The sequence below is a fragment of the Apodemus sylvaticus genome, chromosome 22 (genome assembly GCF_947179515.1).
Source record: "Apodemus sylvaticus chromosome 22, mApoSyl1.1, whole genome shotgun sequence".
Classification (NCBI taxonomy): Eukaryota; Metazoa; Chordata; class Mammalia; order Rodentia; family Muridae; genus Apodemus; species Apodemus sylvaticus.
In genome coordinates this window covers 4,145,816-4,289,994 of record NC_067493.1, presented here as the reverse complement: position 1 = coordinate 4,289,994, position 144,179 = coordinate 4,145,816, and the positions used below count along the sequence as shown (strand labels likewise).

The 144,179-nt window shown below is 38.8% G+C and overlaps 1 protein-coding gene across 1 annotated transcript; it reads right to left on the bottom strand.

Annotated features, from left to right (window-relative positions):
• Positions 1-95,791: 95,791 nt before the first annotated feature.
• LOC127672663 (zinc finger protein 431-like) lies at positions 95,792-137,885 on the bottom strand (the record flags this gene model as incomplete). The annotated part of the gene is made up of 5 exons (XM_052167964.1): positions 95,792-96,466; positions 135,353-135,787; positions 135,857-136,431; positions 137,495-137,555; positions 137,765-137,885. Coding segments are annotated over 5 exons (1,845 nt in total), but the record flags the coding sequence as incomplete, so codon positions are not given.
• Positions 137,886-144,179: the final 6,294 nt, after the last annotated feature.

Genomic DNA, 144,179 nt, shown 5'->3' with positions numbered 1-144,179 from the left:
AACTGGAGCTACAAACTGAAGGTAAAAACATGGACAAGCTTTGTCTCCTGGCTTGCTCTCCGGCTTGCGCGTTGTCCCATGCTCAGGTAGCTCTCTTATCCAGCTTAGGCCCATTTGATTATGAATATCGTCACACTTAGAATCATGAACACTACCTCACACAGACACAACAACTGCCATTCTGATGACAGCACACCCTCAACTGAGGCTCCTTCAGATGAACGTAGCTCTGACATGGAGAAATGCCGGCAGATTCACCTCTCTCCTGACTATGTCCCCTTGTGGATTGAAAAGATGATCTCTTGCTGCCCACCTGCTCTCCTAGCAGTCAACACTAACCAGCAATCTCTCCTGAACATATCAAAGAGGTCAGAGAAAGAGGCCACACCCAGCCAACACTCTATAAATCTAGACAGAAAACTGTAACACAGGAATAACAGCCTGGTCTACAAAGTGAGTTTGAGGACAGCCAGGGCTATACAGAATATATGTCGCAAAACAAACAAACAAACAAACAAACAAACAAACAAACCAAGAGGATTGTTTATGGCTAAATGCTTGGATCAGAGAAAACGCTTGAAGCTCCCTTAAACAGATGATAGGTGATACACAACCTCAGATGAAAAGCCAGATATGTAAGGCAATCGTTGTTGAACACTATTATTATCCAGACAATTTTCATCAGTGGCAAATTAGAGAAAAAACACATGGTTAGATTAGTATAGATTTTCTAGATAAGCGTATCTCAAATCATAGTGAAAATGAATCTTTCTCTGTATATAGAAAGGGTAATCAATAGAATGTCTTGATGAAGGCTGTCAGCCAAGGGAAGTTAAAAATATCAACAACTGGTTAATTTCACGTTGCAGGATCTTACAGAGAATACTTAGGAAATAATTACTTCTGATGCGAGTTTTGAAAAAGCAAAGTTAAACAAATCTCTTTTGTTTTATAAAATAAAGTAGTACAAATACAAAAAACAAAACCGACCTTTCCATATATAGGTTGAAAAAGCATCTCTAATCTAGATCAAAGGTGGGTCAGAACATCTCTAAAGATCAAGAGTAAGAAACGGTTTCTCAATTTAAAATGTATAATTTAGAAACACCCCTAGGGGATTAGATGGTTATGGTTATGATCAGAACAAGGGTTGTTATGGTTAAGATGCTTAGGAAATTAAGGAGATAAGATAAGATTAGAGATTTAGAATAAGTCACAGGGATAGGCTCAGGGTTAGGTTCAAGATGGCCACCATTATTCTTCATGGTTTCACTGAATCAAAATTTTCCCTATTTTACAAAGAAGAAATGGCCGAGTTAGGGTCAGTCTCAGGATCTTGTCAAAGGAATTGTTTGTTGTGCTATGCGAAACCAGGTTCTATCTTTTCACTCATCTGCCTTCTTAGTCCTCTTTTTCATAATATCAAAATCTTCTTTCCAGCCCCCAATGAGAGTAGAAAGTGAGTTATCCGCATAGGCAGAATTCCCTGATGGGAAATATCATGACATCATCATGGGGCCCAGTTCACATACAACAGAAGATTACGTATGACTCCCAATATCAGTTTTCCCAAGCTCACAGACACACTGCACCTAAACAAATTATGTTTTTTTGGTTGTTTTGTTTTTTGTTTTTTGTTTTGTTTTTTTTTTTTGATTTTTTGTTTTTTGTTTTTTTGTTTTTTTTTTGTTTATTTGTTTTTTGGTTCTCTGTGTAGTCCTGGCTGTCCTGGAACTCACTCTGTAGACCAGGCTGGCCTCAAACTCAGAAATCCGCCTGCCTCTGCCTCCCAAGAACTGGGATAATAGGCGTGCGCCACCATGCCTGGCTAATTATTATGTTTTTTAAAGAATGGCAGTAAATGTCCTTGATATTAGTTAGTCATTGCTGATCAATTCATTACCTACTCTGAGGGCAGGACACACCTCATCCCTCCCCAGGCTCTGAAGAGCGTCTTTAAAAGCATCAGCCTAGCCAGGTGAGGCAAGCACACACTGCCACCACCACACACACATCACTGGACACTTGTCAACCAGGAGACTGCAGTGAGCTCCACCAAACCTAGAAGACGTAGTGGGTTCTAGGGCAGCCCTAGACTACACAGCAGGATCCTGTCTCAAAACACTCAAGTTAATAATCATCCGCACTACATGTATGCTACTCAAATGACTCCAGTTTCAGAACAAAGATTGCAGGCAACATTTAGAAATTACAGCACGTTACTTCAACACAGCAACCTCTGGATCCGGGGCTTGGACTCCTTTATCAGAGGGAATATTAAATAAGCCAATACATTTAAGATCTGGTGGGAAACCTGGAGCATGCAAAAACTCCAATAAATAGATCTTAGAAATATAAAAATCTATTTCTTTCTGAGAAAATGATTTCATATACTCTTGCAAGGCAAGACAGAGGACCCCAGTGTCTAGATAAATAGACCGAGCGTCACAGCCACCATGATGGTCAACCTCAATTGTCTACTTGATAAGATCTAGAGTGGCCTGGGGTGTTGAGATCCTAAAAAGAGAAAGAGGCGAGAGACTATGTTCTAATGGCAGAGTGGGGGAAGGGCATGCCTCAGTGGGCCCTTGCCAAGGCATCCCTTCCTCCTGAGGTTACCAGACACAAGACGGTATAGTACAGAATAGAGATTATTCAGGACATGGAGAGGGGAGTCAAGAGGGTAGTAGAGGCAGAGAAAGGCAGAGAGAGGGAGAGAGTAGAGAAGCAGAGGCGGCCATGAACATGTGGAGAGATGGGGGAGGGGAGAGGAAGGGAGGGGAACCCAGGAAGTGGCAAGAGAGAAGCTGAGAGTGAGAGGATAAGAGAGTGGGGAGGGGCAAGCAGCCCCTTTATAGTGCACCAGACCTACCTGGCTGTTGCTAGGTAACAGTGGGGAGGGGCATAGCTGGCTGTTGCCAGGTAACTGTGGGGTGGAGGTTCGGGGCGTGGCTGTAAGGGACGGCCTTGATTATCTTAACTGGTGTGGGAAGCCCCACCCACTGTGGGCGGCACCATTCCCTGGCTAGGGTCCCAGGCAGTGCGTGGAAAGGGGCTGAGCAGCCGCAGGTGTTCATTGCTCTTGGCGTCCTGATTATTTACACACCTGATGTGAGTGAGCAGCTGCTTCACACTTCAGAGTGGCATTGCCCACCATGAGGGACTTTACTGTGAACCGTGAGCTGGATTAAACCTGTTCTCCTGACAGAGTGTTTTATCAAAGCAACAGCAGTGATTAAGATTATTGTGAATTGACCTTTATCCACTCAAGGTGGTGACAATGAGAGGTAATGTTGTGTTTTGTTTAAAGAATTTTTTATTAGATATTTTCTTATTTACATTTATTTTTTTGTTTTTGTTTTTTTGGGACAGGGTTTCTCTGTGTAGTCCTGGCTGTCCTGGAACTCACTCTGTAGATCAGGCTGGCCTCAAACACAGACATCCACCTGCCTCTGCCTCCCAAGTGCTTTTTTTTTTTATTTTTATATTTATTTATATTTTATATATTTTATATTATATATACATATGTTTATATTTATATTATATTTACATTTCAAATGTTATCCCCTTTCCCCATTTCCCCTCTGAAAACCCTCTATTCCCATCTCCCCTCCCCCTGCTCACTAACCCACCCACTCCTGCTTCCCTGACCTGGTATTCCCCTACCCTGGGGCAATGAGCCTTCACGGGTCCAAGGGCCTCTCCTCTCATGGATGTACAACCAGGCCATCCTCTGATACCCATGTGGCTGGAGCCATGGGTCCCTCCCTGTGTACTCTTCAGTTGGTGGTTTAGTCCCTGGGAGCTCTGGGGGTACTGGTTGGTTCATATTGTTGTTCCTCCTATGGGGCTGCAAACCCCTTAACTTCCTTGGCTCCTTTCTCTAGCTCCTCCATTGTTGACCCTGTGCTCAGTTCAATGCCTGGCTGAGAGCGTCCACCTCCGTGTTTGTCAGGCACTGGTAGAGACTCTCAGGTTACAGCTATATCAGGCTCCTGTCAGCAAGCACTTGTTGGCATCCACAATGGTGTCTGGGTTTGTTATATGAGCTGGTTACTGGCCCCAATATGCTTGCATTACCCTAACTCACCGAAACTGCTATTGCAACAACACTGAAGGTAAGAGAAGGCCCTTTGTCCACAGTCCGGCTATGCTGGCAGGTCTTGAGGTGGCCACAAGATGGCTAACAAATTTGGCCAGAGTGTATGAAAAAATAAAAGAGAGAAACTAAAAGCCCTACAGCTTTTTTAGATTGTGTCATGGAGACATTTTTGACAATACACGCCGATGGACCCTGAATCACCAGAATCAAAGGCAGCAGTGGCTTGAGATTTTGTCAGTCAGGGAACACCAGCTATGAAGACAAAGCCCCAGAGGGTGGAGTAGTTAGGACAGAGTTGTCTAAGAGATTTAAGGATAGTGTCAAAGAGAGTATTTAATGGAGGACAGACTGCAGAGGAGACGCAGATGGGAGGACAGAAGCAAAAGACTGGAGACCTGGGAAGGATCCTGTTGTCAGCCAAGGCCAAATGAGAAGACCATAAGTGATGCCTAAAAAGTAGATAAGGGGGCCCTGAGAATCAAAAGTGCCCGCACCACAAGACCAGGGTTACCCTAAAAGTAAAATGGAAACCCATCATCTTTTGTTGATACAGTTCAACATTACATTGTACTAAAACCTACAGATAGAGTCTCTTCATCAGTTTATAAATGAATTATCAGTGGCAACAGAAGAAAACAAAAATGGAGGCCCTCTTAGATGCCTTAAAATTGAGGGTATTTAAGCCTCTGCAAAGAAAAAAAGTCTTACACTGCCAACTTGAGGTGACCTTTGTAGACCTGTGGACTGCATACTCAGACCAGGCGTCCTGGCATTAGCCAATGGCCAATGTGTAACCAATGGGCACAAGCTAACAACCACTCTATTTACACCTCAGTCACAATGGCTTCTGGGTAAAAATCATACCAGAAGGACTCATTGCCAGCCTCTCTTCTATAACTACTCAGCTGTCCTGCTGTTGGACCCTGACCTTGCTGGATGGGCCTCTGTATGACTGTTCAAATAGAAGTAGGGGTAACTACCTCTTTCAGGATGGACAGAAATATGCTGGGGCAGCGGTGGTGTCAAATACCGAGAACACATGTGGAGGACCACACCTGGCACGAATGTCAGCCCAGGAAGTTGAACTGGCAGCTCTGAAATGTCATTAGAGCTGAGAAAAGGCAAGACACACATGGCTGGTGTGCTATTGTTACCTCTCATACCCATGGGGCCATTTGTAAGGAGAGGACCGATCTGATGGGGAAGGACTAAACTCCATCCCAGAGAGCAACAAGACAGCCCAGTGGGTGGTGCCTAGAAATTGGGTTCCTCATATCTTTGACTGAACCAGACCTAGGAGTCCCCACACTCTCTGATGAGACAAAATATATGATCTGGGCCAAAAACCTGTTGATGTCTCAGTGTTGTGATGAGGGAAGACAGTTGACTACAAACTAATTGTGTGAGAGAAAATGGGTTTTCACAGAAATAAAAGAAGAAATCAGAGACTTTCTAGGGTTCATTGGAAATGAATATGCAACATGCACAATCTCATGGAACACAAAGAAAATGAAAGTGGAGCTAAAAGAAAGTTCACAGCACAAAATGCCTACATGAAAAAATTGGAGAACTCCCACGCTGGCAATTTAACAGCATGTTTTAAAGGCTACAACAGAAAGAAGTGAGGGAGCAAAGAAAATGAGGAGGAGACATCAAGACATTTTCAAGTTGGGGGATGAAATTGATAAAATAGAAAGAGAACAATTCAACTAATTTTGAGACATGGAGTTAATCTTTTGGTCCTTTTATTAGACAAGATAAACAAAACCCTATTAAAAGATAAAGAATATACAAATTAATGAAATCTAAAATGAAATGGGAGATTAAATAACAGGTAATGAAGAAATACAGAGAGTCATAAAGACATAGTTTAAAAAGGGTGCATTCCACCAACTTGGAAATTCTAAAAGAAATAGCTAACTTCCTCAATAGATTCCACATCCCAAAATTAAACTAGAGAAAAACAACTTAAACTGACATAAACAGGAAGGAAAACAGAATTCATTAAAAATATGTCCCCAATATGAGCCCACGTCTATGAGTTTTAGGGTAGTGTCCTACCTGACTTTCAAAGAGGATTTAACAAGAATTCAGTGTATTCAATAACATAGAAACAAAATAAATATTAGCCAATTTATTTTCTGAACCCCTGATTACTCATATATCCAGTCAGGAAAGACTGAGCAATTAAAGAGAATTACAGACCAATTATCCCTAAAACTACAGATTCAAAAATACTTAAAAGATAAAACAAATAAAATAAAATATGAAACACATCAAAAGATCGTCCACCATTAACAGTGAGGAAGGCTTCATTCTAGAAACAGTGACGGTTCAACAAAATGGGATTAAAGTGTAAGAAAAACCAAGAATTGATTATCTCATGAGGCAATGTAAAATTCTCTGACAATATTCAACACTACTTCATGATAAAATTCTCTCGGAGTTCTGCTGCTTACTGGGGCTGGAGCATGGCTCCTTCTGTTCCATTATCAGCAGCTTTCAATATTTCAAATACATCACTGCCTAATCTTGGCTTTCCTGGAACTTGCTTAGAGATCTACCTTGATCTCAAAGATCTGCATGACTCTGTCCCGTGAATGGTGGGTTAAAAAGCATGTAACATCATGCCTGGAACTAAGCCTTTCTGCTTATATTTTAAATTCAGAACCCAGAATCCAAATCTATCTCTTGGCAATTTGACACATAATTGTACCGTCATGTGTCTACATCAAAACAGTAATCCGGTAATAATAATTCCTAACATGATACAGTTCACTTTCATACAACTGCAAATCCATATGTTTAGCTGAATTCAATCTTGTCCTAATTTAACCATTCCTTTAATTCCATTGAATATCCTTGATCACAAGATTAAACGTCATTCAACTTCATGATGAAGCCTTGTATTTAGAACCGTTCTTTTTTTTTTTTTTTTTTTTTTTTTTTTTTTTTTTTTTTTTTTTTTTTTTTTCATTTCTTAGTTTAGCTTGTTAAAAACTTTCAGGCCAAATTCTATGCAGTGATTTTCATGACTTACTTTGTCAATACAATTAATGTAAACATCTTTACCTTAACCTCAAGGAAACTCTTCAGACGAGGATAGCAAACTTCTTTGCGAGAGCATAAAAAAAAACCCTCCAGAGTAGAAATAATACCAAGCACCCAAGTCTATCATATCCTACCATCATACTCTCCTAACTCCCACTTAATTCATAATATTCATTATGAATCTGTATAGCACACAGAATTTGGAGATTTATCCCTGGTGAAAACACTTTACCACATTGATTACATTAAGAAGTTTTCTGTCCGGTGTGTGTTCTTTTATGATACTGGAGATGACTGTGCTGTGCAAAGGCTTTACCACATTGATTACATTTATAAGGTTTCTCTCCAGTATGTGTTCTTTTATGTCTTTGGAGATAACTGTGATATGCAAAGGCTTTACCACATTGATTACATGCATAAGGTTTCTCTCCGATATGTGTTCTTTTATGATACTGGAGATTACTGTGCTGTGCAAAGGCTTTGCCACATTGATTACACTCATAAGGTTTCTCTCCAGTATGTGTTCTTTTATGAATTTGGAGATAACTGTGCCGTGCAAAGGCTTTACCACATTGATTGCACTCATAAGGTTTCTTTCCCGTGTGTGTTCTTTTATGTCTTTGGAGATTGCTGAGATATGCAAAGGCTTTACCACATTGATTACATACATAAGGTTTCTCTCCAGTATGTGTTACTTTATGATATTGGAAAGTACTGCGGAATGCAAAGGCTTTCCCACATTGATTGCATACATAAGGTTTCTCTCCAGTATGTGTTCTTTTATGATATTGAAAATTACTGCGCTGTGCAAAGGCTTTACCACATTGATCGCATTCATAAGGTTTCTCTCCTGTATGTGTCATTTTATGTCTTTGGAGATGACTGGGTCTTGCAAAGGCTTTACCACATTGATTACATTCATAAGGTTTCTTTCCAGTATGCGTACTTTTATGATATTGGAAAGTACTCTGATTTGCAAAAGCTTTACCACATTGATTACAATTATAAGGTTTCTCTCCTGTATGGATCTTTTATTTCTTTGTAGATAACTGTGAGCTGCAAAGGGTTTACCACATTGATTACATTCATAAGGTTTCTCTCCAGTATGTGTTGTTTTATGATATTGGAGATTACTGCATCTTGTAAAGGCTTTACCACATATATTACACTCATAGCGTTTCACTCCAGTATATCTTCTTACATGCCTGCAATGATATTTAGCACATGTGAAAACTTTATGACATTCATTACTCAGATCAATCATGTAATCAATATGAATTATGTTTACAATTTGTCTAATGGTAAAAAAAAGCATCAGATCTTAAGGATTTAGCACTTTATATGTTCATGGTGTTCTCACTCATTACGAGTTGTTCAAGACACCTGTGATGGATATTACATAGCTCATGTATATAACACCCTCTTTTATATGATGTATTTTAGCTATCTGAAAAAAGTTATAAAAACTCTGATCTTTATAACACTGATTGCATTCATATTTTTCCTCTACTGTGAATTACAACACTTTTGACTGGGAACCAGGACACAAAGAAGAATGTCCAAATTCCTAGTGCCCATAATGATTTTCTACACTTTGAGTTTAGGGATATTCCCTGTAAAACTAAAAAACCAACTAATTGCAAATGTCTTTCATATTCCTAATTACTTTCAATGGCAGAATACTACATATCTTCTTGTTTCAGAACAAAAATTTTATGTTTCTTTTTTCAATATCCCAATGCTCACATAATTATTATCCATTATGACACATGATATACCTAATAAAAAGAGTCATAAGTGAAAGGTTTACACATTACATTCAAACTGTTTGAATTTTTATTTCTTATAACATGTGCAATATGGACTAATGTTACTCCACAACAGCATTCTTGATTCTCATAAAATGCCCTCTCACCAAACTTAACCAGATTACTACAAGAATATGAGTATCACCAAATTTTCTGTGGACAATTTTCTTATTAAAATGTTTTGGATATAAATTTATCACTATTCAAGGTGCAGTTTCTAAATACTATGCGACGCTACAGATTGGCAGGCCCACAGCATATCTCTAAAGAAGCTACTTATCAAATGGTTACACAAATCAGGTATCGGACCTTGAGCTACATGGTTTTGTAAGAATATTATAATCATAGCTACAGTTAAAGGACTGTTATTTTACACTCTTGCTTTTTGTTGGAGATTCGATAAGATATTAAAATTTCCTCAGAGACAAATTTGTATCAGTTTGCACATGAAAATTACCTTTCATGTCTTCTAATACTTTGAAAATGTTCTTCAAGATGATGGTCTTCCCAATTATAGCCTAAAATACAGTACCAGAAATGAATGATATAGTATTGGAAATTAGGAAATAATCAAGGTACTGTGAATTTTCACTGCACCATGAAAATTACAGTAAAAATTTAGTGAAACTGAATTATTCAGCTCAATCGTCACTATTCACAATTAAAATGATAGATCATCAATAACCAATAAATATTTGTTTCCTTTAGAAAAAATAACAGTCTTACCTATAGCGTTGAGGTTCAGGTAGGTTTCCAACATCACATCTTTGTAGAGACTCTTCTGGGAAGGATCCAGTAAATTCCACTCTTCCTCAGTGAAGTTCACATGCACATCATCAAAAGTCACTGCATCCTAAATATCCCATACATGTGTACAACAGAAAGCATGATACTAACATCAATGTAAAGAAAACACATGTTTCCTCGAAAACATATTCATATAATTTTGGCACTTGCTTTACTTATATTCTGACTCAGAATTTTCAATCACTGTGTCATTTTAGATGGAGCTTGAATTATAAAATTCATGTGTTACTTTTGAACAATTTGAATAGCATACAGCCTTGCACAAGAAATGCCAATTGAGAGAAATGCACAGGAAACATACACAATACTGTTGTTCACACAACTGAAAAATTGTATGAACAATTACTAACTACAAGTCTGATGGGCAAACTGGGCGTATTTGCTCATGTCCTTTATCATAGAGGTACAGGCAGGTGTATGTCATACAGCTGGATGCCGGCATGGCCTACGTAATGTGTTCTAAGTGAACAAAAGTTTTATTTTAAGACCCACAATTGCTACATAAATCAACCAAGGAAACAAAAAATGATAGAGAACTTACAGTTCTTTACTAAAACTTCCCACAAAGAATTATACATTCACTTCAGTTCCATATTCATCTTGTAGAAACTTCAAGTTCAACAGTTTAAACTTTAACATTAATAAAATTTTACTGAAAGGGAATGCATGCTTAAACAATTACAAATCAAAAGATAAAAATATAGTAATATAAATGTTGATCATAAATAAGCAATGTAGGGCAGGAGTGAGAACTCAGCAGTGGAAAGCTCTAGCTGGTCTTGCACATTGTGTTTGTCAATTTCTCACATACACATGGGGATGAACAACAACTTCTCATTACTTCAAGATCAAGAGTTTTGAGGCCATCTTATGATAACAGTAAAGAAGCGACATGATATTCATATTCATGTACATAGGCAAAATACTATTTACTCAAACATTTCAGAACATTCACAAGTGTGAGGAAGTACATCATACACCTGGAATCCAAGGACTCTGAAGTTTCAGGTAGTAATGAACACATATCAACTTGAGAAATAGAATTTAACCTATCTATTTGGACAAATTTAAAAGTGAACCATGAGGATTAAAAGTTGCTCAAACGCATATCCCTATTGTACAAAACTGTGTCAGGTGACATATGTGGTTCCTATGCCGACTATCAGGACAGGAAGATATTCACAGAGAGATTTTGTCTTAAAAAACAAAAACAAAGCAATACAATTTAAAAAATATTAAACCACCGGGCTTGCAAAATAGCTTAGCATTAAATGTAAATGGGGCTAAAGCATCTTATGTGATTTAGGGAGAGAGTCAAAATATTGACTGTATGGGAGCATGAGAAGAAACTTGAAGAATTTAGTTTCAACTACAGCACAGTAGACACACAGAACAAAATCTGTCCCATCTAAAAGAAAAACAGGGGCACACCTGTAGCACAGATTGAGGGAATGCCCAATGAACACTCGCCCAACCGGAGACCCACCTTATGGGCAATCTCCAATCCTTAACTTTATTATGGATATAATGTTATGCTCACAGACAGGAGACTTTCATAAGTGATCAATGAGAGGCTTCAGCCAGCAGCTGACTGAAATAGATGCAGAGAACTACAGTGAAACATGGGATAGACCTTGGAGATGCTTAAGTGAGATTTGGGGAAATATTGAATGCCCTGAAGATGGTAGGAAATCCACAGGTAGTCTAGCAGACTCAATGAATCTTTAACCTTGGGGACACTGAGCGACTGAGCCACCAACCAAATAGACACAGGCTGGACTAAGGCCCCTGGCACATAAGTAGCAGAAGTTCAGGTTAGTCTTCATGAGGGTCCTCCAACAACTGGAACATGCAGTGTCCCTAAAGCTGGTGCCTGTCTTTGGTATCTGTTCTTTTAACTGTACTTCAATGTCTGGCCTCATTGGGAGAAGATGCATTTAACCCAGCAGACAATTGAAGCCCCATATTTTGGGGATACCCAGGGGACCCAATGAACTGCATTCTGACCCTGGATGCTATAGGCTTATGTTTATCCTGTGATGAAAATGCATTCAGTCTGCAGTGATGCTAATAGTCTGCAGGAGCTCCTACACGGTTCAAATGTCTAAAGTGTCTTCTGACACTCAAGGCAGTATCTAGAAAGTCGAATCTTTTAATATCAGAAAGCAAGTCCTATCTTTCCAATAGAAAAATGGTACAGAATAAACCCTTCCTCTTCCAGTAGACAGGAGTGTACACTCCTTTTTCAACCACATGCCATGCCAGCCAGGAGAAAAGTTAGGCTTTCCATAAGATTTACCACACTATTTATTATCCCACATGCAATTTACACAGCTCTACCTAACACTGTACAAAAACCAGAGGCAACATAACCTCTCTCCTGACTAAGTCTCCTGGGGGATTGTTAAGATCATAATTTCTTGCCTGAGACTTCTGCCAGCTTTCAACATGAGCAAGCATTGTGTCTTGAACATCCCCACCAAACAGGTCAGTAAAATGGGAAAAACGCAGTCAACATTCTCTGAAAATACAGACAGCAAACAATACGTTGGGAATAAAATTACCACCTAAACAAGACAAACCCAGAGACAAGTATCTAGACATATTATCACCACAAACCCAGATACTTAGATATCAGCATAGGAATATAATTAGCATAAACCAGGAAAATATGTCAAAAATAAATACAAGGTGTCCTGTCACAGCAGGTCCTCAAAAATTAAAACGTGCAAGAGCTATGATACAAAAGAAGTTGTTTTGTGGAAAGGAGAGGAGTGAGAACTTGGGGAAGGGATAGGGGTGCACAAGAGGACCTGTGGACTGGAACACATATAGGGAGCAGAGAGCCTGGGATGAGAGTAGAGAAAGACTATAGCGGGGCTTGTGTAGAGAACAGAAACAGGGAACAAATATAGAGAGCAGCTGAATCTAGTGCTCCATGTATATAAAGCACACCTGACAACAGCAGCAGCTGATGGAGGCAGGTAATGGCTTAAGCAGGTGCTGGCTGTTAGTACAGATGGATGAGGTTCTTGGAGGACAGGCACAAATGCTATGGGAGTGCACACCTGACCCGAGATATGTGAAAGGTCTGGCCCAGGACTGGAAGCACACTCTGACCTCGACGAGGGGTTTTGTTAATGTTGATGCATTTTAAATCGATTCTGCATCCCATTTTGTGAGGAGGATTGACAGATGTGAAGGATTTAGAACATCTACATGCACCTAATTGTCTTTTTGGAAATGTCATTTTCTAGGAAGCAGCATAATCAAAGCATCTGGATCCCATTATATCTTCCAGAATTTTTGAGTCAAGGACCTCATTCAGAACTCCATGCCAAGGGCAGACTCTGAGAAAAATTAACTACATGCCTGTGTCAGTAGTTTTACCAATCCCTTCCATACATTCATTATAATAGAATGTTCACATATCTACATCTTTATTTTATTCTGTTCTTTTAATTATTTAATCTTTATTATTTAAAATTATGTAATTATTGCCTTCTTTATTTGCCCCCTGACTCTTCCTCTTCCCATACCTCCTCCCCCATCTCCAAGAGGATATCCACACCTCACAACTCTCAGACCTTCACAATTCCTGGGTCCTACCAATTCTCAGCAGGCCAATGTGTCTTCTCCCATTGAGGTCAAACTAGGCCGTCATATACCATATATGTGAGGGCCTCATGTCAGCTGGTTTATGCTGCCTGGTTAGTGGCACAGTGTGATCTTGGTTGTCTGGGGTAGTTGAGGTTGTTGGTCTTCCTATGGGTCACCCTATTCGTCAGCCTATTCCAGCTATTCCATAATTCAACCACTGGGGTCCACAACTTCTGCACATTGTTGGATATAGTATCTTTGTACTTTAGAGAAGAAAAAGAAATTTTCTGCCTCAGACTATGGCCAATATATTGAAGAATAGGTGAAAAAACAGGCAGTGCACTGTCATATAGGTGCTCCAACTGGAAATAAATTGTGTTCTGATTTCATCTATGTAGATTATTTAGTTATTTTATATGTTTGATTTGATACATGGTTTCTATTTGTAGCTATGTCTGTTTTATTACTCACTTTCTATACAAGGTCATAGATACAACTCTTTTTTTTCAAATTTTCTTGGAAGATACCAGGGGAGAAATATCCACAAAAGCAATATGATGAATAAATTTGTAATAAAGATTTGAGAATTTTATTTCTTCCAGAGTAAACAAAGCAAGTGAATGGGTAAAGATTTTATGAAGAATGTACAGAAGATTGTCAGATATGATATTTCTAGTCATCAATAGAGGAGCCAATGAAAGTGATTTCAAAACTAGATACATGCACTGGAATCCAATAATTGATAGATATGTGTCAAAGTTTGACAGAATTCCTGAATTATTTATTCAGAAATATGATTTCTCACTGACCTTTTGGATAGAATTTCTGTCTGGTCTTATTAAAATGAAATTGGAGGCCAAGATACTTCCTTTTGCAGACAGATGCCTCATTCATAGGCTATAAGGAAAAACCTCAAGATGTGGACTTACCTTATCCCCTCAACCCCTTCTCGGTGGTAAACTGAGTCATCGCTAGAGAATTATAAGGGCAGCAGCAGCAGCAGCAGGAGCAGCAGCGAATCCAAACCCTAAAACTGATCTGCAAAGCCCCATTTCTCCAAGTTGTGGGATAAACAGGAGGGGGAGGAGCTACAGGAGATGAACAGGGAGGCAGCAGAGAGAGAAACTGGGGGCCTGGAGAAGCTGCAAGTTGTATGGGATAACATAGATGGAAATAGAGTAGTTGGAGATCTGCCCAATCTAGGCATGTAGCATATTTTGTTAACTGATTGAGCTAAGCTTTCTTATACTAGGGATTTGGGTTGGAAACAAAGTAGCAACAAACCACAGGAATTAGAATGAAATTATTACACGTTTTAGGACATACCTGTTGTGTAGACTATTTGTCACAACTTGTACTTTTGATTAAACTGTGACTTTTTTTTTTTGAAACAACAAGAGCCAGGACTATTGAGTATCCTCTGCCATCTTAATTTTCAATCCATTTCAATCATCAGACAAAAATAATAATTAAAGACACCTTGTGGTAAATGTTATTTGTTATTTATTTTTTACTACATTTGAATCATAAAGGTAAAAATAAAAGACTTGGTATTTATAACAAGACTTAACGCTCTAGAGTTGGACAGCCTATGTTGTATAGTTTTTGTTAATAACAGTGAGATATGACTTGCCATGTTCTACCTAGGCTGCTCATACACGCAGGCCAGTCCTCCTGGCCAATCCACCTACCCCATGGACCATTCTCCTTCCTCTTCTCTCTCCTTCATGGTCTCAACCACAGAATCCAAGCCTGGGAACTGAAGCACCACCTATCTTTCTTCTCCCCAGCATTAGGCTTTATGCATTTTTATTAAGTAATCTTGGAATGCAGGAAAGAAATGATGTAATTATAATCCCAAAATTATTGTAAAATGTGCCAGGCTTCATGGCCATGTGTCCAGAGTCTACGATCTCGTATTAGAACACATAAATTTTGCTTATAACCTTTTCTCTCAAGCTGAATAGTTTAAATCTTGAAAATAATTTTCCTTATAGATAGGGACTCATCATGGTACCCAGATTTCCAATTTTGGTGGAACTAGTGTAACTACAGTAATTTGGTTTAACATAAGTTCAGTATTTTATCCAGATTCTTGATTGCCTAGTGTGCAGATCCAAGAAATGGCCAGTCGGGACATTTATTGATCATCGAAAATTGATTACCTATCAGCTACTTGCTAATACCAATCACAGTCAAAGCAGGGAAGCTTTTACCTTCTTTTTCCAACCCTTTTTGTACTGTGACTAACCATGCTTCAAAGATGGTCTTAGAAATTGATTCTAGCACAGGCACCTCTTCATTTTAATCCCCGAGAAAAGCCAGAGAGGTTGTAGGAAGCCCACTTACTGTTTTATTATTGCTTTTCACTCAACAGTTAATGAATAGTCTGGAAGAGTTGCGAGACACATGTTCCAGCACTGAGCAGCAGAAAAATATGATGGAGTGCTCAAAGCAATTTTCAATTACATAAAAGAGGAAGCCTCAGCTACAGGCAGCATTTCTTACTACATGTGAAACCTTTACGGTATTAATTACTCTTATGATTCATGTAATCAGTATTAATTATGTTTACAATTTGGTATATGGTAGAAAAGCATCAGATCTTAAGGTTTTAGCCCTTTGCATGTTTATGGTGTTCTCCCTCATCATGAGTTGTTCAAGTCACTTGTGATCGTTATTACATGGCTCATATTTATAATACCCTCTTTATATAAGGGATTTTTATATAATATATTTCAGTTATCTGAAGAAATTTTGAACAACTCTCATCTTTGCAACACTAATTACATTCATAATTTTGCCTATAGAGTGAATTATAACACATTTTACTGTGAACAAGGATACACAGAAAAATGTCCAAATTCCTAGTACCCATAAAGATTTTCTACACTATGAGTTTGGGGATATTCCCCGTAAAACTATAAAACCACTTAGTTGCAAATGTACATCATATTCCTAATGTCTACCAAAGGCAGAATAGTACATATCTTCTCATTGTTCTAGAACAAAAATAAATTTGTTGCTTCCTTCAATATCCCTATAATCTTACCATGGACTATATGCTTATTAGGATGTTTTGGATATAAATTTTTCTCTATTCAATATACAATTTCTAAGTAATATGAGACTATACAGATTGACAGGTGCATAGCATAGTTCTAAAGGAGCTACATATCAAATGGATACACTAACCAGATATCAGATCTCAAGGTATATGGTTTTGTCAGAATATTATAATTAGAGCTGCACTTAAAGGACTGTTATTTTACACTCTTGCTTTTCATTGGAGATTCCAGAACATATGGAAATTTCCTCAGAGGCAAATTTGTATCCGCTTGCACATAAAAATTACCTTTCATGTCTTCTACTAATTTGACAATTTTCTTCAAGATGATGGTCTCCCCGATAATAGCCTAAAACACAGTACCAGAAAATCAATGATAAACTATTGGAAATTAGGCAAAATTCAAGGTACTGTGAATTATCACTGCATTATGAATGTTACAATTAAAATTCAGTAAAACTGAATTATTCAGCTCAATCTTCATTATTCACAATTAAAATAATAGAAGATCATCAATAACCAAGAAACATTTCTTTCCTTTAGAAAAAAAATAACAGTCTTACCTATAGCTTCGAGGTTCAAGTAGGTTTCCAACATCACATCTTTGTAGAGATTTTTCTGGGAAGGATCCAGCAAATCCACTCTTCCCCAGTGAAGTTCACATGTACATCATCAAAATTCACGGCATCCTAAATATCCCATACATGTGTATAACACAAATAATCATATTAATATCACTGTAAAGGAAATATATGCTTCCTTAAAAACATATACATATAATTTTGGCACATGATGCACTTATATTCTGACTCAGAATTTATAATCACTGTGTCATTTTAGAGGGATCTTGATTTATAAGATTTAGGTGTGTCAATTTTGAACATGTTGAATAGGATACAGCCTTGCCAGAGAAATGCCAATTGAGAGGTTGATGCAGGGGAAACAGATCCACAAAACTGAGCACACATCTGAAAAATTGTATGAACAATTACTAACTACAAAACTCATGGGCAAGCTGGGTGTACTTGCTCATGCCTTTAATCACAGAGTTACAGGCAGGTATATGTCATTTAGCTTGACGGCAGCATGGCCTATATAATGTGTTCTAGGAGACCAAAAGTTATATATTAAGAACATCAACACTCTACCATCATAATTCGCTACTAAAAGTTCCTACAAAGAATCAAGCATTCATTTCAGATCTGTGTTAATGTTGCAGAAACGTGAAGTGCAACAGTTTAAACTATAACATTGATACAATTTTACTAAAAGACAATGCATGATTAAATAGTTACAAATGAACAGATGAAAATAATAGTAATATAAATGTTGATTATAAATAAGCAATGTAGGTTTGGAGAGAGAATTCATCAGTGGCGAGCTCTTGCTTGTCTTCCACATAATGGTGGTCAATTTCTCACAAACACACAGGACCAACAACTACTCATTACTTCAAAATCAAGAGTTCTGAGGCCATCTTCTGACAATAGTAAAGGTGAGAAACATGACATTCTTATTCATGCACACAGGCAAAAGAGTCGTATTAATACAAACATTTCAGAACAAACACAAGACTGAGGCAGAATGGCATACACCAGGCACGCAATGACCCTGAAAGTTCAGATAATATTGACATCGTGAACATATGCCATCCTGAGAAATAGAAAAGAGCCTATATAAGTGGCGTTATTTCAAAACTAAAGATATGGATATAAAACAGCTTAAAGACATGTTTATTTTACAAAAATTTTTGCAGGCAAATGTACAATTAGATAATATCATCCTGAATGAGAAATCCCGGACCCAAAAGGACATGCACATATGTACTTACTAACAAATGAATAATAACCATATAGCACAGGATATCCACAGTACATTTCTTGGCCCTGAAGAAGATAAACAAGCAGTAAGGCTCAGCTAGTAAGAGCACTTACTGCTCTTGTGAAAGTCCAGCGTTCAAATCCCTCACCCACATGGTGGCTCACAACCACCCATAATGACATCTGATACCCTTTTCTGGTGTGTCTGAAGACAGATACCCTGCTTATAATAATAAATAAATAAATGAATGAATGAATTAAAAAAATTAAATAAATCTTTAAAAAAGAAAAGGATGGCTAAAATGAGCATGGTTGAATCTCACTCAGAAGTGGAAATAAAGCAGACATAGGAGGCAGATGAAAGAGAGAGAGAACTGGAATGACCAGTAGTAAAGAAAGGGGAAGGGGAGGCAAGGAACAGGTGTGGTGAGAGAAAAGGAAGGGCCATAGGGTCAGGAAAATGAACTGAAATCTGTAGCTGTCAGGGTTCAAAGGGTGCAGGCTTAGGGATGCGCGACTGACAATGAAAGGGATGGCAAGAGGGAGTCTATGGGGGTGATCTTAGCTGAAATGCATAGTAGTGAGAATTAGACACTGAAGAGGGCCACATCCTAAAGTCAAGCAGGACACCCCCCCCCCAGTTGAGATTTAATTACACCAACCAAACCAGTTTACATACAACAAATGAAGCATCCCACACAGAAATCAGGGTTTCAGTTAGGGGATTAGAGGGTAATGGTTAGGATCAGGATAGGGGTTGTTAGGGTTAGGAAATTAAGGGGTTAAAATAGGATTAGAAATTTAGGATAAGTCCCAGGATTAAACTCAGGTTTAAGGTTAAGCTGACCACCATTATTTTTGATGGTCTCACTGAATCAATAGTATTCCTATTACACAAAGAAAAAATGCCAGGGTTAAGGTTAGTCTTTTTATAAGGAATTAATTCATTACTAATACAATGTTCTCCCAGCATGTATTCCTGCAGTCCAGAATAGGGTACCAGATCCCTGATCCAATTACATATAATTATGAGCCACCCCATGGTTGCCTAGAATTGAACTCATGGACTGAGTAAGAATAGCCAGAGCGCTTATCCTCTGAGACATCTCCCCAGGCCTGACCCTGCCTTCTTAATGTATATTATAAAAGGAAAATATAGTTTGGACACAGGTGCATAGACACCACCCATGACTCTACAAGAAAGCAACTAGTCCAGATGTTTCGAACAGAATGACAATCAGCCATGATACTGAAGTTATTCATAGGTCATGGCCTCAACTTCCAAGTAAGAATCACCAGTGGACATCTCACAGGAAGTCACATCTGGTTGATGCTTCCAATCCAACCCCACAGTGGACCTACCACCCCAGAACCCACTGCTCAGCTGCATGTTCCTCCCCATTGGTCAGTGTCCCATGCTCAGGTAGCTTTCTCATCCAGTCCAGGCCCACTGGCTTATGAATATTGTCACCCTCAGTGGAAGACCCTTCCCACTTCAATCATCCACACTATCTCACACAGACATAGCAACCAGCCATTCTGATGAGGGCACACCCTCAACCGAGGCTCCTTAAGATGACTGTAGCTCTGAAATAATGAAATGCTGGCAGACTTACCTCTCTCTTGACTATGTCTCTTTGTGGATTGAGAAGAGCATCTCTTACTGCCCACCTCCTCTCCTAGCTTTCAACATTAACCAGCAATCTCTCTTGAACATAACAAAAATGTCAGTAAAAGAAGCCACACTCAGCCAACACTATGAAAATCTAGACAGAAAACTGTAACACAGGAATAAACACCCTCACAAACATGACAAACTGAGAAACCTTACCTAGACCAATAATCACTACAAATGATGCTGCCCAGACATCATATGGAAAGATAAGCAATACCAGGCAGGAATATAAGTCACTATCCTCAGGGTCTCACTTCTCTCCTTTCCCTCAAACAACCTCTTTCACATCTGACTCTTACATGTTTCAGTTTAGTTTAGTTTCTCAGGACATGATAGAGAGTGAGAAGGAAGAAGGAGGAGGAGGAGGAGGAGGATGAGGAGGAGGAGGAAGGAGAAGAAGGAGAAGAAGAAGAAGAAGAAGAAGAAGAAGAAGAAGAAGAAGAAGAAGAAGAAGAAGAAGAAGAAGAAGAAGAAGGTGACGACGAGGAGGAGAAGGAAGAGGAAGATGTAAAAGATCAATCAGGATAAAGATCTCGAAAATATTTCAAATGAAATAATCAATGAAAAATTTTTCTAAAGCAAAAATGGTGCCCGTTAATGTACAAGAAACATCAAAAATACCAAACATTGGGAAAAAGCCCCTTTGCTACATAATAATCATAACACTAAACATATTAAAGAAATTAAAAAAAAAAACTACAGCCAAAAAAAGTAAACAATACAATGAGAAATGTATGAAATCAGAACTATTAGATTCATATCTGTCTTCTATTTTTTAAGGCATTCATTACTTATACAATGTTCTCCCTGCATGTATTCCTGCAGGCCAGAAGAGGGCACCAGACCCCATTCCTTATAGTTATGATCCACCATGTGGTTACTAAGAATTAAACTAATGGCCTGTGTAAGAACAACCAGAGCTGTTAACCTCTGAGCCATCTCTCCAGTCCTAACCTTGCCTTCTTAATGTATATTATAAAAGACAAAAAGCTTTGGACACAGTTGCTGCATAGTCACAGAACCCACCCAAGCTTCTACAAGAAAGAAACTAGTCCAGATGTTTTGGACAGAATTACAATCAGCCGTGATACTGAAGTTATTCAGAGGTCATTGCCTGAACTAGCAGGTTAGAAGCACCACTACAAACCTCACAGGTGGTCACATCTGGCTGATGTTTCTGATCCAACCCCATAGAGAACTCACCACCCCAGTGCATACAACTCAGCCCCATGTTCCTCCCCATTGTGGGCAGATATCTTGTGCTCACCATGTCTTGATTTCAGCGTTTCCCTGAGGTCCCCTCACAACACACAACAGCAGAGCTCAGAGCAGGACACAGAGAAGCATTCAAGCTGCACAGCTACAGGGAAAACGCTCAATCAGCATAAATGTCTAGAAAACATTTCCAAATAAAACCATAAATGAAAACTTTCTTAAACTAATGGAGGTGCCTGTTAATGTAAAAGAAGCATCCAAAATATCAAACAAATTGTAGAAAAGTGTCTTTCCTGCACAGTAATCAAAACAGCAAGCATCAAAGGAAAACAATATAAATAACTACTACATAAATAACTAACAAAACTAAAGAAAAAAATAAAAATAGCCTGGGACCTAGCCCCGTCCATCCCACAGCCTTTGACCCCAGCCAACTCCAACCTGATCATTAATGTTCCTTGGGAAAGCACCAGCCCAGACCTCTGTAAACTCTACCAGGTCTTTGTCATGTCACAGCCCAACCTGTGTCATTAAGGAACAGGATGCAGTTTTTTGGCCTGTGAATTCCCTACCTGTCTCACCAGGTCACAGCCAGAAGCCAGGGCCGGGCGCACAGCCCAGCGATCCAGGGAAGCCAGGCTTGGCTTCTGTTCCCACAGGAGGGTTGTGCCAGGAGGCCACTGTGCCCACCTGGAGGAGCACAGAGTGGGTTTGCACTCCGCTCCGCTGCAAACTTTGCAGAGCAGAGCGGGAAGCCTGCGCCTTGCCAGGCCATTGTCGCTTCCTGGAGGAGCACAGAGAGTGTTTGGACTCTGCCCCACTGCAAACTTTACACAGCGGGAAGCCCGCGTCTTGCCAGGCCTCTCCAAACTTACAGACTGCTTCTGTGGAGACGACAGGAGGATAGCGCGGTGTGACTTGAGAGCTCACAGACACCCGCAGCATGGAACACTATCTTCATCCGGATGCGCATGCGAATGCGGTCCCATTCCACAATTCCAGGCCGGGCTGCTGAGAGCCCGGGAAGCTCAGCAATCGCAGCAGTCGCTAAATGCGCGCACTCACCTCCTTCCCGCCTCTGCCAGACCTTCGACCAACGCGCACATTCAAACTCCCAGCCCACTTTCATTCATAAAAATGAAAGAAAGGAAATGACAACATTCCAGGAGGCTGGATGCAGGGCGGGCTCTGTGGTGACATCAGGGGTGGGGCCAGCAGTTGCTGGGTGACAGACAGGGATGCCAACATGGCGCCCGCCAGGGGCTGAGGTGCAAGGTCACGGGGCGGGGTTGGGGCTCAGGGAACATCAGAGGGCGTGGCAAGCGGTTGCTGGGTGTCAGTCAGGGAATCCAACATGGCTCCTGCCCGGGTCTGAGATAGATGAGCAAGGGGCAGGTTGGGCATGATGTCCGGCGCAGGGCCAGCAGTCTCTGAGTGACTGACAGTGATGCCAATGTGACATTTTCACTGAATTTGAAGAAATATATAAATATGTGTATTAAATTTGAAGAATTTGATGTACAATAATACACATGAAAGTGTACACATAGATAATACATCAAAACTGATTGACAAACCATGTAAAAAAAATTCTAATCAAATTGATGGCTTTCATGGAAAATACTTCTTATAAAATTGAAGAAATATACAGAAAATTTATTTAAAATTAAGATTTGGCATTGAAAATAAATACACATAAAAAGTTGACAAAGAAAACTAAATGTGTAGGCAAACTCAATTTTAGGAAAAAATGAAAAATAAAGTGTTAAAATTGAAGAATATGTTGGAAAATAATAATGGTAAAAGATAAGTCATCTTTACTAAATCAAGCACTTACAAACATTTTCTTATGAAATTAATGATATTCATGGAAAATATTTCTGATAAAATTGAAGCCGTGTATAGAAAATTAGTGTTAAAGATTTTTCATGGGAAAATATTCAGATAATTTTGTGTACATAAAAACATCTCTAAATAATTAAAAAATTAAATAGAAATATTTTCTGTTAAAATTAAAGTTTCTCTTAACTAATATTCAAGTAATATTGAAGAAATATATATAGATGTGTTAAAATTGAAGAATTAATTGGAAAATAATAGTAAAATAGTAAACATAGAAAATATACCTAGAACATTGTCCAAGAACCTAAAAACAATTTTAATAAAATTGAAGATTTTGATGGAAAATATTTCTAATACAATTGAAGTAATATACAGGAAATACAGTATAATTTAACATATCAGAAAAGATAATACAGATAAAATATTAGACATATAAAATATATCTAAACTAATTGAAAAAGGTAGTAGAAACATTTACTGAAAATATTTGTGAAAAAATTAAGTAGAACTTGAAACAGTGAAGGTTTTAATTGAAAAATAATACAGATAAGTGGTAGACATTGAAGGGAACTAGGATTTCTCAGAATCCATAGTTGAGGCAGCAGGCAGACTTAGATCCCGGCCTGCCAGACAAGCTTGATGCAAGGTTGTGATTGAGTCATTCCACAAACAGACCAGCCATAAAAGATAAGGGGCGTGCCTGGGAAAACTCCTATGGGTCATACACCATCTGGACTGGAGTCTCCTGTCTCTTGGATGCAGTTTACTAACGTCGAAGTGACCTCCTGCTAACAAAATAAATTGCCCTCTTACATTGCTGATGGTCCAAGCTGTATGTACGCCAAAAAGCCCCCTCTGCGCGCCAGAATCCCTCGTCAATGTTTAGATCAGCAAATCATGTGTGACCACGCCATAACCCCTTGACTTTTCCTATATAAACCCCTAACTTTTGAGCTTCAGGGTCGACTCCTCTGTCTCCTGTGTGAGATACATGTCGGCCTGGAGCTCTGATAATAAACTGCCTCATGTGTTTCCATCAAGTTGGTCTCTCATGTTTCCTTGGGTGTATGCTATCCCGAGAACGGAGTGGGGGACTCCCCAAAAAGGAGGTCCTACATTTGGTGGCCTGTACTGGGATATAGGTGGCACCCAGGAACCTCGAAGACCCCCTTGTAGGTATGCTTGTGTGTGTGTGTGTGCTGGCAATGTTTTTGTTCTAAATGTCCTGAGTGTCTGAGTGCGGCACCTCTGTGTGTGTGTGTGTTTTGGTTTCAGTTTGTTAACAGATAGGAGTGGAAGCAGAATTCCACTCCACAGTTTGTTTGCAGCTGCTGCTGCGGGCCGTAAGGACCCAGCTGCTGCGGAGGGCGAATCCTAGAGTCCCGGAGGCTGCAACCTTGGAGGACTCTCCAAGGGTGAGGGACAGTCAGGGGGACCTGACTGTGGTTTTCAGGGAGGGGACAGAGTGCTTCTTCTACCGAGAAGGGAGTAGAAGCAGAATCCTGCCTCGTCAGAAGTTGTGTTTGGCTGTTTGAGTCTACACACAGACGAGTGTGCTTGGACGTGCTAGTGTTTATTGTTTGTGTTTTGTTCTTGTACTTTTTGTTTTTTGGTTTTGTCATAGGGCAGACAGTGACAACCCCTTTGTCTTTGACTAAGGACCATTGGGTGGAAATTAGGGCAAGAGGACAGAATTTATCAGTAGAAATTAAGAAAAAAAACAGTGGCAGACCTTTTGTGCCTCGGAATGGCCTGATTTGGGGGTAGGATGGCCGCCCATAGGAACTTTTCGTTTGCCTACCATTAGGACCGTGAAGGCCGTTGTTTTTCACAAGATCCCAGGGTCAGATGGTTTCGGTGCAGAATTCTACAAAATTTTTAAGAAGAATTAATTGCAATATGCCTCAAACTATTCCACAAAATAAAAACAGAAGGAACACTGCCAAACTCATTACATGAGGCCAAAGTGACCCTAATGCCTAAACCACACAAAGACTCGTCAAAGAAAGAGAATGTCAGACTGATTTCTCTTATGAATATTGATTCATAAATACACAATAGAATTCTCACAAACTGAATCCAGGAACACATCTAAGAAATAATCCAAAAAGATCAAGTATGCTTCACAGCAGAGATTCAGTTATGATTCAATATAAGAAAATCTATCAAATGTAATCCACCTAGTATAAACCTAGTATAATTGTAAAAATTATGTGATTTACTCAATAGGTGGTGAATAAGGCCTTGATAAAATCAACACTACTTCATGCTAAAGATATTAGACCAATCACGGATATAAGACTCATACCTATACACAATCAAAGCAAAATAAAAATCACAGCAAGCCAGTAGACAACATCAAACTAACTGGAAAGAAACTTAAAGCATTTCCTCAAAAACCAGGAACAAAACAACGTTTAGTCTCTATTCAATATAGACTTGAAGTTCTAGGTAGAGCAATAATACAACAATAAAAGATCAAGAAGATTATAACTGGAAAGGAAGAAGTAAAAGTATTGCTTTTTGTGCATTATATGCATTATAAACATAAGTGACCTCCAAAATTTGACTAGAGAATTTCTACTGCTGATTATATCTTCAGTAAAGTGTCTGAATACAAAATTATCTCAAAGAATTCAGTAACCCTCCAGATAAATTTCTAAGAAGAAAATTAGAGAAACAACACACACACAATAGCTGTGAATAATATAAAATATCTTGTTGTAACTGTAACCAAGTAAGTAAAATAACTGTATGACAAAATCTTCAAGTCCCTGAAGAAAGAACATGAAGAAGATAACAGAATATGGAAAGACTCCTATGCTCAAGGCATTGGCATAGTGAAAATGAACATCGTGCCAGGCAGTGGTGGCACACTTCTGTAGTCCCAGCACTCTGGAAGGCAAGGCAAAAGGACTGCTGAGTTCATGGCCAGCCAGGTCTACAGAGTGAGATCCAGGACAGCCAGGGCTTCACAGAGAAACCCTGCCTCAAATAAACAAATCCAAAAAAAAAAAAAACAAAAAACAAAAACAAAAACAAAAAGAACATCATACGAAAAGCAATCTGCAGATTCAATACCATCCCTCATCAGTATTTCAACACAAATTTATAGATTGTGAAAGAGCAATTCTCATCTTCATATATATATATATATATTTATATATATATATGCATATATGTATACATATTTCCATATACACACACTCATATCTATACACATATCTATACATATATAGGTATACATCTATACATCTATACATATACACATATACACATATACACATATATACATATATACAAATAAAAAACCAAGCATAGTCAAAACAATCCTGAACAAAAGAAATTTGTGAGGAATCACCATCTCTGTCCTCAATCTATACTACAGAGTAATAATAATAAAAAAAACCCACACATGATATTTGTACAGAAACAGACATATTGATCAATTTATACTCCCCCCCCCAAAAAAAACTCAAAGAACAAAACAAAACAAAATGAAAAACAACCCAAGTAAATAAAAAATGGGCTTCAGAACTAAACAGAGAATTCTCACCTGAGGAAACTTGAAAATGGCCAGAATCAATTAAAGAAATCTTTACATTCCTTAGTCATCAGGGAAATGCAAATCAAAACACTCTGAGGATCCATTTTATACCCATCAGAATGGCTAAAATCAAAAACTCAAGTGACAGCAAATGCTGGTGAGGATATGGAGCAAGGGGAACATTGCTCCATTACTGGTTAGAATGCAAACTTCTACATCCAAATTGGAAATCACTTAGCATTTTCTCAGAAAACTGGGAATAGTTCCACCTCAAGACCCAGCTATATTACTCCTGGATAAATACCCAAAAGATGTTCCAGCATCTCACAAAGACCCTTGCTCAATTGTGTTCATAGCAGCTTTATTCATGATAGCTAGAAACTGGAACCAAATTACATGTCCCTCAGATGAAAAATAGATAAGGAAAATGTGGTATAATTACACATTGGAATACTATTCAGCGATTAAAAAGCAAAATATCATGAATTTGGAAGACAATGAATGGAAGTTAAGAATATCATCCTGAGTGTGGTAACCCAGTCTCAAAAAGACGTGCATAGTATGTACCCACTTGTAAGTGGATATTAGCAGAAAATGCAGCTACCACATTACACTCCACAGACCCAAAGAAGCTAAACAAAAATAGAGGCCCAAGTAAGGAAGCTTCAATCTCCCTTAGAAGAAAGAATAAAATAGACATAGGAGGCAGAAGGAGAGATGTAATTTTGAAGATGAGAGAGATCAGTTGTGGGGAAGGACAGGAGAAATGCCAAGATGGCCATGCAAATGAATGAAAATCTGCAGCTAATGGGGTGAGGTGATGGTGGCAATCTCCAGGATGATACCTGGCCAGGGACAAGGGAGGTGCTCAAGAATCAATGGGGGTGACCTTAGCTGTGAGTCACTACACTGGGGATATGGAAAGTGAAATGACCACATCCTGAATCCAGACAGGAACCCCAGTAGAACAATACAGACACCAATGGTGGTAACTTTATCTGTGACTCACTGCATTGGAAATATGGAGCCTGAAGCGACCACTTCCTGTATCCAGACAGGAATCCCAGTTCACCCATGTTTACTCAGTGCTTTCTTAGAGCTTTTGGTGCCCAGTTCTTTCCCTTCCCCATATGTTTTGTGGGCTAGGTAAGCAAGCAGTTGCCCATGGCCACCAGGGTTCAGACCTCTCTCCCCTAGATAGAGTACTAAAGAAAAGCAGAGCTGTCTGTCTGTCTGGCCAGGCTGTGCCTCATGACACCCAAGCTGCTGAGCAGGCTCTGCTTTCCTCAACTGTGTAACTGGGGAAATCTGAAACAGAGAAATCACTCCGGGGGATGACAAACAAGGCTCTTCCTGGTGTCTGTACAGTTTATACCCAAGAATCTAATTTGTAGTCTGTGAGAGTGAAAGAGGCTGTGAATGCCTTGGCCTTCCCCTACTAGAGACCCTCCAGATCCATGTGTGATCTCTGCAGTACTCACAGGCTTGTCAGAACTCCTGGGAGACACTCTCTCACACTGCAGTATTTGAATATGGAGAACTGTGGCACAGGATCAGCTCTCACATTTAGTGTTGTGAATTTTGTGTGACAAGAAAATTTTATTTTTTAGTCTAAATTGTTTGGGGATCTTTAGCCTTCGTGTATACTTATGGCCATCACATCTTTTAAGTCGGAGAAGGATTTTTTAATGATTTTATAGAAGATCTTTTTCTAGTACTTTGAAATGTGTGTTGGAGGGTTGAGACATGCTATTGCAGACAGTGGGGAAGAGGAATGTGATGGGGAATTCTGGGATAGTGTGTAGGGAGAGAAGTAACAACTGGACTGAAAAAAATGAAAGTAATAAAAACTAAAATATATAAATAAATAAAACTGAAAGATCTCCCATGTTCAAGAATATGTAAACTTAAAATAATATGAGGTCAGCAAACTAAAAGCAATCAGCAGATTTAATACAAGCACTCCTCAGAATTTCAACTCAAATTTTTGTAGACTTTTCAAGGACCGTACTCAATTTCATAGGTAAAAACAAACAAACAACAAATACCTCGAGGATAAGGTTAACATTCCTGGACTCTATATAAATGAATTCTGGGAAATAAGACTATCTTTTATTTTTAAGCTTTCTCATGTCCCTGAATGGATCTTTAAAAAATGATGCAGTTCAGATTGAATGTCTACATGTCGGAATGATGCAAACATGTGTATGATACTAAATTAATCTGAAGTCTATGTGGTTCAGAGATCTTAACAGCAATGTGGTAGAATTAAAAGTGGAGAACAAACTTCCACTCACTGCCACAGGAAACCAGTTTCTGAACAGGACACTAAGACGGCAGGCACTAAGAACACACACATAAGCAAGTCCTCTTAATCTGCTCTGAAGGCAGAAACCATGCTCCACATGCAAATCCTTCTCCCATGACCAGTTTATATGATTCAATAGGTAAATGATCGCTGACACAACCAATTAATGTAAGAATTTATTTAGTTTAATTAATATAAATGCACGGTCATTGACCTAGGGGACAAAATTGTGGCATCAAAGCCTCCTGAGCCAGCCAAACATAGGACAACTTGTCTCAGATTCATTTTTCTAAACTGCTGCAGGTACAGCTGTTCTAGAATAATATCCCTACTCAAGTAGAAATCCCTGCATGGTGGCTTGTGCTTTTAATCTCAGAAGGAGGGAGTCAAAGAAACGGAGACCTTTGAAGTAGTAGTAACCTTGGTCTACAAAGTGATTTTCAGAACAGCCAGGGTTACACAGAGTAACACTATGTGGTCGCTATTCTTTGTTGTCAACTTGATTAAATCTCAATTTAAGCAAAATCCACAACTTAAGGACACACATTCAGGGGATTTTGTTTAATTTGTAGAAAGTTATCAGTGGGGCTAGAGAGTTGGCTCAATGGTTAAGAACACTGACTGCTTTAATAAAGGTCCTGAGTTGAAATCCCAGCAACCAGATGGTGACTCACAACCATCTGTAATGAGATCTGACACCCTCTGCTGGAGTGTCTGAAGACAGCTACAGTGTACTTACGTATAATAATAAATAAATCTTTAAAAAAATCAAGAACGTTATTAGTGTCTTTGAAGTAGGAAGACTTGACTTAATGCAGATATTTTTGAGCTTGAAAGAAACAGATCTTAATCTGGATATAGAGCAAGAAAGCCACAGATTTTTGTTATTATGTTTATTGTTGTTGTTGTTGTGGTGGTGGTTGTTGTTATTGCTATGAGCCAGTATTTGTCTGTAAATACCAATGGTTCTCCCAGAACTCACTTTGTAGACCAGGCTATTCACAGAGATCCACCTGCATTATTCACTCCCATAATGATTGGATTAAAGGTCTGAGTCACCACACCCAGCAAAAGAAACTCATCTTTAATCCAGAGATTGAATCTGAACACACACCTTTAGGTTGGGATACGCCTTCTTCTTGAGAACTATATAAGAACACAGAGGAAGAAAGTTTTCACATTGCCTGCTTCATCTCTTCTAGGTAGCAAGTCTTATTACTTTGTTGGCATTCATTAGAGTTATTTGTATGTGATTCCATCTTCTACTGAAGACCAGTTGAGATGTCCAGGCTCTGGGACTGATAACTTCAGGATTCTTGGACTTTTGCTTCCAGTCCAACTGTTGTGGAATAAGGCAGACTGCATCCTGTAAGTCATTCTAATATAACCCCTTATCACAAAAAAGACACTGAGTGGAGATACCATTCTACATGATCTTTTAATCTCTAAAACAAGCACTCCAAGTAGATTTGCTGGTCCATGAGCACTTTACTCTTTGTTTGTCTCATCAGTCCACTATAATGTTTAATTCTAGACAATTGCATCCAGAGTAATAGCATCTTATGTTTAGGTGATTCACTCTTTTATTGTTTGCTTGTTTTGTTCTTTGAGCCTAGGTTTTCCTGTGTAGCACTGGCTGTCCTGAAGCTAAGTCTGACAACCTGGCTTACCTTGAGCTAGAGAACCACTGACCTCTGCTTCTGTGCTTTTCTGCTTCTTTCCCTAGCATTCTGAGATGAAAGTTTTTTGCCCTTAGACTGTGCAGAATCTTGCCTCCATAGGTAATGCAAATAGATGCTAGGATTGTAAGCTGTGTTTAAAACCCAGTTTCCCACCGTGTATTGGTTGGAAAAGGCCATGGAGTATAGAGTATAATCCACTAACTAGAGTCTTCTCTGAATCACAAGATCATGGACTTGCCCACCGAGTTCCATGGATAAAGACAAGGAGATGATGCAGTCCTCCCCCAGTTTTGTCAAAGATACATCAGATTCTGAAGAACATGCATTGCCAAGTGCACATGTATTTCCAGTCCTAAAAGTACAAATGCCTAAATGAAAAGACTGGAGAGCTCCCATGCTGGGAATTTAACAGCATGTTTTAAAGACTACCACAAAAAGAAGTGAGGGAGCAAAGAAAACAAGGAAGAGACATCAAGCAATTTTAAAGTTGGGTGCTGAAATCAATAAAATAGAAAGAGAACAATAAAAAGAATTGATGAAACATGGAGTTGGTCTTTTGAGCCTTTTATTAGACAAGACAAACAAACCCTTATTAAAAGATGACGAATACAAAAATTAATGAAATATAAAATGAAATGGGGGATTAAATAACAGGCAACGAAGAAATACAGAGTGGTAAAGACATAGTTTTAAAAAGGGTGCACTCGACCAACTTGGAATTTCTAAAAGAAATGGATAAGTCCCTCAAAAATTCCACATACCAAAATTAAGCTAGAGAAAACAAACTTAAACATACTTAAACAAAAAGGAAAACAGAATTCATTAAAAATATACCAATATGAGCCCATGTCCATAAGTTTTAGGGTTGAATCCTACCGGATTTTCAAAGAGGATTTAACAAGAATTCATTGTATTCAACAATATAGAAACAAAAGAAATCTTAGCCAATTTATTTTTAGAAGCCCTGATTACACATATATCCAGTCAGAAAACACTGAGTGATAAAAGAGAATTAAAGAACAGCTATACTTAAAACCACAGATGTAAAAATACTTAAAAAACAAAATAAATAAAATATAAAACACATCAAAAGATCATCCACCATGATCAATGAGGAATGCTTCATTCTAGAAACACAGTGATGGTTCACCATAATGGGATTAAAGTGTAAGAAAAAACAAGAATTGATCATCTCATGAGATAATGTAAACTTCTCTGAAAATGTTTAACACCACTTTATGATAAAATACTTGGAGTGATTAAGGATACAAGGGACATGCATAAACATAAAAATGTCACTTTCCAGCAAGACTATAGAGAAATTCAAATTAATTCCACTAATTCCCAAACTAGACAAGGTGTTCCATTTTCTCTATAACTATCTATTCATTACATTATGTAAAAGTTTAGCTAGATCAATAAAACTGAAGCAGAGGAAGGTAATATACATTAGAAATGAGGAAATAAATTATCTGTCTTTGAAAATGATTTGATAGTTTGCATAAATGAAACAAAATTTCACAAAGGCAATTCCTAGAGATGATGAACACTGTCAGCAAAGTTGTTGAATACATAATTAACTAGAAAAATAAAAATAAGTGGCCTTTGTAGGTAAAAATGGGTTTGCAAGTGCAAATAAAATGTAGATATATTATAAACAATGAATTGAATTTTGACACTTGTTATATTTTTTGCTCCATAATAAATAACATTGAGGAACTCAATAAACATATGTTGGCTAATAACGTACCAAAATCTTTTTAGTCACGGATTACTTTTGGTGTTCTTGAAGGTTCTCAAAGACTACAGTGATATGCAAATGCTTTAATAGATTAATTACTTACTAAAGGGTTTACTCTTGTATAAATAAACTAGAAAGTACAAAATTTTGACACTTGACTGTGTTTATGAGGTTTATCTGTTTTATGACTTTTTCTTATGTTTTCTGCTACATGGAAAGGTACATTTCTTTACCAAATGGCATATTCATAGCATTTATTCCAATATGTATTTTTATGCATTCATAGATAACTATTGGGAAATATTTTTCACATTGACTCTATTTATAAGATTTCTCTTCAATATATGTTCTGTTATATATTCAATGATGATTATGAAATACAAATGTTGGGAACAAGCAAAACAAACTTGCTCTAAGGACTGCCTTTTGGTTACCAACCTCTATTTAACCACGAGTTGTAACTAAGTTCAAGTCCCAGGTCATAAGGGACGTGCATACTTAAAAATACTTGGCAAGTTTTCATCACTTGTTTTACTCCCTGAAACATAGAGACTGTTCTTAGCCATAATTTCTGTTATCCGTGATTTATTCCTCAAAATAAAATACGTGTTTCTAACTACAAAAAACAAACAAACAAAAAAAAAACAAAAACAAAACAAAACAAAACAGTGGGTGTGATAGGCTAAACCATAAAACCTACATTCTGTATCATTTCACATAGAGTAACAACAAATGAAAATCCTCATTGTTCGGAAATGCAGCTGTAACTTAGTATGGATGTTTGTGGTTTTCAGGTTTGAAATATATATCAGATTCTGATTCAGTGTGGGGATGGGATGGGGTGATTCAGATAAGCTTCTTAATATATTCTTCAAGGATGCATTAATCAGAAATGATTTGAATAGCAAAGCTTCTTATCATTTCCATTGTCCTGGGGTTTGAATTGTGTTGGATCTCAGTGAATCTCATAACATAGAGGCATAACCACATTGCTAACATTCATAGAATTTCTCTCCACTATAAATAGTTTCATAATGACGAAGACTATAGAGGTGTACAAAGGATTCATTATACTAAACACATTCATGAATTTTTCTGTAACACATACTCTTTCATGAAAATGAAGACTACAGAATTGTGAAAAGTCTTGATCACATTAGAAGAACTCACGGTGTTTCTGTCTTATCATGTCCATTGCTATGAAAAGTCATCATGAAAAAGGCAACTCCTATAAAAGCAAAAATTTAATTGGGGCAGGCTTATAGTTTCAGAGGCTTATTCCATTTTCATCATAGCAGGAATGCAGACAGTCTTAATGCTGTAGAAGAAGCTGAGAGTTCTGCATCTTTATCCAGTGACAGCTAGGAGGAGACTGTCTTCCAGGGACCTAATACGGGGGGTCTATTCAGCACTGGAAGGAATTTCAAAGCCCACCCCACAGTGATGCACTTTATCCAACAAGGCTACACCATCTCATAATGCCACTGTATTAGCTTAACATATTTAAAATACCACATTCCACTGCCTGGCCCCAATATGATTGTTCAAACACATGAGTGTATAGGGGTCACACTTAACTATGCAGAATACATGAGCTCCTACTTCAAAAGTCCCCATCCTCTAGAGCAGTCTCAAAAACATTAAGAGTCCAAAGTTCAAAGACTCTTCTGAGCTTAATCCATTCGTATAATAGTAACCACATATATTTTCAAAAACAGAAAGCACATCATCTATCTTCATATGAACAGGATACACTTCACCATTCCTAAAGGTCATTGTGAGGAAATCCTGTACCTGAAAAAGACCAAAAGCCAGCTGGGCAATCTCTAATCTCTGCAAGTCCAGGCATGATGTCAAAGCATTCTTCTGATCTATAACTCCTTTCTGCATTGCTTACTGAAGCACAATTGTTTCACTTTCAGTGGTTTTATTCCAATAAAGCAGTTCTCCTAAGCAGGTAACACACAGTTCTAACAGGTCAAAATCTTGGTGTCTGTCTCCAAGGTAATTTCAATATCACAGCTTTGTCTTTCAATGTCTGGAGTCCACACATGATCATCTCTGGTCCTCTAAAGAGACTAGGTCACTTTTCCTGCTCTGCCCTCTCTATCACTCTAAGCTCTGGTTGACTCCACTCTCCTGCTTCTGCTGTTCTTGCTGCTCATCCCATGGTACTTGCATCTTCAGGATGCTGGGTTCTCCTGCTGCAAATATGCTTAACCTATAGCCTCCCTATGATCGCTCAATGATGCCAAGATTAAGTTGCTCTGCATGACAACTTCATGCATTCAAAACCAGTACCTCTTGGGTGATTCTTATACATGAACAAGTCCAGCTGCACCACTAGGTCCAACCTTGACTATCTCTGGAACATAACCTTTTTTTTTTCACCCAGAAAAAACTACCCACTTTCTATTTTTCAAAAACTTCATTGCCTCAGCTTGGCGGTACTGGAACTTGCTCAGTAGAATAACCTTGAACTCAGAGATCTCCAGGGCTTTGTCTCCTGAACTCTGGGATAAAAAAATCATGTAACACCATGCCTGGACCTAAACTTTTCTTTTCAGATATTAAAATGAAAACCCAGAATAGCAATCAAGTCCCCTTTTCAGTTTGACACATAATTGTATCATCATATCTCCACATGAAAACAATTACCAGGTTATAATAATTCCTAACATGATATAGTTCACATTCATACAACTACAAATCCTTATGTTTAGCTGGATGGTATCTTGCCCTAATGGAACCATTCCTTTAACACCATTGAATATCCTTGATCATAGGATTTGTCTTCCTTCAATGTCCTGATGAAACTTATGTTTCGAAACTTATGTATTTTATTTTTCATTTCTTAGTTTTCGATACTTGTTAAAAACTGTAAGGCTAAATTCTCTGTGGTGATTTTCATGACTTACTTTGTCAAAGCAACCTCTTTTACATAACCTCAAGGAAACTCTTCAGATATAGATAAAAGGCAGCAATCTTCTTTGCCAAGTCATCCAAAAGGACCATCTCCAGAGTGGAAATAATCCCAAGCACCAATGTCTATCACATTCCTAATATGATAGCCCCTTAACTCCCACTTAATTCATGATTATATGCAGTAGATTTATTTCCAGCACAGAGAATTTGCAGATTTCTGTATTATGAATATACTTTACCACATTGATTACATCAATAATGTTACTGTCTGGTATGTGTTCTTTGATCATAGTGGAGATGAATGGGTTATACCACATTGATTATATTAGTAAGATTTCTCTTGAGTATGTGTTCTCTTATGTCTTTGGCAATTACTGTGACGTGAAAAGGCTTTATCACATTGGTTACATTCATAAGGTTTCTCTCCAGTATGTGTTCTTTTATGAATTTGGAGATGACTGGGCTGTGCAAAGCCTTTACCACATTGATTACACTCATATGGTTTCTCTCCAGTATGTGTTGATTTATGACATTGGAGATGATCGAGCCTTGCAAAGGCTTTACCACATTGATTACATTCATAAGGTTTCTCTCCAGTATGTGTTCTTTTATGATACTGCAAAGTACTAAGCTGTGCAAAGGCTTTACCACATTGATTACATTCGTAAGGTTTCTCTCCAGTATGTGTTCTTTTATGAATTTGGAGATTACTGGGTATTGCAAAGCCTTTACCACATTGGTTACATTCATAAGGTTTCTCTCCAGTATGTGTCAGTTTATGTCTTTGGAGAGTACTGCACTGTGCAAATGCTTTACCACATTGATTACATTTATAAGGTTTCTCTCCAGTATGTGTTCTTTTATGAATTTGGAGATGACTGGGTGCTACAAAGGCTTTACCACATTGATTACATTCGTAAGGTTTCTCTCCAGTATGTATCCTTTTAGGATATTGGAGTTTACGGGGTCTTGCAAAGGCTTTACCACATTGATTACACTCATAGGGTTTCTCTCCACTCTGACTTCTTACATGTCTGCAACGATAATTAGCGAATGTATAATCTTTACCACACTCATTACACTTATCAATCATGTAATCAATATGAATTATGTTTACAATTTGGACTAATGTTAAAGAAGCATCAGATCTTAAGGTTTTATCTGTTTCCATGTTTATGGTGTTCGCCCTCTTCAGGAGTTGTTCAAGACACCTGTGATGGTTATTAAATGGCTCATATTTATAACAAACTTTTTATATGGGATTTTTATATGATGTACTGCAGCTTTCTGCAGAAAGTTTGAACAACTCGGATCTTTATAACACGGATTGCATTTATAATTTTAACTGTAGTGGGAATTACATCACATTTACTGTGAACCAGGACACACAGAATTATTCCCAAATTCCTCATATCCATAATGCTTTTCTACCCTTTGAGTTTGGGGATGTTCCCCATAAAATCACAAAACCAATTAATAGCAAATGTCTATCATATTCCTAATGTTTATCAAAGACAAAATACTATCTATCTTCTCATTGTTTAAGAACAAAAATTTTATGTTGCTTGTTTCAATAACCCTATGTTCACAGGGTTTTTATCCATTGGACACATGATATACCTAATTTAAAAAAAAATAGAAAAACAAATGAAACGTTTCCACGTTGCATTTAGACTGAATTTTTGTTCCTCATAACATGTGCAATATAGATTAATGTTTCTCAACAACAACATTTTTGATTCTCCTAAAATGCCCTCTCACAAAGCTTAACCATATTACAACAAGAATATGAGTATCACCAATTTTACTATGGACTATTTGCTTACTACAAAGTTTAGGATATCAATTTATCATTATTCAATGTGCAATATCTAAGTACTATGAGACTATACAGATTGTCAGGTCCACAGCACAGCCCTAACGTAGCTACTTATCGAATGGATACACAAATGAGATATCAGATCTTGAGGTACATGGTTTTGTAAGAATATTATAATCATAGCTACGCTTAAAGGACTGTTATTTCACACTCTTGCTTTTCGTTGGAGATTCGAACAGATATGAAAAATTCCACAAAGGCAAATTTGCATCAGCTTCCACATGAAAATTACCTTTCTTGTCTTCTACTACTTGGAAAATGTTCTTCAAGATGATAGTCTTCCCAATTATAGCCTAAAACACAGGACGAGAAATGAATGATATAATATTAGAAATTAGGAAAAATTTAAGGTACTATGAATTTTCACTGCTCCATGAAAGTTAGACTAAAAATTTAGTAAAATTGAATTATTCAGCTCAGTCTTCATTAGTCCCAATTAAAATAATAGAAAATCATCAATAAACAATAAACATTTGTTTCCTTTAGAAAAACTAAATCTTACCTATAGCTTTGAGGTTCAGGTAGGTTTCTAACATCACATCTTTGTAGAGATTCTTCTGGGAAGAATCCAGCAAATTCCATTCTTCCTCAGTGAAGTTCACATGCACATCATCAAAAGTCACTGCATCCTAAATATCCCATACATGTACAACACAAAGCATGATACTAACATCAATGTAAAGGAAATACATGCTTTTTCAAAAACATATTCATATCATTTTGGCACTTGCTCCACTTAATAAATAAGCAATGTAGGGCAGGAGAGAGAGCTCAGCAGTGGAAAGCTCTAGCTGGCATTCCACATTGTGTTCATCAATTTCTTACAGACAAATGGTGACCAACATCTAATCATTACTTCAAGATCAAGAGTTCTGAGGCCATCTTATGACAACAATAAAGAAGAGACATATGATATTCATATTCATACACATAGGCAAAATACTATTTGTTCAAATATTTCAGAACAATCACAAGTATGAGGAAATACATTATACACCTTGAATCCAAGGACTCTGAAGCTTCATGTAGTATTGATGTAATGAATATATATCAACTTGAGAAACAGAATATAACGTATATATTTGGCCAAATTTCAAAGTGAAACACGAGGATTAACAGTTGCACAAAAGCATATCCCTATTGTACAAAAATATGTCAAGTGGCTTATGTGGTTCCTTTATTGACTGTCAGCACAGGAAGGGTTTCACAGAGAGATTTTGTCTTGAAAAACAAAAACAAAGGAATAAAATTAAAAACAAAAACAAACAAACAAACAAACAAAAAAACACCGGGCCTGCAAAATAGCTTAGCATTAAAAGAAAACGGGGCTAAAGCATCTTATGTGATTTTGAGACAGAGTCCAAATATTAACTATATGTGAGCATGAGAAGAAACCTGGAGGAAGAAACCAGTTTCAACTACAGCACAGTAGACACACAAAATAAAATTTGTCCCATCTAAAAGAAAAACAGGGGCACACCTGTAGCACAGAATGAGGGAATGCCCAATGAAAACTCGCCCAAATGGAGACACACCTTATGGGCAATCTCCAATCCTTAACATTATTTTGGATATAATGTTATGCTCCCAGACAGGAGACTTTCATATGTGTCCAATGAGAGGCTTCACCCAGCAGCTGACTGAAATAGATGCAGAGAACCACAGTGAAACATGGGAAGGATCTTGCAGATGATTAAGGAAGAGTTGGGGAAGAATTGAAGGCCCTGAAGATGGTAGGAACTCCACAGGTAGTCTAGCAGACTCAACTAACCTATAACCTTGGGGACCCTGAGAGACTGAGCCACCCACCAAATAGCAGACACAGGCTGGACTAAGGCCCCTGGCACATAAGTAGCAGAAGTTCAGGTTAGTCTTCATGAGGGTCCTACAACTACTGGAACAGGCGGTGTCCCTAAAGCTGCTGCCTATCTTTGGTATCTGTTCTTTTAACTGTACTCCAATGTCTGGCCTCATTGGGAGAAGATGCACTTAACCCAGAAGACAATTGAAGCCCCACGTTTTGGGGATGCCCAGGGGACCCAATGAACTGAATTCTGACCCTGGATGCTATAGGATCATGTTTATCCTGTGATTAAAATTCGTTCAGTCTACAGTAATCCTAATAGTCTGCAGGAGATCCTACATGGTTCAAATGTCTAATGTGTCTTCTGACATTCAAGGCAATATCTAGAAAGTCGAATCTTTTAAAATCAGAAAGCAAGTCCTATCTTTCCAATACTAAAATGGTACAGAATAAACCCTTCCTCTTCCAGTAGACAGGAGTGTACACTCCTTTTTCAACCACATGCCATGCCTGCCAGGAGAAAAGTTAGGCTTTCCATAAGATTTACCACACTATTTATTATCCCACATGCAATTTACACAGCTCTAACTAACACTGTACAAAAACCAGAGACAACATAACCTCTCTCCTGACTAAGTCTCCTGGTGGATTGTTAAGATCATAATTTCCTGCCTGAGACTTCTGTCAGTTTTCAACATGAGCAAGCATTCCCTCTTGAACATCCCCACCAAACAGGTCAGTAAAATGGGAAAAACGCAGTCAACATTCTCTGATAATACAGACAGCAAACAATACCTTGGGAATAAAATTACCACCTAAACAAGACAAACCCAGAGACAAGTATCTAGACATATCACCACAAACCCAGATACTTAGATATCAGCATAGGAATATAATTCGCATAAGCCAGGAAAATATGTCAACCAGAAATCCAAGGTGTCCTATCACAGCAGGTCCTCAAAAATTAAAACGTGCAAGAGTTCTGATACAAAAGAAGTTGTTTTGTGGAAAGGAGAGGAGTGAGAACCTGGGGAAGGGATAGGGGTGCACAAGAGGACCTAAGGACTGGAACACATATATGGAGCAGAGAGCCTGGGATGAGAGTAGAGAACGACTATAGAGGGGGCTTGTGTAGAGAACAGAAACACGGAACCAATATAGAGAGCAGCTGAAGCTAGTGCTCCATGTATATAAAGCAAACCCGACAACAGCAGCAGCTGATGGAGGCAGGTAATGACTTAAGCAGGTGCTCAGTCCCTGAGAGCAGGCCATTGAAATTGCCTGCACGTTGAAAACTACAGAGGCAAGGTTCACACACATTGAACAAGAAAGTAAGATAAATAGAATAAATGGACTTATTGGTCAAAAAATCATTTGTGTATAAAATTTTACTGGCACTAAATAACGAGGAACACCACAATGTATCAAAAGCAAAGACTTCAATTGACTGTAATAAAAGAATATCAGCTCAAAGGTCAAGAAAATAGTTTTAATGTAATCTTACATGAATAATTTCTAAACTAAAGATAAAGGTTCCTATTAAGGTACATGAAGCATTCAAAATACCAAATAGATTGAAACAAAAAAAAAGTTCCCTTGCCACAAAATATCCAAAACACTATACATGTAAAGAAATATGAAAACTGCAATAAAAAATGAAACAAAAACAAATCAAAGGTTAAAATAGACCTATTAGTTTCATACCTGCCCTCTCAATGTGTTGTGTAAAACACAAAATGTTTTGGACATATCCTTCAGAATCAAGAAAAGCATCCATGATGCTTCTACAATCAAACCAATGGTACAAATGATGTGGGAAGATCCAGCCTTGATAGTAATGATATTCAGAGGTCACCATCTTATTTAGCAAGTAAGAAGCATCAGTAGAAACCGCACAGGTAGTCACATCTAGCTGATGTTTCCCATCCAACCACTGATAGGAGCCTGCACCTCAGCACCCTCTGATCAGCCACCTGTTCCTCCCCATTGTGGGACGATATACTGTGCTTACCATGTTCAGATTTCAGGGCTTCCCCGAGGTCCCCTCACAGCACAGCACAGAACAGCAGAGCTCAGATCAGGAAACAGTGAACTATCCTGGTCTGCAAAGCCACAGGGAACTTGAAGAAAGGTACCTGGAAGATCCCGCCTCTTTCTTTGAATGGCAGGTCTGGCTTGAGTTCTGGATTGGCCAGTAAGCCTTACCACTCCTTACAGTTAAATTGTGCCTCTAGTACAGGGTGAAATTTTTTACAGATCTTAGGAGTGGATTGCACTCACTTAGCATTTGTGCCCTGCCTTGCAAGAGGACTTTCACACCAAGCAGCCCTATGGAAGGACCCCACTATTCCACCTCAGGTTATTCAGCTGTGTGCTACTCTTCTTGTTAGCAATGACCCTGCACTTGACAGGACCTAAATTCAGACCTTGCTTGAGCTTTCCTCAGAGCACTTGCCTTCCCCTTCTTGTAATCAAGGTTAATAAGTTACATAGCCCATTCCTCAGGTGCAGTGGAGGTATCAATCTGACTCTCAAGGGCAAGGGTGCCCAGGCTATTAACTTAAGTAGTGACTTTAGGAAACAAGAGTTTTCTTTTCTGGCTTCATGCTGGGCTCAGGGAAATTGCAGCTCCCTTTCCCTGGAAGAAAAGTCCTTGATTTTGAAGTTTCCCTTGGCCTTGGCAGACAGCCATTATTAGAAGAAGAGGACAACTGTCTCTGAGACATTATAATAAATCTTCTTTCTACATACACAGAAAAATTCACCCTCTCTATGAGATATTTTGTTCTAGAGAATCTGTGCTAACACAACTGTGGGTTTTTTCCCCACCTTGCCATTGAGAAAGATGTGCTGACTATAAGTAGTGTTCCACACTGTCTGTCATCTGTTTCCTGGTCTTCTCCCAGGTTTTATTCATATGTATCATCTAGTAGAAGGGAATTGTATGAAGCCACGTGGCAAGCACATGTTTCCTAAAATCCCTCTTTAATGTTAAGAGCCTTGGCTCTTAACTGGGCTTCTTCTTCTGATGGGCCAGCTTTATACCTCCAGTGGAAGTCAAGTAACAGGTTATCCCCATAGATATCAGAAAGAAGAAGGGAAAATGCTGTGCGGAATTCTCAAACAAGCTATGTAGTCAGGTCATGATGAGTGCATGATCACTGCCCACAAAGGGGAAGAGAAAGCAGCTGAACAATGCCTCACAGCCTCAGTTGCAATGGTGTGTCCTCCTCCAATGATGGGTGGGAGTGCAGATGGATGAGGTTCTTGGAGGACAGGCACAAATGCTATGGGAGTGCACACCTGACCCGAGATATGTGAAAGGTCTGGCCCAGGACTGGAAGCACACTCTGACCTTGAGGAGGGGTTTTGTTAATGTTGATGGATTTTAAATCCATTCTGCATCCCATTTTGTGAGGAGGATTGACAGATGTGAAGTATTTAGTACATCTACATGCACCCAATTGTCTTTTTGGAAATGTCATTTTCTAGGAAGCAGCATAATCAACGCATCTGAATCCCATTATATCTTCCAGAATTTTTGAGCCAAGGACCTAATTCAGAACTCCACGTCAAGGGCAGACTCTGTGAAAAATTAACTACATGCCTGTGTCAGTAGTTTTACCAATCCCTTCCATTCATTCATTATAATAGCATGTTCACATATCTACATTTTTATGTTATTCTGTTCTTTTAATTATTTAATCTTTATTATTTAAAATTATGTAGTTATTGCCTTCCTCATTTGCCCCCTGACTCTTCCTCTTCCCATACCCCCTCCCCCATCTCCAAGAGGATATCCACACCTCACAACTCTCAGACCTTCACAATTCCTGGGTCCTACCAATTCTCAGGGGGTCAATGTGTCTTCTCCCACTGAGGTCAAACCAGGCCGTCCTATGCCATATTTGTGAGGGCCTCATGTCAGCTGGTTTATGCTGCCTGCTTAGTGGCACAGTGTGATCTTGGTTGTCGGGGGTAGTTGAAATTGTTGGTCTTCCTATGGGTCACCCTATTCGTCAGCCTATTCCAGCTATTCCATAATTCAACCACTGAGGTCCACAGCTTCTGCACATTGTTGGATATAGTATTTTTGCACTTTAGAGCAGAAAAAGAAATTTTCTGCCTCAGACTATGGCCAATATATTGAACAATAGGTGAAAAAACAGGCAGTGCACTGTCATATATGTGCTCCAACTGGAAATAAATTGTGTTCTGATTTCATCGATGTAGATTATTTAGTTAATTTATATGTTTGATTTGATACGTGGTTTCTATTTGTAGATGTCTGTTCTGTTACTCACTTTCTATACAAGGTCATAGATACAACTCTCTTATCAAATTTTCTTGGAAGATACCAGGGGAGAAATATCCACAAAAGCAATATGATGAATAAATTTGTAATAAGGATTTGAGAATTTTATTTCTCCCAGAGTAAACAAAGCAAGTGAATAGATAAAGATTTTTATGAAGAATGCACAGAAGATTGGCAGATATGATACTTCTAGTCATCAGTAGAGGAGCCAGTGAGAATGATTTCAAAACTAGATAAATGCACTGGAATCCAGTAATTGATAGATATGTGCCAATGTTTGACAGAATTCCTGAATTATTTATTCAAAAATATGATTTCTCCCTGATCTTTTGGATAGAATTTCTGTCTGGTCTTATTAAAATGATGTAGATCTTGGGTAGAAAGATGCATCCAAGCATCCCTGCACGGGATGCCAAGATGGAGAAGATCTCCACAGCAGCAACCATGACCTTGCCCTTGGTGCTATGGTAGACAGGGAGGAAGGTGACCCAGACACTGCAGAACACCAGCAGGCTGAAAGTTAAGAACTTGGCTTCATTGAATGTGTCAGGCAGATTCCTTGCAAAGAAAGCAACAGTGAAGCTTCCAAGGGCCAGGCAGGCTAAGTATCCTAGGACACAGTAGAATGCAGTAACTGAGCCCTTGTTGTACACAATGATGATGTGGCCATACTCAGAATGTTCATCAATATCAACAAAGAGAGGAGAAACTGCTAGCCATATTGCACACAGAATACATTGGAATAGGGAACAAATGGGAATAATGTAGTTTGGTGTCCCAGATACTAGGAAGTTTCTCAACCATCTTCCTGGGTCTGTGATTTGAAAGCCAGAATCACAGTGATTATTTTGGCCAGAACTTTGGAAACAACCACTGTGAATACAATTCCAAATGTGATTTGCTGCAAGATACAGGTCGCTCTGTTAGGATGGCCAATGAAGAAAAAGGAGCACAGAAAAGAGAACATAAGTGACAGGAGTAATAGGTAGCTGGGGATTCTGTTATTGGCCTTCACAATAGGAGTGTCATGGTGCTTCACAAAGACACAGAGTACCACAGCTGTAAATGCAGAGAAACAGAAGACTATTAAGGCAAGAGCCATACCGAAGTCATCTTCATAGCTTGGAAACATCACACCTTTGTGAATGCATTTGTTGTGTTCTGTGTTGGCATACTGGTATTTTGTCCTATCACAATGTCCCACTGTCCCATCACAGTGCCCCATTGTCCCATCACAATGCCCCATTGTCCCATCAAATGTCCCACTCTCTGATCATAGTGCCCCACTATCCCATCACAATTCGCCACTGTCCCATCACAGTGCCCCACTGTCCCATCACAGTGCCACACTATCCCATTACAATGCCCCACTGTCCCATCACAATGCCCCACTGTCCCATAACAGTTCCCCATTGTCCCATCACAGTGCCCCATTGATCCATCACAGTGACCCACTGTTCCATCACAATGCCCCATTATCCCATCACAGTGCCCCATTGTCCCATCACAATGAAACATTGTCACATCAAAATGCTCCACTGTCCCATCACAATGACCCACTGTCCCATCACAGTGCCCCACTGTCCCATCACAATTCCCCACTGTCCCATCACAATTCCCCACTGTCCCATCACAATGACACTGTCACATCACAATGCCCCATTGTCCCATCACAATGCTCCATTGTCTCATCACAGTGCCCCACGCTCCCATCACAATGCCCCATTGTCCCATCACAATGCCCCATTGTCTCATCACAATGTCCCACTCTCTGATCATAGTGTCCCACTATCCCATCATAGTGCTCCACTGTCCCTTCACAATGCCCCACTGTCCCATCACAATGACACCTTGTCACATCACAATGCCCCATTGTCACATCACAATGCCCCATTGTCCCATCACAATGCCCTACTCTCCCATCACAATACCCCACTGACACATCACAGTGCCCCACTGTCCAAACACATTGCCCCACTGTCTCATCACAATGCTTTCATAAGTCAGGGTTCTTCTGAGTCACAGAACACATGGGGAGTCTCTATATATTTAGGGAGTTTCTTGAGGACTCACAGTCTGCTGTCCAACTCCCCAACCATGGTCAGCAGTAGCTCTAGATGCACGTCCAAGGATCGAGCAGTCACTCAGTCCCATGAGGCAAGCAGGCAGAGAAGAGTGTCTGCCTCCTTCCAATGTCTTTATGTAGGTCTCCAGGAGAGGGTGTGGCCCAGATTTAAGGCTGTCAGTCTCCAGAAGGGGGTGTGGCCCAGATTAAAGGCTGTCCATATCCAGCAGAGGGTGTGGTCCAGCCGAAAGCCATGTGCTACTTTGACTTTAATCCCAAATGATCATGAACTCGGAGATCTCCATGTCTTAATCTTCTGGAATTCAAAGAAACTATGCTTTAATATTTCCTCGCCAAGATCCAGGCCAGAAACTAGTATCTCTGAGCCTCCAGATTCAGATCACAGGAGAGCTAATTCTGGATTAATTTTGAAATTGTATTTCGGATTCTTAACATTCAGGCAAAAAATTATCTTTTCAATGAAAATATGAAATTTATAACTATTTGGCCACATAGGACTTCCCAGCTATAAACTTCCCATGCAAGGAAGGACTCTAGAGACCTGGATAGACATCACTGTCCACGTTCAGGCTTGGTGGTCATTATCTCTCTCCACAAAACACTCATTTCCTGGATAATAAGAGCTGTGATCTGCATAGAGTAATGGGGTATTGTTAGATTTGAGACATTTAGACCACACTTGGAAGTAGTCGTTTGTGATATACTGTCGTTAATTCAGTTATAGAATATTTTGGAAATTTCTGAGGGACAGATGAGAGCTGTTTAGGAAATGGAGAATTTGGACATCTGTTGACAAATTTGGATACACAACTGTTGGGGAGTCTCTGGTTTGATGGGTCTCTCACAGCCTGACTGACAGAGCATGGAATACAGAGAATACACTGTAACCTTTGTTTTCATCTCTCAGTCAGAGTGTCAGATTTCTTGGCAACTTGGAATAGTGGCTGGGTAACAAATCCAAGTGAGGATTGTAGTGTCTCCATAGTCCTAATAGGTACACTAACTTTTGTGCTTCTTTCTTTGTAGTAGGAGTGGCCAAGTATAATGACTTATCTTCCACCTTGTAATTAATGTTTCTGTGTACCCTAGACCACTAGATTCCTAAGCATTTTACTGAACTAGAAGACTACTCAATTTTAGGAGGTTTTATTTTCAGTCCTCTGATGCCCTTATGGGTTAACAATGAGTTCAAATTAATTGACACCTTGTGCTCTCTCGGTAATTTCTACATAATGTGCACTTTATATCATTAATATGTTATTTATCGGAAGACACAGATGATCAAGATCCCTTCTACCTTATTTATGACACAGGACTGCAAACATAAAATATTCTCAAGGCAAAAATATAAAGGTATACCACTGTCAATGCCAAATAAAGCAAATTGCTTCTAAAATAAAATAAATTGCATCAATTAAATTGATGTTAATGGAGATAAATTGGCTAAAAGGCATTTACTAGATCAGTAACTGCACACCATGTACCAAGACATGTGCTCATCTTCTGAAGTAAGGATGGCACTAAGTCATCTTTATACCTAGCTGCCTCCCCTCTTCACTGTTCATCACACTACTGACATCTAGGCTATGAACTGCTCTACAGGCTTCTGATTTCTCTCTCATATTCAGATGCTTTTGCTCCAGCTCTCAATCTCTGCTTCCACCTTAATAAGCTTTTTTGCGATAAGCAATGTTCTTGTTCGAAAGCAGGCTTTGCTGCTGTTTAATAAGAAAACAAAACCTCATGCTGGCCATTATTTGATGTATATTTTAAACGGCAGATTTTCATGGCCTACCCCTACTAGACACCCTCCAGATCCATGTGTGACCTCTGTATCTGGACCACAAATATGTATTTAATAACTATATTTTTAAAAAAAAACATGTAGCTACTTTGACCAAGTTGGGGGAGCCATCATGAGCGATTTTACCATAGTGAAAGAAGGTTGGGTTCAGAAGGGCGGGTCTGGCATCATTGTTGCTAACCTGACTCTACTGAACTGGACTGCTGATGTATCCATGAGGTGTTTGTAAGTGGCTCCAGCTGCCACTCCCTGCTGACCTGTGAACCAAACTGCCAATTTCTAGACAATATGGACAGGAGTTCCTCCAAAGAACCTTTTAAATCAGAGTCCTCTTTAGTGCAGCCTACAGGCGGAAAGGAAGCACAGGATTCATAAGATGGCAGCTGGGAGAATATGAAAAGAATTTGGAAGCCAAGATAATTCCTTTTGAAGACAGGTGGCTCATTCATAGGCCATAAGGAGAAACCTCAAGATGTGGACTTACCTTATCCCATCAACAACTTCTCAGTGGTAAGCTGAGTCATCACTAGAGAATTGTAAAGGCAGCAGCAGCAGCAGCAGCAGCAGCAGCAGCAGCAGCAGCAGCAGCAGCAGCGAATCCAACCCCTAAAACTGATCTGCAAAGCCCCATTTCTCCAAGTTGTGGGATAAACAGGAGCTGGAGGAGCTACAGGAGATGAACAGGGAGGCAGCAGAGAGAGAAGCTGGGGACCTGGAGAAGCTGCAAGTTGTATGGGATAACATAGATGGAAATAGAGTAGTTGGAGATCTGCCCAATCTATGCTTGTAGCATATTTGGTTAACTGATTGAGCTAAGCTTTCTTATACTGTAGATTTGGGTTGGAAACAAAGTAGCAACAAACCATAGGAATTAGAATGAAATTATTACACATTTTAGGACATACCTGTTGTGTAGACTATTTGTCACAGGTTGTACTTTTGATTAAACTGTGACATTTTTTTTTGAAACAACAAGAGCCAGGACTATTGCGTATCCTCTGCCATCTTAATTTTCAATCCATTTCAATTATCAGACAGAAATAATAATTAAAGACACCTTGTGGTAAATATTATTTTTATTTATTTTTTTACTACACTTGAATCATAAAGGTAAAAATAAAAGACTTGGTATTTATAACAAGACTTAAAGCTCTACAGTTGGACAGACTATGTTGTATAGTTCCTGTTAATAACAGTGAGCTATGACTTGTCATGTTCTACCTAGGCTGCTCATACACCCAGGCCAGTCCTCCTAGCCAATCCACTTAACCCATGGCCCAATCTTCTTCCTCTTCTCTCTCCTTTATGGTCTTAACCTCAGACACCAACCTTGGGAACTGAAGAACCATGGACCTTTCTTCTCTCAAGCATTAGGCTTTATGCATTTTTATTAAGTAATCTTGGAATGCAGGAAAGAAATGATGTCATTATAATCCCAGAATTATTGTAAAATGTGCCAGGCTTCATGGCCATGTGTCCAGAGTCTGTGATCCCATATCAAAGCACATAAATTTTGCTTATAATTTTTTTTCTCTCAAGCTGAATAGTTTAAATCTTGAAAATAATTTTCCTTGTAGATAGGGACTCATCATGATACCCAGATTTCCAATTTTGGTGGAACTAGTGTAACTACAGTAACTTGGTTTAACATAAGTTCAGTATTTTATACAGATTCTTGATTGCCTAGAGTGCAGAAATGGCCAGTCAGGACATTTATTGATTATCTAAAATTGATTAACTATCAGCTACTTGCTAATACCAATCAGAGTCAAAGCAGGGAAGCTTTTACCTTCTTTTTCCAACCCTTTTTGTCCTGTGACTAACCATGCTTCAAAGATGGTCTTAGAAAATGATTCTAGCACAGGCACCTCTTCATTTTAAGCCCCGAGAAAAGCCAGAGAGGTTGGAGGAAGCCCACTTACTGTTTTATTATTGGTTTTCACTGAACAGTTAATGAATAGTCTGGAAGATTTGCGAGACACATGTTCCAGCACTGAGCAGCAGAGAAATGATGGACTGCTCAAAGCATTTTCAATTACATGAAAAGAGAAAGCCTCAGCTACAGGCATAAATAAATAATCAAAATGATTTGAAAATAAAAAGCATGAAGGGAGTGTTAATTATCTGGCCACATAGGGCTTCACAGCTATATCCTTCCCATGCAAGGAAGGACTGTAGAGACCAGGCTAGAGATCACTGTCCATGCTCAGGCTTGGTGGTCATTATCTCTCTCCAGAAAACACTTATCCCCTGGATAGTATGAGCTGTGATCTGCAAAGATTAATGGGTGTTGTTAGATTTGAGACACATAGACCACACTTGGAGGCAGTTGTTTGTGATATACTGTCATTAATTCAGTTATAGAATATTTTGGAAATGTCTGAGGGACAGATGAGAGCTGTTTAGGAAATGGAGAATTTGGACGTCTGTTACCAAATTTGGAAACACAACTGTTGGGGAGTGTCTGGTGTGATGGGTCTCTCACAGCCTGACTGACAGAGCATGGAATACAGAGAATGCACTATAACCTTTGTTTTCATCTCTCAGTCAGATTGTCAGCTTTCTTGGCAACTTGGAATCCTGGCTGGGGTAACAAATCCAAGTGAGGATTGTGGTGTCTCAAGAGTCCTAATAGGCACACTAACTTTTGTGCTTCTTTCTTTGTAGTGGGATTGGTCAAGTACAATGACTTATCTTCCACCTTGTAATTAATGTTTCTGTGTACCCTACACCACTAGATTCCTAAGCATTTTACTGAATTAGAAGACTACTAAATTTTAGGAGGATTTATTTTCAGTCCTCTGATGCCCTTATGGGTTAACAATGAGTTCAAATTAATTGACACCTTGTGCTCTCTCGGTAATTTCTACATAATGTGCACTTTATATCATTAATATGTTATTTATCGGAAGACACAGATGATCAAGATCCCTTCTACCTTATTTATGACACAGGACTGCAAACATAATATATTCTCAAGACAAAAATATAAAGGTATACCACTGTCAATGCCAAATAAAGCAAATTGCTCTAAAATAAAATAAATTGCATCAATTAAATTGATGTTAATGGAGATAAATTGGCTAAAAGGCATTTACTAGATCAGTAACTACACACCATGTACCAAGACATGTGCTCATTTTCTGAAGTAAGGATGGCACTAAGTCAATTTTTAGCCTAGCTGCCTCCTCTCTTCACAGTTCATCATACTACTGACATCTAGGCTATGAACTGCTCTACAGGCTTCTGATTTCTTTCTCATATTCAGATGCTTTTGCTCCAGCTCTCAATCTCTGCTTCCACCTTAATAAGCTTTTTTGCGAAAAGCAATGTTCTTGTTCAAAAGCAGGCTTTGCTGCTGCTTAATAAGAAAACAAAACCTCATGCTGGCCATTATGTGATGTATCTTTTAGACGGCAGGTTTTCATGGCCTACCCCTACTAGACACCCTCCAGATCCATGTGTGACTTCTGTATCTGGACCACAAATATGTATTTAATAAATATATTTTAAAAAACCATGGAGCTATTTTGACCAAGTTGGGAGAGCCATCATGAGCGATGATACCATAGTGAAAGAAGGTTGGGTTCAGAAACGGGGTCTGGCACCATTGTTGCTAACCTGACTCTACTGAACTGTACTGCTGATGTATCCATGACGTGTTTGTGAGTGTTTCAATCTGCCACTGCCTGCTGACCTGTGAACCGAACTGCCAATTTCCAGACAACATAAACAGGAGTTGCTCCAAAGAACCTTTTAAAACAGAGTCCTCTTTAGTGGAACATACAAGCGGAAAGGAAGCACAGGATTCATAAGATGGCAGGTGGGAGAATATGAAAAGAAATTGGAAGCCAAGATACTTCCTTTTGCAGACAGATGGCTCATTCATAGGGCATAAGGAGAAACCTCAAGATGGTGACTTACCTTAGCCCATCAACAACTTCTCAGTGGTAAACTGAGTCATCACTAGAGAGTTGGAAGGGCAGCAGCAGCAGCAGCACTGGGAGGAGCAGGGAATCCAACCCCTAAAACTGATATTCAAAGCCCCATTTCTCCAAGTTGTAGGGTAAACAGGAGGGGGAGGACCTACAGGAGATGAACAGGGAGGCAGCAGAGAGAGAAGATGGGGGCCTGGAGAAACTGCAAGTTATATGGGATAACATAGATGGAAATAGAGTAGTTGGAGATCTGCCCAATCTAGGCTTGTAGCTTATTTGGTTAACTGATTGAGCTAAGCTTTCTTATATTGGGGATTTGGGTTGGAAACAAAGTAGCAACAAACCATAGGAATTAGAATGAAATTCTTACACATTTTAAGACATACCTGTTGTGTAGACTATTTTTCACAGCTTGTACTTTTGATTAAAATGTGATATTTTTTTTTGAAACAACAAGAGCCAGGACTATTGAGTATCCTCTGCCATCTTAATTTTCAATCCATTTCAATCATCAGACAGAAATAATAATTAAAGACACCTTATGGAAAATAGTATTTTTATTTATTATTTATTACACTTGAATCATAAAGGTAAAAATAAAAGACTTGGTATTTATAACAAGACTTAACGCTCTAGAGTTGGACAGCCTATGTTGTATAGTTCCTGTTAATAACAGTGAGATATGACTTGTCATGTTCTACCTAGGCTGTTCATACACCCAGGCCAGTCCTCCTGGCCAATCCACCTACGCCATGGTCCATCTTTCTTCCTCTTCTCTTTCCTTCATTGTCTCAACCACAGAATCCAAGCCTGGGAACTGAAGTACCACCTACCTTTCTTCTCCCCATCCTTAGGATTTATGCATTTTCATTAAGTAATCTTGGAATGCAGGAAAGAAATGATGTAATTATAATCCCCAAATTATTGTAAAATGTGCCAGGCTTCATGGCCATGTGTCCAGAGTCTACGATCCCATATTAGAGCACATAAATTTTGCTTATAATTTTTTCTCTCAAGCTGAATAGTTTAAATCTTGAAAATAATTTTCCTTGTAGATAGGGACTCATCATGATACCCAGATTTCCAATTTTGGTGGAACTAGTGCAGCTACAGTAATTTGGTTGAACATAAGTTCAGTATTTTATCCAGATTCTTGATTGCCTAGTGTGCAAATCCAAGAAATGGCCAGTCAGGACATTTATTGATCATCTAAAATTTATTACCTATCAGCTACTTGATAATACCAATCACAGTCAACGCAGGGAAGCTTTTACCTTCTTTTTCCAACCCTTTTTGTACTGTGACTAACCATGCTTCAAAGATGGTCTTAGAAATTGATTCTAGCACAGGCACCTTTTCATTTCAAGCCCCGAGAAAAGCCAGAGAAGTTGGAGGAAGCCCACTTACTGTTTTATTATTGCTTTTCACTGGACAGTTAATGAATAGTCTGGAAGAGTTGCGAGACACATGTTCCAGCACTGAGCAGCAGAGAAATGATGGACTGCTCAAAGCAATTTTCAATTACATGAAAAGAGGAAGCCTCAGCTACAGGCAGCATTACTGACTACAGAAATAAATAATCAAAATGATTTGAAAATAAAAAGCATGAAGGGATTGTTAATTATCTGGAATTATAGGTGAATAAAATCAAACAAGAGATTATAGCAATGATGCATTTGAAATTAATTATTGACTTTTTAAACAAATAAAGATAGAATCAATTTGGTAGTATTCAGTCTGTTTCTATCATGGTTTCTTAGGTGGTCCCCATAATAAAGTTCATTACATGGATCCAAACTATTGTATATCAAGTTCATCCACATGAAAAGGAACTTTTCACTTTGAGAAGTGATAACACCATTCCATTCCATGATGTTGGCAAAAGATGATGTAATAAGGACCAATATTTATCCCTCTCTGGTTAATGACAGTGAGTCTATTTATATTACCAAAGAAGGTCTTAAATATCCCAACGTAGCTTGATTATAAGGCAAAGGCATGAAGCCAACTATATGAAATTGATGGAGGTCTTAAAGAGGAAACTGCGAAATCACTTAAAGAAATCCAGGAGAACACAAAAAATTGGAGGAAATCAATAAATTCTTCAAAGACAGCCAGAAACACACAAACAAAAAAGTGGAGGAAACCAATAAATTCTATAAATACAATCAACAAAAAACAAATCAAGAGTTGAAGGAAACAAATTATTAGAGACCAAGAAATAGAAGCAATGAAGAAAACACAGACTGAGGGACAACTAGAAATAAAAATTTAGGAGTGCACTTTGAAACTAGAGAGTCAAGGTTCACTGAGAGAATACAGAGATGGAAGACAAATCTCAAACATTGAAGATAATATAGAAGGGATGTACACATAATCCAACTAATGTTAAATCTAATACTTTCTGACGGAAAATAGCCAGAAAATTCAGGACATTGTGAAAGGACAAAACAGTTAGAATACGAGGAATAGAGGAAGGAGAATATTAGATCAATGTCTCAGAAAGTATTAATAACAAAATCATACAAGAAAAATTTCCTAACCTAAAGTTGGAGGTACCTGTCAAAGTACAAGAATCATCAAATCACTAAACAGAATGGTCAATAAAATGAAGTCTTTTCCCTGAATAATAATGAAAACATTCAATATAAAGAAAAAATACTAAAGGCTGCAAAGGTATAAAAAGCCAAAAAACATATAAAGGAAGATGTATTGAAATCACAGATGACTTTTGATTGGAGTCTGTTAATGCAAGTAAGGTTTGAACACATGTGCTGCAGAAACTACTGATGTGGACATTATTATATGTAGAAAAAGTTTAATCAACACAAACAGAACAATAAGACAGTCCACGATAAAGTCACATTTGAGTAATATGTGTCTACAAATACAGACATACACAAAGTGATAGAAGAAGAATCCAACCCAAAGAAGTTAATAATACACAAGTAGTAAAAAATCTTTTGTTATCTGAAAAGAAGGAAAATTGGACACATACACACACACACACACAAACTCTCACACACACTCTAATAACAACACAACCATCAGTATCCACAACAACAACAACAACAACAACAACAACAACAAAATTCCAGAATTTAACAATCGCTATTCATTAACTCTTTCAATATCCATTATCTCAATTCACCAATAAAAAGGCAGAGGCTAACAGAATGGATGCTACCACAAACCTATCCTTCTGTTGCATACACGAATTACAACTCAACATCAAGAACAGGCATTGCTTCAAGATAAAGGGGTGGAAACATATATTCAAATGAAATCAAGTGGACCAAAGAAGCAAGCTCGTATAGCCATTTTAAATTTTAGCAAAATAGATTTTAACCCCCCAAAAAATAATCAAAGGAATCGAAGTGTACTATATATTCCTCAAAGGAATAATATCACAAAAGATGACATTGTAATTTTGATTATATTTGCCTAAAATACAAGGTATTCAACCTATGTAAAAAAAAACAATTTTAGAGCTAAAATGATATAATAACTCTCATGCACATATTCTAAGTGATTTCAATACCATCTCAGCAATGGACAAATTCTCCAGACCAAAACTAAACAGAGAAATATTCCAGCTAACTGATAGCATGGACATGAATACAGCTGATATTTCGAGAACATTCAACTGAAATAAAAGATAATATACCTTCTGCTCACCACCTCATGAAACATATTCATAAACTGACTACATATTCAGACACATTGCAAGTTTTTATATATACAAGGAAATTGAAACAACATCATGTGTCTTATCAGACCACCATGAATTACAGCTGGATTTCAGCAAAACCAGGAAGAATACAAGGCTTAAAAACTCACAGAACCTGCAAACCACACTACTGAATGAAAAATAGGTTAAAGCCAAATAGAGGAAGAAATTAGAGATTTTCTAGAATCTAATGAAAATGAATATGCACAATTCTATTTAACACAAGGAAAATAAAGTGGTGCTTAGAAGAATGTTCATAGCAAAAATGCCTACATTAAAAAATTGGAAAGTTCATATATTGGTAACTTGAGAATATAATTTATAGTCTAGAACTGAACGAAGTGAATGAACAATTATGAAATGGTGTAGACATCAAAAAATTATCCAACTGGGGACAAAAATCAATAAAATAGAAAGAGAAGAAAATAAGGAATCAATGAGTCATCGAGTTGATCCTTTGAGTATTTTATTAGACAAGACAGGCAATCCCTTACTGAAAGATAGAAAATATCAAAATTACTGAAATATAAAATGAAAATGGGGAAAAATAACAGACAATGAAAAAATTCACAGTACAATTAAAACTTAGTTTTTAAAAACCTGTCCTCCACTGAATTGGATATGCTGAAAAAATAGGTAATTCCTTGGATAGAATCAACTTACCATAATTAAATCAAACTAAGAAAAAAACATTAAAAAAGATTTATTTATTTATTTTATGTATATAGACATAAACAACATTAGGTGATTTCATTAGATGATGAAAATTCTCTGACAATATCCAACACCACTTTATGCACAAATACTTGGAGTAAATAAGGACACAATGAATATGCATAAACATACTAAAGTCATGTTACAGAAAGCCTATAGCCAACATTAAATTAAAGGCAGAAATATTCAAATTAATTGCACTAATTCACATACAAGACAAGGTGGTTCATTCTCTGTCCAAAGTACGATCTAATAGTTTAACTAGAGAAATATAACTGAAGGGGATGAACGCAATATGAATTAGAAAGGAGTAAGTAAAATTACATTTATTTGAAGATAACATAGTCATATGCATAATGAAACAAAATTACACAAAAGCAATTCCTGACCTGATAAACATGTTCAGGAAAGTTGTTGGATACATAACTAACTAAAACAAACAAAAAAAATTCAATGGCTAGGTGTCTGTGTATATTTTTGTGGTTTTGATTAATAAGTAGCAAGTTGACTACAAAAAGTTCTTGTCATTTGAATTGTACTAGTGTTTGAATTGTGTTGGAACTCAGTGGATCTCATAATATAAATGCTTTACAACATTGATAATGTTCATAAAATTTCTCTCCAGTATGAATGGTTTCATAATGATGAAGAATATAGAAGTGTACAAAGGTTTCATTATACTAAACACATTCATGAGGTTTCTCTCCAACACATATTTCTTCCTGAAAATGAAGACTACAGAATTGTTTAGTCTTAAAAACATTAAATGAACTCACAATGTTTTTTTTCTTCTTTTCCATTGCTAAAAAACATATTGAAAAAAGGAATCTTGTATAAAAGAACCATTTAATTGAGAGTTCTGCATCTTAATCCAAAGGGAGCTAGGAATAGATTGTCTTCCAGGGATATAAGGTGAGGATCTCTTCCGCACTTGTAGTAATATCAAAGCCCACGAACACAGTGATGCACTTCCTCCAACAAGGCCACACCACCATAATATGACTCACTTACTGTGGCATATTTAAATTACTACATTCCACATCCTGGCCATCTTATGATTGTCCAAACACATGAGAATATAGGAATCATACTTAAACATGTAGAATACATGAGCTGCTACTTCAAAAACCATATATAGCAGTCTCAAAAATGTCCAAAGGTCAAAGACTCTTCTGAAATTAATCCTATCATGTAATCATGTTTTTTTAAAAAAGCACACCATGTACCTCCAAATTCACAGTTTATACTTCACCATTCCTAAAGGCAGCATAAGGAAATACTGGACCTAAATAAGTCCCAAGCCAGCTGAGAAATCCCCAAACTCTGCATCTCCATATCTGCTCTCAAAGTGTTCTTCAGATCTCCAACTCCTTTCTGCTTTGTTCAATGTAGCAGAATTGTTTTTCTTTGAGGAGTTTTATTCCCTGAAAGCAGTTTTCCTGAGCAGGTATGCACAGATCTAATATCTCAAGATCTTGTGGGTCTCCAAAATAACTTCAGTATCACAGCTTCTTCTTTCAATATTCAGGATCCACACAGAATCTTTTCTGCTTCTCCAAAAAGATTGGGTCATGTTTCCAGCTCTGCCCTTTGTATCACTGTAAGCTCTGTCTGGCTCCACTCTCCTGCTCCTTATATTTTTACTGCTCATCCCATGGTACTTGCATCTTCAGGATGCTGGGATCTTCTGCTGCAACTAGGATTGAGAGATAATCTCCAGTTTGCTTACTCAATTGTGCCAAGCCTCACCTGCTCGGCATGACCAATTCATGCATTCGAAACCAGTACCATCTGGATACTTAAACATAGCCAAGTACAGCTGCACCACTATGTCCAACCTTGACTATCTCTGGAACACACCTTCTTTGTCATTCATAAAATGCTACCCGAATACTTTAACTTGGTGATGCTGATTTCTTCTTTCTTCTTGATCACCGCTAATTCTTGAACTACATCTATCCCGCATTAATTGTATCAGTAGTGTCTTCTATTCTTGCCTCTAAATCGAGAGCCTCATAGACAAATCTGCTGAGTTCTGACACTTGATGTCTCTGAAACATGGCCCCTTCAATTATATTATCACCCTTTTTCTATTTTTCAAAAACTTCACTACATGAGCTTGGCTGTTCTGGAACTTCCTCAGTAGATTAACCTTGAACACAGAGATCTGCTGCAGAACTCTGCCTACTGAACACTGGAATAAAATTCATGTAACACCATGCCTAGATATAAGCTTTTCTTCTTAGATCTTGAAATTGAAAACCACGAATAGCAATGAAGATACATCCCTTCTCATCTTGACACATATTTGTATCTTCTGATCTCCCAGTATAAAGAATAACCAGGTAATAATAATTTTAAACATGATACACTTTACATTCATAAAATTGCAAATCCATAATTTCAGCTGGATGGAATCTTGCCAAAATGTAACCTTTCTCTAACACCATTGAATATTATTGATCATAGGATTTAACTTTATTCAACTTCTTGATGATGCCTTGAAATTTGAACCTTACAATTTGTATTTTTTCTTTCTTAGTTTCTATGCTTGATAGAAACTCTCAGGCCAAATTCTATGTGGTGATTATCATGACTTACTTTGTCAATGTAATTAATGTAGCCCTGTTTGCCTTATCCTCAATGAAACTCTTCACACAAGGTTTAAAGGCAGCAACCTCCATTGCAAAAGCATCAAAAGAACCATCTCCAGAGTTGAAATAATACCAACACATGTCTATCATATTCCTATTATGATATCACCCAAAACTCCCACTTAATTTATGATTGTATTTATTAGGTTTCTCTACAGCAGAGAGACTTTGGACATTTCTCCCTTGTGAATATACTTTACCACACTGATTACATTAATAAGGTTTCTCTCCATTATGTGTTCTTTTATGATATTGGAAATGACTGTGTCTTGCAAAGTCTTTAATACATTAATTACATGCATAAGTCTTCTCTCCAGTATGTGTCATTTTATGTCTTTGGAGATTACTGGGACCTGCAAAAGCTTTATCCCTTTGATTACATTCATAAGGTTTCTCTCCAGTATGTGTTCTTTTATGATATTGGAGATTACTGCGCTGTGTAAAGGCTTTACCACATTGATTGCATTCATAAGGTTTCTCTCCAGTATGTGTTCTTTTATGATATAGGAGATCACTGGGTCTTGCAAAGGCTTTACCACATTGAACGCATTCATAAGGTTTCTCTCCAGTATGTGTTCTTTTATGATATTGGAAGGTACTGTGCTGTGCAAAGGCTTTACCACATTGATTACATTCATAAGGTTTCTCTCCAGTATGTGTTCTTTTATGTCTTTGGAGAACACTGTGACCTGCAAAGGCTTTACCACATTGATTACATTCATAAGGCTTCTCTCCAGTATGTGTTCTTTTATGATATTGGAAAGTATTGTGCTGCGCAAAGGATTTACCACATTGATTACATTCATAAGGTTTCTCTCCAGTATGTATTTTCTTATGGATTTGGAGATGTTTGTGACCTGCAAAGGCTTTACCACATTGATTACATTCATAAGGCTTCTCTCCAGTATGTGTTCTTTTATGATATTGGAAATTACTGCGCTGTGCAAAGGCTTTACCACATTGATTACATTCATAAGGTTTCTCTCCAGTATGTGTCATTTTATGTCTTCGGAGATGACCATTATGTGCAAAGGCTTTACCACATTGATTACATTCATAAGGTTTCTCTCCAGTATGTGTCCTTTTATGATATTGTAGATGACTGGGTGTTCCAAAGGCTTTACCACATTGATTACATTCATAAGGTTTCTCTCTAGTATGTGTCTTTTTATGTCTTTGGAGATCACTGGGGCTTGGAAAGGCTTTATCACATTGATTACAATCAGAGGGTTTCTCTCCAGTATGACTTCTTACATGCCTGCAAAGGTAATTAGCACATGTGAAAACTTTACCACAAGCATTACTTTCATCAAGCATGTAATATATCTGAATTATGTTTACAATTTGGTCTAATGGTAAAGAAGCATCAAATCTTAAGATTTAGCCCTTTGTATATTTATGGTGTTCTCCCTCATCATGAGTTGTTCAAGACACCTGTGGTGGTTATTACATGTCTCATATTTATAACATCCTCTATATGGGATTTTTATGTGATGTATTTCAGCTATCTGAAGAAAGTTTGAACAACTCTGATCTTTATAACACTGATCGCATTCATAATTTTTTCTGTAGTGTGAATTACAACGCATTTGACTGTGAACTAGAACACACAGAAGAATTTCCAAATTCCGAGAACTCATAAAGGTTTTCTACACTATGAGTTTGTGGATATTCCCCATAAACTATAAAACCAATTAATTGCAAATGCCTATCATATTCCTAATGTCTATCAAAGGCAGAATACTAATATCTTCTCATTGTTTCAGAACAAATATTTTATGTTGCTTCTTTCAATTTCCCTATGCTCACATGGTTTTTATCCATTTAGACACTTCATATACCAAATAAAAATGAATAACAAATGAAATGTTTACACACTGTATTCACACTCCTTGAATTTTTGTTTCTCATAACACGTGCAATATAGGCTAATATTTCTCTACAACAACATTCTTAAGTTTCTTAAAATGTGCTCTCACCAAACTTAACCATATTTCTACAAGAATATATGCATCACCAAATTTATTATGGACTATTTTCTTAATAGAATATTTTGGATGGAAATTTATCACTATTCTATTTGAAATATCTAAGTACTATGAGACTATACACATTGGAAGGTACACAGTACAGCTCTAAAGGAGCTACATATGCAATGGATACACTAATCAGATATCAGATCTTGAGGTACATGGCTTTGTAAGAATATTATAATCATAGCTACACTGAAAGGACTGTTATTTTATACTCTTGCTCTTCGTTGAAAATTCCGGAAGATATTGAAATTCCCTCAGAGGGAATCTTGCACATGAAATTTACCTTTCATGACTTCCACTACATTGACACTGTTTTTCAAGGTGATGGTATTCCCGATTATAGCCTAAAACAGAGTACCAGAAAATCAATGATATGCTATTGGAAATTAGGTACAATTCAAGGTACTGTGAATTTTCAATGCACTATGAAATTTACACTGAAAATTCAGTTAAACTGAATTATTCAGCTCAATCTTCATAATTCACAATTAAAATGACAGGAGATCATCAATAAACAAGAAACATTTCTTTTCTTTAAAAAAATAATTCTTACCTATAGCTTCGAGGTTCAGGTAGGTTTCCAACATCACATCTTTGTAGAGATTCTTCTGGGATGGATCCAGCAGATTCCACTCTTCCTCAGTAAAGTTCACATGCACATCATCAAAAGTCACTGCATCCTAAATACCCCATACATGTGTACAACACAAAGTATGATATTAACATCACTGTAAAGGAAATATATGCTTCCTCAAAAACATTCATATACTTGTGACACTTGCTCCACTTATATTGAGACTCAGAATTTACAATCACTGTATCATTTTAGATGGAGCTTGAATGATAAGATTTACATGTGTCACTTTTAAACACTTTGAATAGGATACAACCTTGCCATAGAAATGCCAATTGAAAGGGAGATGCAGGGGAAACAGATCAACAATACTGAGTACACATTTGCAAAATTGTATGAACAATTACTAACTACAAAACTGATGGGCAACCTGGGTGTAATTGCTCATGCCTTTAATCACAGAGGCACAGGCAGGTGTACGTCATTTAGCTTGACGCCAGCATGGCCTACGTAATGTGTTCTAGGAGACAAAAAGTTATATATTAGAACCTCAATACTCAACAAATATCATCCAAGGAAACAAAAATGATAGAGAACTCATAGTTCTTTACTAAAAGTTCCTGAAATGAATTAGACATTCAGTTCAGATATGTAATTCATTTTGCAGAAACATGAAGTCCAACAGTTTACACTATAACATTAATAAAATGTTACTAAAAGGGAATGAATGCTTAAACAGTTAAAATGAACAGATGAAAATAATAGTTATATATAAAGGTTGACCATAAATAAGCAACAGAGGGTAGGAGAGAGAGCTCAGCAGTGGAAAGCTCTTGCTTGTCTTCCACATTATGTTGGTTAATTTCTTGCAAACACATGACGGGCAACAACTACTCATTATTTCAAGATCAGGAGTTATGAGGCCATTTTCTGACAACAGTATAGATGAGACACACATGAAATTCTCATTCATGCACACAGGCAAAATAGTCCTATTTATTCAAACATTTCAGAACAAACACAAGTCTGAGGCAGAAAATCATATACCTGGTACCCAATGACACTAATATTTCAGATAATATTGATGTCATGAACATATGCAATCATGAGAAGCAAAATATAACCTCTATATTTGGACAATTTTCAAAATTAAAGATATGGATATAAAACAGCATGAAAAGATATGTTTACAACATATGTAAACATATTTTAGAATAAAATTGCAGGCAGATATGTACAACCAGATACTATGAATTTGAGTAAGGTATCCAAGACATAATAGTACAAGCATGTGTGTACACACTTACAAAGGAATAATAACGATAATGTATAGAATATCCACACTACATTTCTTTGCTCTGAAGATGATAAACAAGAAGGAAGGCTAAGGAACTGAATCGATGGCTCAGCTGGAAATAGCAATGACTGCTCTTGAAAAAGTCCAGAGCTCAAGTCTCAGGACCCACATGGTGGCTCAGAACTACCCATAATGAGATCCAACAGCCTCTTCTGGAGTGTCTGAAGAAAGCACATTATACAGTGTGCTTATGTATAATAAATAAATAAATCTTTAAAAAGAAACATGAAGGCTAAAAGGAGTGTAGTTAAATTTCACTCAGAAGTGGAAATAAAACAATCATAGGAGGAAGATGAAAGAGAAATAAGAGGAAGGACACGTAGTTAAAAAGGGGGAAGGGGAAGCAATGTATATGTGTGGTGAGAGAGAAGGAAGGGCCACAGGGCAAGAAAAATTAATTGATGTCTGCATGTGGTTTAAGGGTGCAGGCATCGTTAGGATGTGCCACAGACCACGAAATGGAGGGCAACAAAGGAGTCTATAGGCCTGATATTAGCTGAGTTGCATAGCAGTGATATATGGACCCTAAAGAGGCCACATCCTGCAGCCAGACAGGACCCGCGGTGGAGAGGTAAGGACACTAACAGAACCGATAATGTTCCCACCCAAAACTTGTCCTGTCTGCTAGAAATGCAGGAAAAAGATGGAGCAGAGAATGAGGGAATAGCCAGACTACACCCTGCCCAACTTGAGACACACCCCATTGGCAAGCACCAATCCCTGATATTATTGATGATATATTTGGTCATACTTCCAGAGAGTAGCTTAACATAATTGTCCTCTGGCTGATGTTTCCAATACAACCACAAGGAGGACCCACCACCCCACTGCTCAGCCCCCAGTATCTCCCCTTTTTGGGTAGATAACCTTTGCTCACCATGTCTCAATTTCAGAGGATCCCTGAAGTCCCCTCACAGCACCCAACAGCAAAGCTCAAGCCAGGGCAGAGAGAATCATTCAAGCCTTCACAGCCACAGCGAACACCACAGAAAGGCACCTAGATGTTCCCGCCTCTTTGTCTGACTGGCAGGTCTACCTGGTGGCCTTGATTGGCCAGTGAGTCTAATCCTTCCTAAAGGCAAAAGTGCTTCCTGTCCAGAGCCAGTCCCTTTCCAGATCTCAGGACTGGTTTACTCTTAATTAGCATTTAAGCCCAAGCTCCAGGAGATCTCACCCCACCCAGCCCTGGGGGAGGACTTACCATTCCTGCTGCCTGCTCCTCCCATCTGTTAGCAATAATCCTGACTTTAGACATTTAGACCTTTCCTGAAATTCCCCCACAGCACTTGCCTGCTTCTTCCAGAAATCAAGGTGAACAGCTTGCATAGCCCAATATTCAAGGTACAGTGGAACTGTCAATCTGACTCAGGAGGGGAAAGTTAACCAGTCTATGAGCATTAAAGAGGGATTTTTGGAAGCAAGAATTGTTTAGGCCTGGTGGTGGTGGTACACACCTTTATTCCTAGCACTTGGGAGGCAGAGGCAGGTGGATTTCTGAATTCAAGGCCAGCTTTGTCTACAGAGTGATTTCCAGGAGAGCCAGGGATATACAGAGAAACAGTGTCTCAAAAAACCAAAACAAAAAATAATAATAATAAAGTTTTTTTAAGGGGCTGGTGAGATGGCTCAGCTGTTAAGAGCACTGTCTGCTCTTCCAAAGGTCCTGAGTTCAAATCCCAGCAAGCACATGGTGGCTCGCAACCATCCATAATGAAATCTGACATCCTCTTCTGGGGTCTCTGAAGACAGCTACAGTGTACTTAAACATAATAAATAAATAAACTTAAAAAATAGAATTTTGTTTCCTGGCTTCATTCTGGCCTCAGGGAAATTGCAGCTCCCTTTCACCAGATGATAAAAATCAAACAGCCCTGGGAGAAAAGCCAGAAACATAAGGGAAACCATGTTGAGCATTATTATTATCCAGCACATCTTCATCAGTGGCTCAGTGGAGATAAACACAGTTGAATTGGTATAGTTTCTCTAGATAAACATGTCTGAAATCATAAAGGAAATAAATGTAACTATATAGAAAGGTTAGTTAATAGAATGTCTCAATAAAGGCTGCTAGCCAAAGAGAATTAGAAAAAGCAAGGACTGGTTGATTTCATGTTGCAGGATATTAAAACTGATATTCAGTATATACAAGAATTTTGTTGAAATAATTACATACTAATGCCAGTTTAAAAAATAAAAACAAATACCAAAAACAAACAAAGAAAAACAAAGAAATCAACTATTTTTGTTAAAAAATATTGTGTCAGACCCCCCCCCCGCAAAAAAAAAAAAAAAAAAAAAAACCAACGAAACAAAAAATCCACTGTGTTCAATATTCTTTATATGTATATAGGTTGCCAAGAGAATCTATAACCTAGATCAAAGGTGGATCTAAACATCTCAAAAAATCAAGATCAAGAAAGGGTTTCTTACTTCAAAAGGTATAATTAAGAAATATCCCACCAAGCAGTGGTGGCACACCCCTTTAATCCCAGCACTTAGGAGGCAGAGGCAGGCGAATTCCTGACTATGAGACCAGCCTGGTCTACAGAGTGAATTCCAGGACAGCCAGGGCTACACAGAAAAACGCTGTCTCAAAAAAAAAAAAAAAAAAAAAAAACCAAAAAAACAAAACAAACAAACAAACAAACAAACAAAAACAAAAAATAAATCCCATCAGTGATTACAGTGTTAAAGTGAGGAACAGGGTAAGGTTGTTAAGGTTAGTGTGATTAGGAAATTTAGGGGTTAAGATAGGATTAGAGCTTTATATTAAGTCCCAGGGTGAGGGTCAGGGTGAGGGTTAAGGTGGTCTCCATCATTCTTGATGGTCTCACTGAGTCTATAGTATGCATATCACACAAAGATAAAATATCAAGTTTAGGGTTTGGCTCAGGGTTAGTGCAAAGGATTTTTTGTGGTTTTTGAAATCAGCTTCTCTCTTTTCTCTCCTCTGCCTTCCTTGTCCTCATTTTCATAATCATATCAACATCTGTTTTCCTTCCCCAAGGAAAGTGGAAAGTAAATTATCCAAGAATCTGAGATTACCTTATCCAAGAATTTGGGATTTCCTGACTGGAAACGTCTTTACTACTGTGGGGACCAGGTCACATAAAATAGAAAACCACAACAGCTTTGGTTGTTCTACATTTCACTTGGGGATCTTCCCCCATAAGATGGAGGCAATCATGAAACTTGGTGCTCTTCTTTGATAATAACCTAGCCCTGCCCATCCCACAGCCCTTGACCCCAGTCAGCTCCAACCTGATCATTTAAGTTCCTTGGGAAAGCACCAGCCCAGTCCTCTGTAAACTCTACCAGGTCTTTGTCATTTCACAGCCTGGCCTTTGTCATTAAGGAACAAGATGCAGTTTATTGGCCTGTGAATTCCCTACGTGTCTCACCAGCTCACAGCCAAAAGATGGCTGGAATCATGCCAAATTGAAACCATACAGGAAGAATCCGGGATCTCGAATTTATCATCTCTCAGTTTTCAGAAGCCACACCATATGAGAGATCCTCTTAAGTTTGGCTTCTAAGATGATGGACTCTGCCTTACTTGGTCCACTTATAACAGCTAGAAAGTAAAAAAAAAAAAATCAAGATGTTCCTCAACCAAAATTTGGATAAAGACTATGTGGCTCATTTACAAAATGGAATTCTATTCAGCTAGTAAAAACAAGGACAGTATGAATGTGGCAGGCAAATGGATACAACTAGATATTATCATCCTAAGTGAACTATCCCAGACCCAAAAGTACATGCATGTATGTACTCACGTACTAATGAATAATAACCATAAAGTACAGGATATCTGCATGATATTTCTTCGTCCTGAAGAAGCTAAACAAGAAGGAAGCCTAAGGGGCTGAATAGATGTCTCAGCTGGTAAGAGCACTGACTGCTCTTGTGAAGGTCCTGAGTTCATATCCCAGCAACCACATGGTGGCTCACAAACACCAGTAATGAGATCTGATGCCCTCCTCTGCTGTGTCTGAAAACAAATACAGGGTCCTTACATATAAAAAAAAATATTTTTAAAAAGAAAGAAGGCTAAAATGAGCATGGTTGAATCACACTCTGAAGTGGAAATAAAACAGTCAAAGGAGGCAGATGAAAGGGAGAGAGAACTGGAAGGTCCAGTAATTCAGAAAGGGGAAGGGGAGGTAAGGAACAGCTGTGGTGAGAGAAAAGGAAGGGCCATAGGACAAGGAAAATGAATTGAAATCCCCAGCTGACAGGGATCTAAGAGTTTAGGCAACTTTAGGATCTGCTACAGACAATGAAAGGGAGAGCAATGGGCAGTCTATGGGGGGGGGGTGATCATAGCTGAAATACATAGCAGTGAGATGTGGACACTGAAGAGGGCCATACCCTAAAGACAGGCAGAACTCCCAGTGGAAAGTTAACTACACCAACCAAACCAAAAACCTTTCCAAGCAAAATTTATCTTGTCTACAAGAAATACAGGCAAAAATATGAAGTAGAAAATGAGGGACTCACGAAACTATACCCTGCTCAAATTGAGACCCATCCCATGGGCAATCACCAATGCCTGACTATACTGAGGATATACTTTGTTATACTTCCAGAGAGTAGTTTAGCATAATTGTTCTCTGAGAGTCTCCATCCAGCACCTGACTGAAACAGATGCAGAGCCCACAGCCTAACATTGATCAGAACACAGGGGATCTTTGGAAGAGTTGGGGAAAGAAATGAGTGTCTCCAAAGAAAACGAAACCCATAAGAAGTCCCTCAGTGTCACCTAACCTGGGCACTAGGAAACTCTCAGAGACTGAGCCACCTGCCATCCTTCAGATGACTGTAGCTCTGAAAGGTTGAAATGTTATCAACTTCACCTCTCTCCTGATTATGTTTCCTTATGGATTGCTAGGATTTTCTTACCCAGCCCAACTCCTCTCCTAGTTTCCAACATTAACCAGCAATCTCTCTTGAACATAACAGGTCAGTAAAGAGCCAGCACTCAGCCAACACTCTGAAAATCTACAAAGAAAACTGTAACACAGGAATAACACTCCCACAAAAACAAGACAAATTGAGAAACTAGTACCTAGACCAATAATCACCAAAAATGCAAATACCTAGGACCAGCATAGAAAGATATGTAATAACAGCCAGGAAAATAAGTCACCATCCTCAGGCTCTCACTCCTCTCCTTTTCCACAAACAACCTCTTTTGTATCAGAGCTCTTGTGTGTTTTACTTTCTCAATATATGTTAGAGAAAGAGGAGGAAGAGGAGGAAGAGGAGGAAGAGGAGGGGGAAGAGGAGGAGGAGGAAGAGGAGGAGGAGGAGGAGGAGGAGGAGGAGGAGGAAGAGGAGGAGGAGGAGGAGGAGGAGGAGGAGGAGGAGGAAGAGGAGGAGGAGGAGGAGGAGGAGGAGGAGGAGGAGGAGGAGAAGGAGAAGAAGAAGAAGAAGAAGAAGAAGAAGAAGAAGAAGAAGAAAATCAGCATAAAGAAAATATTTCCAAGAAAACCACAAATGAAAGCTTTCATTGACTAAAGGAAGGTGTCTATTAATGTACAAGAAGCATCAAAAATACCAGATTGGGAAAGAGACGTTTGCCACATGATAATCAAAACAATATACATATTAGTTAAAGAAACAAAAAAATTACAGCAGAAAAATATTAACAAAGCAAGGAAAAGAAAAACTAGTGATGTTTGAAACCAGAAATATTACATTCATATCTGTGTTCTTTTTTTTTTAAAGGAATAAATTCATTCCTTATGCAATGTTCTCCCTGCATGTATTACTGCAGGCCAGAAGAGGGCACCAGGTCCCATTACATATGATCATGGAACACCATGTGGCTGCTAAGAATTGAACTCATGGCCTGTGTAAGAGCAGCCAGAGTTCTTAACCTCTGAGCCATCTCTCCAGGCCTAATCCTGCTTTCTTAATGTATATTGTAAAAGACAAAAAGCTTTGGACACAGTTGCTGCATAGTCACAGAACCCACCCAAGCTTCTACAAGAAAGCAACTAGTCCAGATGTTTTGGACAGAATTACAATCAGCCGTGATACTGAAGTTATTCAGAGGTCATTGCCTGAACTAGCAAGTAAGAAGCACCACTACAAACCTCACAGGTGGTCACATCTAGCTGATGTTTGTGATCCAACCCCATAGAGGACCCACCACCCCAGTGCATACAGCTCAGCCGCATGTTCCTTCCCATTGTGGGCAGATATCTTGTGCTCACCATGTCTTGATTTCAGCATTTCCCTGAGGTCCACTCACAGCACACAACAGCAGAGCTCAGAGCAGGACACAGAGAATCATTCAAGCTGCACAGCTACAGGGAAAACGCTCAATCAGCATAAATGTCTAGAAATCATTTCCAAATAAAACCATAAATGAAAACTTTCTTAAACTAATGCAGGTGCCTGTTAATGTAAAAGAAGCATCCAAAATATCAAACAAATTGTAGAAAAGTGTCTTTCCTGCACAGGAATCAAAACAGCAAGCATCAAAGGAAAACAATATAAATAACTACTACATAAATAACTAACAAAACTAAAGAAAAAAAAAATAGCCTGGGACGTAGCCCTGTCCATCCCACAGCCTTTCACCCCATCCAGCTCCAACCTGATTATTTATGTTCCTTGGGAAAGCGCCAGTGCAGACCTCTGTAAACTCTACCAGGTCTTTGTCATGTCACAGTCCAGCCTGTGTCATTAAGGAACAGGATGCAGTTTATTGGCCTGTGAATTCCCTTCCTGTCTCACCAGCTCACAGGCAGAAGCGAGGGCCAGGCACACAGCCCAGTGATCCATGGCGGCCAGGCTCGGCTTCTGTTCCCACAGGAGGGTCGTGCCAGGAGGCCATTGTCCCTGCCTGGAGGAGCACAGAGCGGTTTTGCACTCTGCCCGGCTGCAAACTTTCCAGAGCTGGAAGTCTGAGCTTTGCCCAGCCACTGTCCCTGCCTGGAGCACAGAGAGAGTTTGCTCTCTTCCCTGCTGCAAACTTTCCAGAGCAGAGCTGGAAGCCCGCGCCTTGCCGGCCACTGTCGCCACCTGGAGGAACACAGAGAGTGTTTGCACTCCGCCCCGCTGCAAACTTTCCAGAGCGGGAAGCCCACGCCTTGCCAGTCCACTGTCCCTGCCCACAGCACAGAGAGGGTTTGCACTCTGCCCCGCTGCAAACTTTCCATAGCAGGAAGCCTGTGCCTTGCCCGTCCACTGTCCACACCTGGAGCACAGAGAGGGTTTGTACTTTGCCCCGCTGCAAACTTTCCAAAGCAGAGGGGGAAGCTTGCTCCTTGCCCAGCCATTATACCTGCCTGGAGGAGCACAGAGAGGGTTTGCACTCGGCCCCGCTGCAAAATTTCCAGAGCGGGAAGCCCGCGCCTTGCCCGTCCACTGTCCCTGCCCAGAGCACAGAGAGGGTTTGGACTCCGCCCCACTGTAAACTTTACTGAGCGGGAAGCCTGCGTCTTGCCCGGCCTCTCCAAACTTACAGACTGCTTCTGTGGAGACGACAGGAGGATAGTGCGGTGTGACTTGAGAGCTCACAGACACCCGCAGCACGGAGCACTATCTTCATCTGGATGTGCACGCGAATGTGGTCCCGTTCCACAATTCCAGTCCCGGCTGCTCAGAGCCTGGGAAGCTCAGCAATCCCAGCAGTCGCTAAATGCACGTGCTCACCTCCTTCCCGCCTCTGCCGGACTTCCGACCAATGCGCACATTCAAACTCCCAGCCCACTTTCATTCATAAAAATTAAAGACAGGAAATGACATCATTCCAGGAGGCTGGATGCAGGGCGGGCACCACAGTGAAGTCTGGGGTGGTGCCAGCGGTTGCTGGGTGATGGACAGGGACGTCAACATGGCACCCGCCAGGGGCTGTGGTGAAAGGTCACAGGTGGCGAGGCTCGGTGGACCTCAGGGGCCTGGCCAGCGGTTGCTGGGTGACAGTTAGGGAATCCAACATGGCTCCCACCAGGGGCTGAGATAGATGGGCGAGGGGCGGGGTTGGCGTGACGTCAGGGGCAGGGCCAGCAGTCTCTGAGCGACTGACAGTGATGCCAATGTGACATTTTCACTGAATTTGAAGAAATATATAAATATGTGTGTTAAAATTGAAGAATTTGATGTAAAATAATACACATGAAAGTGTAAACATAGATAATACATCAAAACTGACTGACAAACCATGTTAAAAAAATCTAATCAAATTGATGACTTTCATGGAAAATACTTCTTATAAAATTGAAGAAATATACAGAAAATTTATTTAAAATTAAGATTTGGCATTTAAAATAAATAACATAAAAAGTTGACAAAGAAAACTAAATGTGTAGGCAAACTCAATTTTAGGAAAGAATTGAAAAATAATGTGTTAAAATTGAAAAATCTGTTAGAAAATAATAATGGTAAAAAGATAAATTATCTTTACTAAATCAAGCACCTAGAAACATTTTCTCATAAAATTTATGATTTTCAAGGAATTTGTTTCTGATATAACTGAAACAATATATAGAAAAGTAGTGTTTAATTGAAGATTTTCACTGGAAATTATTCAGATAATTTTGTGTACATAAAAAAATCTCTAAATAATTGAAAAAAATTAAATATTTTCTGATAAAATTAAAATTTATTTTAACTAATATCTGTAGTGATAATGAAGATATATGTGTTCAAATTGAAGAATTAATTGGAAAATAATAATAGTAAAATAGTAAACATAGAAAATATACCTAGAACATTGTCCAAGAACCTAGAAAAAAATTGAGATTTTTATGGAAAATATTTCTAATACAATTGAAGTAATATACAGGAAATGTATTATAATTGAAGATATCAGAAAAGATAATACAGATAAAATATTATTAGACATATAAACTATTTCTAAACTAATTGAAAAAGGTAGTAGAAACATTCACTGAAAATATTTGTGAAAAATGAAGTAGAACATGAAATAGTGACGGTTTTAATTGAAAAATAATACAGATAAACAGTAGACATAAAAAATTCCTAAAACGATTGAAAAATAAACTAGAAACATTTTCTGATAAAATTGAGGGTTTACATGTAAAACATTTCTGAGAAAATTGAAATAATATATAGAAAAATGTGTTAAAATTGAATTTCTTGGAAAATAATGTTAAAAAATGTAGATAATTTTATTTTTACTGAATGACCAAGGACATAGGAAAATTTGGGATGAAAGGGAATATTTTCATGAAATATATTCCTGATAAAACTGAAGAAATACATAGAAAAAAGTGTGAAAGTTGAAGATTTACAAGGAAAGGGATGCTTCTAAAATGATAGAAATAAAAATATTTCTAAATTAAATAAAGAGAGTTAGAAAATTTTGATAAAATTGGAGATTTACATGGAAAACCATCCTAGCACTGGGTCTTTTCTAGTTCCATTTAGCTTTGAATTTCATAATTTATTCATGTAAATGTCTATAGTAAGCTCCGTTTTTGAGACATGTTGAGCACAGAGTCACTGCCCATAGTGAGGAGGAGCAGACATATGAGCAGTGGCAAATTAGAGAAAAAACACACAGTTAGATTAGTATAGATTTTCTAGATAAGCCTATCTCAATCATAGAGAAAATGCATCTTTCTCTGTATATAGAAAGGGTAATTAATAGAATGTCCTGATGAAGGCTGTCAGCCAAGGGAAGTTAAATATATCAAGAACTGGTTAATTTCACGTTGCAGGATCATACAGGGAATACTTAGGAAATAATTACTTCTGATGTGAGTTTTAAAAAAGCAAAATTAAACAAACCTCTTTTGTTTTGTAAAATAAAGTAGTACAAATACAAAAAACAACAATGACCTTTCCATATATAGGTTGAAAAAGCATCTCTAGTCTAGATCAAAGGTGGGTCAGAACATCTCTAAAGATCAAGGGTAAGAAATGGTTTCTCAATTTAAAATGTATGATTTAGAAACACCCCTAGGGGATTAGAGGGTTATGGTTATGATCAGTACAAGGGTTGTTATGGTTAAGATGCTTAGGAAATTACGGAGATAAGATAAGATTAGAGATTTAGAATAAGTCACAGGAATAGGCTCAGGGTTAGGTTCAAGATGGCCACCATTATTCTTCATGGTTTCACTGAATCAAAAGTTTCCCTATTTTACCAAGAAGAAATGTCAGAGTTAGGGTCAGTCTCAGGATCGTGTCAAAGGAATTGTTTGTTGTGCTATGCGAAACCAGGTTCTATCTTTTCACTCATCTGCCTTCCTAGTCCTCTTTTTCATAATATCAAAATCTTCTTTCCAGCCCCCAATGAAAGTAGAAAGTGAGTTATCCGCATACGCAGAATTCCCAGATGGGAAATATCATTATATCATCATGGGGCCCAGTTCACATACAACAGAAGAGTACATAGGACTCCCAACATCAGCTTTCCCAAGCTCACAGACACACTGCACCTAAAAAAATTATTATGTTTTTGTTGTTGTTTTGTTTTTTGTTTTTTGTTTTTATTTTTTTATTTTTTATTTTTTTATTTTTTTTATTTTTTTGTTTTTTTGTTTTTTTTTGTTTTTTGAGACAGGGTTTCTCTGTGTAGTCCTGGCTGGCCTGGAACTCACACTGTAGACCAGGCTGGCCTCAAACTCAGAAATCTGCCTGCCTCTGCCTCCCAAGTGCTGGGATTACAGGCGTGCGTCACCACGCCCAGCTAATTATTATGTTTTTTAAAGAATGGCAGTAAATGTCCTTGATATTAGTTAGTCGTTGGTGATCAATTCATTACCTACTCTGAAGTCAGGGCACAGTTCATCCCTCCCCAGTCTCTGAAGAGCGTCTTTAAAAGCATCAGCCTAGCCAGGTGAGGCACGCACACACTGCCACCACCACACACACATCACTGGGCATTTGTCAATCAGGAGACTGCAGTGAGCTCCAGCCAACCTAGAAGACATAGTGAGTTCTAGGGCAGCCCTAGACTACACAGCAAGATCCTGTCTCAAAACACTCAAGTTAATAAACATCACACACTACATGTGTGCTACTCAAACGACTCCAGTTTGAGAACAAAGATTGCAGGCAACATTTAGAAATTACAGCACATTACTTCAACACAGCCACCTCTGGATCCGGGGCTTGGACACCTTTATCAGAGGGAATATTAAATAACACGGGGCGACATTACTGCTTTACAGTGATAACTGCAAACACAGTCAATAAAAAATATGGGCAAAAAGTTTAGGCCCTGAGCTAATGGCTTGCCTGCTGAAGTTACCACCCTTCTAAACCCCTCTCGAATCCCTTCCTTTTCAACAAAACAGTAGGACAGCAAGAACAGGTTTTGCACTTAGCAGTTGCCATGTGTTCTCAGGTCTCAGGTCGCTGTCACTGTCGGTCTACATCCTACCATATTTAAAAAGAACATGGACAACCAAGCAGTGGTGGAATACACCTTTAATCCGAGCACTTGGTGGGGAGGCAGAAACAGGCAGGTATCTTGTGAGTTCGAGGCCAGACTGGTCTACAAAACTCTATCTAGGGACATCTAGGGCTAATGATGAAACCCTGTCTCAAAACAAAACAAAACAAAACAAAACAAAACAACAACAAAAAAACAACAACAAAAAAAACCAAAAAAAAAAAAAAAAAAAACCAAGCAAACAAACAAACACCCTTGACAAGCATGCAAAATGTCCCACCTTTCTCAAACAAGCTCCAAGTTCATCCCCTTACCCATCCATGGAGGACCCATCCAGATCATCGTCCCCCACAGCCTCATCTCACCCTGACAAGTCAACAGCACTTTAATTCCCTGCAAGCTCACTGCCTGAGGCCTTAAGACTGAGATTCAGGAATCACACATCTGCATTTGATTGCAAGGTAAATCCTACCTCCAAATGCGTTTTTTTTTTTTTTTAATAAAAATTAAGGTTTTAGTTTGCAAACCAAAGCCTATTTATTGCTTGTCTATTGCGGAGGGCTTTAAGGGGAAAACTCAAAACTTATACATCTTTGTCTTTTCTAGACATCTGAGACATTCACTCATTATTATTATTATTTTAAGTTAGTCCTCAATGTTGAGAGGAGAGGCTAGCCTAATTCCTGTAAGAAATTTAATTTTGGGGTCTGTCTACATTTTAAACGCACTGCTGTTATTTTTAAAATATATGCATGCACACTTGAATAAGGCTCAGCCTAAGCTTTCCATATAACCATGCCCTGAGCACTCGATAATTTATTAGATGCCAGGCTCCCTGCTTAACACATCAACTCCACTATCTCATTTGTTTAATATATAAACTCTCATCATCTCTGCCACGCCAGGCATAAGCAGCAGCCATGACAGTTATCAAAGTGATATCTGTACCGGATACTGGTGCTGTGTGGAACCCCTAATGCCTAAAACACACGTGTGATCCAACTCAGCCCATGTTGCTGTCAGCACGGTCTCCATCAGCAATGCGGGGGGAGCTGCTGTGTCTGCCATCTGTGGTAGCACAACAGGGAAAGCCATGATTAAGTGATGTCAACTCACATTCCTTTCTACAGGTAGATGAACAATATCTTAGCCACCCAGAAACTTAATTCCCATCATAATTGCAAATTAAATTTCCCCAAACATGATGATCAGCACGTCACCAAAAGAGTGACAACGCTACACAGAGATGTGAAGAAGTCAACAGTGGGAGTCACTTTGGGGGAAGGAGTAGAGGTTGAGGCCATTTTCGCTCACTGTAGAAATGCCATCTGGGAAATCCAAGTCACCCACACAGTCCGTAGGGAGCCATGTTTTCCTGGCAGGGCTGCCACCTGGCGCTCCCTCCACCCACGAGTCAGTTCCTGAGTCCTTGCCCTTGTTCTCCTCTGTGGAGTGGGAGGGGTCATCCTAGGCTAACTAGCAATTTGCCCCTCCCAGACCAAGGGGAGAAACTGAGGTAAAGCTTATGAAGAGCTTTGATCTATGTGGAACGAAGCCACTGGGCAGCCATATTAATTACAGTCATGAAGGAAAATACTAACCCTGGTGAGGAGGGAAATGAGAGGGGAGCAAGGAGCAGAATATGTAGGAGTCTCTAGGCCTAGTTTGTACCCACCCAGCCCCTTAACTTTTGAATGTCTATTTTGTCAGGCACAGTCACACAATACATTTAAGATCTGGTGGGAAAGCTAGTGCATGCACACATTCCAATAAATAGATTTTAGAAATATAAAATATTTTAATATAAAATCTATTATTTTACATTATTAATTATATATTATATATTATAATATATTATATATAATTATATATTATTATATATTATAATTCATATGAGAAAATGATTTCATATACTCTTGCAAGGCAAGACAGAGGACCCCAGTGTCTAGATAAATAGACCGAGCGTCACAGCCACCATGATGTTTAACCTCAATTGTCTACTTGATAAGATCTAGAGTGGCCAGGGGTGTTGTGATCATAAAAAGAGAAAGAGGTGAGAGACTATGTTCTAATGGCGGTGTGGGGGAAGGGCGTGCCTCAGTCTGCCCACGCCAAGGCATCGCTTCCTCCTGAGGTTACCAGACATAAGACGGTATAGTACAGAATAGAGTTTATTCAGGGCATGGAGAGTGGAGTTAAGAGGGAAGTAGAGGAAGAGAAAGGCAGAGAGAGAGAGGGAGAGAGTAGAGAAGCAGAGGCGGCCATAACCATGTGGAGAGAGGGGGAGGGGAGTGGAAGGGAGGGGAGCACAAGAAGGGACAAGAGAGAAGCTGAGAGTGAGAGGATAAGAGAGGGGGAGGGGCAGGCAGCACCTTTTATAGTGCACCAGACCTACCTGGCTGTTGCCAGGTAACGGTGGGGAGGGGCCTATCTGGCTGTTGCCAGGTAACTGTGGGGTGGAGCTTAGACAGAATCCTAACAAGGGGGAGGTGACTCGGGGCGTGGCTCTAAGGGACGGCCTTGGTTATCTTAACTGGTGTGGGAAGCCCCACCCACTGTGGGCGGCACCATTCCCTGGTTTGGATCCCGGGCACTGTGTGGAAAGGGGCTGAGCAGCAGCAGGCGTTCATTGCTCTTGGTGTCCTGATTATTTACACACCTGTTGTGAGTGAGCAGCTGCTTCACACTTCAGAGTGGAATTGCCCACCATGAGGGACTTTACTGTGAACCGTGAGCTGGAATAAACCTGTTCTCCTGACAGAGTATTTTATCAAAGCAGCAGCAGTGATTAAGATTCTTGTGAATTGACCTTTATCCATTCAAGGTGGTCACAATGAGAGGTAATGTTGTGTTTTGTTTAAAGAATTTTTTATTAGATATTTTCTTATTTACATTTATTTTTTGTTTTTGTTTTTGTTTTTTTGAGACAGGGTTTCTCTGTGTAGTCCTGGCTGTCCTGGAACTCACTCTGTAGACCAGGCTGTCCTCGAACTCAGAAATCCACCTGGCTCTGCCTCCCAAGTGCTTTTGTAAAATTTTTTTTATTTTTATATTTATTTATATATTTTTATATATTTTTATATTATATATACATATGATTATATTGATATTTTATTTACATTTCAAATGTTGTCCCCTTTCCCCATTTCCCCTCTGAAAACCCTCTATCCCATCTCCCCTCCCCATGCTCACTAACCCACCCACTCCTGCTTCCCTGACCTGGCAATCCCCTACCCTGGGGCAATGAGCCTTCACGGGTCCAAGGGCCTCTCCTCTCATGGATGTCCGACCAGGCCATCCTCTGCTACCCATGTGGCTGGAGCCATGAGTCCCTCCATGTGCACTATTTGGCTGATGGTTTAGTCCCTGGGAGCTCTGGGGTTACTGGTTGGTTCATATTATTGATTCTCCTATGGGACTGCAAACCCCTTCAGCTCCTTGAGTCCTTTCTCTAGCTCCTCAATTTATGACTCTGTGCTCAGTTCAATTGTTGACTGCATGCCAAACCTCCATGTTTGTCAGGCACTGGCAGTGACCCTCAGGAGACAACTATATCAGGATCCTGTCAGCAAGCACTTGTTGGCATCCACAATAGTGTCTGGGTTTGGTACATAAGCTGGTACTGGCCCCAATATGCTTGCATTACCCTAACTCACCCAAACTGTTATTGCAACAACACTGAAGATAAAAGAAGGCCCTTTGTCCACAGTCTGGCTATGCTGGCAGATCTCGAGGTAGCCACAAGATGGCTTACAAATTTGGCCAGAGTGTATGAAAAAATAAAAGAGAGAAAATAAAAGCCCTACAGCTTTTTGAGACAGGGTCATGGAGATATTTTTGACAATACACACCCATGGACCCTGAATCATCAGAAGCAAAGGCAGCAGTGGCTCGAGCTTTTGTCAATCAGGGAACACCAGCTATGAAGACAAAGCCCCAGAGGGTGGAGTAGTTAGGACAGAGTTGTCTGAGAGATTTAAGGACAGTGGCACAGAGAGTATTTAATGGAGGACAGACTGCAGAGGAGACACAGATGAGAGGACAGAAGCAACAGACTGGAGACCTAGGAAAGATCCTGTTGTCAGCCAAGGCCAAATCAGAAGACCATAAGTGATGCCTAAAAAGGACGTAAAGTGTCCCTGAGAATCAAAAGTGTCCCCACAACAAGACCAGAGTTACACTAAATGTAAAATGGAAACCCACCAGCTTTTTTGATAAAGGTCAACTTTCTTTCTAAAATCTACAGACTAGTCTCTTCATCAGTTTATAAATGAGTCTCCAAATGGATAGAGAAACAAACAAAAATAATACTAATGGTAAAATGTTAACATAGAAAATCTATACTAGTTGTATGTGCACATAGAAATTTTTTTCTGGTAAAATCTAAGATTTTAATGGAAAATATTTCTGATAAAATTGAAGAACTATATAAAAAAAGAGTTGAAATTGAAGAATTCTTGGAAATAATACAGATGAAATGGTAGACAAAGAAAATATTTCTCAACTAATTAAAGAGTTAAGTAGAAACTTTTTCTGATAAAATTGAAAATATGCATGGAACATATTTCTGATAAGATTGAAAAATATATAGAAAGTGTTAAAATAGAAGAATTTGTTAAAAATAATATAAAACAACAACAATAATAATAATAATAGAAAAAACACAAAAAATGCAGGACCTATTAGATGCCATGAAAAATTCAGACTATTTAAGTATCTGCTAAAAATAAAAATCCTTACTCTACCAACTTCAGGTGACCTTTACAGACTTGGGGAATGCACACTCCGACCAGTGGTTTTGCATTAGCCAATGGCCAATGTGTCACCAATTGGCAGAAGGTAGACCCCACCCTATTTACACCTCAGTGCAGCAATGGCCTTCTGGTTAAAGATGTGGCAGAATGACTCATTTCCAGCCTCCCTCCTTGAATGCCCCCAAGATAGCTTCCCAGCTGCCCTGCTGCCACACCCAGACCTCACTGGAGGGGCCTCTGTATGGCTGCTCAGATAGATGCAGGGTTAACGAAATTCACCAAAGGCAGCAGCCTCATTCAGGATGGACAGAGGTATGCTGGGACAACGGTGGTGTCAAATACAGAGATCACATGGGCAGAACCACACCCAGCAGGAATGTCAGCCCAGAAAGCTGAACTGGCAGCTCTGAAAAAGACATTAGTGCTAAAAAAGGATATTAACGACATTAAAGCCACTTCCTGTGGTGAAAGATGACTTCCTATTATATTACAGTCACATTCTGTCAAGACACAGCCACTTCCTATGACAGTGGTGGTCACTTACGGCCATTGAATGGGCACTTCCTCTTAAAGCGAGCCACTTCCTGTGATGTACACTCACGTCCGATTATGGCCAGTCACTGCCTGTGACATCACTGCCACTTCTAGGTGTAGTAGAGTCACTTACTTCAAATGGTCACTTCCAGTTCTGATGCGTCTGCTTCCTGTGGGTTCATAGACTTAGGCATGCCCTCCTCATTGTGGTCAGGTTATCTTTTCGCCACAGTCAAGACACAGATGGCTGGTGTGCCATTGCTACCTCTCATATCCACGGGGTGGAAAGGAGCCTTCTGATGAGCAAGGACAAACGCCATCCCAGAGAGCAACAAGTCAGCCCCGAGAGTGGCTCCTAGAAATTGGGCTCCTCATGTCCTTGACTGCACCGGACCCAGGAGACCCCACACTGCATGATCAGACAAAAGACGTGATCTGTGCCAAAAACACGTTGATGTTTCGGTGCTGTACGAGGTGAGGGAGGACAGCTAACTGACTACTAACTAATTGTTTGAGAGAAAATGGGTCTACACAGAAATAGAGGAAGAAATTAGAGACTTTCTAGAGTTCAATGGAAATGAATGTGCAACATGCACAATCTCAGGGAACATAAAGAACATGAAACTGGAGCTAAGAAGAAAGTTCACAGAACAAAATGCCTACATGAAAAAAAATTCAGAGCTTTCATGCTAGTAATTTAACTGCACACTTTAAAGACTATAAAAGAAGAAAATGAGGGAGTAATGAAAACAAGGAGGGGACAACAAGAAATTATAAATATGGGGGCTGAAATCAATAAAATAGAAAAGGAACCATTCAAACAATTAATGAAAAATGGAGTTGGTCTTTTGAGTCTTTTATTTGACAAGATAAACAAACCTTTATTAAAAGATAAAGAATATACAATTTTATGAAATCTAAAATGAAATTGGAGATAAAATAACAGACAATTAAGAAATCCAGAGAATGGTAATGGCATAGGTTTAAAAAGGGTGCACTCCACCAAATTGGAAATTCTAAAAAAATGATTAATTTCCTCAATAGATTCCACATGCCATAAATAAATGAAACTAAGAGAACCAGCTTCAACAGACATAAACTAGGAAAACAGAATTCATCACAAATATGCAACCAACACAATCAAAGGCCATGAGTTTTAGGGTAGAATCCTATAAGACTTTCAAAGAGGTTTTAACAAGAATACACATCAGTGTATTTAACACTATAAAAGCAAAAGAAATATTAGGCAATTTATTTTCTGAACCCATGATGACTCAAATATCCTGTCCATAAAGACTAAGCAATAAAACAGAATTACAGACCAATTTTCCATAAAACCATAGAGGCAAAAATACTTAAGAGAAAAAACAAATAAAATAAAATACAAATCACATAAGAAGATCATCCACTGTGATCAATGAGGAAGGCTTCATTCAAGAAACACAGTGATGATTCAACATAATGGAATTAAAATGTAAGAAAAAAGAAGAACTGATCATCTCATGACATGATGTAAAATTCTCTGACAATATTCAACACCACTTTATGATAAAATTCATGCAGAAATTAAGGATACAGGGGCATGCCTGAACATAAAAATGTCACTTTACAGCAAGTCTAGAGCCAACCTTAAATTAACTGGAGAGAAATTCAAATTAATTCCACTAATTCCTAAACTAGACAAGATGTTCCATTCTCTCTATAACTATCTATTCAATATATTATGTAAAAGTTAGGTAGAGCAATAAAACTGAAGGAGAGGAAGATAATATAAATTAGAAAGAAGGAAGTAAAATTATCTTTCTTTGCAGCTGATATGTTAGTTTCCATAAGTGAACCAAAACTTCACAAAGGCAATTGCTAGAGCTGATGAACACTGTCAGCAAAGTTGTTGGATACAGGAATAACTAAAAAAGAAAATACAAAATAGTGGCCTTTGAATGTAAAAATGAGCTTGCAAGTGCAAATAAAATGGAGAGATATCATAAAATTTGAATTTATTGTTCACACTTCTCATATTTTTTTACATAATAAATAACCTTGAGTAATTCAATATAGGTATGTTAACTAAATACATACCAAAATATTTTTAGTCACAGATTTGTGAAGGTTCTCAAAAACTACTGTGATAAGCAAAGGCTTTAATAGATTAGTTACATGCTAAAGAGTTTACTGTTGTATAAAGATAGTAGAAAATACAAAACTTTAACCCATTAACTACATTTATGATGTTTCTCTACATTATGAATTTTTCTTATGGTTTCTAAGATTACTGCTACATACAAAGGCTTTCTTTAACAAATTGCACATTCATAGCATTTCTCTCCAATATATGTTCTTTTATGCATTCATAGATTACTGTTATGAAAATGTTGTATCACACTGATTATATTTATAAAATTTCTCTTCAATATGTGTTCTATAATATATCTAAAGATTACTATGATATAAAAATGTTGGGAGCAATCAAAAGAAACTTGATCTAAGTACTTCAATTTTGTTGCCAACCTCCATTTAATCATGAATTGAAACAAATTTCAAGTCCCAGGTCATAGGGGACCTGTATAATTTAACAATATTCAGCAAGCTTTCATGATTTACTTTTGTTCCTCAAAACATAATGACTGTTCCTAACCATAATTTCTGTTATTCATGTTTTATTCCTAAAAATAAAATGCCTGTTACTAACTACAAAAGAACAACTCGGTGTGATAGGATAAACCATAAACCTACATTCTGTATCATTTGATATCGAATAACAACAGTAGAAAATCCCAATTGGTGGGAAATATACCTGTAACAGCATGTATGTTCATACTTTTTAGTTTTGAAATCTATATCAGTTTCTGGCTCAGGACAGGGACAGGATCGGGTGATTCAGATTAGCTTCTAAATATATTTTCTAGTCCAGATTAATCAGTAACTACTTGACTACAAAAGATTTTTATTATTTGCCATGTCCTTGTGTTTGAATTATGTTGGAACTCAGGGGATCCCATAAAATAAAGGTTTTACCTCATTGCTAACATTCAAAGTATTTCTCTACAGAATGCATAATTTCATAATGATGAAGACTATAGAGGTGTACAAAGGCTTCATTATACTAAACACATTCATGAGGTCTCTCTCTAACACATTCTTTCAAGAAAATGAAGACTACAGAACTGTGCAAATTCTTGACCGCATTAAATTCACTCACAGTGTTCCTGTCTTATCATTTCCATTGCTATGTAAAGTCACAATGAACAAGGCAACTCCTATAAAAGCGATCATCTAATTGCTGGTTTACAGTTTCAGAGGTTTCGTCCATTTCATCATAGCAGGAAGAATGCCAGGAATGAAGGCAGACATTGATGCTGGAGAGGAAGCTGGGAGTTCTGCATCTTGATCCAATGGCAACTAGGAAAAGACTGTCTTCCAGGGACCTTCAGCTCTTCAGCACCTGTAGGAATTCCAAAGCCCAACCACACAGCAATGCACTACCTCCAACAAGGCCACATGACAGCATAATGCCACTCACATAGGTGTCATATTTAAATTACCCCATTCCACTGCCTGGCCTCATATTATCGTTCAAACGAATGAGTCTTTGGGGATCATACTTAAACATGTAGAATACATGAGTGACAGCTTCAAAAGTCCCCATTATCTAGAGCAGTCTTAAAAATGTTAAGAGTCCAAAGGACAAAGAGTCTTCTGATATGAATCCTATCATGTAATCATGTTCAAAAACATAAAAGCACATCATATGCCTCCACATTCACAGTATACACTTCACCATTCCTAAAGGCAGCATGAAGAAATAGTGGAATTAAATAAGACCCAAGCCAGCTCAACAGTCTCCAAACTCTTCATCTCCATATGTGTTGTCAAAGTGTTCTTCAGATCTTCAACTCCTTTCTGCTTTATTCAATGCAGCAAAATTTTTTGTGTAGTTTTTATTCCTGGAGAGCAGTTTTCCTGAGCAGGTTTCACACAGTTCTAACATCACATAATTTTGGGGTCTTCTTGTTTCAATGTCTAGGATCCACACATGGCCATCTCTACTCCTTTGAAGAGATTGGGTCACTTCTCCAGCTCTGCCCTCTGTATCACTCTAAGCTCTGTTTGAGTCCACTCTCCTATTCCTTTTGTTCTTGCTGCTCATCCCATTGTACTTGCATCTTCACTATGCTGGGTTCTTCTGCTGCAACTAAGCTTGACCAATAGCCTCCCTTATGCTCACTCAATGATGTCAAGCCTCACCTGCTCTGCATGAAAACATCATGCATTTGAAACCAGTACCACCTGTGTGACTCTTACACATGACCGAGTCTAGCTGCTCGACTAGGTCCAAACTTGTTGATCTCTGACACACCTTCTTTGTCACTCCAAAAACACTACGCAGAAGATTTTACTCCAGTGATATTTATTTATTCTCCATAGCCTCTAATTCTTTATCTACAGCTATTCAGCAATAACTGTCTCACTAGTCCCTTATAACTTGCCGCTAAATCCAGAACAACGTAGACAAAACTTCTGAGTTCTGCTGCTTGCTGGTGCTGAAACATGGCCCCTTCTATTACATTATTACCAGTTTCTATTTTTCAAACAATTCACTGCCTAAGCTTGGCTGTCCTAGAACTTGCCCAGTAGATTAACATTGAACTGCGAGAAGTCCATGGCTCCATTTCCTGAATGCTGTGGTAAAAATCATGAAACACCATGCCTGGACCTTTTTAGATCTGAAATTGAAAGACCAGAATCGCAAACATAATCTATCCCTTCTGACTTTGATACATACATATGTCTTTGTATGTCCACAGAAAAACAATTTCCAGGTAATAATAATTCCTAACATGATACACTTGTATTTCATACAACTACAAATCCATAAGTTTAGCTACATGGAAACTTGTCCTAATGTAACCATATATTTAATACCATAGAATATCCTTTATAACAGGATTTAGATTAATTCAACTTCCTGGTGATGCTTTGCTCTTTAAAACCTCCTTTTTGTATTTTTCCTTTAAAAGTTTGCTATGTTTGATCAAAATTGTCAGGCCAAATTCTATGTGGATTTTTTTTTGATACTTCCTTTGTCAATGCAATTAATGTAAACCTCTTTACCTTAAACTCTAGCACACTATTCAAACAAGGGAAATGGGCAACATTCTTTGCCAAATCATCATAAGAACCATCTCTAGAGTTGAAATAATCCTAACCACCAATATCTACCTTAATCCTAATCCAATGGCCTCTTAACTCCCACTTAATTCATGATTACAGTCATTAGATTCTTCTCCAGCATGTGTTCTTTCATGTCTTTGGAGATTACTGCATGTTGCAAAGGCTTTACCACATTGACTACATTTATAAGGTTTCTCTCCAGTATGTGTTCTTTTATGTCTTTGGAGACTACTCTGATGTGAAAAGGCTTTGCCACATTGTTTACATTCATAAGGTTTCTCTCCAGTATGTGTTCTTTTATGTGTTTGGAGAGTACTGTGACCTGAAAAGGCTTTACCACATTGATTACATGCATAAGGTTTCTCTCCAGTATGTGTTCTTTTATGATATTGGAGATGACTGGATACTGCAAAGGCTTTACCACATTGATTGCATTCGTAAGGTTTCTCTCCAGTATGTTTCCTTTTATGATATTGGAAAGTACTGTGCTGTGCAAAGGCTTTACCACATTGACTACATTTATAAGGTTTCTCTCCAGTATGTGTTAATTTATGACATTGGAGATAACTCAGTCTTGCAAAGGCTTTACCACAATGATTACATTCATAAGGTTTCTCTCCAGTATGTGTTCTTTTATGACATTGGAGATGACTGCGCTGTGCAAAGGCTTTACCACATTCATTACAGTCAAAAGGTTTCTCTCCAGTATGTATCCATTTATGTCTTTGTAGATTATGGAGATTTGCTAAGACTTTACCACATTGATTACATTCATATGGCTTCACTCCAGTATGACTTCTTACATGCCTGCAATGATAATTGACACATGTTGAATCTTTACAACATTCATTAACCTGATCAATAGTTTTATCAATATGAATTAAGATTATACATTTGTCTAATGGTAAAGATGCATTAGATCTTAAGGTTTTATAACTTCATATGTTCATGGTGATCTCTCTCTTTTTGGGTTGTACAAGATATGTGTGATGGTTATTACATGACTCCTATTTATAACATACTTTTTAATATGGAATTTTTCTATGATGTATTTCTCCTATCTGAAGAAAACTGGAAAAACCCAGAATTTTATAAAACTGATTTCATTCATAATTTTTCCTGTGGTATGAATTACACCACATTTTACACTGAACCAGGACAAATAGAAGAATTTCCAAGTTCCTAGTACTCATAAAGGTTTTCTACGGTATGATTTTTGGGATTTTCCCAGTAAAATTAGAAAGCCAATTAATTGGAAATGTCTAACAAATTCACAAAATATACTGAAGGCAGAAGGCTACACATCTTCTTAATCTTTTTGAATAAAAATGTAGTTTGTTACTTTCAATATCCCTGTGATTTCATGGAATTTATTCATTGTGACACATGATATATTTAATAAAAGAAGAATAACAACTGAAAGGTTTCCACATTGCATTCACACAATTTGAATTTTTGTTTCTCATAAAATGTAGTATATAGTTTAATGTCTCACCACTACACTATTCTTCATTCTCATAAACTGCCCTCTCAACAAATTTTACAATGTCACTACAAGAATATGAGTATCACCATCTTAACCATGGACTATTTGCTTATTAGAAAGTTTCAGCTATAAATGTATCACTATTCAATGTGCAATATCTAAGTACTATGAGACTATACAGATTGGCAAGCTCACAGCATAGTTCTAATGGAGCAGCACAACAAATGAATACACAAAACAGATAACTGAATTTGAGGTACATAGTTTGGTAAGAATATTATATTCATAGCTACACCTAAATGATTTTTTTAAACATTTTTGCTTTTTTAGAGTTTCCAGAATATATTAACTTTTCCTCAGAATCATAAGTGCATCCGTTTGGACATGAAAATTACCTTTCCTGTCTTCTAGAATTTTCATAATGTTCTTCAATATGATGGTCTTCCCAATTGTAGCCTAAAAGACCGTACCAGAAATGAATGATATATTATTAGAAATAAGGTAAATTCAAGTTCTGTGAATTTTCACAGTGCTGTGAAAGCTATCATGAAAACTCAGCAAACCCAATTTATTCAGCTCAATCTTTATTGTTACCAATTGAAATAACAGAAGATCATCAATAACCAAGAAACATTTGTTTCCTTATTTGGAAAAAGCTTTTACATTCTTACCTATAGCAGTGAGATTCAGGTAGGTCTCCAACATCACATCTTTGTAGAGACTCTTCTGGGAAGAATCCAGCATATCCCACTCTTCCACAGTGAAGGTCACAAGCACATCATCCAAAGTCACTGCATCCTAAAATATCCCATATATGTGTATAACAGAAAGAATTATATGGATATTACTGTGAAGTAAATGTATACTTCATTGAAAATATATTAACTTAGTTCTAGTGCTTCCTCCACTTATTTTATGACTCAGAACTTATAATATAGTCACCATGTCATTTTAGAAGAAACATGAGTTCTATGATTCACCTGTGTTGCTTCTGAATACTCTGAATAGCATATAGCCACAGAAGAGAAATGACAACTAAGAGGGAGATGCAGAGGAAACAGATCCACAATACTGTGCACACATCTTAAAAATTGTATGAACAATTACTAACTATAAACATGGTGGGCAAGCTGGATGTATTTGCTCATATCTTTAATCACAGAGGTACAGGGAGGTTTATGTCATTGAGCTAGATATGAGAATGATCTATGTAATATGTTACAGGACAGAGAAAGTTATATATGCAGACCTTCAATCCCCTGCATAAAATCAACCAAGGAAACAAAAAGGATATAGAACTTACTGTTCTTTACTTATGTTCCTACAAAGAATTATACATTCACTGGAGTTCTGTATTTTCAGAACTGTGAACTGCACTAGTTTAAACTGCACCATTAATACAATTTTACCAAAATTGAATGCATGTTTAAACAGTTCAAAATGGACGGATGAAAATACTAATAATGAAAATGTTTATCATAAATAAGCAACAGCGGGCAGGAGAGCTCAGCAGTGGATTGTTCTTGCTGGTCTTCCACATAATGGTTTTCAATTTCTACCATACACATAGGAATGAACAACTACCCATTACTTCAAGATCAAGAGTTCTGAGACCATCTTCTGACAAAAGTAAAGATGAGGCATACATGATACTCAAATACATGCACACAGGGTAAATACTACTATTTATTCAAAAATTTCAGTTAAAAAAAAAAAAAAAGAGTGAGGCAGAATATCATACACCCAGAAACAATGATTCTGAAGCCTCAGGTAGTACTGATGTCATGAAGATATGCTATCTTGAGAAATAGAATATAAACAATATAATTGACAAAATTTCAAAATTAAAGGTGTGGATGAAGAGTTGCACAAAAGCATATGCTTATTGTACTAAAGCATTTCAATTGGCGTTTGTACTTTCTCTATCAACTATCAGGACTGGAAGGGCTTCACAGAGAAAAAAATTTGAAAAACAAAAACAAAAAGAAAAAAATTAAAAATATTAAGCCACAAAGCTTGCAAAATAGCTTAGACTCAAATAGCAAATGTTTATACTGTATCTTAGGGACAGAGTCCAAATGGTGACTGCATGGGAGCATGAGAAAAAAGCAGAAGGATATGTTTCAATCACAACACAGTAGACATAAAGAAAATTATTATCTTGTCCAAAAGAAATGCAGGGGGAAAAATGGAGCAGAGACTGAGGGAATGACCAAGGGAAACTTGCCTAACAGAAAAACCATATTATGGGCAAGCTCCAATCCATGACATTATTATCGATACTCTGCTATGCTCACACAAATGAGCCTTGATAATTATCCATTGAGAGGATCCACTCAGCAATGGACTGAAACAGATGCACTGATCCAGATTCAAATATTAAATGTACTGGTAGAACTCGTATGAGTCGGAGGAAGGAATGAAGGCGATGAAGAAGATAGGAACTCCACAAGAAGACCAAAAATCTCAACTAACCTGGATTATTAGGGACACAGAGAGACAGAGACAACAACTAAATAGCACCCAAAAGCTGGACGAAGAGGTTCTGGCACATAAGTAGCAGAAGTTCAGGTTAGTCTCCGTGAGGGTCCTCCAACAACTGGAACATGGGCTGCTCCTAAAGCTGCTGCCTATCTTTGGTATCTGGTAACTGGACTCCAATGTGTATCCTTTAACTGTACTCCAAAATCTGGCCTCAGTGGGAGAGGATGCACTTAACCAGGCAGAAACTTGAAGCCCCACGGTGTGGGGATACCCAGGGGACCCAATTAATTCCATTCTGACCCAGGATGCTATACGCTTATGTTCATCCTTTGATGAAAATGCATTGAGTCTACATTGATCCTAATAGTTTGCAGGAGCTCCTACACAGTTCAAATGTCTAAAGTGTCTACTGACACTCAAGGCAATATCTCGGAAGTCAAATCTTATAAAATCAAAAGTCATGTCTTTCTGACGTACAATGGTTCAGAATACACCTTCGTCTTACAGTAGACAGGAATATACACTTCTTGTTCAAACATACAACATGGCTGCCAGGAAACAAAGTAGGTTTCTATAAAATTTACAACACTACTTTTATCCCACATGCAATTTACACAGTTTTCCCTAACAAATGCCAGTGATAGCTTACCCTCTCTCCTGACTATGTCTCCTGGTGGATTGCTAAGATCATATCTTCCTGCCTGACATTTCTCCAATCTTTCATCACTAGCAAGCATTCCCTCTTGAACATACCCACAAAACAGGTCAGTAAATGGGGAAACAATCAACCAACATCTTGTAAAAATACAGACAACAAAAAGTAACTCAGGAATAAAATTACCACCCAAACCAGACAAACACAGAGACCAGTGTCTAGCCCTATTATTGCCCCAAAACCAGGTACTTATACATCATCATTGGAACATAATAAAGATAAGCCAGGGAAATATGCCACCAAGTAATCCAATTTTTCCTGTCTCGGCAGATCCTCAAAAATTAAACATGCAAGAGATCTGACACAAAAGAGGTTGTTTTATGGAAAGGACAGGAGTGAGAACCTGGGGAAGGGATAGAGGTACACAAGAGGGCCTGCAGACTGGAACACAGATAGGGAGCAGAGAGAATGTGATGAGAGTAGAGAAAGACTATAGAGGGGGCGTGTGTAGAAAACAGAAACAGGGAACAAATATAGAGAGCAGCTGAAGTAAGTGCTCCATGTATATAAAGCACACCTGACAACAGCAGCAGCTGATGGATGCACGTAATGACTTAAGCAGATGCTAAGTTCCTGAGTGCATACCATTGAAATTGCTAGCACATGGAATACTACAGAAGCAAGTTTCACACACCCAACAGGGAAAGGAAGATAAATAGTGTAACTGTACTTATTGGTCACAAAATATTTGGAATCTAAAAGATTCCAGACAATAAATAACCAGGAACACTGCAACAAACCAAAAGCAAATACTACAATTGACTGTAATAGAAGAAGAATATCAGCTCAAAGGTCAAGAAAATAGTTGTAATGAAATCATAAATGAACAATTTCTAAACTAAAGACAAAGATTCTTATTAAGGTACACGAAGCATCCAAAATATCAAATAGATTGAAACAAAAAAAATCCCCTTGCCACACAATATTCAAAACACTATACATGTAAAGAAATATGAAAACTGCAATAAAAAAGAAAACAAAAACAAGTCACGTGTTAAAAAAAGACCTATTAGTTTCATATGTGCCCCATCAATGTGTAGTGTAAATCACAAAATATTTTGGACATATACTGCAGAATCAAAAAAAGTACCCATGATGCTTTTACAAGCAAACCAATGGTACAAATGATTTGGGGAGATTCAACCTTGATAGTGAAGTTATTCAAAGGTTACCCCCTGGTTTAGCAAGTAAGAAGAATCACTAGAAACCTCACACATGGTAACATCTAGCTGATGCTTCCCATCCATCCCTTGATAGGTGCCTCCACCCCAGCACCCACTACTCAGTCACCTGTTCCTCCCCATTGTGGTCAGATATCCTGTACTTACCACGTTCAGATTTCAGGGCTTCCCCGAGGTCCCCTCACAGCACAGTATGGAACAGCAGAGCTCAGAGCAGGAAACAGTGAACTATCCTGGCCTGCACAGTCACAGGGAACTTGAAGAAAGGTACCCGGAAGATCCCGCCTCTTTCCTTGAATGGCAGGTCTGGCTGGAGTTCTGGATTGGCCAGTAAGCTTTACCACTCCTTACAGTTAAATTGTTCTTCTAGTCCAGGGCCAATTTTTTTCCAGATCTTAGGAGTGGTTTGCACTCCCTTAGCATTTGTCCCCTGCCTTACAAGAGGAACTTCACACCATCCAGTCCTATGGGAGGACCCCACTATTCGAGCTCAGGTTATTCAGCTGCCTGCTCCTCCCCTTGTGAGCAATGACTCTGCGCTTGATAGGACCTAAATTCAGACCTTGCCTGAGCTTTCCTCACAGCACCTGCCTTCGTCTTCCTGTAATCAAGGTGAATATCTTGCCCAGCCCATTCCTCAGGTGCAGTGGAGATATCAATATGACCCACAAGGGGAAGGGTGCCCAGGCTATTAACTTTAAAGAGTGATTTTAGGAAACAAAAGTTTTGTATTCTGGCTTCATGCTGGGCTTAGGAAAATTGTAGCTCTTTTTTCCCCAGAAGATAAGTCGTTGATTTTGAAGTTTCCTTTGGCAGACACTCATTTTTGGAAGAAGAGGACAACTGTCTCTGAGACATAATAAATCTCCTTTCTATATACACAGAAAAATTCACTCTCTATATGAGATGTGTTGATCTAGAGAACCTGTGCCAACACAACTGTGGGTGTTTCCCCCACATTGAGAAAGATGTGCTGACAATCAATAGTGTTCCAGGGTGTTTGTCATCTGTTTCCTGTTTTTCTCCCGTGTTTTATTCATATGTATCATCTAATAGAAGGGAATTGTATGAAGCCACATAGGAAACACGTGTTTCTTCAAAATCCCTCTTCAATTTTAAGAGCCTGGGCTCTTAACTGGGCTCCTACTACTGATGAGCCAGCTTTATACCTCCACTGCAATTCAATTAACAGGTTATCTACCTTGATATCAAGAAGAAGAAGGGGAAGTGCTGTGAGGAATTCTCAAGCAAGCTATGAAGTCAGCTCATGATGAGAGCAGGATCACTGCCCACAAAGGGGAGGAAAAAACAGCTGAACAGCCTCAGTTGCAATGGTGTGTCCTCATCCAGTGCTGGGTGGGAGTGCAGATGGATGAGGTTCTTGGAGGATAGGCACAAATGCTATGGGAGCACAAACCTGACCTGAGATAGATGAAAGGTCTGGCCCAGGACTGGAAGCACACTCTAACCTTGAGGAGGGGTAAGACTCACTGGCCAATCAAGGACACCAGGCAGACCTGCCAATCAGACTAAGAGGAGGGTTCTTCCTGGTACCTTGTTGAAGTTTGTTTTAGCTGTGCAGGCTTGAATGGTTCTCTGTGTCCTGCTTTGAGTGCTGCTCTTGGGTGCTGTGTGGTGACCTCAAGTAAGTTCTCACTTTGAGACATGTGGAGCACAGGGTGTCTGCCCATAATGAGGAGAATGTGGATGAGCACTGGAGCTGGGGTGACGGTTCCTTCCTGTTGCTGGATGGAAAGCATCAGTCAGATGTATCCAGATGTGGCCACCTGTGAGGTCCCTTGTGGTGCTCCTCACAACCTGCATCAGGCTGAGACCTCTGAAAAACTTCATCATCAAGGCTGAATCTGCACAAAACATTTGAGCCAGGGACTTGTTTAAGGTATTCATGCAGGTCGGATGCTAAACTTGGAGAGCTCTATTTTCTCTTAAATCTACAAGTTCTGCTCTTAGCATTTGAAACTTATGTATAAGACCAGATTAAATCTGAGTTCAAGAGAAGCACCCCCTGAGGAGCAGTGCACATGATTAAATCTACACTGGTAATGTAGACATCAATAAACACTTATATAGAACAATTAAATTTATAACATTTTTAATAACAAAATATTATTACTCATGGTTGTTCTGCTGATGAATGTCTTTGTGCCACATGAACACAATTCCCACAGAGTCCAGAAGCAGGCATCAGACTCCTCCAGAATTCAAATTAAAGAGGTTTGTAGCTGTCAGGTGAGTCCTCTGGGACCCCAACAAATGTTGTTAATGGAGAACACATCTCTGCAGCCCACACCACACTTGACTTTTGTCCTTCCTGACAAGTGTGTGGGATCACTCCCAATCACAGAGAGAAAGTTCTGGAAACCTGCAATGACAGGAACATGAGGTAGCCATGCTAATTGTCTTAGGCTGCTACACATCCATGCTAGGATCTTTTGAGTTCAGGAACCAGCAGCAGGATCAGTGATCGTCAGTTTACAACAGATTTGTCACCTCTCATCTAGGATATCAGTGCAGATTAGGCTCAGTAGATGACAGATACATTTTTGTTTGTTTGTTTGTTTTTGTTTTTTGTTTTGTTTTTGTTGTTGTTGTTGTTTTGTTTTTCAAGACAGGGTTATTTTTCTGTATATCCCTGACTATCCTGAAACACAGTCTGAACACCAGGCTGGCCTCGAACTCAGATATCCACCTGCCTCTGCCTCCCAAGTGCTGGGATTACAGGTGTGGCATACACAGTTGAGCAAACCCTCCTGGATGTGAATGTGGGTAAGAGAATGGGGGACGTCTGGGTAGGCAATGGTGGGAGGAGCCTTACACCCAGCTGGAGTGGACAGAGCCTGCCTCAGGGTCCACATGCACCAGGTGGAAAGTGTGTCTCTGCAAAGCTAAGAATGGAGAGGGTTGGTTAGCCCTGCCCTTTTATTGTTTCTTCCAGTGCTTTTTTCTTGTGAAGATCCCTAGAAAGAATCTGCTTCCTGAGACTGACAGTGCATGCAAATTTATGCAAATGACACTCTGTGTATGTGTGTGTGTGTGTGTGTGTGTGTGTGTGTGTGTATGTCTATAATATATAGATGTTAGGAACAAGCAAAAAGACATTTGTCCTAAGGACTGCCTTTTTGTTAACAACTTTCATTTAAATGTAAGTTCAAACTTATTTTAAGTGCCAGGTGACACTTGACCTTAGTAGTTAAAAGTATCTAGGAAGCTTTCTTTAATCAGGCTTTGTTCCCCCAAAAGTAACAACTATTCATAACCATAATTTCTATTACTCCTGTTTTACTCCTCAAAATATAATACCTGTTCCTATCCACAAAAGAACATATGGCTATGATAGGCAAGAACATAACATCTATATTCTGTATTAGTTGAAATACATTAAGAATAGAAAAATGTAGTGATTAAGGGGGAAATGTAGATATAACTTGTCACTGGTATTTGTGGATTTCAAGAATCGAAGCTATATAACTTTCAGACTCTGTGTGGATAGGAGTAGAATATTTCAGATAAGCATGGGAGTGTATTTTTCTCGCCCAGATTTTTCAGTACTGACTTGGTTACAATAATTTAATATCATTTTCACTCTTCTGATAGTTGAGTTGTGATGGACTTCAGGGGACTCACAACCTAAATGCTTTACCACATTGCTGTATTTCATATAATTTCTCTCCAGCATGCGTAATTTCATAATGATAAAGACTACAGATTTTTGCAAAGCCTTCACCATACCAAATATATTCACAAGGATTATCTGCAGTACTAATTCTTACATGATGAAGATTGCAGAATTGTGCAGAAGCTTCACCAATCTAAATTCACTCACTTTATTCTAAATTAAATTTTAATTACTAAGAATAGATGAAATGATCAATGCATCATTTATAAAGGCAGACAATTAATTGGGGCCGTGTTTCAATTTCAGAAGTTTAGAACATTTTCCTCATAGGAGGAAACATGGTACGCATACAGGCAAACATAATGCTGGAGAAGGATATGAGAGTTCTGCATCTTGATACAAAGAAAGTTAGGAAGAGACATCTTCCAGGGTGCTAAAAGGAGGGTTTCTTCAGCACTGGGAGGAACCCCAAACTCACCCCAACACTGTTAAACTTTCTGCAAAAAAGCACACCTGTTATTAGTGCCACTCCCTCCCTCACATAAGTCATAACTACCACTGCCCGGTCCCATATGATTGTTCAAACACAAGAGTGTATGGCAACCATACTTAAAGAAAGCATATTGTAAAATCCCTGATCTCCAATGTCAAAAGGCACCATCATCTATCAAAATCTCAAAAATGTTAAAAGTCCAAAGGTCAAAGACTTCTGTGATTAAACCTAACATGCAAGAGTAATCAGCTTTATTATTGGAAACAATAAAGCACATCATATACCTTGAAATTCACAGGATATACTTTATTATTCGTAAAGGTAATCATGAGGAAAAACTAGACCTAAAGAAGACCAAAGCCAGCAGAACAATCTCCAAACTCTGCATCTCCATGTCTGATGTCAAAGTGTTCTTCAGTTCTCCAACTCCTTTCTGCTTTGTTCACTGAAGCACAATTATATCCCACTGACTGGTTTTATTCAATTCCTGAGCAGGTATCATATAGTTCTAACATCTCAAAAACTTGGGGTCTCTAAGATAACTTCAATATCACACCTTCTTGGTTCAGTGTCCTGGATCCACACATGATCTTCTCTGCTCCTCCAAAGAGATTGGGTCACTTTTCCAGCTCTGCCCTCTGTATCACTTTAAGTTCTGGTTGACTCCATTCTCCTGCTCCTGCTGTTCTCGCTGTTTATTCCATGGTACTTCCATCTTCAAGATGCTGGGTTCTTCTGCTAGAACTAGTCTTGACCCATATCCTCCCTTATGCTTGCTCAATGGTGCCAAGCCTCAGCTGTTCTGCATGACAACTTCATGAAATTGAAGGCAGTACCACCTGGGTCATTCTTACACATAACCAAGCCGAGCTTCACTATGAGGTCCAACCTTGGTGAGCTCTAGAACACACCTTTTTGTCACTCAGAAAATACCAGTCAGTTTTCACCACAGTGATGCTGATTTCTTCTTCATCACCTCTAATTACTAGCTAGCCAGCATCAATTGTCTCTGTATTATTACCATTTAAGACTGAGCTGCTGAGTTCTGCTGCTTACTGGGGCTGGAAAACGGCTCCTTCCATTACATTATCAGCAGCTTTCAATATTTCAAATATATCACTGCCTAATCTTGGCTTTCCTGGAACTTGCTTAGAGATCTACCCTGATCTCAAAGATCTACGTGACTCTGTCTCGTGAATGGTGGGTTTAAAAGCATGTAACACCATGACATGAACTAAGATTTTCTGTTTATGTTTTAAAATCACAACCCATAATCCAAATCTATCCCTTTGCAATTTGACACATACTTGTATGTTCATATGTCTACATCAAAACAATAACCACGTAATAATAATTCCTAACATGATACAGTTCACTTTCACACAACTGCAAATCCATATGTTTAGCTGAATGTAATCTTGTCCTAATGTAGCCATTCTTTAATTCCATTGAATATCCTTGATAAAAAGATTAAACTTCATTCAACTTCCTGATGATGACTTGCATTTTGAAACGTTCTTTTTTTTTCTTTCTTAGTTTCTATGCTTGTTTAAACTTTTCAGGCCAAATTCTATGCAGTGATTTTAGTGTCTTACTTTGTCAATACAACTAATGTAAACAGTTTTACCTTTACCTCAAGGAAACTCTTCAGACAAGGGCAGCAAACTTCTTTGCGAAAACATCAAAAAAAACCCAAACAAACAAACAAAAAGAAAACAAACCAAAACAAAAACATCTCCAGAGTGGAAATAATCCCAAGCACCCATGTCTATCATATCCTACTATGATACCCTCCTAATTCCCACTTAATTCATGATCATTTTCATTATGTTTCTCTCCAGCACACAGAATTTGGAGACGTATCCCTGGTGAAAACACTTTACCACATTGATTACATTAATAAGTTTTCTGTCCAGTGTGTGTTCTTTTATGATACTGGAGATGACTGGGTCTTGCAAAGGCTTTACCACATTGATTACATTCATAAGGTTTCTCTCCAGTATGTGTTCTTTTATGATATTGGAGATTATTGGGTGCTGCAAAAGCTTTACCACATTGATTACATTCATAAGGTTTCTCTCCAGTATGTGTCAATTTATGTCTTTGGAGAGTACTGTGATGTGTAAAGGCTTTACCACATTGATTGCACTCATAAGGTTTCTCTCCAGTATGTGTTCTTTTATGTATTTGGAAATCACTGGGTCTTGCAAAGGCTTTAGCACATTGAATACATTCATAAGGTTTCTCTCCAGTATGTGTCATTTTATGTTTTTGGAGATTACTGGATCTTTTAAAGGCTTTCCCACATTGATTACATTCATGAGGTTTCTCTCCAGTATGTGTTCTTTTATGATATTGAAAATTACTGCGCTGTGCAAAGGCTTTGCCACATTGATCGCATTTATAAGGTTTCTCTCCAGTATGTGTCATTTTATGTCTTTGGAGAGCACTGGGTCTTGCAAAGGCTTTGCCACATTGATTACATTCATGAGGTTTCTCTCCAGTATGTGTTGTTTTATGATATTTGAGATGACTGGATCTTGTAAAGGCTTTACCACATTTATTACACTCATAGGGTTTCACTCCAGTATATCTTCTTACATGCCTGCAATGATAATTAGCACATGTGAAATCTTTACCACATTCATTACTCTGATCAATCATGTAATTAATATGAATTATGTTTACAATTTGCCTAATGGTAAAGAAGCATCAGACCTTAAGGTTTTAGCACTTTATATATTCATGTTGTTCTCCCTCATCATGAGTTGTTCAAGATACCTGTGATGGTTATTACACGGCTCATATTTATAATACCCTCTTTTTATATGATATATTTTAGCTATCTGAATAAAGTTAGAAAAACTCTGATCTGTATAACACTGATTATATTCATATTTTTCCTCTAGTGTGAATTACAACACATGTGACTGGGAAACAGGACACACAGAAGAATTTCCAAATTCCTAGTTCCCATAAATATTTTTTTACACTATGAGTTTTGGGATATTCCCTGTAAAGCTAAAAACCCAACTAATTACAAATGTCTTTCATATTCCTAATTTCTTCCAAAGGCAGAATACTACATATATTCTTGTTTTAGAAAAAAAAAATTATGTTTCTTCTTTCCATATCCCTATGCTCACATGATTATTATCCATTGTGACACATGATATACCTAATAAAAAGAATCATAAATGAAATGTTTACGCATTGCATTCACACTGTTTGAATTTTTGTTTCTCATAACATGTGCAATATGGAATAATGTTTCTCCACAGCAATATTCTTGATTCTCATAAAATGCCCTCTCACCAAACTGAACCATATTACTACAAGAATATTAGTATCACCAAATTTTCTATGGACAATTTGCTTATAGAATGTTTTGGATATAAATTTATTACTATTCAATGTGCAATTTCTAAATACTACGAGACTATACAGATTGGCAGATCCACAGCACAGGTTTAACGGAGCTACTTATCAAATGGATACACAAATCACATATCGGATCTTAAGGTCCCTGGTTTTTTAAGGAATATTATAATCATATCTACACTTAAAGGACTGTTACTTTACACTCTAGCTTTTTGCTGGAGATTCCATAAGATATTAAAATTTCCTCAGAGACAATTTTGTATCAGCTTGCACGGGAAAATTACCTTTCATGACTTTTATTATTTTGACAATGTTCTTCAAGATGATGCTCTTTGCAATTATAGCCTAAAACACAGTAATAGAAAATGAATGATATAGTATTGGAAAATAGGCAAAATTAAAGGTACTGTGAATTTTAACTGCACCATGATAGTTACAGTGAAAATTCAGAGAAACTGAATTATGCAGCTCAATTTTCATGCAATTAAAATAATAGAAGTTCATCAATAACCAAGAAACATTTGTTTCCTTCAGAAAAAAAATAACAGTCTTACCTATAGCTTTGAGGTTCAGGTAGGTTTCAAACATCACATTTTTGTAGACTCTTCTGGTTAGGATCCAGCAAATTCCACTCCTCCTCAGTGAATTTCTCATGCACATCATCAAAAGTCACGGCATCCTAAATATCCCATACAAATGTACAACACAAAGCATGATACTAACATCACCGGAAAACAAATATATGCTTTCTCAAATATATATTCACATAATTCTCGTGCTTACTCTGCTTATTTTCTGACTCAGAATTTATAATCACAGTGTCATTTTAGAAGGAGCTTTAATTATAAGATACACTTCTGTCACTTTTGAACACTTTGAATAGGATACGGCTTAGCCAGAGAAATGTGAATTGAGAGGGACATGCAGGGGAAACAGATCCACAATACCGAGCACACATCTGAAAAATTGTATGAACAATTGCTAACTACAAACATGATGGGCAAGCTGGGTGTATTTTCTCATGTCTTTAATCACAGAGGCACAGGCAGGTGTATGTCATTTACCTAGACACCGGCATGACCTTTGTAATGTGTTCTATGAGACTAAAATGTATATTTTAAGACCCTCAATCCCTACAAAAACAACCATGGGAAAAAATGATACTGAACTCAAAGTTCTTTATGAAAGTTCCTACAAAGAATTGTAAATTCACAGCACATCTGTATTCATCTGGCAGAAATATGAAGTTTAGTCTATAACATTTGGTCAAATTTCAATACTAAAGATATGGATGAAAAACCACAGAGCCGGGCGGTGGTGGCGCACATCTGTAATCCTAGCACTCTGGGAGGCAGAGGCAGGCGAATTTTTTGAGGCCAGCCTGGTCTACAACGTGAGTTCCAGAACAGCCAGGGCTATACAGAGAAACCCTGTCTCATAAAAACCAAATCCAAAAACAAAACAAAACAAAACAAAACAACAACAACAAAAAAAGAAAAACCACACAAAAATATGCTTATATTACAAATACAAGACACGTGTCTTTTGTGATTTCTCTACTACTTTAAGGACAGACAAAGCTACAGAGCGAAATTTGTTTTGGAAAAGAAAAACAAAAAATAAAATAAATATAAAAATATAAAACAACTAGGCTTGTAAAATAGATTATCACTGATTAGCAAATGTATCCATTGTATTTTATATGATTTAAGGAAAGAGATTATAGTGAATATATGGGAGCATGAGAAGAAAGTTGAAGGGTCAGTTTCAACCACAACACAGAACACACCAAGGACACAATGTTTTCCCTCTAAAAGAAATGCGGGGTAAAATCTGGAGCAGAGACTGAGGGCATGACCAATGAAAATTTGCCCCACTTGAGAGTGTCATTCTATGGACAAACACCAATCCATGACATTATTAACGACACTCTGTTATGCTCCCACACCGAAGCCTTGATTAATTGTCTATTGAGAGGATCCACCCACCAGCTGACTGAAAAAGCTGCACAGATCCAGAGTCAAACCTTGCATGGACCTTGGGGAATCTTATGGAAGAGTTGGCAGGAAGACTGAAACCCCTGAGGAGGATAGGAACTCCACACGAAGACCAAGAGACTCAAGTAACAAGCACCCTTGGGGACACTCAGAGACTAAGCCACAAACCAAATAGCATACACAGGACGGACTAAGGCCCCTGGCACATATATAGCAGATGTGCAGCGAAGAGGCTCAGAAGGTCATCTAACAAATGTAGCAAGGGCTTTCCTTATAGCTGTGTGTGGGGGGTATCTTTCCAATCTGTTACTTTAACTGGGCTGCATGTCTGGCCTCAGTGAGAGAGGATGTACTTAACTCACAATAGAATTGATGCACCAGTTTTAGGGATACCTGGGGGCCCCACAACCTCTCAAAGAAAAACAGAGGAGACTGGGGGAGGGACTCTGCCATAGCAAGGGACATATAATGCGGATAGTGATAAGGGTGACAATGAATATACAAATTATTGGAAAAGCAAAAAAAGGGAGAAAAAATAAAATTTTCCTTCTATAAACACTATCCTGGAAGGTATCTGGAATGGCTCCTACCAGAAGATCTTCCACAAGCTTCACAAAGAAAGCCAGACAGGACAGACAAGCAGCCAAAGACATCATCCTATCTAGAAGCTTTTTGTTTCAATCAACTGCATCCTGACCCTTGACACTATTGGGCAAATATTCATCCTGTGATGAAAATGCATTCAGTCTTTCTTCAGGGATCCTAACAGTCTGCAGGAACTCCTACACTGTTCAAACATCTAAAGTCTCTTCTGACACACAAGGCAAAATCTTGAAGGTCACCTCTTGTAACAGTTTGGGTACATCCTCTCCTTGTATACATCTCTCCAAGGCAGATTTACCAATGCCTTAGTTATCTCAACAAGCTGTGGTCGCAAAATGCAACTCAAGAATCATCCTCATAATTTCAGTGCAAAGAATTCTCATGGAGTCTTCCCATTGCTGTGACTCTGCCAAAAGATGGCTGGAATCGGGCCAAATTGAAACCATACAGGAAGAATCCAGGAGCTCGAATTTATCATCTATCAGTTTTCAGAAGCCACACCATATAAAAGATCCTCTTATGTTTGGCTTCTCAGGTGATGGACTCTGCCTCACTTGGTCCATATTTGCAGCAGGTTTTATTTAAAGTTCCTTCTTGGGACTAGGAAACATATTGCCTACTCCTTCCATGAATTTAAGATTTAGTAGGAGGACATGTTACACTTAGGATATGTTCTTAGGACATCTACCCACTGGAGCATGTGTTCCACTAAGTTTATATCTGTTTTAATTATAACAGCTGGAAACTGAAAAAAAATCAATAAGGCCACCAACCAAAATTTGGATACAGACTATGTGATTCATATAAAAAAAATGGAATTCTATTCAGCTAGTTAAGCAAGAACTTTATGAATCTTGCAGGCAAATGGATACAACTAGATACTATCATTCTAAGTGAACTACCCCAGACCCAAAAGGACATGCATGTATGTACTCACATACAAATGTATAATAACCATAAAGTACAGGATATCTACATGACATTTCTTAGTCCGGAAGAAGCTAAACAAGAAGGAATGCTAAGGGGCTAGATAGATGGCTCAGTTGGCAAAAGCACTGATAGCTCTTGTGAAGGTCCTGAGTTCATATTCCAACACAGACATGGTGGCTCACAACCACCAGTAATGAGATCTGATGCCCTCCTCTGGTGTGTCTGAAAACAAATACAGGGTACTTACATATAAAAAATAAATATATTTTTAAAAAGAAAGACGGCTAAAATGAGCATGGTTGAATCACACTCTGAAGTGGAAATAAAACAGTCAAAGGGGGCAGATGAAAGACAGAGAGAACTGGAAGGGCCAGTAGTTAAGAAAGGGGAAGGGGAGGTAAGGAACAGATGTGAGAGAAAAGGAAGGGCCATAGGACAAGGAAAATGAATTGAAATCTCCAGCTGCCAGGGATCTAAGAGCTTAGGCAACTTTAGGATCTGCTACAGACAATGAAAGGGAGAGCAACAGGCAGTCTATGGGGGGTGATCATAGCTGAAATACATAGCAGTGAAATTTGGAAACTGAAGAAGGCCAAACCCTAAAGACAGGCAGAACTCCCAGTGGAAAGTTAATTGCACCAACCAAACCAAAAACCTTTCCAACCAAAATTTATCTTGTCTACAAGAAATACAGGCAAAAATATGGAGTAGAGAATGAGGGACTCACCAAACTATACCCTGCTCAAATTGAGACCGATCCCATGGGCAATCACCAATCCCTGACTATACGGAGGATACCCTGCTCAAATTGAGACCGATCCCATGGGCAATCACCAATCCCTGACTATACGGAGGATATACTTTTTTGTACTTCCAGAGAGTAGCTTAACATAATTGTTCTCTGAGAGTCTCCATCCAGCACCTGACTGAAACAGATGTAGAGCCCACAGCCTAACAGTGCACAGAACACAGGGGATCTTTGAAAGAGTTGGGGAAAGAAATGAGGGCCTCCAAAGAAAAAGAAACCCATAAGAAGTCCCTCAGTGTCAACCAACCTGGGCACTAAGAAACTCTCAGAGACTGAGCCACCAGCCATCCTTCAGATGACTGTAGCTCTGAAAGGTTGAAATGCTATCAACTTCACCTCTCTCCTGATTATGTTTCCTTATGGATTGCTAGGATTTTCTTACCCAGCCCACCTCCTCTCCTAGCTTCCAACATCAACCAGAAATCTCTCTTGAACACAACAAACAGGTCAATAAAAGAGCCAGCACTCAGCCAACACTCTAAAATTCTACAAAGAAAACTGTAACATAGGAATAACACTCCCACAAAAACAAGACAAACTGAGAAACTAGTACCTAGACCAATAATCACCAAAAATGCAAATACCTAGGACCAGCATAGAAAGATATGTAAAACCAGTGTCAGTGCTGTAATCACTTATTTCTATTTTCCATGGTCTCTTCATCATTAAAAATTATAATTAGATGCTTTGATTTTTTTTAGCTGGAATATTTCTGTTTAGTTTTGGTCTGGAGAATTTGTCCACTGGTGAGAGAGGGTTATTGAAATCACTGAGTATAAGTGTATGAGGGCTATTATGTGCTTTTGTTTTGTTTAGAGGAGTGTCTTCTGTAACTGACAGAATGAATATGAATCCATCTGATATTTAGAGAACATTCTACTGAAATATAAGAGAATATACCTCCTCAGGTTCTTGCTCCTCTCCCTTGCCCCATATATCCATTTTTGCATCAGACATCATCAATTAGGATATTGTAGAGGAAGAGAAGAAGGAGATGGAAGAAGAGGAGGAAGCAGAGGAGAAGCTGAAAAAGAAGAAGAAGAAGAAGAAGAAGAAGAAGAAGAAGAAGAAGAAGAAGAAGAAGAAGAAGAAGAAGAAGAAGAAGATCAATCAACATAAAAGTCTAGAAAATATTTCAAATAAAATCATAAATGAAAATTTTTCCTAAACTAAAGAAGGTGTCTGTTAATTTACAAGAAGCATCAAAAATACCAAACAGGTTGGGAAAGAGTCCCGTTGCCACATAATAGTCATAACACTAAACATTTAAAAGAAATATAAACCGTTTAAGAAATACAAAAAAAAAAAAAAACCTACAGCAAGAAAAATAGGAAAAATTAACAAACTAAACAAAACAAAAACTAGAAATGAATGAAATAAAAACTATTAGATTCATATCCATCTACTTTATTTTAAGGAATAAATTCATTACTTATATAATGTTCTCCCTGCATATTTTCCTACAAGCCAGAAGAGGGCACCAGATTCCATTATAAATAGTTGTGTGGCTAAGAATTGAACTCATGACCTGTGTGGGAACAGAGCTCTTAACCTCTGACCCATCTCTCCAGGCCTAACCCAACCTTTTTTTTTTTTTTTTTTTTTTTTTTTTTTTTTTGAGACAGGGTTTCTCTGTGTAGCCCTGGCTGTCCTGGAACTCACACTTTTAGTCGAGCATGGCATCTAATTCCGAAATGTGCCTGCCTCTGCGTCCCAAGTGCTGGGATTATAGGGGTGCACCACCACCACCTGGCTTAACCCTACCTTCTTAATGTATATTAAAAAAAAAAAAGATAGCTTGGACAGAGGTGCTACAGATTCACAGAAACCATCCATGCTTCTTAAAGAAAGCAACTGGTTCAGATATTTTGGACAGATTTACAATCAGCCATGGTAATGAAGTTATTCAGAGGTCATGAACTATCAAGTAAGAAGCACCACTAGAAACCTCACAGGAGGTCACATCTGGCTGATGTTTCTGATCCAACCCCATAGAGGACCCACCACCCCTGGTCCCACAGCTCAGCTGCATGTTCCTCCCCATTGTGGGCTGATATCCTGTGCTCACCATGTCTTGATTTCAGAGTTTCCCTGAGGTCCCCTCACAGCACCCAACAGCAGATTTCAGAGTAGGACACAGAGAACCAATCAAGCTGAGCAGCCCCAATTAACACATAGAAAAACACCGGAAAGATCCCGCCTCTTTGTCTGACTGGCAGGTTTGCCTAGATCCCTTGATTGGCCAGTGAGTCTTAGCCCTCCTCAGGTTAAAGTGTGCTTCATGTCTAGGGTCAGACCTTTTTCACATATCAGGTGTGGTTTGCACCCCATTAGCAATTCAAAGCAGATTCCAAGATGAATCTCACCCCACCCAGTCCTGGGGGAGGATGCACCATTCCAGCTCTGTCTAGTCTGTTCTTTCCCTCTAAGAACCATGACCCTGTGATTACCAAGACCTGACTTCTGAACTTGCCAGAGATTTTCTCAAAGCACCTAACTTCTTCACATAATGAAGATAAATAGCTTGCATAGGCGATTACACAAGGTGATTTGGAGGTACATACATATGTGACTCAGGAATGGATGACCCAATGCATGACCTAGGCTATTAACATTAAAGATGGATTTTTGATAACAAATACTTTAGCCAGGCAGTGGTGGTGCATGCCTGTAATACCAGTCCTGGAGAGGCAGAGGCAGGTGGATTTCTGAGTTTGAGTCTAGCCTGATATACAGAATGATTTCCAGAAGAGCCAGTGCTATACAGATAAAATCCTTTCCAAAAAAAAAAAAAAAAATCAACAAGCAGAAACAAACCAAGAGTTTGTTTATGGATAAATGCTTGTTTAAAAACCAAATAAATCATCTTTGTTTTATAAAATAAAATAGTACAAGTACCAAAACAAAAGAACTACCTTTTCATGACACTTCAATGGGTAGGTTGCAAAAAGCACATATAGCCTAGGTCAAAGGTGGATCAGAACATCTCAAAAGATCAAGATTAAGAAAGGGATTCTCAGTTGAAAATGTATAATTAAGAAACATCCCCCAGAATAAGCAGGATTAGAGACAGGGTTAGGGGATTAGAGGATTATGGTTAGTATCAGGATAAGGGTTATTAGGGTTAGGATGCTTAGGAAATTAAGGAGTTAAGATAGGATTAGAGATGTAGGATAAGTCACAGGGTTAGGCTCAGGGGTAGAGTTAATGTGGTCACCATTATTCTTGATGGTCCCACTGAATCAATAGTATCCCTACTACCTAAAGAAGAAATGTCAGGGTTAGGGTTAGGGTCAGTCTCAGGATTAGGTCAAAGAATTCATTTGCTGTGCTCTGTGAACTCAGTTTCTATCTTTTTGCTCATCTGCCTTCCTAGTCCTCTTTTTCATAAGATCAAAATCTTTCCTTCCCCAATGAATGTGGAAAATGAGTTATCCAGGAACCTAGAATTCCCAGAAGGAAAATATCTTTACATTATTATAGGGCCCAGCTTACATACAAAAGAAAACAATTGAGATTTTTTTTTTGTTCTCAGTTTCATAAGATGGACAAAATCATGGGGCTCAGTGGCCCTCTTTGGTAATGATATCATAATTACTGCATGGGCCATTTGTCTTCACCACAACTTTAGTAAATATAACCAAATGGTATAAGACAAATGGTCTCCATCATTATTCTTAATGGACTCACTGAATCAATAGGATCCATATTGTACAAAATATCAGACCTCTAAGTTATTTATTTTATATCTTAATGTTTTGTTTTGTTCTTATTTTGATATCTTCTACCTTATTCATTCAATTGTTTCTCTAAAGAACCTAAAAGTTTATCCATACTAGTTCCAAACTGGCATACTAACAAAGGAAGTGATGACTTTTATATTCACAAAATCAAACAGATAATCAAGGCATAAGTTTCCAAGGGCCAGACAGACTGTTGCAGGCAAAGAATAATTGTGCAACCCTATGCTGGGTCTTACTGTTAGTTATTTTTTGTCAGCTAATTTTCCTCTGAGATAAAATGCCCTTCAATACTATTCTGCTGCAGATATGTATGATTTACTTTCTGTCCAAACTAAAAATAAGTTCACTGAAGATCTCTATGTGAAGTTTTCACAAGACAATCAATCAAAATTATGGAAAAAGAATCCCAGACAATCAATAAATATAAATTCATGACTTAATAAAATTTGTCTATTATTAGTTATGTATAGAATATCCACATGAAATCACTGTTTATTCTTCACATTTTTTTTCTTAATACCAAATAGATTACGAGTAAAGTAAACTGGTTAACTTTGACTAAGTTAATTTTATTCTTAATAAACTTTAAAATTAATATGAATAGACAAAGGTACATTTAATCAATAAATCCCCACCGGTAAAATAAATATGAAATGATATTATGTATCTGAATCTGTATTTGGAATAGGTAAAACGAGGATATATATTTAAATTGCAATGTCTACTTTTAAGGTCATTATATATGTAAACATACAGATCTGGTCACAGTGATATCTCTATCAACCCTATCCCAATTCTAGTATATCATAATGTCACTCTCCCTTAGGGTTCTAAATTAGTTGTAAAGATTTTTGTTTTCCTAGATCTGAATTTGATATTCATATTGGACATTGTCTTCACTCAATGTAAGAAAGATACTTGTGTGCCTTGAAAATGAAATATACATGTGTAAATGTTTATGTAGACATAAACACTTTAATAATTCAAACAATATTTATATCTCAAAAGGCCTCATTAAAAACCAATAAATATACTAAGATAGAAAGATCAGCACAGGGCTTCTGACTTATTGTCTAAATTAAACAACAACCATTTTCATATCTTCAACTCCCTTGAATTAATATAATCACAGAAGGCCTTTTTAAATGTTATTAAAGCTCTGTGAAATGAGAGGACATGGGCGGCCAGTATTTCTATAATTTGTAGGGGGAATAAATAATTAGGTCATGTGAATTTGTCTAAAGATATCCTGAGTAAATTGTTTTTGATGTATAGAATGTACTTCAGGGCTGGAGAGAAGGCTCAGCATTTAAGAGCGCTGGCTGCTCTTTGAGAGGTTCTGAGTTCAAGTCGCAGCAACCACAAGGTGGATCACTACCGTATGCCCTCTTCCTCTGTGTCTGAAGACAGGGATATTATGCTCCCATACATGAAATAAATTAATAAATCTTTTTTTAAAGAAATGCTTTGTCAATTTTCTTTAGGGAAAAACAATGATTTTACCTTTTATCCTTTGATAAACTATGATAATTTTAAAATGTGGTATAATTGAAACTTAGAAAAGGGGAATAAGGCCGGGCGGTGGTGGCACACGCCTGTAATCCCAGCACTCTGGGAGGCAGAGGCAGGTGGATTTCTAAGTTCGAGGCCAGCCTGGTCTACAGACTGAGTTCCAGGATCACCAGGGCTATACAGAGAAACCCTGTCTCGAAAAAACCAAAAAAAAAAAAAAAAAAAAAAAGAAATGGGGAATAAAAATATTTTATTCCTCACTCCTGAATTAATATTCTGACAATAAATTGTGGATTTATTTGTTAAAACTATTTTAACATTTGGTGTTAACATTTAACGGTCTTAGAAAAGAAGTATTTATATATAGAGACATCTATGTCTTCTAGTCTGATCCTATATAGTTAGAGTTCAAGGTCATCATTTTATCTTCTTAAAAAGCTTTCTGAAAGCACATTTTCTAGAAAGAAAAAGAGCCAGGACTACTGAGTATCATTGGCCATCTTATTTTTTCATTCCAATCATTGAACAGAAACAATAATTAAAGCCACCTTGTTGTGATAAATATTATTATTTATTTTTTACCACAATTGAATGATAAGGATTCCAAGTAAAAGACACAAAAGACTTGGTGTTTATAATAAGATTTAAAGCACTAGAGTTGGACGGACTATTTTGAATAGTTCCTGTTAATAACTGTGAGATATCATTTGTTCGCAATGGGGGAGCTAGAGAAAGGACCCACAGAGCTGAAGGGCTTTGCAGTGCCACAGAAGGAACAGCAATGAGTCACCGAGTACTCCCAGAGCTCCCAGGGACAAAATCATCAACCAAAGAGTACACATAGAAATACTCATGGCTCCAAACACATCGGCAGCAGAGGATGATATTGTTAGACACCAAAGGGAGGAAAGGCCCATGGCCCTGGAAAAACTTGATGCCATTGTGTAGAGGAATATCAGAAAAGAGGAGCAGTTTAGGGTTGATTGGGGAGGGGAGATGGCTTAATGGATTTTTGGGGGAGGGGGAACCAGGACAGGGGACCAAATTTTAAATGTAAATAAAGAATATATTTAAAAAAAATGAATAGAAAAAAAAATGGATACAATGGTCAAAAATAAATCTGGATTATCAAACTTTACTGGGACTAAACAACAAAGAGTTCTGTAACATATGAGAAAGCAAAGTTACAAACAATAGGAGAAAGGAAGAAGAAGAGGAAGAAGAAGAAGGAGAAGAACAAGGGGAAGAAGAAAAGGAAGAAGAAGAAGAAGAGGAAGAAGAAGAGGAGGAAGAGGAGGAGGAGGAGGAGGAGGAGGCGAAAAATCAGGAGGAGGATAAAGTCTGGAAAATATTTCCAATAAAATTATAAATGAAAATTTTGCTAAACTAAAGAAAGTGTCTGATAATGTACAAGAACCATCAAAAATACTAAACAGACTGAGAAAAAGTCCCTTTGAAACATAATAATCAAAACACGAAACATATAAGATAAGGAAATATTAAAATAAACTGCAGCAGAAAAATTTAACAAACTAAACAAAACAAAAACTAGAAATGTATGAAATCACAACTATTAGCTCCATTTCCATCTTATTTTTATGGAATTAATTCATTACACACACAATGTTCTCCCTGCATGTATTCCTGCAGGCCAGAAGAGGGCACCAGATCCCATTACATTTGGTTGTGAGCCACCATGTGGTTGCTAAGAATTGAACTCATGAACTGTGTAGGAACAGCCACAGCTCTTAACCTCTGAGTCATCTCTCCAGGTCTCTTCCTGCCTTCTTATTGTATACTATAAAAGACAAAAAGATGCTGCATAGTCTCAGAAGCCACCCATGCTTCTACAAGAAAGCAACTGGTCCAGATGTTTTGGACAGAATTACAATCAGCTATGATACTGAAGTTATTCAGAGGTCATGTCCTGACCTATCAAGTAAGAAGCACCACTAGAAACCTCACAGGTGTTCACATATGGCTAATCATTGCAATCCAACCCCATAGAGGACACACTGCTCAACCACATGTTCCTCCCCATTGTGGGCAGTGATCCTGTACTCACCATGTCTCGATTTCAGAGCTTCCCTGAGGTCCCCTCACAGCACACAACAGCAGAGCTCAGAGCAGGAAGCAGAGAACCATTCAAGCTGCACAGCCACAGGGAAAATGCTCAATCAGCATAAATGTCTAGAAAACATTTCCAATAAAATCATAAATGAAAACTTTCTTAAACTAATGGAGGTACCTGTTAATGTAAAAGAAGCATCCAAAATATCAAACAGATTGTAGAAAAGTGTCTTTCCTGCACAGTAATCAAAACAGCAAGCATCAAAGGAAAACAATATAAATAACTACTACATAACTAACTAACAAAACTAAAGAAAAAAAATAACCTGGGACCTAGCCCCGCTCATCCCACAGCCCTTGACCCCAGCCAGCTCCAACCTGATTATTTATGTTCCTTGGGAAAGCGCCAGCCCAGACCTCTGTAAACTCTACCAGGTCTTTGTCTTTTCACAGCCCGGTCTGTGTCATTAAGGATCAGGATGCAGTTTATTTGCCTGTGAATTCCCTACCTGTCTCACCAGCTCACAGCCAGAAGCCAGGGCCTGGCGCACAGCCCAGAGATCCAGGGCGGCCAGGCTCGTCTTCCATTCCCACAGGAGGGTTGTGCCAGGAGGCCACTGTCCCCGCCTGGAGGAGCACAGAGAGGGTTTGCACTCAGCCCTGCAGCAAACTTTCCAGAGCAGATCCGGAAGCCCGCGCCTTGCCCAGCCAATGTCCCTGCCTGGAGGAGCACAGAGAGGGTTTGCACTCCGCCGCGCTGCAAACTTTCCAGTGCGGGAAGCCCACGCCTTGCCAGTCCACTGCCCCTGCCCACAGCACAGAGAGGGTTTGCACTCTGCCCCGCTGCAAACTTTCCATAGCGGTAAGCCTGCGCCTTGCCCGTACACGGTCCACACCTGGAGCACAGAGAGAGTTTGCACTCTGTCCCGCTGCAAACTTTCCAAAGCAGAGCGGGAAGCTTGCTCCTTGCCTGGCCATTGTCCCTGCCTGGAGTAGCACAGAGAGGGTTTGCACTCGGCCCCGCTGCAAACTTTCCACAGCGGGAAGCCCGCGCCTTGCCCGTCCACTGTCCCTGCCCAGAGCACAGAAAGAGTTTGGACTCTGCCCCACTGTAAACTTTACAGAGCAGGAAGCCTGCGTCTTGCCCGGCCTCTCCAAACTTACAGGCTGCTTCTGTGGAGAGGACAGGAGGATAGCGCGGTGTAACTTGAGAGCTCACAGACACCCACAGCACGGAGAACTATCTTCATCCGGATGCGCACGCGAATGCGGTCCTGTTCCACAATTCCAGCTCCGGCTGCTCAGAGCCCGGGAAGCTCAGCAATCGCAGCAGCTGTAAATGCGCGTGCTCACCTACTTCCCGCCTCTGCCAGACCTCTGACCAACGCGCACATTCAAACTCCCAGCCCACTTTCATTCATAAATTAAAGACAGGAAATGACAACATTCCAGGAGGCTGGATGCAGGGTGGGCACTGCGGTGACGTCAGGGGTGGTGCCAGTGGTTGCTGGGTGAAGGACAGGGATACCAACATGGTGCCCGCCAGGGGCTGAGGTGCACGGTCATGGGGAGGGGGCGGGGCTCGGGGGACGTCAGGGGCGTGGCCAGCGGTTGCTGGGTGTCAGTCAGGGAATCCAATATGATTCCCGCCCGGGCTGAGATAGATGGGCGAGGGGCGGGGCTGGCGTGATATCAGGGGCAAGGCCAGCCTTCTCTGCTTGACTGACAGTGATGCCAATGTGACATTTTCACTGAATTTGAAGAAATATATAAATATGTGTGGTAAATTTGAAGAATTTGATGTACAATAATACACATGAAAGTGTACACATAGATAATACATCAAAACTGCTTGATAAACCATGTAAAAAATTTTCTAATCAAATTGATGTCTTTCATGGAAAAATACTTCTTATAACATTGAAGAAATATACAGAAAATTTATTTAAAATTGGGATTTGGCATTGAAAATAAATAGACATAAAAAGTTGACAAAGAGAACTAAATGTGTAGGCAAATTCAGTTTTAGGAGTAAATTGAAAAATAATGTGTTAAAATTGAAAAATCTGTTGGAAAATAATAATGGTAAAAGATAAATTATCTTTACTAAATCAAGCACTTACAAACATTTTCTTATTAAATTAATGATTTTCATCGAAAATATTTCTGATAATATTGAAGCAATGTATAGAAAAGTAGTGTTAAAGATTTTTCATGGGAAATTATTCAGATAGTATTGTGTACATAAAAACATCTCTAAATAATTAAAAAATTAAATAGAAATATTTTCTGATAAAATTAAAGTTTATCTTAGCTAATATTCAAGTAATATTGAAGAAATATATATATAGATATGTGTTAAAATTGAAGAATTAGTTGGAAAATAATAATAGTAAAATAGTAAACTTAGAAAATATACCTAGAACATTGTGCAATAACCTAGAAAAAATTTTTGATAAAATTGAAGATTTTGATGGAAAATATTTCTAATACAATTGAATTAATATACAGGAAATGTATTATTATTGAAGATATCAGAAAAGATAATACAGATAAAATATTATTAGAAATATAACCTATTTCTAAACTAATTGAAAAAGGTAGTAGAAACATTCACTGAAAATACTTGTGAAAAAAATGAAGTAGAACTTGAAATAGAGAAGGTTTTAATTGAAAAATAATACAGATAAACAGAAGACATAAAAAATTCCTAAAACGATTGAAAAATAAACTAGAAACATTTTCTGATAAAATTGAGGGTTTACATGTAAAACATTTCCGAGAAACTTGAAGTAATATATAGAAAAATGTGTTAAAATTGAAGAATTTCTTGGAAAATAATGTTAAAAAATGTGGATAATTTTATTTTTACTGAATGACCAAGGACATAGAAAAATTTGGGATGAAAGGGAAGATATTCATGGAATATATTCCGGATAAAATTGAAGAAATACATAGAAAAAAGTGTGAAAGTTGAAGATTTACAAGGAAAGTGATGCTTCTAAAATGATAGAAATAAAAATATTTCTAAATTAAATAGAGAATTTGAAAATTTTGATAAAATTGGAGATTTACATGGAAAATAATCCTAGCATTGGGCCTTTTTCTAGTTCCATTTAGCTGTGAATTTCATAATTTGTTCATGTAAATGTCTATAGTAAGCTCCGTTTTTGAGACATGTTGACCACAGTGTCACTGCCCATAGTGAGGAGGAGCAGACATATGAGCAGTGGGAGCGAGCAGTGGTGGTTGGTCCTCCCTAGAGCTGCATGGGAAGCGTCGGCCAGGTGTAGCCAGATGTTTGCACCTGTGAGGTCCCTTGTGGTGCTCTTCCCTTGCTAGATCAGGCCGTGACCTGTGAATAACTTCACTATCAGTGCTGAATCTGCTCAAAATACTTGGACCGGGGGCTTGCTTGAAGAAATGCGATGGGCAGGATGCCAAACTTGGACAGCCCTGGTTTCTCTGGAATCTTCTACAAGTTCTGCCCTTAGCAGTTAACACCAAGGTGTAAGATCCACCTGCAGTTAATTTTGCAGAATATTTAAAAGGCCTCTCATGTGTTGGGGAGCACTGCAATATTAAACTGAGGAGTAGAAGGTTGGATTTGGTGAAGGAAAGGTCTTACCAAGCTTAGGAATAGTGACAGTAAGTAGCATTTAGCTGAAGGAAGACGGCCTTAAACACACCCCACAGATAGGATGCTAAGCAGGGTGGTTAGAGACTAGGATGTTAGGATTCCCATGTTCCTTCATCAGGTTTGTTTAGAAACCTGTCTCCAAACTATAACAAAGGAGACAAATGTGATGTACAACCAGCTACTTGGTGCATGGTCATAACAAAAAACAGGTTTGTACAAGCTGCTCAAAGTGTCTGTATTGAGTCACCACCAACATCAAGGTCTGGTGGGCCTGAAGCCCCCTTTTTCTGATTGTGAAAAGTATAGCTCTGTCTCATTGTGAATACTACATTGGAATTATAAACATTTTCTGATAAACTCGATGATTTACATGGAAAATATTTCTGATATATTTGAAAAATATATAGAAAAACATGTTAAAATTGAACACTATAATGGAGATTATACAGATAAAATGAGAGGTATAAAATAATTCTAAGTTGACTGAAAGTGGAATTACAAACCTTTACAGGTAAGATTGAAGATTTACGTAAAAAATATTTCTAATAAAATTCAAGAATATGTAGACAAACATGTTAAATTTTAATATTTCCATAGCTATTTTATAAATAAATTGGTAGATATAAAAAACCTTTCTAAGTTAATTGAAGGTGGATGCCTACCATTATTTTATCTATATAAAATTTTCCATGATAATCTTCAATTTTAACATACTTTTTCTAAAATTTTCTATAATTTTATCAGAAACGTTTTCCATGTAAAACTTTAATTCAATCATAAAAGGTTCTATTTTATTTTTGAATTAATATAGCAATTTTATGTATATCATTTTACTCTTTAACTTTCCATGAAAATTTTAAATTTTAAACTCTTTTCTATATATCTCTTCTATATTATCAGAAATATTTTCCATGAAAATCTTCAATTTTATCATAAACTCATTTTAATTCTTCTTTTCAATACAAAAATCTATATTGGGAGACAGCCATTTGAGAAGGGAAGAAACCCAATGTTCTTGCAGACAGGAGCCTAGCATGGCTGTCCTCTGAGAGGCTCTAACAACAACTGAGACAGACGCAGATACTCACAGCCAATCATAGAACTCAGGTCATGGATCCCTATGGAAGAGTTAGAAGAAGAATGGAAGGAGCTGTAGGGAATTCCAATAACTTAAGTAGACCAACAGTATCAGTAACCCAGACCCTTGGGAGCTCACAGCGTCTAAGCCATGCAGCAAAGAGCACACTTAGGCTTGGGCGGGACCCCAGTCACATATGCATCAGAGGACGGCATTGTCTGCATTCAGCGGGAGACTATACACCTAATCCTTGTTTTTTTTGTGGGAATTACAAATAATCAGAGCTACGAGTTTTATTATTAGCACTGAGTCCATTGTGTGTCAAAGGTTTGGATTTGATTTGCCTTCATTTTCACTAAATTCTAATGTTTTTTTCTTTAATTCTTCCTTGTCCAAGTTATCATGGAGTAGGGTGTTGTTTGGCATCCATGTTGATGTGGGCCTTCTCTTATTATTTCAAACCCAGCCTAAGTCTTTGGTGCTGTGATAGGATGCCTGGGATTATCTTCAAACTTTTTGTGTCTGTTTAGGCCTCTTTTATGAAACTGGAGCTACAAACTGAAGGTAAAATCATGGACAAGCTTGGTCTCCTGGCTTGCTCTCCTGCTTGTGCATTGTCCCATGCTCAGGTCGCTCTCTTATCCAGCTCAGGCCCACTTGCTTATGAATATTGTCACATTCAGAATCATGAACACTACCTCACACAGACATAACAACCACCATTCTGATGAGAGCACACCCACAACTGAGGCTCCTTCAGATGAACGTAGCTCTGACATGGAGAAATGATGGCAGATTTACCTCTCTCCTGACTATGTCCCCTTGTGGATTGAAAACATGATCTCTTGCTGCCCACCTGCTCTCCTAGCAGTCAACAATAACCCACCATCTCTCCTGAACATATCAAAGAGATCAATGAAAGAGGCCACACTCAGCCAACACTATGAAAATCTAGACAGAAAACTGTAACACAGGAATAACAGCCTGGCCTACTAAGTGAGTTCGAGGACCGCCAGGGCTATAGAGAAAATCTGTCACAAAACAAATAAACAAACAAACGAAGAGATTTGTTTATGGCTAAATGCTTGGATCAGGGAAACTGAAGCTCCCTTAAACAGATGATAGGTAATAGACAACCTCAGATGAAAAGCCAGATATGTAAGGCAATCATTGTTGAACACTATTATTATCCAGACAATTTTCATCAGTGGCAAATTAGAGAAAAAACACACAGTTAGATTAGTATAGATTTTCTAGATAAGCGTATCTCAAATCATAAAGAAAATGAATCTTTCTCTGTATATAGAAAGGGTAATTAATACAATGTCCTGATGAAGGCTGTCAGCCAAGGGAAGTTAAATATATCAAGAACTGGTTAATTTCATGTTGCAGGATCTTACAGGGAATACTTAGGAAATAATTACTTCTGATGCAAGTTTTAAAAAAGCAAAGTTAAACAAATGTCTTTTGTTTTGTAAAATAAAGTAGTACAAATACAAAAAACAAAAATGACCTTTCCATATATAGGTTGAAAAAGCATATCTAGTCTAGATCAATGGTGGGTCAGAACATCGCTAAAGATCAAGGGTAAGAAATGGTTTCTCAATTTAAAATGTATAGTTTAGAAACACCCCTAGGGGATTAGAGGGTTATGGTCATGATCAGAAAAAGGGTTGTTATGGTAAAGATGCTTAGGAAATTAAGGAGATAAGATAAGATTAGAGATTTAGAATAAGTCTCAGGGATAGGCTCAGGGTTAGGTTCAAGATGGCCGCCATTATTCTCCATGGTTTCACTGAATCAATTGTTTCCTTATTTTACAAAGAAGAAATGTCCGAGTTAGGGTCAGTCTCAGGATCGTGTCAAAGGAGTTGTTTGTTGTGCTATGCGAAACCAGGCTCTATCTTTTCACTCATCTGCCTTCCTAGTCCTCTTTTTCATAATATCAAAATCTTCTTTCCAGCCCCCAATGAAAGTAGAAAGTGAGATATCTGCATAGGCAGAATTCCCAGATGGGAAATATCATTACGTCATCATGGGGCCCAGTTCACATACAACAGAAGAGTACGTATGACTCCCAACATCAGCTTTCCCAAGCTCACAGAAACACTGCACCTAAAAAAATTATTATGGTTTTTTTGTTGTTTTGTTTTTTGTTTTTTTGGGTTTTTTTTTTGTTTGTTTTTGTTTTTTGTTTTTTGAGACAGGGTTTCACTGTATAGTCCTGGCTGTCCTGGAACTCACTCTGTAGACCAGGCTGGCCTCAAACTCAGAAATCTGACTGCCTCTGCCTCCCAAGTTCTGGAATTACAGGTGTGCGCCACCACGCCCGGCTAATTATCATGTTTTTTAAAGAATGGCAGTAAATGTCCTTGATATTAGTTAGTCATTGGTGATCAATTCATTACCTACTCTGAGGTCAGGACACAACTCAGCCCTCCCCAGGTTCTGAAGAGCTTCTTTAAAAGCATCAGCCTAGCCAGGTGAGGCACGCACACACTGCCACCACCACACACACATCACTGGGCATTTGTAAACCAGGAGACTGCAGTGAGCTCCACCAAACCTAGAAGACACTGTGAGTTCTATGGCAGTCCTAGACTACAGAGCAAGATCCTGTCTCAAAACACTCAAGTTAATAAACATCACACACTACATGTGTGCTACTCAAATGACTCCAGTTCGAGAACAAAGATTGCAGGCAACATTTAGAAATTACAGCAAGTTACTTCAAAGCAGCAACCTCGGGATCCGGGGCTTGGACACCTTTATCAGAGGGAATATTAAATAACACTGGGTGACATTACTGCTTTACAGTGATAACTGCAAACACAGTCAATAAAAAATATGGGCAAAAAGTTTAGCCACTGAGCTAATGGCTTGGCTGCTGAAGTTACCACCCTTCTAAACCCCTCTCGAATCCCTTCCTTTTCAACAAAACAGTAGGACAGCAAGAGCAGGTTTTGCACTTAGCAGTTGCCATGTGTTCTCAGGTCTCAGGTGGCTCTCACTGTTGGTCTACATCCTACCGTATTTAAAAAGAACATAGACAACCAAGCAGTGGTGGAATACACCTTTAATCGAAGCACTGGGGGGGGGGAGGCAGAAACAGGCAGATATCTTGTGAGTTCGAGGCCAGACTGGTCTACAAAACTATATCTAGGGACAGCTATGGCTAATGATGGAACCCTGTCTCAAAAAAAAATAAATAAATAAAAATAAAAATAAAAATAAAAACAAGCAAACAATCTAAACCCCTTGACAAGCATGCAAAATGTCCCACCTGTCTCAAACATGCTCCAAGTTCATCCCCTTATCCATCCATGGAGGACCCACCCATATCATCTTCCCCCACAGCCTCATCTCACCCTGACAAGTCAACAGCACTTTAATTCCCTGAAGCTCACTGCCTGATGGCTTAAGACTGAGCCTCAGGAGTCACAATTCTGCATTTGATTGCAAGGTAAATCCCACCTCCAAATGTTTTTTTTTTTAAATAAAAATTAAGGTTTTAGTTTACAAACCAAAGCCTATTTATTGCTTGTCTATTGCGGAGGGCTTTAAGGGGGAAAAAAGTCAAAACTTACACATTTTTATCTTTTCTAGACATCTGAGACATTCACTCATTATTATTATTATTATTTTATGTTAGTTCTCAATGTCGAGAGGAGAGGCTAGCCTAATTCCTGTAAGAAATTTAATTTTGGGGTCTGTCTACATTTTAAACGCACTGCTGTTATTTTTAAAATATATGCATGCATACTTGAATAAGGCTCAGCCTACGCTTTCCATATAACCATGCCCTGAGTACTCGATAACTGATTAGATGCCAGGCTCCCTGCTTAACACATCAACTCCACTATCTCATTTGTTTAATATATAAACTCTCATCATCTCGGCCACGCCAGGCATAAGCAGCAGCCATGACAGTTATCAAAGTGATTTCTGTACTGGGTACTGGTGCTGTACAGAATCCCTAATGCCTAACACACACGTGTGATCCAGCTCAGCCCATGTTGCTGTCAGCATGGTCTCCATCAGCAATGCGGGGGGAGCTGCAGTGTCTGCCATCTGTGTAGCACAACAGGGACAGCCATGATTAAGTGATGTCAACTCACATTCCTTTCTACAGGTAGATGAACAATATCTTAGCCACCCAGAGACTTAATTCCCATCATAATTGTATATTAAATTTCTCCAAACATGATGATCAGCGTGTCACCAAAAAAGTGACAATGATACACAGAGATGTGAAGAAGTCAACAGTGGAGTCACTTTGGGGGAAAGAGTGGAGGTTGAGACCATTTTTGCTCACAGTGGCAATGCCATCTGGGAAACCCAAGTCACCCACACAGTCCTTAGGGAGCCATGTTTCCCTGGCAGGGCTGCCATGTTTCCCTGGCAGGCTCTCCACCCACGAGTCAGTTCTTGAGTCCTTGCCCTTGTTCTCCTCTGTGGAGTGGGAGGGGTCATCCTATGCTAACTAGCAATTTGCCCCTCCCAGACCAAGGGGAGAAACTGAGGTAAAGCTTATGAACAGCTTTGATGTATGTGGAACGAAGTCACTTGGCAGCCATATTGATTACAGTAATGAAGGAAAATACTACCCCTGGTGACGAGGGAAATGAGAGGGGAGCAAGGGGCAGAATATGTTGGAGTCTCTAGGCCTGGTTTGTACCCACCCAGCCCCTTAACTTTTGAATGTCTATTTTGTCAGGCACAGTCACACAATACATTTAAGATCTGGTGGGAAAGCTAGTGCATGCACAAATTCCAATAAATAGGTTTTAGAAATATGAAATATTTTAATATAAATCTATTATTTTATATTATTAATTATATATTATATATTATAATATATTATATATCTATATATCTATATCTATATCTATATCTATATCTATATATATATATAGATATAGATATATATAATATTATAATTAATCTGAGAAAATGATTTCATATACTCTTGCAAGGCAAGACAGAGGACCCCAGTGTCTAGATAAATAGACCGAGTTTCAAAGCCACCATGATGGTTAACCTCAATTGTCTACTTGATAAGATCTAGAGTGGTCAGGGTTGTTGTGGTCATAAAAAGAGAAAGGGGTGAGAGAGAATATGTTCTAATGGCGGTGTGGAGGAAGGGCGTGCCTCAGTGGGCCCATGCCAAGGCATCCCTTCCTCCTGAGGTTACCGGACACAAGACAGTGTAGTACAGAATAGAGTTTATTCAGGACATGGAGAGGGGAGTTAAGGGGGTAGTAGAGGCAGAGAAAGGCAGAGAGAGTGAGAGAGTAGAGAAGCAGAGGCGGCCATGACCATGTGGAGAGAGGGGGGAGGGGAGAGGAAGGGAGGGGAGCCCAAGAAGGGGCAAGAGAAAAGCTGAGAGTGAGAGAATAAGAGAGGGGGAGGGGCAAGCAGCCACATTTATAGTACACCAGACCTACCCAGCTGTTGCCAGGTAACAGTGGGGAGGGGCATAACTGGCTGTTGCTAAGTAACTGTGGGTGGAGCTTAGACAGAATCCTAACAAGGGGGAGGTGCCTCGGGGCGTGGCTGTAAGGGACGGCCTTGGTTATCTTAACTGGTGTGGGAAGCCCCACCCACTGTCGGCGGCACCATTCCCTGGCTAGGATCCCGGGCAGTGTGTGGAAAGGGGCTGAGCAGCAGCAGGCGTTCATTGCTCTTGGCGTCCTGATGATTTACACACCTGATGTGAGTGAGCAGCTGCTTCACACTTCAGAGTGGCATTGCCCACCATGAGGGACTTTACTGTGAACCGTGAGCTGGAATAAACCTGTTCTCCTGACAGAGTGTTTTATCAAAGCCGCAGCAGTGATTAAGATACTTGTGAATTGACCTTTATCCATTCAAGGTGGTCACAATGAGAGGTAATGTTGTGTTTTGTTTAAAGAATTTTTTATTAGATATTTTCCTATTTACATTTATTTTTTTGCTTTTGTTTTTTTATTGAGCCAGGGTTTCTCTGTGTAGCCCTGGCTGTCCTGGAACTCACTCTGTACACCAGGCTGGCCTCGAACTCAGACATCCACCTTCCTCTGCTTCCCAAGTGCTTTTTTAAAAATTTTTAAAATTTTTATATTTATTTATATTTTATATATTTTATATTATGTATTCATATGCTTATATTTATATTTTTATTTACATTTCAATTGTTGTACCCTCTCCTCATTTCGCCTCTGAAAATCGTTTATCTCCTCCCCCCTCCCCGTGCTCACTAACCCACCCATTCCTGCTTCCCTGATCTGGCATTCCCCTACCCTGGGGCTATGAGCCTTCATGGGTCCAAGGGCCTCTCCTCTCATGGATGTCCGACCAGGCCGTCCTCTGCTACCCATGTGGCTGGAGCCATGGGTCCCTCCATGTGCACTCTTCGGTTGGTGGTTTAGTCCCTGTGAGCTCTGGGGTTACTAATTGGTTAATATTATTGATTCCCTATGGGGCTGCAAACCCCTTCAAATCCTTGGGTCCTTTCTTTAGCTCCTCCATTGTTGACCCTGTGCTCAGTTCAATGGCTGACTGAGAGCGTCCCCCTCTGTGTTTGTCAGGCACTGGCAGAGACTCTCAGGAGACAGCTATATCAGGCTCCTGTCAGCAAACACTTGTTGGCATCGACAATAGTGTCTGGGTTTGGTACATGAGCTGGTTACTGGCCCCAATATGCTAGCATTACCCTAACTCACCCAAACTGTTATTGCAACAACACTGAAGGTAAGAGGAGGCCATTTGTCCACAGTCCATCTCTGCTGGCAGGGCTGGAGGTGGCCACAAGATGGTTCACAAATTTGTCCAGAGTGTATGAAAAAATAAAAGAGAGAAAATAAAAGCCTTACAGAATTTTTAGACGGGGTCATGGTGACATTTTTGACAATACACACCCATGGACCCTGAATCAACAGAAGCAAAGGCAGCAGTGGCTTGATCTTTTGTCAATCAGGGAACACCAGCTCTGAAGACAACGCCCCAGAGGGTGGAGTAGTTAGGAAAGAGTTGTCTAAGAGATTTAAGGACAGTGACAAAGAGAGTATTTAATGGAGGACAGACTGCAGAGGAGACGCAGATGGGAGGACAGAAGCAACAGACTGGAGACCTGGGAAACATCCTGTTGTCATCCAAGGCCAAATCAGAAGAACATAAGTGATGCCTAAAAAGGAGATAAGGGGGCCCTGAGAATCAAAAGTGTCCCCACCACAAGACCAGGGTTACCCTAAAAGTAAAATGGAAACCCACCAGCTTTTGGTGGGAATTCTTTGTGGGAGGAAGGGACTTCCGTTAGGGCTGGACTTCCAGTTTGAGTGACTTCTGGTTAAATTTGAGGCCCTTCTTGTTTAGGGCCAAGGAATTTCCTGCTCTGGAGGGACTTCCTGTTAATGTTGTGAGACGTCTGATTCTGATCCCATTAGTTAGTTAGTTTTGCTGAAACATAAAGATAAACCTCTTCATCCATTTAAAAATGGCTTCCCAGTGGCAACAGAAACAAATGAAAATATAGGACCTTTTAGATCAATCCATCAGTCAATCAACCAATAGGCATTCAAGAACTGACCTTTCACAACCAATCAGTCATTGATGTAGTCATTTTTTTGGTCCAGAAATGAATCATTGATCAATCATCATCAATGAAAAGAGTCATTGAATAATGATCAGTTGTTTAATTATATTGATTGTTGATTCTATTGATTCATCGTATGTTGAATATCTATCATTGATTAATTATCAATCAATTGGTTACTATTTATTGATCATTGATGGATTGACTGATTGGCAGCTCACAACTGGCTGTTCTTCGACTGGCAGTCTCTTATGGATCACCAATCAAGTGACTGATCAGTTGGTGGACAATGAAGCACATGGGGGACAATTGATTGGTCACTGACTGAATACTGATCAATAAACAACCGCTTTCCGATTGATTTGTGTTCATTTCCAATTATTGATCGATTACAGATGAACAATGGACGTCCTGGTTAATGATGATGGCAGAATGATTCATTGCCAGCCTTTCTCCTTGAATGTCCCCAGGATAACTTCTCAGCTGCCCTGCTGCTGGAGCCTCACCTCACTGGAGGTGCCTCTGTATGACTGCTCAGATTGATGCAGGGGTAACATGGTTCACCCTGGAACCTCCTCATTTAGGATGGACAAAGGTGTGCTGGGGTAGTGGTGGTGTCAAATACCGAGATCACATGGGGAAGAACCACACCTGGCAGGGATGTCAGCCCAGAAAGCTGAACTGGCATCTCTGAAAAAGACATTAGAGCTAAGAAAGGAAATTAAAGTCATGAAAGCCTCTTCCTGTAGTGTATGGCCACTTCCTGTTATGTTACAGTCACTTTCTGTCAAGACCCGGCCACTTCCTGCGAGAGTGAAGGATACTTTCAGCCATAGTATGGGCACTTCCTATTAAATTTGAGTCACTTCCTGTGATGTACACTCACTTCTGGTTAGGGCCAGTCCCTTCCTGTGACATCACAATCACTTCTGGGTGTGGCACAACCACTTCTTGTTCTTTCAATACTTACTTCCCATTCTGATGTGTCTGCTTCCTGTGGGTTCATAGAGTTAGGCATGCCCTCCTCACTGTGGTAAGGTTAACTTTTCCCCAGGGTCAAGACACAGATGGCTGGTGTGACATTGCTACCTCTCATATCCACGGGGGTCATTTATAAGGAGAGGACCCTTCTGATGAGAAATGACTAAACTCCATCCCAGAGAGCAACAAGAGAGCCCAGTGGGTGGCCCCTAGAAGTTGGGCTCTTCATGTCCATGATTGCACCAGACTCAGGAGACCCCACACGTTATGCTCAGACAAAAGATGTCATCTGAGTCAAAAACCCACTGATGTCTCAGTGTTATAAGAGATGACAGAGAACATCTAACTGACTACAAACTAATTTTGTTAAAGAAAATGGTTCTACACAGAAATAGAGGAAGAAATTAGAGACTTTCTAGAGTTCAATGGAAATGAATACGGAACAAGTACAATCATATGGAACACAGAGAAAAAGAAAGTGGAGCTAAGAAGAAAGTTCACAGCACAAAATGCCAACTTGAAAATAAAACTGGAAAGCTTTCATGCTTGTAAATTAACAGCACGATTTAAAGGCTACAACAGAAAAAAGTGAGGAAGCAATGAAAACAGGGAAGAGAAATCAATAAATTATCTCCTTGCGAGCTAATAACCAATAAAATAGAAATAGAAGAAGAATCAATGAAACATGGAGTTGTCTTTTGAACTTTTTATTAGACATGATTAGTGAACCTTTATTAAAATATAAAGACTATCCAAATTAATGAAACCTAAAATGAAATGAGGACAAAATAACATGCATTGAAGATATCTAGAGAGTGGTAGAAGACACAGTTTTTAAAAGGGTGAACTACTCCATCAAATTGGAAATTATAAAAGAGAAGGATAATTTCCTCAATAGAATCCACTTACCAAAATTAAAGGAAACTAAGAAAACCAACTTAAACAGACATAGACACCTAGGAAAACTGAATTCATTACAAATATCCCACCATTATGAGCCCATGTCCATGAGTCTTAGGGTAGAATCCTACCAGACATTCAGAGAGGCTTTAACAAGAATTCAGTGTATTCAACAATATAGAAACAAAAGAAATATTAGTCAATTCATTTTCTGAACCCATGATTACTCATATATCCAGTCAGGAAAGACTAAGCAATAAAAGAGAATTAGAGACCAATTATCCCTAAAACCACAGATGCAAACTTACTTAATATGCAAAACATATAAAATAAAATATAAAGCACATCAAAAGATAATTATATTCCTATATAAATTCATTATGATAAAAGTCTTTGTGTGATTAAAGATACAAGGGGCATGCCTAAACATAAAAATGTCACCAAGCCTATAGCCAACAGTAAATTAACTGGAGAGAAATTCAAATTAATTCCATTAATTCCCAAACTAGAGAAGGTGGTTCATTCTTTCTATATCTATATATTTAATATATTATGTAAAAGTTTAGCTAGAGCAATAAAACCAAAGGAGAGGAAGGTAATATAAATTACAAAGGCAGGACTAATATCCTTCTTTGCAAATGATATGATAGTTTGTATAAGTGGACAAAAAAAATTCACAAAGGCATTTCCTAGAGTTGATGAACACTGTCAGCAAAGTTGTTGGATACATGATTAACTAAAAATGAAAATAAAAATTAGTGGCCTTTGTATGTAAAAATGAGTTTGCAAGAGCAAATAAAATAGAGAGATATTATAAAATTTGAATTGATTGTTGACACTTGACACATTTGTTTCTATATAATAAATTACACAGAGTAGCTAAATAAAGGTGTGTTGGCTAAGAACTTACCAGAAACTTTTTAATCACAAATTACTTTTGGTATTCTTGATGGTCCTAAAAAACTACTATGATATGTAAATGCTATAGAAGATTAATTACATGCTAAAGAGTTTACTCTTGTATAAAGATACTAGAAAGAACAAAACTTTAACACATTGACTATGTTTATGAGCTTTCTCTGCATTATGACATTTTCTTATGGTTTCTGAGACTACTGCTGCATGCAAAGGCTTTGTTTACCAATTGGCATATTCATAGCATTCTGTCCAGGATGTATTTTTATGCATTCATAGATAACTGTTGTAAAAATATTGTATCACATGATTATAATTGTAAGATTTTTCTTCAGTGTGTGTTCTGTTATATATTCAACGATGTCAATGAAACACAAATGTTGGGAACAAGCAAAAAAAGAACTTGTACTATGGACTGCCTTTTTGTTGCTTATAATCATAACTTGAAACTAAATTCAAGTCCCAGGTCATAGGGGACCTGCATAGTTAACAATATCTGGCAAGCTTTCATGATTTGTTTTGTTCCCTGAAACATAATGACTGTTCCTAATCCTAAATTCTGTTATCCATGTTTTATTCCTCAAAATAAAATGCCTGTTCCTAACTACAAAAGAACCATTGGTTATGATATGGTAAACCATAAAACCCACATTCTATATAATGACACATAGAGTAACAACAGAAGAAAATCCTGATTGGTGGGAAATATAGCTGTAACTTTGCATGGATGTTTGTGATTTTCAGGTGTGAAATCTATATCAGATTCTGGCTCAGGGTGGGGATGGAATGGGTTGATTCAGATAAGCTTCTTAATATATTATTCTAGGATGCATTAATCAGAAACGATTTGACTATAAATAATTCTTATCATTTGCATGGTCCTGGTGTTTGAATTGTGTTGGAACTCGGTAGTTCCCATAACATAAATGTTTTACCACATTGCTAACATTCATAGAATTTCTCTCCAGTATGAATAGTTTCCCTGATCTTTTAGTAACCTTGACTCAGGCCAAACCAGAGGTTATGGCTTCATCACAGACAAGAATTTCAAGTATGAAGCAGCATTGGAGACTTTATAAAAAGTATTTTGATATAGACGGGGTTAGCAGGGATAGAGGTGCTTAGAAAGAAAACCACTGGTATGTGCTCGTCAGAGGGGATTGTGGGTATGGGCTCTTCAGAATAGTATCATTGTTAGTTGTCTTAGTATTAATCATATGTGCACTTTTGATGGCTGTCAATTTATATTTTAAAAGCTTGCCCAGACCCCCCATCCCCTCTTAAATTAGAAAGAGTTGTAGTAAAATATTCATTTATTTTGTTGATGTTTGTGGATGCGGGCATGCGCATGTCTCTGTGAGTGTGGAGTCAGAGGACAGCTAGTGGAGTCCATTCGCTCCTTGCACCCTATGGGTTCCCGGGGATTGAACTCAGGTCATCAGAGTCTTACCCCTCAACCGCCTCCCTAGCCTACTCAGCCTGTTTTGATGTGAGGTTATAGGGTGGCTCTGGAGAAGCCTCGGATGGAATTATAATACGATCAGGTAAAATTAAGAGCCACCAAAGTTGCACAAGGAGTTTACTTAGTCTGTGTTCTTTCCTTGCAAATAAGCTTTCTGGTCAGGTTCCTAGAAACTCACAGACACATCTGGGAATGGGGAAAGGCTTCAAACATTTGCCATTGGCTCCGGAGCACTTGCTTCTCCGCTGTGAGAGGTTTTAATCAGAATCTTGGTGAGGGGCTGCTCTCCCTTCTCATGTCCCTGTGATTTTCTGACATTCTGTTTTGCTTAACATTGCTTGGCAGGAGCTTGGAGAGACGGCTTAATGGTCGAGTGCTTGTGTCTCTTCCAGAAGATCTCTTGCTGGTTTCTAGCACCAGTACCCACATCAGGTGGCTGACACCTCCAGAAGATCTAGCATCCTCTTCTGGCCTCTACACACACACACACACACACACACACACACACACACACACACACACCTTTCCATAAATAAAGACAAACATATGTAAAAAAATGCATAAACCTTACAAAGAGTTTCTTGGATTGGGTCAGGAAAGAAGCATGCTTGGGAATTGGCACTGGATTTGAGTGAGGTCTGATTGCTACACTGTTTCCAATGAGTTTCATTTTTCTGACTCGTTTCTGAGTATCTTTAGGATGTGGCTTCTAATAGCCGGGGGGCTGGGGAGTCTACTTGGAGGGGCTTCCCACAGGCAGGCAGGCTAGAAAGAAGCTTTGGGAACCTCCTAGTCCCGGGTGCTGCCCTTCCACCCAGCACCAGGAGCGCCCACCGCAGATCCTCCAGGCTCCTGTATCCCGCTGATGGAGTGTCGTTGTTCCCAGGGCTTACACATTCGGGCCCCTGCTGAGCTTGTCTACCACAAGCTGCTAGCAAGAGTGGAGGGGATGCTGCTGATTCAGGTTCCCTGTGGGAGCTGTGCACAGACCTGGCCACGTTTTAATTTATGTGTGTTTTATCCCCTGGCTTCTCCCTGCTGGGTGCATTGTAAATCTCTTACCTTCTGTGAATCCTGGAGTGTGGTTGGTGGAGGAAGGAGGAAAGGCTTTGATGGTACATGTCTGGTGGCTTATTTCTGCCAAAAGAGTCCCTGCCTGTGACCATTGACTGGCCCAACAGCCTCTTGTCCTGGCAGGTTTTGCACATTGATGTTAGGGTGTCTGCCTTTGTAATTTGTTAGCATTTAGTTCAAGGTTTTGGGTTTTTACATGTATCCACCATGAATTTAATGTGGTTCTGTTTAACAGTGGCTTAAATCTCATTTTAAAATATGAGGCTAACATAGATTAACATTCATCACAGTCCCAAGAGGTAGCATTTCACAGGAACAGTGGCTAAGGCTGAAGTTCTCTTTCTTGTGGAGGATAGAACATGGTCTAGCCCAGGAACTCTCTGCACCTTGACATCTGCTGACCTAGGCAATTTCTTATCAGCCCCTGGGAATCAACCTCCTGCAGGACTCACCGAAAGGACTCAGACAAAAATCAGGAGCTCTCATGTGTTTTGGAGTGGGGTGGGTTAGCTCTGGGTGACCTGTAACTCCCTATATAGACCAGGCTGGCCATGAACTAACAGAGATCCAGCAGCTTCTGCTATCTGAATGTTGGGATTACAGGTGTGTACTCCCATTTTTAAGTCCTTCTCCTTCTTCCCTGGCCTGCAGCCCTGTGGTGCCCGCTCTTAAGGACTTAGGAACAAAGGATGGTTTTCCTGGGCAGAGCCCCATCCCAGATCCTGTTGTCGTGCTCCTGTTGGACCTCATAGGCTGCATGTGGAAGGGACCTTCCCAGGAGACTTGTGTCACCCTGGACAGACAGACAGCTTCTGACATCATGCCTTTCTCAGCCAGGTGACTGAGGCTTCCTTCTGCACATCTGTGTTGACACGCTGAGTGAGAGAGACCTTGTGAAGGGCTTAGCAGACAGGAAGTTTGTCCTGACTGATGGGCTGCGGCTTCTGGGGCTTGGGTTTTGCCATTTCTCGTCATGCTTGTGAGAGTCGGGAATGATGTCCCACTCTGTTGAGGGCTCAGATTCTGGCTGCTGCCTTTCATTGCAGGTGGCCTTTGTAAAGTCATTCGGGCTGGGGGACTGGGCACTAAGGTCCCTCTAGTTCTTGCCCAGGTGGTTTTCAAGGTGAGCCCTGTCTGGAGTTAGCTTCCAGACCGAAGCCTTACTAAATCATCTCCTCCAATGCTCTCTTTGCTGCTGACCTAAAGCAGGGAGGAAGAGGGAAGGACGAACGTTAATGAGTAACTGCAGCTCTGATTTCTGATGGAGGAAAGGGATTGTTTAGAGAGATGGCTGACCATCTGGAGGTGGCCTGTTCCGCAGCCTCCCTTCTGGCTTGTCGAGTTGCTTCTCTTCCCTTCTCAAGGACTTTATATTTGGGCTCCCCTTCACTTAACTCTGTCCTGCTAGGTTCTTCCCTTTTCTTTTAAAATCTGCTCTGGGAATGAGCCCCAGGGTCTCACGTGTGCCAGGAAAGCTCTCCACTGGCTCACACCCCAGCTTAATCCCTTTATCCCATCCCCCCTCCCCATGCTCACTAACCTACCCACTCCTGCTTCCCTGACCTGGTATTCCCCTACCCTGGGGCAATGAGCCTTCATGGGTCCAAGGGCCTCTCCTCTCATGGATGTCCAACCAGGCCATCCTCTGTTACCCATGTGGCTGGAGCCATGGGTCCCTCCATGTGTACTCTTCGGTTGGTGGTTTAGTCCCTGGGAGCTCTGGGGTTACTGGTTGGTTCATATTGTTGTTTCTCCTATGGGACTGCAAACACCTTCAGTTCTTTGGGTCCTTTCTCTAGCTCCTCCATTGGGGACCCTGTGCTCAGTTCAATGGCTGGCTGAGAATGTCCCCCTCTGTGTTTGTCATGCACTGGCAGAGAGTCTCAGGAGACAGCTATATCAGGCTCTTGTCAGCAAGCACTTGTTGGCAACCACAATAGTGTCTGGGTTTGGTGTATGAGCTGGTTACTGGCCCCAATATGCTTGCATTACCCTAACTCACCCAAACTGTTATTGCAACAACACTGAAGGTAAGAGGAGGCCCTTTGTCCACAGTCCGGCTATGCTGGCAGGCCTCGAGGTAGCCCCAAGATGGCCTACAAATTTGGCCAGAGTTTATGAAAATATAAAAGAGAGAAAATAAAAGCCCTACAGCTTTTTCAGACAGGGTCATGGAGATATTTTTGACAATACACGCCCATGGACCCTGAATCACCAGAAGCAAAGGCAGCAGTGACTTGAGCTTTTGTCAGTCAGGGAACACCAGCTATGAAGACAAAGCTCCAGAGGGTGGAGTAGTTAGGAAAGAGTTGTCTAAGAGATTTAAGGACAGTGGCAAAGAGAGTATTTAATGGAGGACAGACTGCAGAGGAGACGCAGATGGAAGGACAGAGCAACAGACTGGAGACCTGGGAAAGACCCTGTTGTCAGCCAAGGCCAAATCAGAAGACCATAAGTGATGCCTAAAAAGGAGATAAGGGGGCCCTGAGAATCAAAAGTGCCCCCACCACAAGACCAGGGTTACCCTAAAAGTAAAATGGAAACCCACCAGCTTTTGGCGGTAATTCTTTGTGGGAAGAAGGGACTTCTGTTAGGGCTGGACTTCCAGTGGGAGTGACTTCTGGTTAAATTTGAGGCCCTTCTTGTTTAGGGCCAAGGAATTTCCTGCTCTGGAGGGACTTCCTTTTAATGTTGTGAGACGTCTGATTCTGATCCCATTAGTTAGTTAGTTTTGCTGAAACATAAAGATAAACCTCTTCATCCATTTATAAATGGCTTCCCAGTTGCAACAGAAACAAATGAAAATGTAGGACCTTTTAGATCAATCCATCAGTCAATCAACCAATAGTCATTCATGAACTGACCTTTCACAACCAATCAGTCATTGATGTAGTCATTTTTTTGGTCCAGAAAAGAATCATTGATCAATCATCATCCATGAAAAGAGTCATTGAATAATGGTCAGTTGTTTAATTATATTGATTGTTGATTCTATTGATTCATCATATGTTGAATATTTATCATTGATTAATTATCAATCAATTGGTTACTATTTATTGATCATTGATTAATTGACTGATTGGCAGCTCACAACTGGCTATTCTTCGACTGGCAGTCTCTTATGGCTCACCAATCAAGTGACTGATCAGTTAGTGGACAATGAAGCACATGGGGGACAATTGATTGGTCACTGACTGAATACTGATCAATAAAAAACTGCTTCCCGATTGATTTGTGTTCATTTCCAATTATTGATCGATTACAGATGAACAATGGACGTCCTGGTTAATGATGATGGCAGAATGATTCATTGCCAGCCTCTCTCCTTGAATGTCCCCAGGATAACTTCTCAGCTGCCCTGCTGCTGGAGCCTCACCTCACTGGATGGGCCGCTGTATGACTGCTCAGATTGATGCAGGGGTAACAGGGTTCACCCTGGAACCTCCTCATTCAGGATGGACAAAGGAGTGCTGGGGTAGTGGTGGTGTCAAATACCGAGATCACATGGGGAAGAACCACACCTGGCAGGAATGTCAGCCCAGAAAGCTGAACTGGCAGCTCTGAAAAAGACATTAGAGCTAAGAAAGGACATTAAAGTCATGAAAGCCTCTTCCTGTAGTGTATGGCCACTTCCTGTTATGTTACAGTCACTTTCTGTCAAGACCCGGCCACTTCCTGCGGGACTGAAGGCCACTTTCAGCCATAGTATGGGCACTTCCTATTAAATTTGAGTCACTTCCTGTGATGTACACTCACTTCTGGTTAGGGCCAGTCCCTTCCTGTGACATTACATTCACTTCCGGGTGTGGCACAGCCACTTCTTGTTCTTTAAATGCTTACTTCCCATTCTGATGTGTCTGCTTCCTGTGGGTTCATAGACTTAGGCATGCCCTCCTCATTGTGGTAAGGTTTTCTTTTCCCCAGGGTCAAGACACAGATGGCTGGTGTGCCATTGCTACCTCTCATATCCACGGGGGCCATTTATAAGGAGAGGAGCCTTCTGATGAGCAAGGACTAAACTCCATCCCAGAAAGCAACAAGAGAGCCCAGTGGGTGGCCCCTAGAAATTGGGATCCTCATGTCCTTGATTGCACCAGACCCAGGAGACACCACACTTTATGATCAGACAAAAGATGTCATCTGAGTCAAAAACCCATTGATGTCTCAGTGTTATAAGTGATGACAGAGAACATCTAACTGACTACAAACTAATTTTGTTAAAGAAAATGGTTCTACACAGAAATAGAGGAAGAAATTAGAGACTTTCTAGAGTTCAATGGAAATGAATATGGAACATGTACAATCATATGGAACACAAAGAAAAAGAAAGTGGAGCTAAGAAGAAAGTTCACAGCACAAATAAATCAATGAAACATGGAGTTGTCTTTTGAACTTTTTATTAGACATGATTCGTGAACCTTTATTAAAATATAAAGAATATCCAAATTAATGAAACCTAAAATGAAATGAGGACAAAATAACATGCATTGAAGAAATCTAGAGAGTTGTAGAAGACACAGTTTTTAAAAGGGTGAACTCCATCAAATTGGAAATTATAAAAGAGAAGGATAATTTCCTCAATAGATTCCACTTACCAAAAGTAAAGAAAACTAAGAAAACCAACTTAAACAGACATAGACACCTAGGAAAACTGAATTCATTACAAATATCCCACCATTATGAGCCCATGTCCATGAGTTTTAGGGTAGAATCCTACCAGACATTCAGAGAGGCTTTAACAAGAATTCAGTGTATTCAACAATATAGAAACAAAAGAAATATTAGCCAATTTATTTTCTGAACCCATGATTACTCATATATCCAGTCAGGAAAGACTAAGCAATAAAAGAGAATTACAGACCTATTATACCTAAAACCACAGATGCAAACATACTTAATATGCAAAACATATAAAATAAAATATAAAGCACATCAAAAGATAATTATATTCCTATATAAAATCATTATGTTAAAAGTCTTTGTGTGATTAAAGATACAAGGGGCATGCCTAAACATAAAAATGTCACCAAGCCTATAGCCAACAGTAAATTAACTGGAGAGAAATTCAAATTAATTCCATTAATTCCCAAACTAGAGAAGGTGGTTCATTCTCTCTATATCTATCTATTCAATATATTATGTAAAAGTTTAGCTAGAGCAATAAAACCAAAGGAGAGGAAGGTAATATAAATTACAAAGGCAGGACTAATATCCTTCTTTGCAGATGATATGATAGTTTGTATAAGTGGACAAAAATTTCACAAAGGCAGTTCCTAGAGTTGATGAACACTGTCAGCAAAGTTGTTGGATACATGATTAACTAAAATTGAAAATAAAAATTAGTGGCCTTTGTATGTAAAAATGAGTTTGCAAGAGCCAATTAAATAGAGAGATATTATAAAATTTGAATTGATTGTTGACACTTGTCACATTTGTTTCTACATAATAAATTACCCAGAGCAACTAAATAAAGGTGTGTTGGCTAAGAACTTACCAGAAACATTTTAATCACAAATTACTTTGGTATTCTTGATGGTTCTAAAAAACTACTATGATATACAAATGCTTTAAAAGATTAATTACATGCTAAAGAGTTTACTCTTGTATAGAGATACTAGAATGAACAAAACTTTAACACATTGACTATGTTTATGAGCTTTCTCTGCATTATGACATTTTCTTATGGTTTCTGAGACTACTGCTGCATGCAAAGGCTTTGTTTACCAATTGGCATATTCATAGCATTCTGTCCAGGATGTATTTTTATGCATTCATAGATAAACGTTGTGAAAATATTGTATCACATGATTATAAGATTTTTCTTCAGTATATGTTCTATTATATATTCAACGATGTTTATGATACACAAATGTTGGGAACAAGCAAAAAAAAAAGAACTTGTTCTAAAGACTGCCTTTTTGTTGCTAATGTACATTTAATCATATGTTGAAACTAAGTTCAAGTCCCAGGTCATAGGGGAACAGCATCTTAAAAATATCTGGCAAGCTTTCATGATTTGTTCTATTGCCTGAATCATAAAGACTGTTCCTAATCCTAATTTCTGTTATTCTTGTTTTAATCCTCAAAATGAAATGCCTGTTCCTAACTACAAAAGAGCCATTGGTTGTGATAAGGTAAACCATAAAACCCACAATATGTATAATTTCACATAGAGTAACAACAGAAGAAAATCCTGATTGGTGAGAAATATTGCTCTAACTTAGCATGGATGTTTGTGATTTTCAGGTGTGAAATCTATATCAGATTCTGGCTCACAGTGGGATTGGAATGGAATGGAGTGATTCAGACAAGCTTCTTAATATATTATTCTAGGATGCATTAATCAGAAATGATTTGACTACAAAAGATTCTTATCATTTGCATGGTCCTGTTGTTAGAACTGTGTTGTAACTCAGTGAATCTCATAACATAAAGGCTTTACCACATTGCTAATATTCATAGAATTTCTCTCCAGTATGAATAGTTATGTAATGGTGAAGACTATAGAGGTATGCAAAGGCTTCATTATACTAAACACGTTCATGAAGCTTCTCTCTAAAACATATTCTTCAATGAAAATGAAGACTACAGACCTGTGCAAAGTCTTGACCAAATTAACAGAACTCATTGTGTTTCTGTCTTATCATTTTCATTGCTAAGAAAAGTCACAATTATCAAGGCTACTCCTATAAAAGCAACCATTTAATTGGGGATGGCTTAAAATATCAGAGGTTTATTTCATTTTCATCATAGCAGGAAGAATGGCAGGAATGCAAACACTTACGATGCTGGAGAAGAAGCTGAGAGTTCTGCATCTTTATCCAGTGGCAGCTCGGAAGAGACTGTCTTCCAGGGACCTTATAGGGGGGTCTCTTCAGCACTGGTAGGAATTTCAAAGACCAACCCCACAGAGATGCACTTCCTCCAACCAGGCCACACCACCTCATAATGCCACTAACTTAGCTTAGCATATTTAAATTACCACATTCCTCTGCCTGGCCCCCATATGATTGATCAAACACATGAGTGTATAGAGTTCATACTTAAACATGCAGAATACATGAGCTCGAACTCCAAATGTCCCCTTCCTCTATAGCAGTCTCAAAAATGTTAAGAGTCCAAAGTTCAAAACTCTTCTGAGATTAACCCAATCAGGTAATATCAATCACGTATATTTTCCAAAACAAAAACCACATCATCTGTCTTCATATAAACAGTATAAACTTCACCGTTCCTAAAGGTCATTGTAAGGAAATCCTGTACCTTAAAAAGATGAAAAGCCAGCTGAGCAATCTCTAACCTCTGCAAGTCCAGGTCTGATGTCACAGCATTCTTCTGATCTATAACTCCTTTCTGCATTGTTTACTGAAGCACAATTGTTTCACTTTCAGTGGTTTTATTCCCTTAAAGCAGTTTTCCTGAGCTGGTAACACACAATTCTACCATCTCAAAAATGTGGTGTCTGTCTCCAAGGTAATTTCAATATCACAGCTTCTTGTCTCAATGTCTGGGATCCACACATGATCATCTCTGGTCCTCTAAAGAGACTGGGTCGCTTTTCCAGCTCTGCCCTTTCTATCACTCTAAGGTCTGGTTGACACCACTCTCCTGCTCCTGCTGATCTTGATGCTCATCCCATGGTACTTGCATCTTCAAGATGCTGGGTTCTTCTGCTAGAAATATGCTTAACCTATAGCCTTCCTATAATCCCTCAATGATCCCAAGACTCAGCTGCTCTGCATGACAACTTGATGCATTAAAAACCAGTACCTCTTGGGTGATTCTTATACATGAACAAGTCCAGCTGCACCACTACGTCCAACCTTAACTATCTCTGGAACATAACCTTTTTTTTTTCACCCAGAAAACACTACCCACTTTCTATTTTTCAAAAACTTCATTGCCTACGCTTGGTGGTCCTGGAACTTGCTCAGTAGAATAACCTTGAACTCAGAGATCTCCAGGGCTCTGTCTCCTGAATTCTGGGATAAGAACCATGCAATACCATGCCTGGACCTAAGCTTTTCTTTTCAGATATTAAAATGAAAACCCAGAATAGCAATCAAGTTCCCTTTTCAGTTTGACACATACATGTATCGTCATATCTCCACATGAAAACAATAACCAGGTTATAATAATTCCTAACATGATATAGTTCACATTCATACAACTACAAATCCTTATGTTTAGCTGGATGGAATCTTGCCCTAATGGAACCATTCCTTTAACACCATTGAATATCCTTGATCATAGGATTTGTCTTCCTTCAATGTCCTGATGATGGCTTGCATTTTGAAACTTATGTTTTATATTTTCCATTTCTTAGTTTTCTATACTTGTTAAAAACTGTAAGGCCAAATTCTATGTGGTGATTTTCATGACTTACATTGTCAAAGCAATGTCTTTTACATAACCTCGAGGAAACTCTTTAGACAAGGATAAAAGGCTGCAATCTTCTTTGCCAAGTCATCCAAAAGAACCATCTCCAGAGTGGAAATAATCCCAAGCACCAATGTCTATTGCATTCCTTATATGATAGCCCCCTAACTCACACTTAATTCATGATTATATTCAGTAGATTTATTTCCAGCACAGAGAATTTGCAGATTTCTCTATTATGAATATACATTACCACATTGATTACATCAATAAGGTTTCTGTCTGGTATGTGTTCTTTGATCATAGTGGAGATGAATGGGTTATTCCACATTGATTATATTAGTAAGGTTTCTCTTGAGTATGTGTTGTCTTATGTATTTGGCGATTACTGTGACGTGAAAAGGCTTTACCACATTGGTTACATTCATAAGGTTTCCTACCAGAATGTGTTCTTTTATGAATTTGGAGATGGCTGGCTCTTGCAAAGCCTTTACCACATTGATTACATTCATAAGGTTTCTCTCCAGTATGTGTTCTTTTATGATATTGGAGATGACTGCGCTGTGCAAAGCCTTTACCACATTGGTTACATTCATAAGGTTTCTCTCCAGTATGTGTCAGTTTATGTCTTTTGAGAACACTGTTACCTGAAAAAGCTTTTCCACATTGATTACATGCATATGGTTTCTCTCCAGTATGTGTTCTTTTATGATACTGGAAAGTACTGTGATGTGCAAAGGCTTTACCACATTGATTACACTCATAGGGTTTCTCTCCAGTATGTGTTCTTTTATGATACTGGAGATGACTGGGTCTTGCAAAGGCTTTACCACATTGATTACATTCATAAAGTTTCTCTCCATTATGTGTCAGTTTATGTCTTTGAAGATGACTGTGTTGTGAAAAGGCTTTACCACATTGATTACATTCATAAGGTTTCTCTCCGGTATGTGTTCTTTTATGATACTGGAGATGACTGGGTCTTGCAAAGGCTTTACCACATTGATTACATTTATAAGGTTTCTCTCCAGTATGTGTTCTTTTATGATATTGGAGATGACTGGATCTTGTAAAGGCTTTACCACATTGATTACATTCATAAGGTTTCTCTCCAGTATGTGTTCTTTTATGATATTGGAGATGACTGGGTCTTGTAAAGGCTTTACAACATTGATTACATTCATAAGGTTTCTTTCCAGTATGTATCAGTTTATGTCTTTTGAGAACACTGTGACCTGCAAAGGCTTTTCCGCATTGATTACATTCATATGGTTTCTCTCCAGTATGTGTACTTTTATGATATTGGAGATGACTGGGTGTTACAAAGGCTTTACTACATTGATTAAATTCGTAAGGTTTCTCTCCAGTATGTATCCTTTTAGGATATTGGAGTTTACTGGGTCTTGCAAAGGCTTTACCACATTGATTACACTCATAGGTTTTCTCTCCACTCTGACTTCTTACATGCCTGCAACGGTAATTAGCAAATGTATAATCTTTACCACACTCATTACGCTGATCAACCATGTAATCAATATGAAATATGTTTACAATTTGGACTAATGTTAAAGAAGCATCAGATCTTAAGGTTTTATCAGTTTGCATGTTCATGGTGTTCACCCTCATCAAGAGTTTTCAAGACACCTGTGATGGTTATTACATGGCTCATATTTATAAAGTGATTTTTATATGATGTACTGCAGCTTTCTGCAGAAATTTTGAACAACTCGGATCTTTATAACATGGACTGCATTCATAATTTTAACTGTAGCGTGAATTACATCACATTTACTGTGAACCAGGACACACAGAATTATTCCCAAATTCCCCGTACCCATAATGCTTTTCTACCCTTTGAGTTTGGGGATGTTCCCCATAAAACTACAAAACCAATTAATCGCAAGTGTCTATCATATTCCTAATGTTTATCAAAGACAAAATACTACCTATCTTCTCATTGTTTAAGAACAAAAATTTTATGTTGCTTCTTTCAATAACCCTGTGCTCACAGGGTTTTTATCCATTGGACACATGATATACCTAATTAAAAAAAAAATAGAAAAACAAATGAAACATTTCCACATTGCATTTAGACTGAATTTTTGTTCCTCATACCACGTGCATTATAGATTAATGTTTTTCAACAACAACATTCTTGATTCTCCTAAAATGCCCTCTCACAAAGCTTAACCATATTACTACAAGAATATGAGTATCACCAATTTTACTATGGACAATTTGCTTACTAGAAAGTTTAGGATATCAATTTATCATTATTCAATGTGCAATATCTAAGTACTATGAGACTATACAGATTGTCAGGTGCACAGCACGGCCCTAACGTAGCTACTTATTGAATAGATACACAAATGAGATATCAGATCTTGAGTTACATGGTTTTGTAAGAATATTATAATCATAGCTACGCTTAAAAGACTGTTATTTCACACTCTTGCTTTTCGTTGGAGATTCCAACAGATATGAAAAATTCCACAGAGGCAAATTTGTATCAGCTTCCACATAAAAATTACCTTTCTTGTCTTCTACTACTTGGAAAATGTTCTTCAAGATGATTGTCTTCCCAATTATAGCCTAAAATACAGGACGAGAAATGAATGATATACTATTAGAAATTAGGAAAAATTTAAGGTACTATGAATTTTCAATGCTCCATGAAAGTTAGAGTAAAAATTTAGTAAAATTGAATTATTCAGCTCAGTCTTCATTAGTCCCAATTAAAATAATAGAAAACCATCAATAAACAATAAACATTTGTTTCCTTTAGAAAAACTGAGTCTTACCTATAGCTTTGAGGTTCAGGTAGGTTTCTAACATCACATCTTTGTAGAGATTCTTCTGGGAAGGATCCAGCAAATTCCATTCTTCCTCAGTGAATTTCACATGCACATCATCAAAAGTCACTGCATCCTAAATATCCCATACATGTGTACAACACAAAGCATGATACTAACATCAATATAAAGGAATACACGCTTTTTCAAAAACATATTCATATATATTGGCACTTGCTCCACTTATATTCTGACTCAGAATTTACAATCACTGTGTCATTTTAGAAGGAGCATTAATTATAAGATTTACCTGTGTTGCTTTTGAACACTTTGTATAGGATACAGCCTTGCCAGAGAAATGCCAATTAAGAAGGAGATGCAGGAGAAACAGATCCACAACATTGAGCACACATCTGAAAAATTGTATGAACATTTACTAACTACAAGAGTGATGGGCAAGCTGGATGTATTTGCCCATGACTTCAATCACAGACATACAAACAGTTGTATGTCAGTGAGGTGGATGGCACCATGTCGTATGTATCATGTTCTAGGAGATCAAAAGTTATATATTAAGACCCTCAATCCCTACAAAAATCCACCAAGGAAATAAAAATGATAGAGAACTCAGAGTTCTATACTAAAACTTCCCATAACGAATTATACATTCACTTGAGATCCGTATCCATCTTGTAGAAGCATGAAGTGCAACAGTTTAAACTATAAAATTAATAAAATTTTGCTAAAAGGGAATGCATGCTTAAACAGTTACAAAAGAACAGACGAAAATACAGTAATATAAATGTTGATCATAAATAAGCAATGTAGGGCAGGATAGAGAGCTCAGCAGTGGAAAGCTCTAACCGGTCTTCCACATTGTATTTGTCAGTTTCTCACATAAGCGTGGGGACCAACATCTATTCATTACTTCAAGATCAAGAGTTCTGAGGCCATCTTATGACAACAGTAAAGAAGAGACATATGAAATTCATATTCATACACATAGGAAAATACTATTTATTCAAACATTTCAAAAGAATCACAAGTGTGAGGAAGTACATCATACACCTGGGAACCAAGGACTCTGAAGGCTCAGGTAGTATTGATGTAATGAACATATATCAAGTTGAGAAATAGAATATAACCTATCTATTTGGCCAAATTTCAAAGTGAAACATGAGGATTAAAAGTTGCATAAAAGCATATCCTTATTGTGTACAACCATGTCAGCTGGCTTATTTGGTTCCCATTTCGGCTATCAGACAGGAAGGAATTCACAGAGAAATTTTGTCTTGAAAAACATAAACAAAGGAATAAAATTTAAAAAAATAGTAAACCGCCAGGCTTGAAAATAGCATAGCATTAAATGCAGATGGGGCTAAAGCATCTTATGTGATTTAGGGACAGAGTCCAAATATTGACTGTATGGGGTATGAGAAGATACCTGAAGGATCAGTTTCAACTACAGCACAGTAGACACACAGAACAAAATTTGTCCCATTTAAAAGAAAAGCAGGGGCACACCTAGAGCACATAGTGAGGGAATGCCCAATGAAAACTTGCCCAGCTGGAGACACACCTTATGGACAATCTCCAATCCTTAACATTATTATGGATACAATGTTATGCTCAAAGACAGGAGAATTTCATAAATGTCCAATGAGAGGCTTCACCCAGCAGCTGACTGAAATAGATGCAGAGAACCACAGTGAAACATGGGCTGGACCTTGGAGATGCTTAAGGAAGAGTTTGGGAAGGATTGAAGGCCCTTAAGATGGTAGGAACTCCACATGTAGCAGAGGAACACTAACAAAGTCAAGGAACCTTTAAGGTTGGCGAGACAGACAGAGTGAGCCATCAATCAAATAGCAGACATAGGCTGGACTAAGGCCCCTGGCACATAAGTAGCAGAAGTTCAGGTTAATCTTCATGAGGGTCCTCCAACAACTGGAACAGGGTCTGTCCCTAAAGCTGCTGCCTCTCCTTTAACTATATTCCAATATCTGGCCTCAGTGGGAGAGGATGCACTAAACCCAGAAGAAACTTGAAGGCATATGGTGTGGGGATACCGAGGGGACCCAATCAATTCCATTCTGACCCTGGATGCTATAGGCTCAGGTTTATCCTGTCATGAAAATGCATTCAGTCTGCAGTGACCCTAATAGTCTGCAGGAGCTCCTACATGGTTCAAATGTCTATAGTGTCTTCTGATACTCAAGTCAATATCTCGAAAGTCAAATATTTTAAAATCAGAAAGCAAGTCCTATCTTTCCAATACACAATGGTACCGAATACTCCTTCCTATTCCAGTAGACAGGAATGTACACTCCTTTTTCAACTATATGCCATGCCTGCCAGGAGACAAACTAGGCTTTCCATAAAATTTATCACACCATTTATCCCACATGCAATTTACACAGCTGTCCTTAACACTGTACAAACACCAGCAACAGCTTTCCCTCTCCCCTGACTATGTCTCCTGGTGGATTGCTAAGATCATATCTTCCTGCCTGCCATTTCTTCAAGCTTTCAACATTAGCAATCATTCCCTTTTGAACATACCCACCAAACAGGTCAGTAAAAGGGCTGACACTTAGCCAATATCCAGTAAAAAATACAGACAACAAAAAAGGAACTCAGGAATAAAATTACCACTTAAACAAGACAAACCCAGAGATCAGTATCTAGACCGATTATCACCACAAACCCAAGCACTTATACATCAGCATTGGAACATAATGAAGATAAGCCAGGGAAATATGTCACCAAGTAATCCAGTTTGTCCTGTCACAGCTGATGCTCAAAAAATAAAGCATGCAAGAGATCTGGTACAAAAGACTTTGTTTTGTGGAAAAGACAGGAGTGAGAATCTGAGGAAGGGACAGAGGTACACAAGAGGACCTGAAGACTGGAAAACATATAGGGAGCAGAGGGAGTGTGATGAGAGTAGAGAAAGACTATAGAGGGGGCATGTGTAGAGAACAGAAACAGGGAACAAATATAGAGAGCAGCTGAATCTAGTGCCCCATGTATATAAGGCACACCTGACAACAGCAGCAGCTGATGGAGGCAGGTAATGACTTAAGCAGGTGCTAAGTCCCTGAGAGCAGGCCATTGAAATTGCCTGCACATTGACCACTATAGAGGCAAGGTTCACACACCGAACAGGAAAGGAGATAAACAGAATAAATGGACTTATTGTTGAAAAAATATTTGGAGTCTAAAAGTTTCCTGTGACTAAATAACCAGAAACACTGCAGCATATCAAAAGCAAGTACTAGGATTGACTGTAATAGTAGACGAATATCAGCTCAAAGGACAAGGATGTAGTTTTAATGAAATCCTAAATGAATAATTTCTAAATTAAAACATTGATCCCTATTAAGGTACAAGATGCATCCAAAATACCAAATAGATTGGAACAAAAAATAAATAAATAAAGTCCCCCTGCCACACTCTATTCAAAACACTATACATGTAAAGAAATAGGAATAGTGCAAAAAACATAAAAGAAAAGAAAACAAAACAAAACAAAATAAACACCAGTCACATGTTAAAATTGACCTATTAGATTTATATCAGCCCTCTCAGTGTGCAGTGCAAAACACAAAATGTTTTGGAAACATGCTGCAGAATAAAAATGCAGCCATGATATTTCTAAAAGCAAACCAATGGTCCAAATGATTTGGGAAGATTCAGCCATGATAGGGAAGATATTCAGAGGTCACCGCCTAATTTACCAAGTAAGAAACACCACTAGAAACCTCACACGTAATCACATATAGCTGATGTTTCCCATCCAACCCCTGATAGGACACCAGCACACACTGCTCAGCCACCTGTTTCTTCCCACTGTGGGCAGATATCCTGTGCTTACCATGTCTCGATTTCAGAGCTTCCCTGATGTCCCTTCACAGCACAGCCTGGAACAGCAGATTTCAGATCAGGAAACAGTGTGCTATTCTGGCCTGCACAGCCACAGTGAACTTGCAGCAAAGTTCCCGGAAGATCCTATCTCTTTCTTTGAATGGCTTCAGGTGTGCCTGGAGGCCTGGATTGGCCAGTAAGCCTTACCACTCGTCAAGGTTAAAGGGAACTTCTAGTCCAGGGCGAAACCTTTTCCAGATCTTAGGAGTAGTTTTCATTCTCATAGCATTTGTGCCTGCCTTGCAAGAGGGCTTTCACACCACCCAGGCCTAGGGGAAATCCCACTCTTCCAGTTCAGGCTACTCAGCTACTGGCTCCTCCCCTTGTTAGCAATGGCCTTGCACTTAACAGGACCTAAATTCAGACCTTGCTTGAGCTTTCCTCACAGCACTGCCTTCCTCTTCCTGTAATCAAGGTAAATAGCTTGCATAGCCCATTCCTCAGGTGCAGTGGAGGCATCAATCTGACCCACAAGGGGAAGTGTGCCCAGGTTATTAACTTTAAAGAGTGACTTTAGGAAACAAGAGTTTCCTTTTCTGGCTTCATGCTGGGCTCAGGGAAATTGCAGCTCCTTTTCACCAGAAGATAATTCCTTGATTTTGAAGTTTCCCTTGGCAGACAGCTATTATTGGAAGAGGACAACTGTGTGTGAAACATTATAATAAATCTTCTTTCTATATACACATAAAAATTCACTCTCTCTATGACATATGTTGATATAGAGAACCTGTGCTAACACAACTGTCGGCTTTTCTCCACCTTACCACTGCGGAAGATGTGTTGACTAACAAGTGTGCTCCACAATAGTGCTCCACAGTGTGTGTCATCTGTTTCCTTCTTTTCTCCCGGGGTTGTTTCTTATCTATCATATGGTGGAAGGGAATTTTATGAGGCTACAAAGCAAAACAATTCTTTCCTAAAATCCCTCCTTAATGTTAAAAGCCTGGGAACCCTTCCACTGATGGGCCAGCCTTATATCGCCCATGCAAGTCAATAACAGGTTATCCACCTTGATTTTAGGAGAAGAAGAACGGGAAGTGCTGTGAGGAATTCTAACGCAAGCTATGAAGTCAGGTCATGATGAGTGCAGGATCACTGCCAACAAAGGGGAGGAGAAAGCAGCTGAACAGCCTCAGTTGCAATGGTGTGTCCTCCTCCAGTGCTGGGTGGGAGTGAAGATGGATGAGGTTCTTGGAGGACAGGAACAAATGCTATGGGAGTGCAAACCTGGCCTGAGATATGTAAAAGGTCCAGCCCAGGACTGGAAGCACACTCTAACCTTGAGGAGGGGTAAGACTCACTGGCCAATCAAGGACACCAGGTGGACCTGCCAGTCAGACTAAGAGGAGGGTTCTTTCTGGTGCCTTGTTGAAGTTTGTTTTGGCTTAACAGGCTTGAAGGGTTCTCTGTGACCTGCTTTGACTGCTGCTCTTGGGTGTTGTGTGGTGACCTCAGTAAGTTCTGGTTTTGAGACATGTTGAGCACAGGGTCTCTGCCTATAATGAGGAGAACGTGGATATGCAGTGGAGATGGTGGTGGTAGGTCCTCCCTGGGGCTGGATGGGAAGCATCAGTCAGATGTTGCCAGATGTGGCTAGATGTGGCCACTTCTGAGTTCCTTTGTAGTGCCCCTCACTACCTATATCAGACTGTGAACTCTGAAAAACTAACTTCATCAGCAAGGCTGAATCTGCTCAAAACATGCGAGCCAAGGACTTGCTTCAAGTAATAATACAGGTAGGATGCTTAACGTGGAGAGCTCTATTCCCTCTTAAATCTACAAGCTCTGCTCTTAGCATTTACTACTTATGTATAAGATCCATTTGCAGTTTATTTTTTTGGAGCTTTTGAAAAGCATCTCATGTTCTGGGTGGAACTCCAATATTAAATTGAGATACAGAAGAGTAGAACGGATGATATAAAGGATTCACCAAGCTTAGGAAAGAGTGACAGTAAGTAGCACTTAGCTGATTGAGGACGACCTTAAAATCACCCTACTGATAGTATATTAAGCAGGCTGGTGAGAGACTAGGATGCTGGGGGGTTACGTGTTTGTTCACCAGGTTTTTCTAGAAATCAATCTCCAAACCATAACAAAGGAGACAACTGTAATGTACAACCAGCGATAGTGAACATGCTGATAGCAAGTTAATAATAATAATAATAATAATAATAATAATAATAATAAAATTATAGTAATAATAATAATAAAATAAACGTCTATGACAAGCTGCTCACAGTCATTACAGAATCACAACCAACATTAAGACATGATGCCCCCATTTTCTACTTGAGGAAAGCATAGTTCTGCCACATGGGGCAGACTACACTGGGTGACAGCCATGTGAGATGGAAAAACACCTTTGTACTTGCAGACAGGAGCTGAGCACAGCTGTCCTCTGAGAGGCAACACCAGTGACTGACTGAGACAGAGGCAGATAGTCACAGCCAACCATGGGACCCAGGTCATGGATCCCTATGGAGAGTTAGGGGAAGGA